Here is a 125,557-nt window from a genome sequence, read left to right as displayed (position 1 = left end):
AATTTATCAACAAAGTTTGATAAATAAATCAATATTTATGTTGTAAGTACTAACTCCGATCCGTAAATAAATTTATATGTATTTAAATATATTTTTTTTGTAGTGTTGTTACTAAGTAATAACTAAAATAAACTTGCAATAAAATATATAATAAATTGTCCACTTAAAGGGACTATTATCTATCACAACCATTGAAAAAATCTTTTCAATTGTCTCAACACAATGATAGCGTGATTCCTTCGTTTGTTGAGAATATTTCAAGAGTAATGCTAAAGCTCCTCAAAATACTATCTCATAATTATTTTGTATTTAATTTATAAATAGATTTTTTAAAAACTTATGATAGAATTGGGTAATTCACAATATAAAAAGTTTATTATCATATCAAGAAGTATATATATATATATATATATATATATATATATATATATATATATCTTTGTTTGTACAGTTGATAGTATGTGGACAACTAACAATGGACTCACTTGAATGCACTATCAGATTTTTCAAGTGCATAGACGAAATTGTATAACTACAAAAGGCCGGGCAACCATGTTTTTTTCTTATTTTTTCTTTATTTTTCAACCATTAGATATACTAATATACTATATATTCATGACTAGTATTCATCCACACCTTTCATAGGCAGTCTTCTTCTCATAGGAGTCAAACCCTGTACATACATACATGTGTATGTTCAAATCAAAACTATGTCCTCCTGTAATAAGTGATGGCTGATCTCAATCGTCCATCATGATTCATCAACAGTTGAGCGAGGGTTTTAGTAAAAAAAATGTGGAATCGATTTTATAATTATTAAAAATTTTTAAAAACGATGTTAATTTTATAATTATTAGAAACTTGAAAATTCATTAATGATAATATCCTAGCCTTTGATTTTCAATATGAAAGGTGTGGATGTGTCCACACTTTTTACAGGAGAGTGTTCTTACACACACACATATATATATATATATGAACAGATAAGACTCTAGGTAAAAAGTGACGATGGATATGATCTCATCTATTTGGATAGATTAACGGTTAATGATTGCTGGCAAATAAAGTGAAAAGAGACGGATTAATTTTATAAATATTTCAAACTTAAAAATTTAAAATAATTATAAAATTAAACTTTTTTTAATTAAAATCATCAATCATTGATGAATCTTAATATATAACTATGATCAATTTTTACTTGTTACGAGAAAATTATGTTCTTATTTGAAACTTATATATAGCAACTAACGAATCATTTTTCAATAGAATCCATCATTTTAAAGTACGAATTTACTAAACGATTTAAATGATTAGATTTAGGGCGGATGGGAGGTATATATCTAAAATATATCCATCAATATGCTAAAGAGATAGATACTCATTCACATATGCATGCACCTTAATTGTAAGAATATACTTATTAATTACTATCTTAGCTTTTACCTAAAGGGCAAGAAAGCGTAGTGATTTGTCCTATAATTTGATGTCACGATTTAAAATTACAGTATATAGTATATTATATATTTGTAAGATAATATAATATTTTAATTTGAATGTCATATTAAATCAAATTTCACAATTCAAGATTAATCTTGATCTATAGTATAATTTGACAAACAAAATCTCGCTTAGAATTAGTCTAAAGAAAGAAATTCATTGGATTGGATTAACATTACATAATTCAATTCGCATTTAAAGCATTAATGTTGCTTGCTTTCCACATTCCTCCCTCGAATCATTTTATCCCTTAGCTTCTAAATTCCTTATTTTAATTATATATAATATCTTCACACATTTAAAATCAATAATGATCATTACAAATATAGAATTATTGAATGAGAATTTATATATATATATATATATATATATATATATATATATATATATATATATATATATATGAAACTGGTGTTTTTTTTTTTTTTTTAAAGAAATTTAATAAAATAGGGAGACAAAAAGTAAAATAATGATCCGAGATCAAGTTACATCAGTATTATATGTCAAGAACAAATTTCTAATGCTAGTAGGCAAAACATCAAGAACCTGCCACCCGAACTATAATATGTTTTCATGATATGTTCTCGTAAACAAATCTAAGCATGTCATAATGTGTCAATTCATTAACGACTTGGGACTTAATAAAACTAAATCCATATCTATTATTTTTTGTATCCAATTTCTTATCATGTAAAAAACTACTAGGGAGTACTAGGTCTAGGTATGTCATATGGAACATCTCCATGCGTGACATACATTGTAATCTTTTTGTTTGATATTAATCAAAGGAATCATACAAATTCTCAAACCAATTAACTCTACAAGAAAATCCAAAATTTTCATCTAAAAAATGGGTTAAGTAAATTAATGAAATTCGTAGACATTTAAAAGGTAAATCAATAAAATCTTTAGGTATTTAATTAAAGTGTAGGTATTTAATACTTAGGTAAATCCATATGTATTTCAGTATTTTCTTGTAGTGTAATAGGCAATGACATTTTTTTTCTTCTCTATTTTTTTTTATTCCAAAGTCTAAAAGTTTGGAGAATGATAAGATAATGATTTTTTACTAACAGGTTTGGATCCGCTAGTAGAATAGCAAAATCAGACGAACAAACAAAAATAATTAAAATTAAATTTGATAATAAGATTTATTAAAAAAAAAAAATAGGGGTAAGAGCATAAACCAAAAACCTCTTATAAATATTCTTAAATTTTGAGTGATGGTTGCAAAAGGACAATAAATGTGTTGAACAATTTGGTAAGTTTAGGTCACGTAAGAAGGAGTGGAACTGCTGTCATGGATCGTTTCTTAGTGTTCGATTGCGACTTCCGACTTGTTTATTTAATTAGATTAGACAAGTTTGGGCTTGATAAGTACTGCGAACATCTTATATACATGGCCAAAAAACACATGCTTCTTACATTGTTTGATTATGGTTTTTTTTTTTCCTAAGACAAGTATATAATGTATATATTAATTAATGAATATATTTAATACAATTGATAGATATACCTACTATATACCTATAGTAACGGATGGTATAGGGCCAAGGTTCAATAAGTTTAGTGACAACGAAGGCTCAGAAGATATATTGACTAGTCTAGCCCACGAAATTAACTCGATCAAAATAGTTATTAAAAAATAATTATGGTAACCGTTACAACGGAGGGGATTATTATCTTATCCATAATAGTTATCATCTGACCAATCATTTTTTCCATCATTATCTTATGATCACGGTCACTATTACATATTATATTATAAAGTTTTCTATTGTAATTAAACTTTCACTCAATATAACAAGTATTAGGGAGTGAGGAAGAAGAAGTATAAGTGACTGATCTGATCATAAAAAATATGTGGTTATTAAGGCAAGAACAAACAATGTATATAACTAAGAACAAGTGTATGCTCTGTCGGGCCGGTGTGTGGGAGGTCCTTGGAGTTGAAGATTCAACCTTTTAGAAAGAAGAACAATTATTTAAAAAAAAAAAAAAAAAACTAAGAACAAAATTAAGGCAATTAAGTACTACGGAGTAATAAATAGGACGAATGAAAGTAAGTTGAGGTGGGTCCTAAACAAAGTTATATCATGTAGTAGAAATTTGAGAACCCCTCTCAATTGATGAAGATCCTATTTATATAACATTAATGGATCATATTAATGTTAACTAAACAAATAATAACACACCAATTAAATACACATGACTGCTAATTTATTATCAATCTTGAGGATTGAGTCAATGAGTCTTAGAAGTATGTATTGCTAATAATTGTTTATTTTGTTATGTATCAAATTCTTTGATTAAAAAAAAAAGAAAAAAAAAAAGCAAAGATTTGATCAAGCCTCGAAACATGTTGATTAAAACAAAATATTAGGGAGAATTTAAGAATGAAAAATATATTTTTCTAATTTAATACTTCACTTGCTCGGTGACTTCTTTCGAGACAATAATAAAATGATTTTTAATTTTAATTGTACTCGTTATCATTGAAGATCATTTCAATAAAATACTACTTTGTATTATGTTTTATATTGACACTAATATCAATTGATATGATATAAATTTTTAAAAAAGCAAATTTTACTTTTAGTCCTCATATATTGTTGCATTGTCACATTTAATCGTATTTTTAATTTTAATTTATTATATCATTGACTTTTATTTGTTTGCCACAGTTATTTCACCATTTAAAATTTTGTCATTTCACCATTTATTAAAAATGACTAACATGTAATTTTGTTATTCAACTCTTTTGGCCAAACATATAATTTTTCTTTCTCTCTTTGTAAACTCTTTTAATTGAATCATTTGAATGATGAAATTAAATGTTTGCTAAATTTATGAAGTAGTGAGTGTGTGCGTGATAGAAAATAAACCCCAAGCGTATATCTGTATATATGATTGGGGTGTACAATATGCTCTCTGATGAGCATTTCCCAACTGGACCCGACTAGTGAGGGCCCGACCCGACCAGAGTTGAGGACCGGGCATAGGCCCTTATCAAATAATAATGCAACCTAAGCTCGGTCCTGATCTCAATGCTCGAACTGGATCTACTCACCCGAACGTTGTTGTATTGAAGGGTAAGACCTCTCCGCCTATCAGGCTATCCCCTTGCCCGACCTCCTCATAAGTGGCTTTGTCAGGAATCTGTTGCGCCCACGTGACCCTATTGAAAGGGCCACAGATCGCACCAATACATGTGGGGCACGTGACGCGCATGTCAGATGCTCAACATGTGCCCCTCTCAATCCCTATAAATAACACATTTATTGCTTGAGGAAAGGACTATGAATACTTGCACCTAACTACTATTTACTCTGAACCCTCCGACCTTACTATTCAAGTTTCCCGAGTGCATCACCTAAACCAACCACAGGATTAATCCGTACAATTATATGATCCATATCCCATTACTATTACTTACTCGTATACCCTGGTGTATTTACCACATCAATATATATATACATAAAATCAATGTCATGCAAAAAAACAACAAGTTACGTAGTTGCCCGATTGGCACCAATAGGAAATAGAGTTTGTATGCTCCTGCTCTCACGTGCTGTTTGATGGTGTCTGTAGCCAGCCCCTACAGTAATAATAGTGCAATAACTCCAAATTTACCCCCAACTCCAGGCCCCACCCATTAAATATTTAAATCTACAAAAATGAAAATTTCTAGAACACAATTGAAATTCTTGCCCCAAACACGATACGTCGATTTATATATATACACATCTGGAGTTGTGTAGAGAGAGAAACAATATCAGTCATCCTTATCAATCCGCTTAGCTCTAGCTAGCTCGCTCGCTCATTAGTCATGGCGACTTCTCCAGCTTCTACTGTTCGGCTTCACGCCCCCACAAACATACATGACTTGCCGGACGTGATCCTCTCGAACGTTATCGCCGCCATCTCCCACGACCGCACCCGCAACTCCGCCGCGCTCGTCTGCCGGAAATGGCTGGTTCTCGAACGCGCCACCAGGACCTGCCTCACGCTCCGCGGCAACGTGAGGGACCTCATCATGCTTCCGACCTGCTTCAGATCCGTGACGCACCTCGATCTGTCGTTGCTCTCTCCTTGGGGCCACCCTCTCCTCTCCCACGCGAACTCCGACGCCGCCATCGCCACTGACCCGGCCCTAATCGCGCACCTCCTCCGCCATGCCTTTCCGTCCGTCACTTCGCTCAAGCTCTACGCTCGCAACCCCTCCACCCTCCAGCTCCTGGCTGCGCAGTGGCCGCAGCTGATGAAAATCACGCTGGTCCGGTGGCACCAACGGCCGCAGTTAGCCGCCGGCGAGGAACTCGGATCCTTCTTTAGCGAATGTTCGAACATCGTGTCATTAGACTTGTCTGCGTTTTACTGCTGGACCGATGATATTCCTCCTGCGCTTGAATCTCACCCCCAAGTTTCCTCAAAACTCACCGCCCTAAATCTCCTAAATCCTTCATTCTCCGAAGGCTTCAAGTCCGAAGAAATCACCGCAATTGCAAAATCCTGCCCCAATTTGAGAGAATTCCGCGCTGCTTGTATGTTCGATCCTAGGTACATTGGTTATGTCGGGGATGAAGCCCTGGTTACAATAGCCACCAAATGCCCCAATCTCTCCGTGCTTCATTTAGCCGATACTTCTGCTCTATCCAGTACGAGAGGTGATCCGGGGGACGAGGGTTTCACAGCGGAGGAAGCAAGGATTACGGTTGCCACTTTGATTGAGGTATTTTCTGGTCTTCCATTACTAGAAGAACTTGGTTTGGATGTTTGTAATAGTGTTAGAGATAGTGGTCCTGCATTTGAAATTCTCAATTCAAGATGTCCTAGATTAAAATTCCTAAAGTTAGGGCAATTCCATGGCGTTTCCACGCCTAGAGATTGGAAGTTAGATGGAGTTGCTCTTTGTCAAGGGCTGAGATCTTTATCAATTAGGAATCCGGGAGACTTGAATGATATGGGATTGATAGCTATTGGGAGAGGGTGTTCCAGGCTGGGGAAGTTTGAGATTCAAGGTTGTAGGAAGATTACAATGAAGGGAATGAGAACTCTAGCTAGTTTGCTTAGGAAGACTTTGGTTGATGTCAAGATCTCTTGCTGCAAAAACCTTGGTGCAGTCTCGTCGTTGAAAGCCTTGGAGCCAATAAAAGATACGATCCAAAGGCTTCACATTGATTGCGTGTGGGATAGCGTGGAGGATATGGGGAGTTCTAATGGAGTTGAGTTCAATTTTGATCTCAACACGGTAAATGGAGCTGGAGTATCGAACCAATCTGATACTAGTATGGATGATGGTGATGATGATTCAGTAATGTGCTGCAACAAGAAGAAAAGGCCAAAGTATTCTTATGATTTGAATACTCTGTACGATGAAGCCAATGGTGAAGGCAACGACTATGGCACTAGTTTTGGTGGTGGTCAGACCTGGAACAAGCTGCGTTATCTCTCGCTTTGGATTGGTGTGGGTGAGCTTCTCACTCCGCTTACTGGTGCTGGTCTCGAGAATTGTCCAAACTTGGAGGAGATACGGATTAAGGTGGAAGGCGATTGCAGGGTATTGTCTAAACTTCCAGATAGAGCATTCGGGTTGAGAACTCTTTTGCGCTATCCTAAGCTTTCGAAGATGCATTTCGATTGTGGAGACATTATAGGCTATGCACACACTGCGCCGTCAGGGCAGATGGATTTGAGCCTCTGGGAAAGGTTTTATCTGCTTGGAATTGGGAATTTGAGTCTAACCGAACTTGATTACTGGCCACCACAGGACAGGGATGTCAACCAAAGGAGTTTATCCCTACCAGCACCCGGTTTGCTACAACAATGCTTAACGCTTAGGAAGCTTTTCATTCATGGAACAGCGCATGAACACTTCATGAAGTTCTTTCTCACTATCCCAAACCTAAGAGATATGCAACTGAGAGAAGATTATTACCCAGCACCTGAGAATGATATGAGCACTGAGATGAGAGCTGATTCTTTAAGTCGCTTTGAAGCAGAACTAAACAGGCGCCAGATTTCAGATTGATGCAGGGGGTGAGAATCTGTAGTTCACACCAGTTTGGGGAACAAAATCCATTTAAAATTTTTGAAATGTTCTTGCTTACTGCGAATGTACAAATGAGAGCTGTCGTTGCATGACAAAGTAAATACTTTTTGATTCCACATTTTTGTAATTTTGCTTAGCTAATTGAACAAACAAGGATGCTTTCTGATTGCCCCAAAACGGTTTTGATGTTTTAATGGTCAAGCTGAAGGCAAACACTACACTTATAGAGCTGAAAATCACTCAAAAAGTTACAACTTGAGCCGACACATTGTAATACCTCTACCATGTGTATCTATACAAAAGAACAGATTTTGCATCAGCAGAGTGAGTATTCACAATCTACCAGGCGTGTCAAAATTTCCTCACAACTGGGCCGTTCCTGAGGCTCTGCCCAACAATCTGCAATCACATATTAAGAGATTGTTAAACCACTCTGAAGGGCGCTGAATTCTATGTTGGGAGGAACTTGGTGGGGCTTACCTGCAATTAGTCTGCCCAGGGGTCCATCTGGTATCTCCAACCTCGATCCCTCGTTAGCAACAGCATACACCACCTGAGATATGAAACACAAAATGCTCTGCTATTTACTGCCTCGAATTACTTGTATAGGAAGGAATGCAGCATGTATTTACAAATTGGAAGCTTTAATGTAAGTGGCAACCAACAACAGATGGTAGGCTTACCCTTTCAGGATGTACACCTTCCCATGGTCTACTTAGAGTACACAGCTCCCACATTACAACCCCGAGGCTAAAGATGTCACATTTCTCTGAGAAAGGTTCACTACGAATAAGTTCTGGAGCCATCCACTCTGGAGTTCCTGCAGATGTAGAGTCTTCCATTGGTGCATCTGTCACTATTCTTGAGAGCCCAAAATCACAAATTTTCACTGTCCAATGTTTATTCACAAGACAGTTTGCACTTTTTAGATCTCGGTGAACTATCTTCATCCGATGTATGCACATCAGCCCCCTTGGTTGCACAGAGAAAACAATAGTCAGTTATTAATCATCAATATATTCTCTTTAGTAAAGAATGTAGCCCAGTTTTATACTACAAAGCATTCATAAAGATGTGTGAGTTGCCACAATTGTGACTTTCATAATTGCTTTTGAGAAGGGGACTTCTATAATGGTCCTCAACATTATGAAGAAAAGCCAACCTGCATATGTCACGCAGCATCCTAAGTCTTTTCCGCCAGCTGAGCCTCTTCTTCTGACCGCTTAAATGGATCAAATAATATAGCGATCCCATCTCCATGTATTCAGTAACCATTGACAGATGTGGAGGCTTTGTGCATGCACCAAGAAATAATATCACTGCATGGCAAAGGGCATCAACAAAGCATTAAGATTTGAGTAGTGCTTGCAACAATGTTTGAATATCATTAGTCACAAGAAAAAAAGAGTACCAGAAGGAGAAGCATACCATTTGGGTGCCGTAGACGGCTAGAGAGCACAGAAGAGCCATTAGAAAAATCACAAGTTAGTTTAGTGTGTATCTGAAACAAATAAATCTTAGTTTAAAGAAAAATATGATACCTAAGGATGGAAATTTCATTGCAAAAATCCTCCATGTTTTCAGCAGTAAGATCTTGCTCCAAAAACACCTTGATTGCAACTTCAGTCCCATTCCAAATACCACGAAAAACTTCCCCAAAGAATCCTAGAGATGGAGAATTACAAAATTGAAGAACAAAACAGTGAGCAATGGATGTGACAAACAAGAACACTGGCCAGGAAAATGGAGCAATAGCACTGTGTTCTAAAACTGAAAGTACTAGTTTACTACATTATTTTCTTGTTTCTCCTTATCCTCAAGAATGGAGATAAATTCAAAGTTCTAGTGGAGCGTAAAAAAAGGCCCATATTCATTCCTTGTTATTCCTGAAGGGATGGAAACAATTGGTAATGGCTTCCATTCACATCCACCAATGAATGTGTATTTTCAATGCTCTAATATGCAGAATTTACAAGTATTCAAGACAAAAATAAATATATAAATACATAAAATTGATAAGGTAGCTTGTATTTTCAAGTTTAGGTTTCTCAGCAGTCAGCACAACAGTTTTAGCAGAGACTGTTATTTTATGCAGAACTTAATATTTGAGAACACGGAAGGCCATTTCAATTCACATTTTCTTCTCTACTTTTGTGCTGCACTTGGACCACATGTCAAGCATCTAGACCTATAAGATTTGCTGTCATGGTCTCATAGAAAGCACTTACTATATACGTTCTCAGAAAAACCTGTGTTGGGAAGAAAAGTACTTGTGTTGATTACTGAATACCTCTTCAGTAAGGAAAAGAGTATACCGAATTCTATTAATAATCTCTCATATCATGAATTATTATTATTATTACTTTGGTGAAGAGAAAGTGGGGTTTTAAAGTCAGGAACAGTAAGAAGAAGAGCAATGCTTACCAATCCCAACACGAATGCCAACAGTCAATTCTGAGAAGTCTATATTCCATTCTTCAAAAGGTAGCAGAGGCTTATTCTGGAACATTGGTGATTCAAGAACCCTGTTCCAAGTTGAGACCATCTCTTCACTTGCCCTGTGATCTAAAGCCAGACTTGATTGAGGAGTCTGACTCCTGAATTCATGAGGAGAGGAGGGTAATGACATTGCCTTCTGGGAACTCATGTGCTCCCTTGAATAAGCAAACAAGTTTGCCCGTTTACCAGACATGTCATCATGGTCATCAGAGTGGAAATCAGATGCCTACAAGGTACAATAGATTGTGAGCGACATGAAAATCTATTGTAGTAGGATGGTCATGTGTACAGTGCAAGATGAGAGAAGAACAAAAAAAAGGCCTACATCTTTCTGAAGATTGGAAGCATTATCTGTGTCATTTGAAGCGCAAGGAAATGGCCTATTTTCTCCTTGTTCACTCAAGAGACGACTCTGCTTCAGTGTTTCGTTCATTGCTCGAACAGCCCTAATGTGATTTATGGCATAGATATGAAGTAAATTGAGAATAAATGTGAATGTTAAAAGTTCACTGCGCTATGTTTTGAACAAAATCCATAGTATGAGAAAATTCAAGTCATAATTACAGAAACAGTTTCTACCAAATACATAACATGAAAGAGATACTAATGAAATTCTTTAGTGCTCCAGGCAACATAAAAGTTCTCATATAAACTTAAATTTATTTGGATCATCATCTCCCTCTCTTGTTTGTGATTTGTTATTTTTCCAGCAATCCTTGATTCTTTTATCATAGTCATGCACTCATGCTGCAAGTATCTACTTCTGTTGCCTTTATTCCCTTAATTTACTCTCTATCACATTTTCCCAATAAGCTAAAAGCTTTTGTAGTGACAGGAAACTTATGTCCAACTTTAAACCTTGACACATTTATTTGTAGTGTTCAGAAAGACTACAAAGAATTATGAAGTGACATGTGGAATACGATGGCATTGTAAAACTCATTAATGTTATTAATTATATCTAAGACAAGAATGACAATATAAATGATAGTTACAATATGTGAATAGCAATGACAACCTTACGATATCATCACCAATTTCAGGAGTTATACTAATGCTTCTTCTTCTCAATCTACGTATCTCTGACATGGGTGCACCTTCTGATCTGTAAATCAGAAACAAAAATGAAACTCAGCAAGCAAAAGTTATAATAACAGTTCTTGAAAAAGTTAATTAAAATAGTTTGGCAAATGGATGACAAAAAGAAGACGGTCCACTTTGAATTGTTCATTATTGGAACATGAGACAAAGCATGTATCTAAAATTTCAAGAAAATGTATGAACAAAGTGGTCTTTGACTGATGAGACAGGACTTCACTATAACCTTCCTGGAACCAATGTGCACTCAGAAATTTTATCTTCTTTGCTAGAGCCTGGAAAGGCCATTGAGATACAGTGGAGATGTTCTCATTGACAGAAAAGCATCAAGTCAATACTTTTCTGTTTTCTCCCACAGGTCACCACAAAAGTCCAACGCCAATATTTTTGGGGTCAGTTGACCACAGTTTTTGCTTCAATCTATGATAACCAATGTTACAACCAAACCTAGTATCACTGAATGTAACTAAAGTCATACGTAGTGCAGAGTGATGATAGTATTAGCATTGTATCAATGAATGTAACTCAAGTCCTCTGTAGTAAGGTGGTGCTACCCCTATAACAAAATTAGGGAGAAGAGAAGGAAGGGAAACTTGCTGACTTACAAATACGCACCTTGAAGGATCTACAATAAGGAAAAGTGAACTAACAAACTAAAAGCAGAGATACCTTGATGTAGCAACATCATCTGTATAACCTCTGAAGGTTTTATGATCACCACTAAGCATGGATCGGCCACGTGCTCGAAAGGAAGGATGTTCAGGACTATAAAAAAAGAAATTAAAATTAAAATTAAAAAATGTTACAGCTACAAACTACAAGAAATATATACATTTTGCATGAATTTTAGGCACTGAACAAATCTAACTTAAATTCACAAGTCGTGATGAACTGATAAAGGCATTGTCCTTTTGTAAACCAGAATTCAGATCAACTTGTTTTATCCTATCTGGGACTTAACAATGTCTTGAAGGGACAGAATACTCCACTCCTTTTAGCCACCCTTGGCACACAATGAATGAATCTCTTCTCTTAAATAAAAAAGGAATATTAAGATACAATTGTCAACATTCGTTGTGGTGCCCCAACATATGAATGTTTATCACTAACCCCCAATTAACATAAACTTATATTTTGATCTTGCCAAGTTTTCTGTCAGTTATGTTAAGTGAAGTTATAATCCGTAATCATACAAGTTTCATAGCCATAATCACAAAACAAAAGCAGGCAATACAACGGCTCCAAGTTGAAGAAGTCATTAGAAGACAGAGTAACAAACATCTTTTTAGTAAGACTTCTTGGAATAAAAACAAACCTAGAACTTGCAGTTCTTGGTTCAGTGATAACCTTGCTCCGACCCCTCCTCCAAAATGTTGTAGCAATATTCGGTTCACTATGCGATGAACTGGTAAAAAGAAATAGGTCTAATAAGAATTCACTCTGCCAAGTCTTATGGGGAAAAAATATTATAAACCTTCAAATTTCAACATGGTACCTCAAATTTCTGTCAATAGAAGTGGAAGACCGAAACATCATGTTCCTCAATGAAGGCCCAGCTGCATTTGAAGATGCTTCTAGTCTTCGCTGGTACTGGACAGCATCATCTTTCTCAATACTGTAAAAGGAAGACAACACAAATTGATATTGCATAAAAACAAGGCATAAAGCTACCTACCATTTGGAGAGGAAAAACATGGACTCCTAAAGAAATATAAAATGGCACCTCATAAACAAAATGAAAGAGAATGACAAATATTAGAAATAATAAGGGATGTTCTTTTCATCAACCTCTCAAGATCTCCTCTCTCTGAAACCCCATAGAGAGGGCTGTTAGGCTCCAGTGGTGAATCACAGGAATCATTTTCTGCAGAGTCACTCTCACCAGCAGCAGATATGTGGGTCATAAATATAGCCTTGGCAGATTGGGGGATCAATTGGCCAGGAAACCGCATTAGATCAACAAGTAGTTCCATCGAATTCAACACAACTAGTACTGACATATGCTTATATGAGTCTGTGCACTCAGAAGCTCCTCCTGTAGGCAAACCCTGTTTTTGGAAAGTGAAAAATAAAAGAGAAATGTAACAATAAGAGATGAAAAAGAAGAAATCTTAAAAGGAAGATAGCAGGCCAAGTGCAATTCTCTCATCTCAGATTTATAAATGGGTAGGACGAAAGACAGAGAAAACTTACCACAACTAGCCTACTTTCAAGGCCTACAGTATCTGCAAGAACCTTGAATAATATTGCTCGAGGACGGCATGAGCCATGCTTTATTTGTCCTAGCATCTGGATACCTCGGTTGTCGGAAACATGAGAGGTTTCCTCAAGTGCAACTTTTGCGGGGCTGAGTTCAGAATTGGGTCGTTTATAAACATCAGAAACCTAAATAGAAAGTCAGAGGTAAATGATAGATTTTGAATGTCCATAGTAGAAGCTTAAATATCAATCAAATAGTAGGAAAGTAATAATTAACACATTGATCAATTTGGTAGTCCTGCATCAAGGTCCATTTAAGTGCTGATCTAATCTATAGCCTGTTTCCATAGGCCTCACCAAGGCTCTTAAATCAATCTATGATGAACCTTTCAAAATAGAAGTATTGGAGATTGAGATCATACATATTACTTTGAAGGAGATGAGATGTCAATACCCAAAAAATGTGTAAATTCACCAAGATGAAAAACTAGTGTATCATATGAAAGAACTGTGTTGTTTAGTACGTCTGTAGGAGGAAGAGAAAAGGTCTTCTTCACTGTTCAATGTTTACTAACCCTTGCACTTCTATTTTTCCTCGTTTACTCAATAATAACATGTGAAAACTAGTGTATACCCCTTCACTTCTTACCTGTTCTCACTGCCCAAACACCATATAAAATTTTGCCAAGTGAACATCTGAAATGGCATTAGAAAATGGATTTTTTTTTCCCTAAGAAAGGTAGTGAGTTAATCAATATAATAAGTACTTACCAATCCAGCAATCTTCTTTATCATTGCTGCAGGATTGGAGTTTAAGCCTTTCACTAGTGCAACAATCAGTTGCTTTAGCATAGAAAGCTTCTTATCTTTCTCAGCATCAACAAGTACAATATCTGCTCTCAAACCCTCAAGCTCCAATGCATGAAGTTGATCAAATGTAGGAATATCTTCAAAAAGCTCTTTGAGCCTTCTCTCCTGCAGGCATTTTAAAATAATTACCAATCCATAAACCACAAGTCAGAAATGTATATGGTTAAGCATTTTCGTGGAAAACAAATTAAAAAATTAAAAAGCAATAAGGACATAATTAAAAATAAATAAAATAAATAAAGACAAAATAAAAAGTTTTGAGCTCACAGGAACAACTGAGTAGAAACCATTTGGAATTGGCTCAGAAAGTGTTCCAGTTCTCCAGAGGATCTGGGACGCTGTCTGAGACAATGGACTATTATCTACTTCATTCTCAGTTAATTCTTTATTCCTCAGTGTTTCTTCTTTGGGATCCAAGGAAACAGATCCAAACTTTTCAACAAAATTGGAAGGCCAACATTCGGAAGTATGATGTCTCTGTTCTGCACGCCCTGTTTCATCTCGTGTCTCTTCCATTTCCAGAGGTAATTGAGTTGCAATAACATTTCATTTCAACTTTCACCCCATAAAAGAGCTAGTAAATTGCAAAGTTAATCCAAGAAAAAACATGATTTGGAAACTTTTATTTCCACCAACCCCCACAAACTGAAGGCCATATGACCTGCAAAGTCAAGAAATTCATAGAAACTCCGATTAATATCTAATTCTTGATGTCAACCTTTAAAAATAATAAAAATAAAGAACAGAAGGTCAATTTAACAAATGGTTGTGAAAAACACACTTAAAGGTCATAGAGGATACAAACAGGTGGGGGATAAGGAATTATTCAGAATTCAGAAACTACACATGGAGTTGCTTCTCAGGCTAAAAACAAATAGTAGAAAATGTCCAACAATTTAACTTAAAATGTACACTCTAAGAGCCCAAGGATGTAATCTGTAGTAGTGGTCATAAAGTCCAGGCACTGCAGAACTATGTAACGTCCTTAGCCACTGCAACACATAATATAAAGAAAGTTCTCCAGAGAAAATAGATTAAAAAATATTCCATGGCTCAATTTTAAGAATTTTAAGAGCTGAACTGTTACTTGTTGCTAATTTTGGAAAGTAGATTAAGTTGACCTCATTTCAAGTGTTAAACCATCAATTATTAAATAAATGGGGTTTAGGACTTAGCTTGGTGGTAACTGGTAACAAAGTCTAAGTTAGAGGCTTGGGTTCAAAACCCACTGCAAACATCTGATGTATCCCTCAAAAAAAAAAAAAAAAAAGAGTATAATTAAATCTGCTGAAGTTTTCCCTAGGAAAAGTAAAATACCTTATAAAAAGCTTACTGGAGAATAGTGATTTATTTATTCAAAATGAACCCATATACATTAGACTATAAACAGGAGTGAAATGCCAAAATCAATTATTTAAAAAAAAAAAAATCAACATTAATAGACTTTTGAATACAAATATTTACAGCCCATTGTCCTTATTAAGATGATGAAAAATATATCAACATTGTGATCAAAGAAAGAAGCAAACACACAGAGATGGGGAGGAGAGCAGTCCAGTCTGCGCAACAGTTTTTAGATTGAATTTCCATTATCCTCTGATGTTGAGTTACCTAGTTCTTATTCCTTGACTAGTCAAGAGAAGGCCAAGTGATTCCCAAGATGTTAACCATTTTTAGTGTCTTCCTTGCAGAATAAGCTTCTGCTTCGACTAAAAGATAAACAAACTATGAGAACCCATCTCAAGGTGCACACAACCGTTCTCATTTATGTTTGTGAGAAGAGCTTATCACAGACACATTAATATTTGCGAGTAAATAAAATACACCATTCACCCAATGTGGTATAACTAACTACTCATTTCCTAAGCAAAAGGGAAAAAAATCGAAGTTAACTACATACAAATAAATCCAACAATTCCTCAAGTCCTGCGCCCTACAGCTTCCCAATCCAAAATTTCCAAATGTTAAACCGTCAGGATCAACATTCCGGATCTTCGAATTCCCCTAACAGCTCAAAAACCAACAATTCAATCGCTACATCACGGTTCCGATGCGTACTGGAATGTGAATGTACAACCACTTCAACTGCTGAATTCAGTAGAATTCGGCATCAATCGAGCTCCATCCATTCCGAAATCCAAACACTCACTACATACTACCACGGACAACACAATCCAATTCCATTTACATTTGAGCTTTCCAACTCCAAAATCAATAACCGGCAAACTTAAAATTCACGGAACTGAATATACGCAGAAGCATGACTATAAACGTACAAATATATTCACACATATGATATGTATGTAACTAGATAAGCGTGATCGAAAGACAATACCAGCTGCAGATCTTTGGAAATGAATCTGAAAGCAGTTCACTGGTAGCATTTGAATCTCACGGTTCCGGGAGATTGAACTTCATGTCTCAATCCACAACTGCAGCTGACTGGCCACTGAAAAGGATTCGAAATAGACTCTCTAGTCTCTAGAGATTGCAGAAAGAGAAAGAGATGTAAACGAGGCAAGAAGAGAAAATACAGGCGGGGATTCGATTCGAGTATACTTATTTTCGGGTCTCCTTGCTGCTATTAATTAAGGTATACTTATATTTCTCTTCTTTTCTTTTTCTTTTTTTTTTTTAATAATAAAGTATTTTTAGATAAATATATAAAATTACTTATCATATATTCATATATACTTTGTATACTGGCATGAAGTGACTCTCCAAAAGGGGTTATGAATTCAAACCTTATAAGGGGCATACTCAAAAGAAAATAAATTTTACAGACTTTAGTACTTATCATGTAAGAAATGGTCCGATTTTAATAAAAATTTTAATTAAAATAATATTTTACAAATAATTTGACCTATTATACGATTTTTTATGTGAGTATTGTAACACAAGATATTTATGAAAATTTCATACAAATTGTGTGATAAATATAAAATATATCTCATATTTGCCAAGCGTAATGTAAGTTTTTATCACGAGAAAAATAGTTAAAATTAATATGTAATATTATTTAGTTGTGTATATGATAAAATAACAATAGTAATAATACAAATAATTTCTTTGGTCTATTTTTCTCACAAAGTGCACTAATTAAATGTTTGAACATAAAGAAGTACATTTGTTTAAGTGCAGAGTACATCTTGCTGGAGCAATATAATTTAGTTGGTCGACGATAGTTAGAGTTAGAAAAAACGTATAGAGATCAAAGAATAATGAATACAATGGTGAAATAGTTTCGTCAATTAAAAAATATTATTATTTATATAAATTAAGAATTCTTCAAGCTTGATTTTGTAATAAATATTATTACATAAAAAATATTATTATTGCTCGAGACTCTAGTGGTCAAATGACATTGACTTTCAAAGATTTATCTTATGTGGGAGAGTGTTAATTGAATGAAACTTAATTAAAATTCGACTAAATTCAAGTGCGGATGCACAGTGAGGACAACTATGTATAGGACTCTTATGTATATGCATAGTAAACATCTATAAATACTAAATATACGTAAATTTAAATAAATAATGAGCTAGCTAAGATGGTGAGGTATATGACTTTCGTCTTAAATGCTAAGAGTTTAAATCCCCCATAGCATGTATTTTTAAAATTTTGTTTTTTTGGCATTTTAAATATTAAAGATTTATAATATATTTTTCATTTGAATCATTTTATCTAATTAATTATGTTTCATATTTTGTTTTGAATATTTTTTATCTCGCTTTTATGTGTTGTGATTTTTCATCTCTAATCATTAATATTTATGATTCGATCTCTAACTGTTTCATTTTTTTTTTCAAAACATCTCATTAATTATTACCTTTCACCCAAATGGGAGAGAATTTCTGGATCTATTCATGACTAAATTAATCTCAAACATGCAATATACGAACTTAATAACATCACTTTATGTCAACAAAATTTATTTATTTTGGTGAAATGTCAACAAAATTTATAAAATACATGTAACATTACTCCGTATATACCGCGTATTAAAGTGGGAATTGACGAGACTTGTGAAGAATTGGGGGTAGGGGTAGGGGTGGGGGGGTGTGAGTCACGTGCGGAAGGGTCTGGGGGAGTTTGCCTGCCTGCTACCTCCGACAGCCAGCTGGCAAAGGAGGGTGGCTCACCAACATCCACACCTTCCTCCGCGTGAACTCTTTTTAAAGTCGTTGCCTAAAGTTTAAATTTGAACCCACTTTCTTTCTTTGCTGTCTCTCTTCTTTTCTTTTCTTTTCTTTTCTTTTATTTTTTCTTCTAATTTTTATTTTTATTTTAATTACAAAGTGTAAATAGACTGGGCCAATTATCTGAATGGACCCAAGATTTATGGGCCGACTTCAGGCTGGCATGTAGTAAGCGCAATCGTTATGCTATGGAACCGTGTCTACCTTACAAGGTGCACACGGTTATATATTCATAATTATAAAATAATATATTCATACTTTTTGAACTTCATATTCATAATTAGTGAACTCTATATTCACAATTACAAAACTCTATGTTCATAATTATAAAGCTATATATTTATAATTTTTGAACATTATATTCACAATTATTGAATCTCTATATTCATAATTACAGGACTATATGTTTATAATTATATTCATAACTCTATGTTCATAATTACAGAACTATATGTTTATAATTTTTAAACTATATATTCATAATTATAGATAATTTTAAAACCGTGTCTATCTTACAAGGTCACAGGGCTCCAACATAATTTGCCGTAGTAAGCGTACAAGTTATATTACTTATATCTGTCTATCTTGGGCCTTCTGGTTGGAGATTGGCATTTTAGGTAAATTATATTATAAATAATAATCTACATACACCATAGGATGAATTACTAATAAATGTTTATTTATAGTATGTTAAAGGTTTATTTTTAATGTTTTATAAATTTATTTTTAGATAATATATTCAAAATGAACAAATAGTGCGCACACACAAAAAATAAAAATGAATGTATTTTTTTTTAGAAACGGTAAAAATGAATATTTAATATACACGAAAATTACTATATATGTAAGTAATTCACAAGCAAAATTCTATTTGCACCACCCTATTTGTCATTTACACTATCTATTTAATAGGTGTAGTAGTTTTATAGGTGCTACATATACAAAAGTGCTATTTGCACCACCTCATTAAATGTAGTCAAACATTAATATTTATTATTTATTTAATAATAATCAAACTACTAATTAAATAAAAAAAAAAAAACAGGAGATGAGAAGGCAGCCCAGTGGGTCGCCTTCTCACCGGAGAAGGCGTTCTCGACTTTTTTTTTTTTTGTTTTTTATTTTTCTTTTTTAATGTTTTAATTAACTAATGTTTTAATGAAATTTGATCAAGGTGGTGCAAATAACAATTTGATAATTTATTTGGCTCTTTACACTATTTATATAATTATTGAAATTTTTTACCTTTTTACAATTTAAAAATACTTTATACCTACTTTTAACTAAAGGGTGGTGCAAATAGCTCCCTAACCAATGGTTGACATCAATGATTGTGAGTTTAAAGTCTTGAGCACATTACCGGACTATGTGGTCTAATGGTACCCGAGTTGAACTTTCATTTGGAAGATTATGAGTTCGAGCCTCAGTCACTAGGTTGAGAAAGTATGGCTAGCGTGGCACTGTGGCAAAGCCGCGCCCAAAGAGATCAAGATCATAAAACCCAAGTTCTTTAATCAATTAGACTCTCATAGCAATTGTTATACCATCCACCAACTCACCAAGCCACCAAGGTGCAGCTAGCATTCTATACTATTATATGTACATACATTTAATAAGTAATGTATATATTACAATTAACTTATTATATACCTGCAATTAATATTTTTTTTTTGAATGCTACTAGCTCTATTAAAATGTAGTATCTATTCATATATTTTCTCAACCTACTGAAACACAAAGAGCTAATAACGCCTCCACTGAGGCTCGAACTCACAACCTTCCAAATGGAAGTTCAACCCGGGTACCATTGCAATTAATATATTATTATATATTTACAATTAATAAATTATGTACATATCACAATTAACATATTAATTATGTACCTGCAATTAATATATTATATACATTCAATTAATAAATCATATACCTTTAGTGTATTTGCATATACATAATCTGTTAACTAAATGTTCATAATTTGAATATCTTTTCTTTTTTACCATGGTCAGCGTTTGCATTGTGAACCATAATTTGCCCTCTCGTAGTCAATAGTATTATCAAAGTGGCAAATTATACCATTGACCACCTTGCATTGTGAACCCTGTTCTAAAAATAACCTTTAAATTTTGTATCTTCAGTTAACACATTTTGCACTTGCAGTTAATCGTGTATGTACTTGTAAACAAAGTGAATGAACATCGCATGGTAATTCCATACACATAAACTATTAACAATAGGTACGAAATATGTTAACTAAAGATACATGACATGTTATGTGTCATTAGCATATTATGTACTGCGCTGCACGCTTAACTACAGAGTTCTTCACTTCTTTGGCCATTTAGTTGTCATATTCTACTTAAAATCAATTGGTGATAAAGTATACATTAACTGTGTAACCACATCCCTTCATGGTAAGCTACAACGCCACTTCTCGAATCGAGCACTGCCGCAACCTTTGAACACCAATTAAGCCCAGTACGCAACATGCATGACTCAGTCCTTAGCACCCGCTCCCACTATTCTCTATCCTGAGACTGAAATTGGCCCGACCTATGCCCACATCCTATCCGGGACTGGACTCGGCTTTCGCGGAGCAATCGATTCGAACCTGTGACCTTGGCTCTGATACCAATTGATGGATCTTAGCATTGCATTATGCTTACTTCCCAGAGGGTCACACATCTTGTGACTGTTGTAAGTCAAGGCATGCTTAATGATACGAGTATATCCACAGTAGAAGAAGGTGAAAATCAAGAATTGGGAGAAAGAAAAGAAGCAACCCATGCTACTAGGCCAAGGAGAAAACGAAGGAAACCGGCATGGATGGCTGATTACATTTGTTAGACTAAGTTTATTCGTAATAGGATACATTAGTTTAGTCCTAATACATTATTATATCATATTAATTAGGAATCATAGTCCTAAACATAATAGGAGTAACTTAGTATATAATCACCCTGCATGCTAGGCGGAAAGACATGCGAATTATTATTATCTTTTTCTTCTCTGCTATCATCTTCCTTCTGTGAAATCTCTCTCTCTCTCTCTCTCTCTCCCTGATTTTCCCCTCGCCTAATTCCAACTCTGGAGTCTGCATCCACTCAAAGCGGTGCCGGCTTGATACGGGTTCGTATCAATTGGTGCTTTCATTGCATCGAACTCATCTTTCTTGTTCTTTTACACACTCAAAACTGTAATCTTACTCCATTATGTCAGACAACCAATCTACATCAACAACTCGTCCTTGGGAGCAGGCAATTGCTGAATTGCAAGAAAATTTTGATAGACAAACTGTTACAAATCACCAACTCATTCAACAACTCATTACCTCCGTGTCACGGTTGGAAACGATGGTAACAACAAATAAAAATGCAGCAGTGCAACCTCAAAAACATGGAATTTTAGGGCCTCCGCCTGATAATCATCTACAATCATCTTTGCAACCGGAGAATGGCCAACGGACCCAACGATTTCATATGAAACTTGAGTTACCTCGCTTTGATGGCTCAGACCCTCATGGTTGGATATTTAGAACTCAAGAATATTTTGATTTTTATGATACACCCGACACACAGCGATTGCGAATATCTGGATTCACAATGGAAGGGAATGCTTCTGGGTGGTATCAATGGATGAAAAGGAATGGAATGTTAACTACATGGAAGGAATTTTTATAGAATATCACAAAGCGGTTCGGCGAGTCTCGTTTTGAGGATTCCCAAGGAAAATTATCAAAATTGACACAGCAAACCACAGTAGATCCAATCTTAGAAGAAGAAACCATAGTGCATGGGCAAGATGACATAATCGCAGGAGATATTTCCAGTCTAAACTCATTGGCAAGCCCGGGTAACCCTAGATCGCTTAAACTTTTGGGAGAAGTTAATGGCCGAAAGTTACAGATTTTAATAGATAGTGGCATCACCCATAACTTTGTGCAACCCAAAATTGCTGAGCAATTACAGTTACATACTTTGAAGGTCACACTAAGTGGCACAACACTGAAGAGAAGCACATCATACCATCCACAGACTGACGGGCAGACAGAAGTAATGAATCGAGGCTTAGAGCAATACGTAAGGGCTTTTACTCACATCAAACCAACCAATTGGACGTCATACTTGGGGTGGGCAGAATTTTGCGCCAATACAAGCTACCACAGCAGCATTAAAATGACTCCATTTCAAACACTATATACAAGACCACCACCCACCTTAGCACCGTATACAAAAGACACAACAACAGTGCAAGCACTAGATGAATTATTGTTGGATCGTGACAGATTGATGAGGCCACTGAAACACAATCTTCGGGAAGCTCAGCATCGCAGGGCCCAAAAAGCCAATGCCAAAAGAAGCGAAGTGGAATTTTCAGTAGGAGATAAGGTCTGGCTTCGTCTACAACCATATAGACAGATATCAGTAGCACGTAGAAGCTCTAACAAACTAGCACGACGCTATTATGGTCCATTCAATATCTTGGAAAAAATAGGGAAAGTTGCATACCGCCTCGAGCTACCACCACAAGCAAGAATTCATTCAGTATTCCATGTCTCACAACTCAAGAAACACATAGGAACTGAAGAAAATATAGAGGTCCAATTACCGGAAGAAATTGTGGGCCAATCACCAATTTCAACTCCACTAGCACTATGTGGGGAACGGAATGTTCTAAAAAATGGAAAAATACAACGCCAAGTCTTGGTGCAATGGTCAGATAGTAATCCAGAAAACGCCACTTGGAAAGTTGCCAATGAAATGGAACGATGGTACCCGAATCTCCACCTTGAGGACAAGGTGGTCGTCGAAGGGAAGGGGAGTGATACGAGTATATCCACAGTAGAAGAAGGTGAAAATCAAGAATTGGGAGAAAGAAAAGAAGCAACCCATGCTACTAGGCCAAGGAGAAAATGAAGGAAACCGGCATGGATGGCTGATTACATTTGTTAGACTAAGTTTATTCGTAATAGGATACATTAGTTTAGTCCTAATACATTATTATATCATATTAATTAGGAATCATAGTCCTAAACATAATAGGAGTAACTTAGTATATAATCACCCTGCATGCTAGGCGGAAAGACATGCGAATTATTATTATCTTTTTCTTCTCTGCTATCATCTTCCTTCTGTGAAATCTCTCTCTCTCTCTCTCCCTGATTTTCCCCTCGCCTAATTCCAACTCTGGAGTCTGCATCCACTCAAAGCGGTGTCGGCTTGATACGGGTTCGTATCACTTAACCATAAAGTTCTTTGACTATCTGGTTGTCATCTCCTACTTAAAACAATTGGTGATAAATAGGTGGACATTAACCATTTAACCATATCCCTTCACAGTAACCCACAACGCCATATCTCGAATCGAGCAGAGGCTAAACTCGGCTAACCCGGCCGACGCTCAACATGATGTGCATTCAATTTATTTACAGATACAAAAATAGTTAATTATACAAAATGTGTTAATTGTAGATACATAATATTTGGACCAAAGTTAACAATGCAATATAAACCTAGTCTATGTATAACAATTGTATCAAAGGGGGTTGGTAGAAGAATGCATACTTTGGAAGAAGAAAACATGCATACTAAAGCTTGCCATTTTAGTGGCCTATAAAATACTATGGTTTTTTTTTTTATAAATAATTTTAAATTTAATAAAATACTCATCCAAAACCAACCGTCGGAGTGTGTGTTCAATTAGACAATTGACTTGATAATTATAAAATTTTAAATTTAATTTTCAATGAAAGCTGCTTATTATATTTTTTTATTTGAACCGATCTGTTATTGCCAATTTAGATTAATTTACTTTTTTATGAATTTCACTTAGAACATTTTTATAAATAGCAATGGTGGTTTTTCTGATAAATCAAAGTAAAATAGTCACAAGTCGTCCCACGTCGCAAAGGGGAGAGGGAAAAAGACAACTTTTAAGGAAAAAGGTCATCCTAATCCCCTCAATAATTACAGATAATGATGCAGTGATAGTGAGGTGTGGAAACCATAGTTTAATAGCCTTTTATGTACCAATTATTCAGGGTATGACTCGAAGAGGACCTACTTACGTTGGTAAGAAAAATTCTCTTTCCCAAGATTTGAACCAGCAATTCATCCATGTGTATGACTACGACTTTTGTGGCCCCTCCCCTTTTAATTTAATGTAATCACATGATCCAAAACACTTTTTCCAAAATATCACATAACTGGTCTAAGTAAAGTATTAGATTCCTTCTTTTTTTTTTTTTAATTGTGTTAAAAAATACATCATTTTTAGTTGATCTGATTTGGTTAGAAAGTTTGCATCAAGCCACCATCTACATGCAAAACTCAACCAATAAATAATTATTTTGGTAGAATATTTTGGGTGAGGATGGAGATTTGAATGAACCAATTGACTTAATGTTTTAAATTATTAAGTAATTTTTTTAAGGGTACGATTGATAATTTTGTGATGTAGAGAGGTGGTAAGATTGATTTTTTTTTTTTAAATAATAATTTATGTATAAACAAATTTTACTTAGTATTAAGCATCCATGGTTGAAAAATTGCTAGACGCTTGGGGACGCCTAGGCATCCGTGTAATATATTTTTTTAAAAATTATTTAATTTTTTTAGTCTTTTAAGACTTAATAATTACGGAGTATAAATTATTTAATATTTTAATAGTTAATACTAAAATATTAAATATTAATATAAAAAATCTAGAGTTTGAACAATTTAGGATTATTTTGCTCGAAATGATATCGTTTTGAGTGAAATAATCCATTAGAAAAATAGAAAAATAGTTAATCGACCGACAAGGCGACCTAGTCGACCGCCTAGACCACCAATTATGATGATATGCTAGGCGGTCAACTAGTGTCTATGCGGGATTTTTGCAACACTGTAAGCATTGAGTGTGGCTTTAGACAATTTTGTAGTACGAAATGTTCTAGTTTTTTTTTTTTTTTTTTTTTAGATTTTATTTTATTTTACATACAACATCTAATATTATCACTACTGCGGAATTAATCCAAATTTGACTTTTATCACTTACAAATTGCTATAAACTATTGGGTTATAAAAGATTAAAAAAAGTTGATCAAAATTTTACTAATTAGTAACATGCAATTATTAGTCAACTATTTTAAAAAGTCAGTATTTTGTAAAACATTTAATAAAATTTTATAAAAATCAAGCCATATCTTCATATGACTATGGAATGTGTTTATTTCTTGTGATATAATATACCACTTGTGTTTTCTTTTATATGTTTTTATTATTTAATATGACGTTGGTACTATAAAGTTATGTTACATCAATCAAGAAAAAAAAATAAAAAGGGAATAATGACCCATTTAAATTATAGATGAATGATGGAGAAGCCGGTAGAGGTAGTAATTATAAAAGAGGAAATAAAGTAAATTAAACATAAACAATTGCTAAAAGAATGGAGTTTTCCATAATCCATATACACAAGCTGCCTAAATGAAGCTCTTGTTAACTCTATATATCAAGAAAATCCAAATGAATAAGCGCGTTTACTGATACATATATTTATTCTTTTGCAATATTCTCCTCTCTCCCCTTGCTCATTCCCTGTCTTTAAAGGCTTTATTTTTCTTGTTCTTCAAGTGTTTTACAGCTAATGTGTTATGTGTGCATATGTGAAGTGAGGGATATATGCAAATCCTTCATCAGTGGCTCAAAGTTGTCCATACATCAAAGGTAATTTCTATCTTCTTCCTCCATGATTTTCTTGGATTCAGTTTTCTTTTGGAGGATTTATTTGAGCTGCTTGGTGCTTTTCAAGTTGAATGATTTCTACCTTCCAGTGAGCCCTTTGCCCTTTTAGATATATATATTGTTTTGTTTTTCCATTTTAGAGGATGGGATCGGAGGGGGTGTTGAAGGGGGGTTTTGGGTTACTGTGAATTCTCAGATTGAGTTGAGCAAAAATGGGTTGAAAAGGGTGTTTATGAAGTTGGTGTTGAGGATTTTCTTGGTTCAAATTTTGCTTGCAAAGCTTAAAGCTCAACTTCTCCAGTTCAGAGAGAGAGAGAGAGAGAGATGTCCTTTTCTGAAACTAACTGCTAATGTCAAGAAATGGAATTTGGCAATGAAGATTGCTAGAAAGGGGTTTCCATCTTTTTGACTTTTCTGTGAACTTTGAGTCCATATTGGTTGACTGGATGAAGAATTGGATCTTCCCCATTTGAATCCATTAGCAAACAATTCCAGTCTATGAGTAATTATGTGTTTAAATAGTACTATGTATCTTTTGTGCTGTTGAGAATAAACTATTTGAGTTTTTACATGCTTTATTCAACTCATGATTCTTTGTCCCATAGAAAGGTGAAAGCTTTGCTATAAAATTTTCATGGATTCTGAACCATTTTTGAAAGAACATTGTAGCAGTTTAACAGCTTCATTCCCATGTTTGCAACTTGCAAGGTGATCTGTAATTTGAGCTGTCATAATTCGATCGATGATGTGTACAGGAATAACGTTAAACGCTCTAATGGAAGACAAGCAACTGAACCTAAATCAACCCCTTCTGTCAGTAAGGCGAATCTCATCAACGACGACCACAGGTAGTAAAGATGATAAAAGGACAACTGATATCTCGAGCTATACTGTTCCTCGGCCTCCTCTTTACAAATCGGAACTGAAGTCTGGCCCCGTGAGTAATCCCGGAGTTGTGCCATTCCTTTGGGAACGGAGCCCTGGAAGACCGAAGGATGAAGCGAGTCCACAAACTGATAATAGGTTTCCTATTGTTCCAAGACTTCCCCCTGGTAGAACTTTGAAAGCTGACCCGAAGAACGTTACTAAAGCTCCTCAAAGTCCAACTATTGCGAAGAGTGAAATGGAAAACGTTCCTCGTGAGTCACAGCATTTCCAGCCTTCGAGCAGGAAGGTAAACAAGCCGGGGAGTTTTGGCAGCTCGAGTGATACTGTGGAGGATGAAGAGAAATTTGAGTCAGCGGATGAAGATGAAACGTATGTAGATGCCCTCGATACGCTCTCAAGAACTGAATCGTTTTTCCTGAATTGTAGTGTTAGTGGCTTGAGTGGATTGGATGAACCAGAGAGGAGCCCATTGGGAGCCTTTCCAACAGATCCACAAACTCGGGGTTTCATGATTGATCGATTTCTGCCAGCAGCCAAGGCCATGGCTTCAGACATGACTTCTGAAGTACCTCAATATGCCCCCAGGAAGCAACCAGTTGTTCACGAGCAACCACAACAGCCAAAGAAGGGAATAAAAGCAGATAGGAGACCTCAACTTCGTTATGGACCTAGTTTTGCCAAGCACTATTACCAATCTCATGATTATGCAAAAGAAGGAAGTGATGATGATAACGACGAGAATGAACATGTATATTTACCTCCTAAAGCCTGTGGTTTACTGCCTCGTTTTTGTCTGAAAAGTCCATTTTTCCTTATGAATCCAGTACCCGGAATGAGGACTCAAGTACCCATGTCTCCCATCAGTAAAACCCAGACTCGATCCTCATCTGCTGGTTCCTGTAGTGGAACTGAGAATGAGGTATCAACTTTCTTTTCTTTGATCCACCCCTACCTTTCCCCCCTTCAAGAACTTATTTTAAGATAATCTTTTTAAGTTTTTATCCATTCATGCTGATTATGATTGTGTTCTAATTTTACAGCGATCAATATCAGATGGAAGTGAGCAACAGTCCGTGTTTGGACTCCTAACAGCTGAGCCTTACGAAAGTACAAATGACTTGGAGGATGAATTCAAAATGAAAACCACCCGTACGGTTAATGATCACAAACTTGACGGATCATCCACGTATAAGGAATTATCAGGAAATGGCATCTCAGCCTACCATGATGAACCGCCTCAAAGGTATGACATGAAAGCTAGCCTTTCAACTCGGGGAAAATCAGATAATACTGGTCAGAGTAATGCAACACAAGAAGATTCAGGCAATCCTGTTGTAGAGAAAACTCTTTATGTAGATACTATGCACAAGGTAGAATCTTTGATTCAGGTACCATGTTCTCCAGAGACAAAGGGACCACCTCAGTTGATTAAAGAGGACTGTGAGATTCTCACAGAGAAAATAGGACAGAAACCGTTAGATTTTCCTTTCTCAGAAGATGGCAACCTAAACTCTGTGGAAAAAGGAACTAAAATAAAGCCTGTGGTTCAAGAAACTCTTCATCTCATTCCACTCTTTTCAGCTGATAAATTGAATTCTGAAGTTAGAAGGAAACCGAGGAAGGCTTATGGAAAAGCCGATCTCTTTTACAAAGGCTCAAATGTAAAGCTTGACAGTGAAGTTGATGAAAGTTCCATAAAGAAAGAATCAAGAACTGAAAGATTGGAAAATACACAGAGAGTGCTCTCGAAGTTTCCTGTACCCCCACCTTTGCCCATGTCTCCCTCAGAATCCTGGCTTTGCCGCACTTTGCCTTCACTGCCCACAAAGAATTCTTCATTACGACCCTATCTTGGAAATGGAAATCCTAGAAACCAGGCATTTAAGGTGCCATCTGATGATCCCAAATGGGAGACAATGGTTAAAACAACAAAGGGGCACCACAATCATTTGCGATACTCTCAGGTATACTCTTTTGCTTCTTCAATGCAGTTTCTTTCCCCGAAAATAAACCCTGTTTCGGCTAGGAGCCAAGAGAGCTCATTCTACCATTCCATTCTATTCTTAATGCTAATTAATTTCTCATTCTAACAGGAGACAATGGCATTGACCCCTATTCCAGAAACTCAGTAGCACATCTTCATCAGATATCCTCTGGATCTTCCCTGTACCTTATCTGATCGCTTGAAAAGATTCCAAGGTGTTCAAATTCAGAAAAAAATACAGTTTTTGCGATATATAATAAACACTATACTCTTCATACCATTACAGTGGGGTGATAATTGTATCTTCTTGCACCCGTTTCTTGACCTGTAATTATATAGACAATAAATTTTTTCCCCTTCAAGTGCCATCATGTCTGTTAATTTACTATCTATTTTCAAATGATTGATGGATTTGTAAAGAGAACAATGTCTTGTATACATTACAATAAAAGGGTATTTCTGGTCTCCATGTAAAACATGCTCTCTTCTTGTGCATGGCATGCAACTGCATAATAATAAAATAGATACCTTTACTGTCCACAGATTCCTTGGCAAAAAGTGGAAAGGCATCAAGACATGTTTGAAGAAATCTGGTGAAAGAATTAGATTTTGGATTCATTGTTAGTGTTTAGCAGGCAGTGTATTATTTCCTGTTATTCATGACATTTACTTCTCCTATTTATTAGCATACATTCTTCTTCTCCCAAATTGTTGAATCCCCAACCCTAAGAACCTCCCACACCCCGACTCGACAGAGCATTTGGGAGAATGTAAATTACGGTGACTCAATGGCTCAGCAGACAGGGCCAAATGCCTGTGCGCACAAGGGATCTGCCCACTTGAGTATAATCCCTACGCTGCCGATGCGCACAAGGGATCTGTCCACTTTGGGCATAATCCTCACACTGCCGGTGCTGAGCATTTACTTCTCCTATTTATTAGCATACATTCTTCTTCTCCCAAAATGTTGAACCCCCACACCCCGACTCGACAGAGTACTTGGGAGAATGTAAATTACGGTGACTCACTGGCTCAGCAGACAGGGCCAAATGCCGGTGCGCACAAGGGATCTGCCCACTTGAGTATAATCCCTACGCTGCCGGTGCGCACAAGGGATTTGTCCACTTTGGACATAATCCTCACACTGCCGGTGCTGGGCATTTACTTCTCCTATTTAATAGCATACATTCTATCAACTGTTTTTTCTTGGGTTGGTCACAGCAAGTTGTCAGGTTCAGAAATTAAATAAGCTTCATTGTTGTTGTGTACTGTAGGGCATATGTCCCTCCAGTTTTGTGGTATCAACATCCTTATTTGAAGTTAAAGTACCAACTACCAAATTGCAATTCTGAATCTCAGTGACATATAAATGCATGTAGATTGTAGGTGAGGGAGTAATTACTGAACACCTTACAGCTAGCGGCTAGAAGTTGATAGAATGACAGGTTTAGCTGAGCGTCTTGTTCAATGTTGTCAACGTATTCTTGTGATTCAACAATAGACTACACTTAAAAGCCTTCCAACCGCTACATCACCCTCTCTTTCATCCCTATCATAAATTTATTTGCGTGTCAAAACACCTCACTTCTCACTTGAAATCTAACCGCTTTAATCTTATCATTCTCATTAAACTCTCATTTGACGCTCCAACTGCTCTAGTTATATCATTCTATTCTCATTGAACTCTTATACAATTGAAATAGCTCTAATTACATTATTCTCACCAAACCCCTGCCTTTCTAGATTAAACTTCAGCAACTAGAATAGCTTTAATTACATCATTTTCATCAAACCCTACCTTTTCAGATATTTCTTTTTTACTATTGAAATAGCCCTAGTTACATCATTCTCACCAAACCCTTACCTTTCTAGATAAAATTTCTGCTATTGAAATAATTGTATTTACATTATTATCATCAAATCCTTACTTTTCTAAATAAATTTATAAACTACAAACACAATTTATCTACATTACCTTTTTAAAGCTACTAAAGAGATGAACTGTCCCGATCGCTTTATCAAATGCATGTTGATGTTTGATAAATTAGTTATTAGTTGATTACATGCAAAATGACTTTATTAAAAAACTAATATCAAAGCAGCTTTTTGAATTTTAGCATTTTAGAACAATAAATTGTTATAAAAAACTAATTAATCAAACACTTATATTGACTATTTAACAAAGTCAAACAACTAATAGTGATCAAATAAGTCAAAATTGACTGATAAAATAACTGTAAACAGGACTGACATGTGATTCGCTAGAAATGTATAAATTATATATTGCTAATGCTTCAAATATTTAACTCAATTCAAGTTTCAAGCAATTCCCAATGCTATAATTGTAAGCAAGGGTAATAGTTCTACTAGATAATAACTCAGCTCAGCCATTTTCTTTATCACATTTCAGAAGTAAACTAGGGGGGAGGTGAAAAATGACAAGTAGTCTAAGTCTTAAGTCTTAACTAGTTTAAGACGAGGTCGGTAAATTAATGTAATGATATATTAATATATATACATATCAAATGCCCCACTCTGTGTCCCTGACCAACACAAGTCACTACCAGACACTAGATGATAAATAATATATCACTATTTCGCCTAAATAACATCCAAATGAAGCTTTCAATACTTGAATGCGACTGGAGGATAAGAACAAAAAATGATCCTTAGGTTTTTAGTGTGCGGCCCTTGTATTGCCCTCTACGAACTTCAAAATCATTTGGAGGTTGAGACTCTTCCAACCAAATCACTTCCGAGACAGTCAATCCATCCACCTCTACATCACCTTAACAATGACAAAATTTATTCACGCCTAATGTTTTAATATGATCATAATAATAACAAAATGGCAATACTGAGTTAGCTACTAATGGCCATTACCTGGAAGATCCATACTTGGAGACCTCTGGAAATAAGTACAATCACGCCCATCGTCAGCAGCGTATGGTGGACACAGGATGTCAAAGATAGCACAAGGAGTAAGAGCTCTAAAACAGTGAATATTGCCTCCCTTGGTTGGATAGAGAACTGTTGTCCCGCATGGAGCAGTCATCTCACAATCTTTAACAATCTTTGCTGGTCTTGCACCTGGAAAACCATCAACAGCATGTAATTAGGAAACTACTCTGAGTGAGACCTAACTAGACATTTGAACAGATCCTTCACAATAACAAAAATGGTCAATCAACAAAATTCCTGTTAAGAAATGACTGCAATTGACGCAAACCAGGCTTGTTGGCAGGTCATGTTGATTTGGAAAAAGTTAATCAAGGAAATTTAAGCTTACTACCATATTCAACAATTGCCAAACCTTCATAACTTCTCAGACCATTTTAGAACACTCTTGGTCGAACTAAAACCCAAGTACAGTGTAGACAATGTTTTGTATAGATCTTTGAGGATAAACTTTTAGAACTATAATACCATTGATCACAAAGTAAATGCGTAATCAGAATGAATAAAATAATTAAATAATTTCCCAAAAATCCACCAAAATATTAAACGAGAGAGAGAGAGAGAGAGAGAGAGAGAGAGAGAGAGAGAGAGTAAAATGTCATAATAATGAACATAAAAAATCTAAATGAATTTTGAAAAACCAAGGAGGCACAAACAATGGACAACAGAACCAACACAAAGAAAAGCAAATAATGAGCAATATGAGCTGGAAAAAAAAAAGCATAAACTGCTGGATAGCATAAATCAGTGAGCAAATAAATATACCCAAAATAAAATTAATAGGCCATGTCATATCATATGAAAAAACTGTGTATCCACAAAAGATGGGAAAAAAAAAAAAAACAAAAAAAACACATGATTTAATATGAACTGAGTAGGATAGTTCTATTCAATTTTGGATGCAAAATATTTACTTCAAACTACACACCTTGAGATGGATCAGAAGGCCCAGGTATGTCTACCCAATCATACGCTTTCACGTATAAAGAACCATAAAGAAGCTTACTCAAAACTGTCATCCCTGGATGATTATGAAGGGGAATGATGGAAGAAGGTGGCATGCAGAATATTCCCATCTGTAAAAAATATTAAATAGACTTGAAGGTTAAAATCACTGAATTTATAAGACTTACGAACTTTTAAAAGTAAAATGTTGCAGCTCATGTCGACCTTGGCTTTATCCCAACCACCAACTAAATATCTGGTTAAACAAAGGCTTAAAACTTACAGAGAAACTATCACACTCATGTATGTGAAGATATTTGATGGGTGGTAGTGACTGGAGACCTCCATTGCGCTCAACTCCATTACCATTCCAATTTCGTACCAATTGTGCCTCCTGGTCAAGACCTACATCAGATGGCTTGATTTTGTCTGAAACATAAAGAATAGCACCAGAATTATTACTGTTGCTGAAGCTCTTGAACCTACCACTCTAACCACACGGTATCATGCCTAAATAACTAATTACCATATAAGGCGAAACATCTAAAACCATGGATACAGCATATAGATCAGCACTGTTAGATTTGGCTGTTATAGATTGCTAATTGGCACTTTGTCTCAAACTATAATTCCAAACTACCACATGTAAATATGTAACCATGCAACAAGGGCATTTCCACAGTCTCCTAGTAAGTGTTAATAATCCCTTAAAGGTACCCAGGTGATTTTAAGCAGAAGTGAGCTATACCTAATTGAAAATTGGTATCAGACCAATCCATATTGAACTAGACTAGAACCAAAATGATATATCTCACTCCAACAAATAGTACTTGGAAGGTTTCATTTTCAAAAGAAAAGTACTTATGAAGTTATGATGTATGAAATTATGAATCACTTGTATTTTGCAGCTTGTCAGATGAGAATAATAAGAAAAAATATAATATAAGAAACTGATGCATTGGTAAAAGATATTGCTCAAGTGTGATAACGAGTTGCATTGAAATATTTAGCAACATGAAAAACTAAGTGAACTGAAAGTCTGTAAGATGTCAGTACACATCTGATACAAGTGAACAACAAATTACCAAGCTTTATTATGCATTTTGTAAAATTTAAGTATCAATTGCCATTTTAGATAGTTCAGGAAAATTGGTGCATACCAATAGAGAGAATGGTGTTAGGTCAACGGTTCAAAATCCATGCACTAAAAATGTGATATCACCTTAATGATGCTATAAATAATACCCATTTGATTCATTTAACCAACAAAGGTATATCCATGTGAAATTCATCCTAAAACACTCCTTGTATACTATGTCTTTGCATGTAAACTAGTGGCATAAATAGCAAACGAAAAGAAAGACATTATCAAACAAATGCACATGGTTCATTAAACTATTAAAGTGTTCAACAGGTGTCATTGTGTCAACATATGCCTAAAATAGGATGTAAATTAGCAGCTGAAAGTCTGAAACGATAACTAGAATGCACATATAGGCAGACATTAGTCGGCAGACTAGCCGCCCAAGTCGGCAAACTCGGCTGAGTTTTTTTGTTTTTTTTTTGGTGTGCAACGTGTACACTGCTGTGTTTTTCTTATTATTATTACTAGCCCGCTGCCTTCTACAACATTACACATATATGCATAAGCATGTAAGATGCATACACCAAACATAGATGGATTCATATGGACCTTGTTAAGCAAACCTTTAAGGCATTATGTCCTCTTACCTAACAGAGAACGGACTTTCTCAAGACCCTCTTCTGAAACAGGTCCATTTGCTGAGAGTGATGCCTTGCAAGCATTATAAAGCTTTTGAACAGCTGGCATGGTTAGCAAATCCGGAACAATTACACCAACAGGCTATGCAGACTTGTCTTATTGGTTCCAAAAGCAAGAAGCTAACACAAAAGTTCCTGCCCAGAAGGGTCTTCTTACAGAATACCCTTCAAGAACACAATTGGGAACAGACTGCACTTTGTATTGTGAACGAAATTGCCGACTATACATCCAAGGAACCACATGGCATCAACTGATCCGCTGTTGCATTCTATAGTCAATGCCACACACTGAACAAAAACACATCATACCAAAATTAGTATTCCAAATGACAGGAACCAATCAGTTCAAAAGCTCAATTACAACTATCTGATATCCAGCTCCAAACACTAATTCTATGGAAACTATTACACTATAAACTACTATTCCGGCAACCAATCCCAGTAACCATAGAAATGTTCAACAACAAATGATTCTGAAGGACAAAACTGTATGGAAAATCTTAACACAAAGCAAATCGGAAATCTTGAACGGAATTAAACAGAAACAAAAAGATTGCTCATAATTTGCGATAACAGAAATGGAAAAAAACGATTACAGTACATGAAAGCGTGAACGCAAATTAACAGTGGCAATTGAAAGTAACAGAGCAATCACAAAGCCATACACAGAATTATACAGAGGTCTATAGACGACTGCGAGTTTGGTGAGAAAAAGGGAGCAGAGAGCAGTTACCCTGCGCCACAGCACCAGATATCGCAGAGAGAAAGAGATTTATAGGGAGGTGGTGGAAGAGATCGCACGTAGAAAGAGAAAGACGAAGATTGATGGCCTTTGCGTATATGCAAATACGGAATATTAGTGATTAGTCCGTATTATTTTTAGGCCTGTTTGGAGCTATTCGGGGCTCCGAACTGATACATTTTATCTAGACATGTTTGTTCGGTGTCCTTGCCACCCGGATCTCATAAACCCATAATTATTTATTGTCTTTGTTAACGTTGCATGTTTGTTTTGTACCAAGTGATAAAATTCAAAATCAAATTTATTATGTATTAAATCGTTTTTTTGTGAAATCATCTTAATGTCAAACACTGAAACGTGCAATTAAATTTTAATATATTTTTATAGGTGCATATAAAATCATTACTTCTGTCGTCTCATTTTGACTAAAGTTATTTTTAATTTAATTTTTTATAATATTAAGTTTAATATTATTAATATATAAAATTTATATATTTAGTAACTACATTAAAAGTACTATTAAACATAACAAATCAAATTTAAAATTATAAAAGAGAATAAATATTAAATAAATTTTTGATTTGACCAATAAATAGTAAACATGAGAGACAAAATACGTCATATGTAGTACATTTTAACTAACAAGTATTATATGTTTCACTATGATGATTTTATACAAAACTTACTCATTATATACATTAATTAGTTAGATCTTTTTTTTTTTTTTTTTTTTTGTGATTAATCGAATATTCAATATAAGAAAAATAGATTAACTACAATAGATAAAGAAAATATATAACATATATTACATTGTAATAGAGTCAATAATATTTTAAAAAAATTGACATTGTTTTTAAAAATATTGTCCAATACTGTTAATAATCATTTATGGATATTCTTAGGGAGTTTGGTTTGAATTAAGGAATTAGTGGGGTGGGAGGGGGAGGGGGGGAATTGTAATTTAGGCTCCGTTTGGAAAATAATAAAATGTTTTCTGGAATATGAGTCATTTTTCATAAAATATTTTTCTTTTCGGTGTTTGCCTGTACAACATAAAATTTTATTTTTTGTGTTTGGTTCATTTTCCAAAAAATGAGCAAGAAAATTAACGAAATTGTATACTTCAACATTTTAATTCAATGATATTGCAAAAAAAATATGTAGAAACCAATTAGCCGAATTGGCTTTCCATAAGTTTTCGGCGATGAAATCATTTTAGATGTCAGATCTGGAAAAAACAACCATAAACAAATATTTAACTATCCGAAAAAATTCTATCTGGCACAGTCAGACAAATAATTTTGAAAAAATACTTCATGAACTCCTTTTTACTTTAATTTTTTTTTTCTTTAAAAACCTACACTTATATAACTTGACATCGATTCAAAATTAATAATTTAACCTAGCAATTTTACATCTTAAAAATGTAAATAAATAATAAAAGCACACAATAAATTACTAATTAATTAATTAATTAATCAACTAATAATACTAAAACATATACCTCAAATTTAGAGAGTAATAATGAAGATACTTAATGCCCCCCCATTATTGAAAATTTGACTGAATTTTTTTTTGAATTTGACTGAATTTGATTATTTGATTTATTTATTTTTATTTAATTCATTTAATATATACATACTTAATTTAAAAAGAAAATTGAAGTGGGCCAAAAGCTCAATATAATAATAATACACACACACACACACACACACACACACACATATATATATATATATATATATATATATATACACGCCCCTACTAGCATTCCTCTCAATACTCCTTTTTCATTCCAGCTAAAGTTACTTTGATAGTTATAGCCTCAGCTGTATGCAGATCATCCAGGTGACGAAGGGGCCATCGTCTTGCAGCAATAAAGCTTCCGATAGCATAAAGAATGGCTGCATCTATAGCCTCCCCAATCTCTGGAAAAACTTATGCATCTACTTGACATATCACACCATCTGGTTGACTATTCAATGGTTGTTGTTGTGAGTGTGGTAGGTGATCGTTATTAAAGCCGACATAATGGGTAATATTATTCCAGTTATACAGAAGGTGCAAAATAATGGTTTGAATTTCGTTTGAGTTCAGTTTCTTATCATTCCAAACCAACTCATTTTGAGCTTTCAAGATCAACCTCAAAATAACCACAACTTGAACGAAGAAAAGACCCGGAACTGTTTACTGGTATTAGATTATGAAACACACCCGACTAGACGGGAAAGTGATGTTGCATTCCAAAAAGAGATGACCGGTCGTCTCAGAATTAGCCATACAAAAAGGCCAGGAGACATCAATTGGCATACTTCCAAATAAAATTTAGGTATTTTGACGGGATATTTAGCCGTCATAAGTGAGACGAAACAATGAATAAAAGAGATCGAATTCAAATCTTTGACTTGAGTTAGATGTCTATAATCATTTTGACCAAATAAATGCATCTAATATCACCATTCCTTATCCACCGAAATTTGAAATCCATAATCACAAGAATTTCAAGAATAATCAAATTGTAGTTATATCTTAAAATAGTGTTGTAAATTTAATATGATCCTAATTATGTAACATAATCACGTGATAAATATGTGCTTCACTTGACGCCTTAATTATCTTTAATGTTATGTTAGTCATTCCATTTATATTGAGTCAAGGTATTTGAATTCGAATTATATTGTCGTATTTTTTTATTAAAAATATTAAACGTAATGAACCAACTAGGCAATAACTATACTTGTTATGCTATAATAACAAATTAATTTAGTAGGATTGTTTTAATATCATAAATGAAAAAAAAAAGAAGTTATGATTATCTATGGACTATGAATTCACTAATGTAACTTGAGAAATTTTTGGTATAATAAAATGTGTTCTGTTAAAATTTATACGCACCATTAGACCATGTAAGAACTGAAAAGAGATGAATTAACGAGGGGCAAATAATAAAAAAACCAAAGAAAAGAGGTACTCCAAAATACGCCGGCAACTCGGCTGAATCGCAAAACCCTCACCCTGTACCTCCTAAAACCCAAGCAGACCCTCGGCTGCCACAGCGGAACTCCGAGCTGCAATGGCGTCAATCGAGCTTCTTCTCTCTAAAGCGCGTCGCCACTATCCTACCAAAATCCCACCTTCTCTATCTCCTTTTCTCCGCAATCATTTTCACAGGTTCCTCTCTTCTTCACCTGAATCGGCGCCCGACAATCCTGTTCCAAAGCCAAACGCCAGAACGCCGATCCAAGTCCAACCCGTTTCATACAAACCCAGAGACCCTCCTCAATCCCCGCCAAAGGATTCTTCTCAGTCTGAAGCTTCCTATAATGCCAGACGCCCGGCTGAACCCAATGCCCAGGACCAGATTAACCCGGAAGCGCGGACGTGGTCACGAGAAGATCTTCGGTACCTGAAGGATATGCCTACAATGTCTACGGTTTCGTACCCGACCCGCGTGGCTCCTTTGCCTGAAGACCGGATGATGGCAGAAGGGGAGGGTCAGGAGGAGAGAAAGGAGAGGGGCGATGCGGAGTTGGAGAGAGAGGCGAGAAGAATCCAGAATGAGCAGCGTTTTGCGGCGATGAGTAGGATCAGGGGTGAGGTAGAAATGGTACCTTTTCCGACCTTGATTAAGGTGGAGGAGAATGATAAGGCCAAAGTGAAGAGCGTTTATGATCTCAAAGAAGCCATTCGTCTTGCAAAGGTCAGCCTTTTTGGTGGTTTCACTATCAAACTTTTGTATGTTTTAAGGTCCAAAGCAAATTTAGACGTATTTTTTTTTCTAATTGCTTAGTGAAGTGGAGTAGTAAGATCTGTCATAGGATTTTAGAAGTAATATGAGCAGAGAACGGATTGTAGGATGTTCTCTGACTTCAAAATTTGTTGTTGTATTTGTTTTCTTGACTCACTTTGTCTTGGTGACTATAGAAGGTAATGGTTGGTTTCTCTGAGCTCAATGAAGATCATGGTGCTTACTTTCTAGCTTCAGAATGGTTAAGGAAGAACTGAATAGAATATTTTATGCACAGATCAAGTAGGTTTGAGGCATTGTTAATGAGCCATGTCACATAGTCACAAGTCACAGGGCTATTAACTAAAGATGCTTATTCTTGAGGTTTTGAGGCCTGCTTTAGCAAATTATTGGTACTGTGTAAATCAAAGTTGTTGCTTATAGCAATATAGCTCATTTTGGCCTGAAGGCAATGCCATTGAACAAATTAATTTGTTTTAACGAAATATCTTTTAGCATCCTCAAAAGCTAGGTCTTTATTTTCTGCATAAGATAAGATGCTGCATTTTTGTTAACATGTCTTGCTAAATACTAACTGAAGCTTGTAGTGAAATGAATACCAAGTTAGAAGACCTACCTTTACACTGGTACTAGTTTGTTAAGTGATATCAGAGTATACTTGAAGGTTACAAATTCCATGTTTCTATTGTTATTATGGAGTAATGTGTAATGCAGTTTGAATATAGAAGTCGTGTGGTTTTTTAACTTTGTTCTGTACTGTCATTCCAGACTTAGGGCCACTTTATATAATTTACACTGAGCTTTATTCATATAGATTCGTGGAGTTTTTAAAATATAAATTCTTGTTTAGTTAACTGTTCACTTCTAAAACCGAGTAATGACTTAACTATTGTATGCTTCTGTCTTTCCTGTAATTGTACAGTCTAATGCAAGGACGACATTTGATGAAACTTTGGAAGCACATGTTAAGTTGACTCCAGAAATGCGTCGAAGTGACCTGGTGTGTGCTTTCTTCCACTTTCCCTCAAACCAATGCAATATTACTTATGTTTAATGTTTAATGCCTCCATAATGAGTTTGCCAACAATATGCAAACTTGTGACAATCTATGCTATATCCTATTTATTTTGCAAACACCAGATACTATGTTCTAGTAATACATTGTTTAATAGTATTACTGTAATATTGTAAACATGAAGGCCGTTTGGTACAATGATAGTTATCTCATATGCTAATAAATATGGAGTAATACATATTCATATTCCTCACCGAGGTTGTAATGTTGACAGAAACTATAATGCTATATGTTTTTCATTTTGCTGTAAATTCAAGTTTTCTTAAGATTTCACTGATCCCTTAGTATTATATTTAAGTTACTTGTGTTATTATGAGATATAAGGCCGCCATATCAAAGAAATTATGTGATTCCTCAGTGGGGTTTTCATTTTTTTTCCTCACTGCAGAAACTTGATGGTTCAGTGCGACTTCCTCATGGTTGGGGAAAGGTACAATGTTCTAACTCTCCAAATTCACATATTCTGTTCTGCTGCCTCAGATTTCTTCCCATATATCTCTAGCTGCTAAGAAGTGTCTGTCCTTAGAAATTTCGAGTGGCTGTCTTTGCTGAAGGAGCAGATGCAGATGAAGCTCGAGCGGCAGGAGCTGATATTGTTGGTGGTTTGGAGCTTATACAGAATATTAAAAATGGTAATTCTTTATTTTTCTTTCATTCTGCAATGGTGTAACCATTTCTACATGTCAAGGATTTGGATAAAATTCTGACTTTTGTATGTTTGTGTACTCACTTGACACATAAACTGAGAATACTGCTCTGGGAAAATATCCAGAGTATCCATGATCCCTCTTCACACTAATGACTACCATTTAGAGGCAGATATCTAAATAAGAATCAATACTGTCAAAGCGGGCCGGTCTGCCCCACCATGGGCCTAATTTCTGGCGGGCTTTTGTGGGCCGGCTCGCGGGCTAGTTCATGGAACCTTAGCCCGCCCTGTGCGGGTTGGCGGGCCCACGTTTTTTTTTTTTTTTTTTGGAATTCAAAGTTCAAAAAAATAAGTAAAGTCTACAAATAATATTAATTTTTTCGTGTTTAAAAATTAAAAAATTACATTTTTAAAAATGATATATATATATATATATATATATATATATATATATATATATATATATATATATATGGTACACAGTGCCTTGCTGTGTAACATATGGTTTTTTTAAATGGGCTTGGCCCGCATTTTCGCGGGCCTATTTTTATGACCCTAACCGCCCACCGCGGGGCAGGTGCTGGCCAGCCCGGGGGCTTCGGCCCACTTTGACAGTACTATATTAAGAATATGTGATTGAGGTGCCATTTCATAAAACCATAGTTCTATATGAGTTTATTTATACAACATTTGTTCTCTTTTCTTGTTGATTGCATTAGGGGCTATAGTTGAATAACCATTTGTTTCTTGCACTAATTCTTCATGTTCGTATTAATTCATGCAGGGAGTGTAAAGATTGATTTTGACAAGTGTTTGGCAACTCATGCAATGATGCCAAATTTGAAACAGGTTTGACAAATTTAAGCCTCAGTTTGATTGTACATCACAAGATTTATTCTTTATGCTGTGCTGTTAAAGATCAGCATGAGTAGGAAAGAAGAGGAACAAGAAACTACTGAGTTACTGATCTTGTGTCAAATTTGAGCTATTATTTTTCCATTCTGCAGATTGCAAAGTATTTGAGACAGTTGATGCCAGACACTAAAGTAAGTTGTCTTCCTCACGCTTTACCTATGAATTGAGTTATTTTTTATGGCTTGCTCATTTCCTTATGAACTGTGCAGAAAGGTACTGTTATAAAAGATGTTTCAAATGCAGTGAAGGAAGCAAGGGATCAAGGTATTATGTTCAAAAAAGACAAAACAGCTATCGTGCATGTGGGCCTTGGGAAGGTACACTGACTTCTCTTTTCAGTGATGATACACACAAGCTTCCTCATGTATGGGGTCCTGCATCATCTTATTTGGGAACTTTCATTAAACAATTGTTTTGCAGTTGAGTTTTGCAGAAGAGGCTCTTTGTGAAAATGTCGGTGCATTTGTGAATGCCCTTTTGCTTGCAAAACCTGCTGGCTTGAAAAAGAGTAAGTGATTTGGGTTGTGTTTTTTTCTTTTCTTGATATCCTTAATTTTGGTTGTTCTTAGGCATGAGGCAAGATTAACATACTTTTCTCACTTGGTGTTGTGAGTGGGAGCTGACTCAGGCTACTCAATTTCAACCAGGTCATTCTCAGCTTGAGTTGATGTCTCAAGTCAAGCTTGAATAGCCCCACTCACCTAACTTTGACTATTCCCTTGATTTGAGCAGATTGGTCGGATTTATGTCTGCTTTGACACTAACAACAGTTTTAGTTTGTTCTTAAGAAATGACTATTGGGGTTTTCTGTGCTCTCTTTCAAGATGGCATGATTTGATTCATTTCCTCTGGATCTTGATACAATGTGCTGTTTCCTATAATGCAGGTTCAAAATATGCTGGTTATGTGAATGCCTTCCATATATGCAGCACTGTAAGCTCATTATTTCAATTAGTTTGGTGCAATGAAAAAGTTGCATATATATGCTTAATTTAAATATTTACGTTGGAAAATATATAAATTTAAACAATAAATTAACTCTGGCAAAAAGGCTGTGAGAAAGACAAACTCTGGGCAGAAGAAAGGCAAGAATTTTATAAAACAAGGATATGAAACTCACTTCACTTCTGTGGTGCATTTTTCTTATTTTATTTACATGCATTTTACATTTTTGCGTGGATTTGGTACAAGCTCTCAATATGTGAATCATTCATGACACACTCAAAATTTATGTTTTTTATTAAAAACATTTTGCAGATGGGACAATCATTCCAGGTTTCAATACAATCATTATCCATAGCGGCAGACCGATACACTAGAATGCATCTGCAATGATCCCATCAGCTGTGCGCCAATTTTCACTGGCTCTTCCATTGTACTTAAAATGTTTCATGTTTTCACTCCCTTTAATGGTTAGGGACTTAGACTTCTTTTGATCTAGAATAGCTGCATTATCTCTCTGTTTATCTTTTTCTTTTTTTGAAAAAAATAATTTTTTTTTTATCCATATGACTAAATCCTCTGAAGGTCCTAATTAGGTGCAGTAGTAGAGTCACTAGAGTGGCAGAAAAGAAAGGACAAGATGTTGTTTTTCTACTTCATTGAGCTCTTAACCTGAGCGTGATTGTACTGTATGTCTGTATTCACACAATGTCACAAAGTTTTTTTTTTTTTTTTTTTTTTTTTCTTTTGAAACCCTGTCACAAAAGTTAATAATTAAGGAGTGTTTGGTTCAAATTATACAATATAACTAAGGGAATATGACATTCCAAAATTTACATTCTCATGTTTGGTTCATGTTATCTTACATTCTCAAGGAATGCAACACACCCTTTATATAAGATTTTGAAGGAAATGTGATTCTCTCACAATTTTTATATTATCTAAAATTATCATGGATCATGGATGTTTACAAATTCTACCATTTTAATTCTAATTATTACTGTATAAAATATATATTTTATATTAACTTATTATATGTATCATGCTTGCGTTCTCCCATGACATGGGGACTCGGATCCTTGAGAATGCGCCTTTGTGTATCGAGGACTTGCTTTGGGAGGGACAAGGTTGGTGCCAGAGTCCAACGAGGGTAGTTGAACCGGAGGGCAAACATCAACGATCAACAGTAGTCTAGCCCGGGTTAACCCCTTTCTTTGTTAAGTGTATTTATATACGAAATAAGCTCTATAGCATACATGTTTATATTACATACATCAATTGTAGCTAAACATATGAATCTAACTTTCCTAGCAATCTAACCCAAACGATTCCTAAAGGTAAACATATTTATTTCTTTACTATTTTTTAACAAGCATAATCTGCGCCTTATTCACTCGTATTAGCAATCTCTGAGCTTTGCTTGTATTTGGGACTATAAATATGGCGTCACATGGTGAGATATATACTAAACTTTTTGTACTGAATTTTGGGTGTGTTTGGTTCGCACATAGGAATAAGAATTGGAAAGAAAATCAAATAATAGGTTTTGGTTAAAGTATTTTGCATATTTGGTAGTAGGGTAGAATTGAAATGATTATCACTATTGATGTTTGGTTGTGTATGACCTTATAGTAGGAATAAATGTTTAAAAAATACAAAAACAAAAAATCAAGACAATTAATCTTAATATAATGACATCCAAAGCAACAATAGAAACAAAAAAATCAAAACAAAAATTTGAAGTACTTATTCAAACTTTAAAATTAGATTACTAATAAGATCTAAAATAACCATTAATATTGAAGTACTATGACAAAATCTAATACAAAAGACACATAAAAATAACAATCCTATTAGGGGATGTTTGGTTGGGAGGAAGGAATTAGGAAGGAAATGAATTGCAATTCGGTGGAAAAAGGATAATGTAGAAATAATGTAAGAATTCAAATTACATTATTGGGTATGGAGTAATAGAATTATTGGAAATGAGAAGGAAAAAATGATATAAAGATTAAAATGTCCTTGTATAATAATAATAATAATAATAACAATCAACAAAAGATATTTTTGTCATTTCTTCTATATTTTCCTTCCCCACATGTATTGAATTACAATTCATGAAGTACTCCATAAATTACAATTCAACAAAAAAAAAAAAAAAAATTACAATTCCCTCCAACCAAATACTGTAATTTAGGCCTTCATTGAATTACAATTCAAACCAATAACCAAAGCCCCCTTGATGTTTTTATCGAGAGTAAAAATGATCACGACTGGAGGGGAAAATTAGAGCATTCTTTAAGGACAAATTTGTCATGTGAATTTCAAGTTGCAAGCAGGGAGAAAACTTGTCCGCTAGCCTTACAAAAGGGCCCGAAAACCAGCCAACGGTTTTTAAAATATTCGTTAAAGAAACCCCCAAAAAAAGACTATAATAATTATTTTAAAAAAAAAATGAATAAAACGTACATTAATTAAGAGGCGAAAGGAAAATTACAAATCATCATAATAATTAGAAGAAAGTCAAAAAAGCTAAAAGCGTTAAAGAAAGTGGATTATGAAGGTGTTGGACGCGAAGCTCTAGTGGTTGTACCTCCCCTATTGCTGAGCAGCAAAAAGTCGACCAACCATTAGCGATTTCCGAAATCCAAACCACACTAGTAGATAACATAATTGTAGAGAGAGAAAAAGAAAACTAGAGAGAGAGAGGGAGGGAGGGAGGGAGGAGGAAGAAGGAACTATAGAGAGAGAGAGAGAGAGCAGCATCACATGGCCTCGTTGCCGCTGGGGCCTCAGCACAATAATCCATCGAACAATCAACATTTACAGCAACAACACCATGACCAAGGCGGAGCAGCAGCCGTGAGGCACGTCGCGGCCGCCACTGCTCAACGGCCGGAGATGGAGACCGACAAGGTATTGCACTATTCCGTATTTTACCTACTTTTTAGCGAAAGCGGAAATTGCCTAGCGATGTTCTTCGATTTTCTCCCCCTCGTGTCTGTAATGAGCTAGGATTTTGCTGATTGTGGTTCGATCTAGCTCGGAATCTGCGGCTTTGTTCGATCTCCGAGTGTTGTTGCTTTTACGGAGATCGGAGGAGTTTGACGGAAGTTGAGCTGGAGAATATTCCGGCGATGTGATCTTATAGATAGCTCAAGTTTCGAGGTGTTCTTAAGCCGTAGACGTGTGTCCTTCAACTGGATTTCACAAGTGCTCTACAGATAGCTGGCAGGGGTTGGGAAGCCCCCCGGAGGGTGGGGGGGGGGGTTGTATGTCTTGACTTTTATGTATTATTATGTTCATAACTAACTTTTTCGGGCCTGTAATTACTCTGTATGACAATTTCTATGCGCTGTTGGGCATTTGATGCTAACTATTTTAGTGCTTGTTTTTCAAGAAACTTGTTTGATTTCCTATACTGTCTTCTTCAGTCCTGGTTCTATAGAATTCTAAGTCTTCAAATTTTGAGCATGTTACATGTATATGCTTAGCACAATTTGATATGCTCAATATGTAGGCCATGTGAGATCCCTAAAGTTGTGACTTGTGATTGATGTTATTCTGTGTCTTTCAGTTTTGTTGGACTGTGGTTATCTAAAATGATGAGGTCAGTCAAAGTTGTTGTAAGCTTTCAGCTGCTTTCTTCAACTTTAGTTAATTTGAGCCTCAATCTATTATGGAGTTTGCTTCCTATGATTGGTGACAGTTGATGCCCTTTATATAGTCTATTTTTTCAATTGCAAGTTTTGTGCCATGTGATGCCTTTTTAAGGGCCATTTTTTGACCTACATAATGCATTTAAAAAATTGCTCTCTCTCTCTCTCTCTGAGTCTTTATGCCTTTTGAATTCCCCAAGTTACCAAATTCTTGACATCTGCCAATGGTAACTAGTTCTGATCATTGATGCCTGTTACACAATCTGGTGATAATTTTTTTCTATCTAAAATTGATCTCTGGCTTTGTATGCATCATAGGAAATGTCAGCTGCTGTAGTTGAAGGGAATGAAGCTGTCACTGGTCACATTATTTCAACCACAATTGGAGGCAAGAATGGAGAACCCAAAAGGGTTGGTTACTAATCTACTTCAATCTAATTTCTTTGATATTGAGTTTGTTATCTACTTGGAGGTTCACTTTTTTCTTTATAATGCTTTCTACAGACAATTACTTACATGGCAGAACGTGTTGTTGGAACGGGATCATTCGGAATAGTTTTCCAGGTATGAGTCACGATTTTTTGGTGAACTCATATCCATCTCTTTGTTGCAATTAATCTCCTGACGTGTACATCCAGGCAAAATGCTTAGAAACTGGGGAAACTGTGGCCATAAAGAAGGTTTTGCAGGACAGACGGTATAAAAATCGTGAGCTACAGCTGATGCGCTTGATGGATCACCCAAATGTCATTTCTTTAAAACACTGCTTCTTTTCTACAACTGCTCGAGATGAGCTTTTCCTTAATCTAGTCATGGAGTATGTTCCTGAAAGTTTATATAAGGTCTTAAAGCATTACAGTAATTCAAATCAGAGGATGCCACTTATTTATGTCAAACTCTATATGTATCAGGTGTGAAACCATCTTATTGTCATTCTTCTAATACAGTAATACCTCTCTCAGTAATTCTGATGAAACTGATAATATTGGCCAGATATTTAGGGGTCTGGCTTATATCCACAATGTTCCAGGGGTTTGCCATAGAGATGTAAAACCTCAAAATCTTTTGGTAAGTCAACTTAACTCTACCTTTCTTCTGCTGAGTATATGGCATGGATCGACTAATTCTTCTTTTACTATACAAAGGTTGATCCACTGACCCACCAAGTCAAGCTCTGTGACTTTGGAAGTGCAAAAGTTCTTGTAAGTTTTCTGCTTCTGTTGATCAGGACTTTTCATTGTTTGTTAAGCTATGTAAAGAAAAAGTTCTGAATCATGATACATCTGGTTGGGGTTTCTTGAGATTTTCTCTCAACATCCACCTTGAACAACAATCTGATCTTTAGCACTTCTTGTCAACCACATAATTTCTCCTGTTCACACTATTTTACATAGTATCTCCTCTACACAGATCAGGGGTGAAGCAAATATTGCGTATATCTGCTCCCGTTACTACCGGGCTCCAGAACTTATATTTGGTGCAACAGAATATACTTCATCAATTGATATTTGGTCAGGTGGCTGCGTCCTTGCTGAGCTTCTTCTGGGGCAGGTCTGCTATATCAAATTTTTATGTAGAGAACATGAGTCTAGTATCTAGATACTAAGTTGTGATTTTTTGTGCAGCCACTTTTCCCTGGAGAAAATGCAGTAGACCAACTTGTAGAGATTATTAAGGTGCAACTTTGATATTTATTTTAATTTTTATTGGGATCAGGAGACCAGTTACAATTAGATTTACCTATACTAATAAAATGTTTTCTGATAGGTACTCGGGACTCCAACACGAGAAGAAATTCGATGTATGAACCCAAATTATACTGATTTTAGATTCCCACAAATCAAAGCTCATCCTTGGCATAAGGTATTATGCATAATTTTATTTTACTTCATTAATAAGTATAAGTACATCTCCAAATTGCTAAAAGAATTCCTTGCTTTCAGGTTTTCCACAAAAGAATGCCCCCTGAAGCAATTGATCTAGCTTCCCGGCTACTCCAATACTCACCAAGTCTCCGCTGTACTGCTGTGAGTTTTACTTTATCTTGTTGCAAGCCACAATAATGGTTATTACATACGGAGTAGCTTGCATGATAATGTAATAAGAAAATATTATTGCTAGTTGAAATTGAAGATTGGGCTGGGATTTCCTTCAAGTTATCTTCTGTAGTACTCTTAAAACATTTGTATGTAAATTGTTTACCATCTTTCACAACTAACTTCGTATAAAATGTTCCACATTAGATTAACAATCAAGATAATCTCTTTAGAACATTCTTTATATTGCCACTTTGAGCTGAAATGCTATTCTCTTCTCCAGCTAGAAGCATGTGCACATCCCTTCTTTGATGAGCTCCGGGAGCCCAATGCCCGCCTCCCAAATGGTCGCCCTTTCCCACCACTCTTCAACTTCAAGCAGGAAGTATGGTTTCTTACTCATGTTTCATATATCTTCTCTTTAATCTATAGTAGGAAAAATGGGTACCCATTGTCCCATTCTGGGAATAATACATATGAAAAAATGAAAAACATATATGAAGTATTGTGTCAATTGGATTTTTTTTTTTTTTTATTATTATTATAATTTCTCATTCGACTTGTACATCATAGTTATTTTGGTTCTTTTCTGTTTGTGTCAAGTGATCTTGTCATCTTTACCTTCACTGATGTTTTCTCAAATTATATTCTGTTGCCTTTTCCTATCACATATTCACATCATACCAAGAGAAATGATGATAAATCCATTAACCACTCCCTTTAACTGCAGTTAGCTGGAGCTTCACCTGAGTTGATCAACCGGTTGATACCAGAGCATGTCCGACGGCAGATGGGTTTGAACTTTCCCCATCCTGGTGGACCCTAATCACATTAGTGAAGAATATGAAGTACCTGTTCCAGAGGATGGATGTGAAATTATAGCAAGCAATGTTTGTTAATGTAACGGAACGGAATGGAGGTGTTTTGGCCCAACCCACGGTTATATACACCCGTAAAAGTTGTATGCTTGTACTGGCTCTTCAGCCTTCAGTGTTCAGCTCCACTGGGAAAATTTGTGGTGCTGTGTACTATATGTGGTTTTAGCCAAGGAAACCTATTACCTCGCCTGTACATTGTTTTGGTCAAGGGACTTTAGAGATTTAGGAGTACCAAAAGACAGCTGCTATTCGTGTCTAGTTAGGCAGATTTGCTTCAGAGACAATTAGCGCACCAAGAGGCTTATTGTAGCTTGGTTTGTGTTTTATTTAAATGCCATTGTTCCTAGTAATCCTGCTCTTCTTTATGCTTCTCTTCTACGAACTTGATTACAGTAATCTTTCTAAACATTTATTTATCTTGTAAGAAATATACAAGGGAAGTGACAAGTGTGTTCCCAATTAAAGGGGAAAAAAAAAGAGAGTAGAAAATGAATGAAAATTGTGACACATTATTCTTATGGATCAGATAGAGTAGGTAAGGATAAAATAAAAAGTAAAAAGTAAAGTGGAAAGTTACTTGGACTAAGGGTGTGTTTGGTTTGCAGGGAAATTGAAATGAGAATCAAATACTTGGTAATGATAATGGGTTTTGGTAAAATTATTTGTATCTTTAATTGTATGGTGGAATTGAAATAATTACCAATATTGATGTTTGGTAATGTATGACCCTGTAATGTGAATAGATATTTTATTTGTTATGTATGACCCTATAATGTGAATAGAGATTTTAAAAATATAAAAAAAATTATCAATTAATTGAAATGATACTTGTTTTTAGTTAAAAAATAAAATTTTTAATTGAAAGAGTAATCAAATTTCTTGTGTTTTAAAAAATAATCAACTAAATACTAATTACTACGGAGTATTATTTTGAATCCCATTCCCATGAATCAAACACACCTTAAAATTTTTCACAAAAATCTTAAATGTATTTTTTACTCAATTACACGATCCATATAATAAGGAAAGGCAAAGACTAAAGAACATATCGGGGTTGGTGAAGACGTGGGCGATTGCTAATTGTCATAATCATACCAACCAAGCAGGTGTGAGCTGTATTGTATTATTGTTGGGTCATGAGTCAAGTGTCAAAGTTTGACTCTGAATCTGAAGCTGTGCAGCTTTTGACTTTTACGAAGGACTGTGTTTCCAGTTTCCACAGCGTACTACGCTGCGAATTGCTCCTATTATCGTTTACCAAAAGATGTGGCCATTGAAAACCATTTGGTAAATTAGTTCCTACCTAATGCGATGTGAGTTTCGGTTTGCGTCAGATGTTAGTTAGCACATATTTTATTAATTAACGATGACAATATAAGTTAGATCTATATGAATTGGTACAAGTATGACTTACCTGGGCTGCCCAAGAACAACCCATGGGAAAATTATTATGTTGATCACATTTTAATGTTAAAAAAATTCTTTACTCCACACTCGTGTTAGAATAATAAATATTTTAAAATAAGATAATGTATTTTATAAATTAGAATACTATATTTTATGTATTATAATAATTTACTTTATATGTATTATAATAATGAAAATTTTAAATTATATTTTATGAGTTAAATAATGTATTTTATAAATTAAAATAATAAAATTTATGTGTTTTTCGATCGTGGTCTACACAACTATGTAGAACACTATCCTTGCAATAGTGATGACAACCCGTGCTATAGTACTTGGCAAATTATACCATGAATCAATGTCCATATTGAATTGTAGATCCTGATCCAAAATGACATTTAAATTATATATTTATAGTTAACATAATATGTATCGTAATTTATTGACATAATTTATTAATTATATATATATATATATATATATATATATATATATATATAAAATTAAGTTCCAGTGCATTTAAGTGTTTTTCGTGCGGTTGTGCAGTTTTTACGTGCGCCAGTTTTGTATTTTAAGTGCGTGAGTTTTGTGCTTAATGTGTGTGGGTATGTGCTTTATGTGAGTTGTTGTTGAAACTTAAGTGAGTGAATTTTGTGCTTAAGTGTGCGAGTTTTGTGCTTAACGTGCATGTGTTTGTGCTTAATGTTAGTAATTGTTAAAACTTAAAAGGTGTTTGAGTTCTGTGCTTAACGTGCATAGATTTGTGTTCTAAAGGTGTTTTGTTTGTGTGCTTAATATGCGTGTGTTATGTACTTAAAGTGCGTCAGTTAATGCTTAATGTGCGTCCAACCGCACGAGAAGCCCCTCCCGCACCTGATAATTTCCTTTGAATTTTTCCTTTTAGTGTCTTTTTTTCCCTTGCCTTCTAGTGATACTCTTTATGCCTTCAAGTATTCAATTTTATGCTTACAAGTATATGTGTGTCTTACCATTGTGTAAAAAAAATACTTAGCATTCCAGAGAACCATTTTGTTTCCTTCTAGTGCATGTTTTTATTCTTCAAGTGCATATTTTGTAACCTTCAAGTACATATTATTTTGTCTTCAAGTGCACAATTCTAGTTTGTATTTTTTCAATAACATATATGGGTAATTGCTTTAATAACAATTAAATTGAATAACTTTCATTTTTGGTATCATAAATTGCACATCTATTTACCTTTGAGTGCAGAATTTTTGCCTTCAAGTGCATAATTTTGAGCTTTCAAGTGCACAATTTTTACTAATTCGAAATGAAATTTTTTTTAAAGAGCATCAAATCAAAATAAATTCAATGGCTGAGATTTGTGCACATTTTTTACCTACCTGGGGAGTCATTCGCACATGGGCAAATTATGCCATGGAATCGTGTTCACCGAGAATGGTGAACACAAGGCAAAACGACGTCGTTTTTAGGCAAAAAACAAAAAATCGCGGATGTGGAGTTAACGGCACGCGTTTGATCAAATTATGAATTTTCTGTTATGAGATTATGAATTTTTAAAATTCATAATCTCATAACAGAAAATTCATAATCGCATAACAGAAAATTCATAATCTCACAACTGAAAATTCATAATCTCATAACAGAAAATTCATAATCTTATAACAGAAAATTCATAATCTCATGGTTCCAAAGTGAATGTGTAGGCATGGTTCCAAAGTGAATGTGCAGGCATGGATTCATAATTTATGAATGTCCGTGATTTCGGACGGGAATATGTAGGCATGGTTCCAAAGTGAATGTGCAGGCATGAATTCATAATTTATGAATGTCCGAAATTATGAATGTAATGAAAATTCATAATCTCATAACAGAAAATTCATAATCGCATAATAGAAAATTCATAATCTCATAAATGAAAATTCATAATCTCATAACAGAAAATTCATAATCTTATAACAGAAAATTCCTAATCTCATGGTTCGAAAGTGAATGTGTAGGCATGGTTCCAAAGTGAATGTGCAGGCATGGATTCATAATTTATGAATGTCCGTGATTTCGGACGGGAATGTGTAGGCATGATTCCAAAGTGAATATGGAGGCATGAATTCATAATTTATGAATGTCCGAAATCTTTGTTCACCTCAAATTAAAGTGAAAAAGCAAAATGTGAAAATAAAGAAGAAAAGTCACGCAATTAATTAAAAAAAAAAAAAAAAAAAAAAAAAGATAACGGTGTACTAACACCGTTGGAACCGTGTTCACCATGAACACAGTTCCATGGCATAACGTCCGTCGCACATGATCCTAGGCCTATATATATATATATATATATATATATATATATATATATATATATATATATATAAACAATTGATAGTACTTGGATTGGATTGGTACAGCCACCAAAATCTATTATGAGTTGAGCTGGGCTCATATTACTTTTTTCATGCCAAACGGCCATGGGCTGCGACAACATACTTTGGACATATCTATCAGTATAACGTCAATGGCAAGTAAAGAACTTATTCCACATTTAGGAGGGGGAATGTCATATCTTTCTCCCCATTTACTATCATGAATGGAACAACTATCTATGTTTAAGCATAGTACATAATTCTACATTTCAAAATTCTCACACACAGTGAGATCTTTTACCAATGGAAAAGAGTTTTATTCAACAATGATTGAGCTCACAACAAATCTTTTGTTCCTTTCTAGCCGCCCCTCCCTACACTGTCACATGCTTGAGAGTTGATTATTTGGTAACCTCATGGATAGCATTAGCCAAGTAGCCAACATTTCCTGTAGTAACTCCAGCCATACTGAATACAACCAACCAAACTATTGTCATGGGAAGATCTTAGAAACACAACCATAACAGTTCATTTCTGTCTTGTCTTATCTTTCTTATATCATAATAAACACCACAAAATTCAACATACCTAATACGACCATTACGCGTCATGTAGATATGGAACTCTTTTGTCAAGCGATCTACTTGCTCGGGTGTCATTCCGCTATAGCAGAACATGCCAATCTGTAGATAATACGCATGATTTTAATTTTTAAGCTGCTACAAAAGTTTTTCACCAAGCAGGTAGCAGATGCAAATATCAAGTAATAAAAAGCAAATGCTAAAAAAGTAAAACACCTGATTGGTTATATGCTCCCATGATAAAGAAGAGCCCAGCTTTTCAAGGCTTTCCCTTAGTGCAGTCCTCATCCCTATAATGCGATCTGCCATGCCCTGTAAAAAGATAAAATCATATTGAAAAATAGTAAACTCTAGTGTACATAGCAGGTGCTAATGATAATAGTACACAAATTTGTTGCGATAAAATGGCCTCTAGGACTTCATACTGTCACAATATTTTTCATGGGATCTTACCTTTACTTCCCCAAGCCACAATTTCTTCAATTCTGGATCACCTAGGATGGTAGAAACTACGAGGGCACCATGGACTGGTGGATTGCTGTACATTGGCCTTGCAAGCTGCTGCAACTGACTTTTAACAGCTACAGCTTGTTTGTCATCATCACAGACCACACTGCAACAGGAAAAGGAAACCAAACACACACACACACACACACATGAGAGACCTTTTTGCAAGCTCACTAATGCACTGCAATAAAAATTTTAAGAGAAAATTCTTCTGAGGTTTGTATTATTTCCAACCCATCTTTCAAGGTAATCAGCCCATTGAACAAAAACCCAGATTAAAAATCAATGCAAAGTGAAGACAACCACAGAGAATTATTTCCACGCAGAAGTATTTTCCCCACATTTCTGTTATTACTTTAGTTAAATATCTCTTGGGATAGGAACAAAAAGTGAATTTTTTGAAAAGCATGCAATTGGTTATTTTGTTTTGCAGACTATAAATTTCAAAGAAGTCTAGTTCAAAATGCCAAAAAAAAAAAAAAAAAAAAAAAAAAAAAAAAAAAAAAATCATCACCTCAGACACCCAACTCTCTGGCCATACAGTCCCATATTTTTGGCATATGACTGGGCACATCCAACTTGATGACCATCCTCAATGAATATCTGGATAGCTTTGGCATCCTTCTCTGTGTTTCCACTGGCAAATCCTTGATATGCCATATCAAAGAAGGCAAAATGTCCCTTGACCTGAAAAAAAAAAAAAAAAAGAATGTTGTTTGTATCCAAGAGGAAAAACATTAGTTACTGTGGGCTTATGAGACAAATAGTACTTAACAAACAATTACCTTGAGCTGGTGAGAGATCTCCTTCCATTGTTCCTCTGTCGGGTCTACTCCAGTAGGATTATGGGCACAAGCATGAAGTAAAAAGAATGACCCGTTTGGTGCATTCTATGACACCAAGGAAATCCATAAAATTATATTCAGTACAGGCATAGGAAAAACAAGTCTGTCCATGTAAAAAGGGAGAGAGATCACACAAAACCACTAAACCAGCTCAATGGAATCCAATGTACCAAGTTTACCTTTATATCATCCATCATGCCAGTGAAGTCCAATCCTTTTGACTCTGGATGGTAATAACGGTATGTCTTTTGAGTGACATTGGCATCTCTCCAAATGTTATGATGACTGCAAAAGATCAAATTAGGAGAATTCAAACTTGACAGGAAACAAAATTTAAGTAATTTACAGACTTGTATTTCCATAAAATTAGATTCCACTATTTTCAAGAAATAAGAAATAATTATGAACACAAAGAATTACAAGCTACAGAAGAAGGCTAATACAGTACTCCATATTAGTGTAAACTCACTTTGACCAAGTAGGAACAGGAATAAAAATTTGTGAATCAGGACAAAAGCGCTTTTGGAAGTCTGCAAAAATTCGGCATGCACCCGTCCCAGATAGAGATTGGATGGCTCCAATCCGCTTGTCTTTTATCAAGTCAGAATTTTCCCCATAGGCCAACTTCAGAGATTCCTCAATCATGTTAACGCTTCCTCCCATTGGAAGATATTCCCTAACAAAGCAGTAACAGTTGAAGAATTCAGTCATTCAGATATGGTTGTTGCAGATCTGTTTTGCTTAGTTACACAAAGGAAAGTGTGATCATAGATTGGGATCAAGGGGAGTATAAACTTGGTAGTGGAAATACATTTTTATGCAGACAGAAAATCAAGGCCTGCACATTGACTGCTTCAGAGTCAGGGATCAAAGACTATATCCAAATTGCACATGCAGTGTTCATTTACTAACACATTAAAAACGAAGGGTCTATAATGTAGTTTGCCTTAGGAGGGCATTGAGGTAACTAGTGTCTTTGTATTTTGAAGTGTTCTCTTTCTTCTTTTTTGACAGAAAATTCATTTTAGAACTCAAATTCTTGGTGAAATTGGCAAGAGTACCAAACTGGAGCCAAATATTAAAGAACTTTATGCCCACTAGCCATAAGTGTGAAGATCTAAGAATTCCAAATTTCATTGGGGAATGTGACCATGGAAAGAAAAGAATCAAAATGGATAGCAGAATTTCAGTAGGATAAGAAGATTGGAAAAATCACAGGGACCACCTATAGTGCTGCACAATTAATATAAAGTAGAATCCATAAATGACACAGAACACTCAACCACAAAAGGCAACAACTACAAAGGGCAGCATTAATTTCGATGTAAACAGTAAGGATGGTAACATTAACAGTAAAAATGCATTTTGGTAGTTCATATTAGCGTATGCTCCGTAGTTGCATATACCATTTCAATTGTCTCTCAATTTCCTCCGGCTTCTAATACCAAACAGCACTATTTGTTTTAAGGGTTAAACAAAGCAAGCTGCCTCTCAATTTCTACTGCTTTTTAGCACCAAACAGTATTTTTAAGGTCTGAAAAACATGCAGATTATGAAGGATTTGAACTCACATGTTAAAACCACCCGCAATTCTCCGCTCTGCTTCCCGGACACACTCGAGCACCACCGGCTTTCCATTATCGTCACGGTAAGCTCCCTTCAAGTTCATATAAAGAAAGTTAAGCTACTGAACACATCCAAAAACAAATTCTGAAATTCAGTTAAATCTAGCATTTTTCATCGCAAAAATAATTGATCAGTGGGGAGAACACGCAGAAAAAAACATTTATCTTATGCAGTAAATTTTCCGCAATACCAAAATGTGATTGAGCGTAGTTTCTATGTGTTATAAAGAAAAAGTTTAAAAATAAGAAGCACGAAAGTCGCGCATTTGAAAGGGACACTTACAACTCCGACATTGACTTTGTCGGGGCTAGGATCTGCGAGGAAAGCTTCAGTGACGCCAAGGATCGGATCTTTCGGAGCGGGCTCGACACTTCGCCACCATGACGACATGGATCGCGCTCCGACAACCGTGCTGGACTTGAGGATCCTACCGGAAATTGCAGCTCGGAAAAGCGCCATGACTAGACACAGAGAGATATGCGGGTATAGAGATGATCGGAGCGAGAAAGAAACGGCGGAGACGTCTGAATATCAACTGTTCTATATATATATATATATAGAGAGAGAGAGAGAGAGAGAGAGAGAGAGAGAGAATGAGAATGCGGAGAGATGAAGCCAACTGCCAGCCGTCAAAATGTGAATGAGGAGAGCCTTCCTCGAGAAGCGTAACAATGTTGTAAACTGCCATAAAGGAAACGTTGGGCGTTGGCTATATCCATTTACTGATTTGGACACCAGTTTCTGATTTCTCTTCGTTAAAATGTTGTTTTGACCGAAACGGATAGGGACAAAATGGTCAGCGCAGAGTTGAGTTTGGAATTTTATACAATACGGATCACGTACTCACGTAGTACATTTCTCATTTTTTTTCCCATTTAAGGGTCGTTGTCCAAGTCAAATTTTTTTCTTGGAATAAGGTCCAAATTGGCTCCTGAACGAAACGTGAAAGTGCAATTTGGTCCTGAACGTAAAAGAAGTGTAATTATCTCCCTCAACATTTCAAATATGTGCAATTTGACCTGATAGCAGGTTAATATTCCATCTAACCGGTTATATGATAATACCGGTTATATGATAATGTGTATGCTGACTTGGCATTTTTTTTAATTTCCTTTTATTCCATTCACCGTGTATTAAGACAAAGCTTCAATAGAAATTCCCAAACCACGCATCAAAATTCCCAAACCTGCATCAGAAATTCTCAAACCACGCCCGTGAAAGCTAGTACTATGTAAAATTGAATATTTTTTCATGAAATTTATCCTGCTTGTAAATTTGAGAGAAGATATCGATGGTGGAATATTACAACTGCTAGAGTTAGTTGTTTTGTAAAGAAGAAGACAAAAGATGGAAATAAAAAAAAAATGCCAAGTCATCTTTCCAAAAAAAAATGTCAAGTCATCATCCAGTCACACATGTAACCTGCTAGATGGGATGTTAACCTGCTAGATGGTCAAATTGCACATATTTGAGGTGTTGAGGAGGGTAATTGCACTTTTTTTTACGTTCAGGGACCTAATTGCACTTTCACGTTTCGTTCAGGGATCAATTTGGACCTTATTCATTTTTTCTTTTTATAACCCTAACTTTAGATCTAACCGAATTATTATATCGTAAACACTATAAATTCAATTCAAAATCCATAAAAAGATAAATCGAATTAATCTACCTTTCAATTTTTATATACACAAAAAACTCAATTTAAATTCAAACCCCAATATTTATGACAGGAATAAAATCTCCCTCACTGGATGCAAGTCTTAAGTGAAATTTTTCAATTAATTGACTCCTTTTTTGGGATAGCATACAATGTATTACAATTACAATCTGATGAATATATTTATTTCACAATAACACGACAATGAATTTGTTTATAATAATCCACAAGCTTTGAATATGTACCCTTGTGAATTGTGATAGCTTGAAGCTTGCTGAATTTCTGCCCATATTAAATCATCATCTGATGATCTTTCTGCAAGGATTCCACTCTGATTAAGGTCACCAGACTGCACTGCAGCAGTAGTAGCTGATGAGGAAAGCATATTAACAGATGCAGGTAACTCATTCTGATGATGTGGGAAACAAGGATTCAAGATGGTGACCCAAAAAGGCATTGATCTTGAACATGACACAGAGGCTCCATTGATTCAATTAATAGTTCTGTTAACTGCTGTTAATACCGGGAATTTGAACCTTGAGGCCATGAATTCCACTATGACTTTGAGATATTTGAAAAGTTGCACATCTCTAGTTCTAAACCCACCATACACAGAATATGAGCACCGAACCTGAGTATAAATGGTGCTCCTCCAGTGTCAGGCATATGGACCATTTGAATCCTGTGCCTGCTTTGCAGTTTCTAGCTAATCCCAGAAGCTGCATTCCCAAGCTTGTGCATACAAGTATACAAAAGATCAGGGGTACATCACAGCATTTTCATTCACCTCATCACTGCATGAATACCAGTTGATAATGAAGAGGCCTGCTGACGAAGACTGTCAAAGGCTGTGTTAAATTCTCATGGCACATAACTTGTATGCAATCATGAGTAAAAGATTTAAAGATTAACAGCAAATAATATAAAGGAAACAAATAAAAAGCAAATCACCAATGATCATATTTTGCTTCTGAAAACAAATGAAGTGAAAATTGAAGGCATTCTGAGAGTTGTTCAGGGAAAGTTGGATTAAAGCAATGATCTTTATCAGTTTCAGAAGTCATGGTAAACTAGACAACAGGATACTCAGAGATCTAGCCCTTTGAGCAACACACACACACACTCAAGCACATAATTACAGTAGACTGTTTTATGGTGAGAAAGAATAGGATTTGGGTGGGTATTGGATTTGTCAAGGTGACAACCCAACTTCAAAGCTCAATTACAAATTTACAATGACAAATTTCTCAAATCAGGAGGGCTAAATTGTTTAGATAATTTTTTTCTTTTCATTTTCTTTTTTTCCTTGTCTGAGGCAGGGAGGAGGGGGGGGGGGGGGTGTTATTTGCATTTTGCAATATTCAAAACCCACAAGAGAGCAAATTGCAATATATCCTTTCAATTCTACAAGTTGTAAAGTGGCTAAGAAAACCACTAACATGTAAGTATGCAATGGGATTTCTATTAGGAGTCTCAAACTATGACTGACCAACCTGTATAAGAAAGCCAGAATTGCCATTTTCCATGCAATCAATCTTGAGTAGACTTTGGCAAAATGATCAGCAAGGTATAGCTCTTACAATTTGCAAAGAAACCCTACAATTACATGGAGAACTGATAGTCAACACAACTGAGCCTTTACTCTTACAATTAGCATAAAGAACTCGTTGGACATCACGGGGATCCTTTATTTAGGAATCCAAGACCAGTTTCATTGCATCATAACAAATGGTTTTAGGAGAGCCAATTAACTATATTTCTAAGACACTTCATTTAATCATCAAAAATACCATTAATACAGATTATTCAATTTCATATTTTTAATTCTAAATACAGTATTTTGTGAAAGCAACCAATGTACTATACTTCTTGGTTAAGGACAGGTATTCCTAGAACAACCGAAGACAAAGGAAACTATTGCTTTGGGACTGAGAGAGTACTTAAGGACCAAATGATGACTGACTGATTGTTGAACGCACCAACCTAACCTGTTTACCATAAGAAAACATACCTTACAAAGATCAAGAAATCTTCACAGTCCACATAATCCTAGTCTTCTTGATGCTAGATCAACATTTTCATCATTCTTGCCTTCTGAATATGTAAAACGTCAGTGTCACTAAAAGACTCAAAGTGATTATTATCTTGAGAAAGTAGTAAAGTGGTAAACAAGTCATCTCATCCATGACAGTGTTCAATTGTTACCCTTTAACCAGAGGATAGAATAAAAAGTTGTATCATTATCTGCATTCTAGTACTTCTTGCTCTAATAGAAACAGAAAGTAAAGTAATAATAGATCACCTGTAGCACACTATCTTCTTTTGATAGGTCATCGTTAGTTCAATATCTTGGACAACTTTAGTTCAGAATGGAGCTTCCTTGCTTCCTGAATAAACCCAGAATGCTGAAGACCATCAATAACCGCTTGTCTATCTGATTTTAGAATCTTCATGCCACCGATAATACATGAAAGCAATAGCTCGGACGCTACACGAAACCTCCCAGCCTTGCAAAGACCATGCACCAATGATGAATAGGTAAAACAATCTTTCTCATCCATTGATTTAAACACACTCAATGCATAATCAACCTCACCAACTTTGCACAAGCCGTCAATACAGCAGTTGAAAGCAACCAAATTTGAATCAAAACCCATCAGTTTTGTGCAGTTCAAATGACGAAGTGCCTCTTTCATATTTCCAGCCTTGCACAACCCATCTATTATAATGGTATGCGTGTATTTGTCACAGTCAAATCCTTTTCTTTCTGCCTCAACCACCAACATATAGGCATTATCCAGCTTGCCTTCCTTACAATACAAATTAATAAGGGTGTTGTAAGCCACTAAATCAAGCTCAATGCCATTCATGATCATATTCCCTACACAATCATATGCATCCTTCATCCTGCCTGCCTTAATTAAAAAGCTAATGACTGTACAGTAAGCAAATGAATCAAATATATATCCTTTCCTTCTCATCTCTTCCAAGATCTGAAGCCCTTCTTCAAACCGTCTTGACCTAAAGCAACATTTCATTATTGTAGTATAAGTGATGGCATTTGGATTATAGCCTATATCTACTAGTTCGTTGAGAAGCCTTCTTGCAGGTGCCCATCGTCCTGAATTGCAAAGTCCATGAATAAGGATATTGTATGTTACTAACTGTGGAATGAATCCAGAATGCTTTAATTCCCTAAATAGCATAAGAGCCTTCTCTGTATACCCATTCATGCAAAGACCACTCAATAGAATATTAAATGTAACTGGACAAGGGGGGATATCTCCCCAAAAAATGTCCTGAAAAAACCTGTATGCTTCATCTGGTTTTCCCAATCTAAACAAACAATGCATCAATGTATTGTAACTCCAGGTATCAGGAAGAATACCAACCTCAAGCATTTCTTCCAACAGATCAAGGCATCTAGATAACATGCCATGCCTGGTAGCACTGGCTATCAGAGAGTTATAGGTAATAACATCTGGCTTAATCCCAACTTCGTTCATTCTATGAAGAATGGAATAACCTGCATCAATGCCTACAAAACAACAGTATGCTGTAATCAGCGTATTGTAAGTCACCACATCTGCTGGCACTCCTACTCTTATACCATCAATTATCACTGTCTCCGCTTTCTCCAGTTGTTTGGCTTTACAAAGACATGCTACAGTTATGTTCAATAGCTTAGTCGATAACCTACTTTTAATTCTGAACATCTATTCCAAATGTTAGTCGCCCAATCTGTAACCAAAATCAATTGGAAAACTAATCAAAATCCAAAATGTCGTTCTTCAATCAAAGCCCTAACTAAGCAATGGAGAGGTAGTGGGGGCGCCTGACCGCAACATCGGGCAGGTCCTCGTTGCTAGCTGCAAAGCGCTGGCGGCTAGTGGGAGTCGAGGCGATGACTGCGACCGTCGTAGATAACATACGAACATATCCGCCGGTGACGGCTGGCCGGCTGGCGAATTGAGGAGGTTGATATGGGAAAGAAGTCGCCGGCTCTTCTCCGGTGCTAGTGAAAGCCGACGGCGACTACGACGTTGGCTTTAGATGGTTGCAGTGACCGGAAATGATGAGGTAGGCGAACAAGATTGGCAATCGGAAGCAAGAAGTGAGACAGTGAGATTTACCTCCGGCAAAATATTTATTCCCAATTTTCTAACTGCGGAAAAAAAAAATTAAAAAGAAGAGAAAATAGTTGTTTTTTTTTTAGAAAATTTCACTTTTAGGGTTCGTTTGAAAAGTAGAAAAATGACTTTTGAAAAATGTTTTTTGGAAAATAAGTTATTTTTTAAAAAAACATTTTCATTTCCAGTGTTTGGTTGCATTCTATAAAACTATTTTTGTGTGTTTGGTTCATTTTCTGGAAAATGAGTAAAATTGTATAATTAAACATTTTAATTATTTTATTTAGAATATTACAAATGTATAATAATATAATAATAATTTTAAATATAATAAAAATAACTAATAATATATCAAAAATATTATGGTGGTGGTGGTGGTGTAGTGGTGTTGGTGTTATTTGTTATATAATAATAATAATAATAATAATAATAACTGGTGGTGGTATGACGGTGGTGGCAATGGTGGTGGTGGTGGCGGCGGTGGTTGCGGTGGTATGGTCGTGGTGGTGGTGGTGTGATGGTGGTGGTTGCGGTGGTATGGTGGTGGTGGCGGCGGCAACGGTGGTTGCGGTGGTATGGTGGTGGTGGTGGCGGGGGCGGTGGTGGCGTGGTGGCAGTGGTATGGTGGTGGTGGTGGCGGTGACGATGGATGCGGTGGTATGGTGGTGGTGGTATGGTGTTGGTGGTAGTAGTGGTTGCGGTGGTATGGTGTTGGTGGTGGTGTGATGGTGGTGGTGGTGGTTGCGGTGGTATGGTGGCGGCGGCGGCGGTGGTATGGTGGTGGCGGCAGTGGCGGTGGTGGTGATGGCGGCGACGGTGGTTGCGGTGGTATGGTGGTGGCGGCGGCGGTGGTGGTGTGGTGGCGACAACGATGGTTACGATGGTATGGTGTTGGTGGTGGTAGTGGTTGCGGTGGTATGGTGTTGGTGGTGGTGTGGTGGCGACGACGATGGTATGGTGGTGGTGGTGGTGGTGGTATGGTGTTAGTGGTGGTAGTGGTTGCGGTGGTATGGTGTTGGTGGCGGTGGTTGCGGTGGTATAGTGGTGGTGGTGGCGGCAGTAGTGGTGGTGATGGTGGTGGTGTGATGTTGGTGTAAAAGTTGGAAAATGACTTCCTCCAAAAAAAAAAATGGGAAGTCATTTTCCTCCAAAACAAGCCTATTTTTCAAAGTCAACAGAAAATTATTTCTGTTGACTTGATTTTCAAAGCACATCCAAACAATGAAAACTTGGAAAATGATTTCCAGAACTCATTTTCCATGTTTCCAAACACACCCTTAATAATGAATCACATTTAGGGGATGTTTGGTTCAAAGGAAAACATTTTCTTAAAGTGGAGGAACATGTTATTTTCTAGTGTTTGGTTCATGGAATTCATTTTCCATTGGAAAGTGAATTCCTCAAATTTGAGGAAAACAAAATCCTTGGTTGGACCAAGGATTTTGTTTTCCATGGAAGATGAAAAGAAAAAGTGTTATGAATTGCCTATTTTACCCTTGTTTTCTTTTTAAATTATATTACTCTTATTAATTTGTATGGGCATATAGGTAATTTTTATACTCTTTATTAATTACAATTCTAAATCTAACCAAACAATAGAATTAGTATTCTCAGTAATTCTTTTTCAACTAACCAAACAATGAAATTCATCTTCCTAGTAATTGTTTTTTCATGAAATTTCAATTCCATTTCCATTAAAATATTTTTCGCGAACCAAACGAGCTATCACTCTCTGGCACAGGAGGAATTGTCATGGCTTGTGAGAATTGAACCCGAGTTATCCTATGAGCCAATTATTAGGTGGAATTCTTGCGAGAATTGAACTCGAGTTATCCCAAAATTAGAATTGAACCCGAGTTATATCAAAATTTTTTCCACAAAGAAAATTTATTTGCCACTTAAACTACCACCCTAGTTTTTTTCCCTTAGTTTCTTTAACAAAATAAAAGAAACAAAATGGCAAATTAATTATGTGGGTTTTGCACATTATGAACATTGAATAGTGAATAAACAAACAAGTGCATCTCGAAGCTAAAAGAGCATTGCATTTGCTTCTTTCAGAATGAACACTTTTGGAATAAGCAAATGCAGTGCAAACTCTGTTTACAATAATGCAAGTTGGTCACTACAACATAGTTCAAACTCTATTTACATTTCAACTAAATTATATCTTAATTTAAAGATAAAAATATTATATTGAGGTGATTATAATGCAACACAATGGCCAATACTGCTCGTAGATACTAAAAAGGGAAAATATAATGCAAAAGCACACTACAATACAAACTACATTCACCATATTGACCATATATATACGCAGTTTACATATACATACATCAAGACAACAAAACTAGGTTAAAATTCACTTAATGGATTGAGACCTTTGCGAACTATATTTCATGTTCACAGTGAGTATGTCATAGAAACTATTTGTGATTATCTTGTTATGTAGCGATTGAAGTTTCGTTGGGATTGTTTTTAGGTTAATGCAAAGAAACATAAGAAATGGGGAGGATGAAGGAAATAAAAGAGGAAAAAACTGCATAGAATGACCAAAATACATTTTAAATTACAACACATTGTTTTTCTCGTTGAAATTCTAGCAATAGTTGGTTGTGAAATTAGACGGCAAGATAAAAAAAGTGCGTTACAAATTACATATTCATGCACCTAATTAGGAAATATTAATAGGCAATGACTAAATGTGATTCATGTATAATAGTCAAGTTACCAAACGTGAAATTTTATTTATTTATTTATTATTATATTATTATTATTATTATTATTATTATTATTATTATTGTTTTTGTTGTTGTTGTTGTTGTTGTTGTTATCTATCAACTACGTAGTATAATATTTCTTCCAAATTAAGTTATTGAATATCAACATTCTTAATTTTGGTGCATAATTATTAAATTTCTTTCGTATTTTAGTTTATCGTTCAATATGTTAGCTAATTGAAGCGAAAAGTCCGTATTAAAAATAAAAATAGAGCAAATCAAGTAGAAAAGTTAGTAGCAAAAGTAAAAAAAAAAAGTATCAAAAAATTATTGTTGTTGTTGGTGTTGTGTGTGTGTGTGTTTTTTTTTTTTTTTTTTTTTTAAGTTGACAAAAAAATTGAGCGAGAGATTAATTGTGAAAAAAATTAAATAGTCATGCACCAAAATTAAAAATTTAATAGTCAAATACCTTATTTACCAGGACTATGTGGTCTAATGGTATCCGGGTTGGACTTTCATTTGGAAGGTTGTGAGTTCAAGCCTCAGTGGAGGCGTTATTGACTTTTTGTGTTTCAATAGGTTGAGAAAGTATATGAACAGATACTACAATGTAATATAGCTAGTAACATTCAAAAAAAAAAAATACTCTGTAATTTTTTTTTTTTTTTGATAAAGAAATATTACAATTTAGTTACCAAAAGTAAAAAAAAAAAAATAAAATAAAAAATAAATAAAAAAAAAACTCAGAGAAAAATATAAAAATGAAGCTAAACTGCTAAAGGGCAAAGTGGACTAACTAAGCCCAATCTTCATTCTACAAATAAAAGCAAAACCCTAGCCCCATTTCTGTGGTTACATATTAGGATTTCTTCCTCCGCTCAACACTGCATCTTTCCCCGGAGCCGGTCTGCAGCCGCAACCTCAGCAGTGAAGCGATATGGTCGTCATTCTATCTCCTGATGTTTTCTTTTTCTTCGTAATCAATGCAGGAGTATGCATATTAGTTCGTTTCATTGCACTATCACTAATGCATCTCAGTATCTTCATTGTATGAATGATGAAAGCAGGCGTCAGAGAAGAAACTGAACAACCCAATGAGGGAAATCAAGGTTCAGAAGCTCGTCCTCAACATCTCCGTCGGTGAGAGCGGAGATCGTTTGACCAGAGCGGCTAAGGTACGAAAAAGCTGCTCTTTTCCTCAATGCATTTTCATGAAATATTGGTTGCGCACTAAGGTTGCCTACATGAACATTTATGTTCGTGGGCGATTCTAAAATTTAGCTAATTTGCTGCTTCGGATATTTTAGGTGTTGGAGCAACTTAGTGGCCAAACCCCTGTTTTCTCAAAGGGTAAGGGTTTCTTTTCGGTGTTTTTTTTTTTTAGTTTTTCTTCCTGTCTGAGTCTGAATTGTTTGATTCATTCTAATTTGGCGCGAATGTAAACATTCATGTTTATTCAAGATTTATTTTTTTTAAATATTGTGTGCTTTTCCAAATTCCCAGAGGCAGAAGGTATCATTTATGTGCTATGTTGTCATTGATGAATGGTGTGTAGTTAGTGGTGTAGATTTTATGATTTGAGCTATTTTGTATTGGACATTACAGTTTAAGAATAATGGTTTTTGTTTGTCTTGCTAATAACATATTAACATGGCACTCAGGCTAAAAGACAAGAAGTGTTTTCATGGCAAACTAATCTTAAAACAGCTCTTGCCCCCTCTGCATATTTCCTTTTCCCTCATTTTGCTAGTTTTCTACTATTTCTTCAAATGAAATAATTTTATAGTCAAATTCCAGCTAACTCTGGATATATGCTTCTGAGTTCCATTAGATAGTGAACCTAATCTAGTATAGTCAAGAGCTTTGTATAATTCATTCTGATCTTTGGTTGTTTTAGCTTTAATTATATAGTGGTTCAACTAGCTTAGAATCATGTACTTGATCATTTATGTGATTAGATGTGTTTGCTGATATATTATTCCTTCTCCTATTTTCCGCTACTTAACTTATTTGATGCAATTATTCAATCAACAGCAAGGTATACCGTGAGGTCCTTCGGTATCAGGCGTAATGAGAAGATTGCATGCTATGTCACAGTAAGGGGTGACAAGGCAATGCAGCTCCTCGAGAGTGGGTTGAAGGTGAAGGAATATGAATTGCTGCGAAGGAACTTCAGTGACACTGGTTGCTTTGGGTTTGGTATTCAGGAGCACATTGATCTTGGGATTAAGTAAGCATCATGTCTTCGGTGATTTTTCCTGTCTATTTTATACTTTAAATTAGGTATGGTCATTGCTTGTTATATTCTGATGCTTCGCATCCACAGTTTGGATTAGAATTAAATTACATCCCTTGCAGATTGTCAACTTTTTAATGCCCTTGCCACACATCTGAATTTTAATTCTCTGTACACGCCTTGGCTCGTTTGTAACTCTATTTATCTATACATCTTACAGGTATGACCCCTCTACTGGTATTTATGGTATGGATTTCTACGTTGTCCTGGAGCGCCCGGGTTACCGTGTTGCTCGTCGCCGGAGATGCAAAGCCAGAGTTGGTATCCAACACAGGGTCACCAAGGATGATGCCATGAAGTGGTTCCAGGTCAAATATGAAGGGGTTATCCTCAACAAGGCCTCAAACATCTCATAAGTCCAATCTTAGTTTGAGAGAATTTTCAATCAGTTTGTATCTCCTAGCAATTTTGTGTATTTGCCTTATTATAGACCTACATCTTACTCAGAGTTACTGAGTTTTGGGTACCAGGATTTGTTGGTAAGTTTATCAAGGTTATCATGACATCTTTGCTGTCTAATTTGATTGTGTGATTTATACTTGGGATCTAAATGGTTCTGTAGTTCTTCTGTCTAATGTTATATTGCTTTCTATTAAATCCAAATACAAGTATAAACTGAATAGTACTGCATTACATGTCATGTTTTTTATCTTGTATGTGCCAATTTTCATTAAATAATAGTGTTTTTTTTAGTATTACTAACTCTGTTACAACTTACCATGTAATATCTGTTTATAATTACTTTCTCAACCTATTGAAGCACATAGAGTTAATACCGTCTTTATTGGGGGGGGGGGATCAAACTCATGATCTCCTATTTAGAAGAGAGTCACTCCGTGCTACTAGATTACAAGATTATTGAAATATTGTGTTTATTTTAATTTTCCATTTTTATAATTAGTAACGCACACCCTTCTAGTTCTAATGGTAGTTATTGAAATTTGATTAACATTTTGTAAGTTAAATTAATTGGGTATTGTTGGATTTTGTACCTTTGAGATTTGAGAATGTATTCATGGAGAATTTAGGAATAAGTTTCGCGAAGTGAGTAGGAGATAAAGCGTTAGTGTGTGTAACTTGTAACGTGTAAGCAAAAGCAAAACCAAAGTTCCACACGTTCAAACTTCCGTAAAACCCACACTGTCGTGTGTACAATCCTACGCATCTTTCATTGTCAGTCCCTTCCAGATTCTTGCAAAAAACAAATGGTGCTCAGCTTGCCATCTCAGCATTTCCCCTAATTTTCCTCTCCCTAATTTTTTCCCTCCTCATAAACTTAAAACATTATTCTTTCACTCAGAAAATATCACATTTCTTTTCATTTTTCTTAATCCCATTCTCCCTTTTTTCTTGATCAGTCTTTGATTCTTTTGGGGGAGGTGCTGTAGAAGATGGCTCAATTACTCTCCCCAGTTTGCACTGACATCCTCAAATTTCAGAATCCTGTACATAATTTATTTCCAAGAAAAAGATCGCCCATATTGGGTACTAATTGTAACAGTGTGAGCTCCCATGGTGGAAGTGGAAGGAGGAAAGGGTTTGGCAGAATCAGAGTTGCTTACCAGGAATCTGCAGCATCTGAAGAGGTTGCTGATGATTATTATGCTGTTTTAGGCCTGGTAATTAACATTATACCAATTTTCAATTTTTACCTTTTTTTTTTTTTTAAAATAATTCTTTTAGTATATATATATATATATATATATATATATATATATATATATACACACACACATGCATACATATTTTCCATCTAGAAATGTTTGTGTCTTGCAATCCATTGACTTAATACCTCATTGCATGTAGTTGAGCAGTTCTGTTTGCTCAGATCAATGGAGTACTTAATCTTATTTGTTCCCATTATTGCAGTTGATGTTTTTTAGTTTATCCGGTTTGGTAAAATGGCTGTAGCTGTTAGTTGATTGTGTTAATTAGAGGGTATAAATAGTTGATAACATTAGCTTATTGTAGAAAAGTGTTTGGTAAATTAGCTGTTAGCTGATTGTGTTAATTAGAGGGTATAAATAGTTGATAACATTAGCTTATTGTAAAAAAGTGTTTGGTAAATTAGCTGTTAGCTGATTGTGTTAATTAGATGGTATAAATAGTTGATAACATTAGCTTATTGTAGAAAAATGTTTGGTAAATTAGCTGTTAGCTGATAGCTGTTTGGTATAATTTCTTTTCTCAAAAAGCTAATTGAAAATGTTGTTTGGAGTAGCTTTTTGAATTTTAGCCTTTTGGAGTTGCAAAAAGCTAATTAATCAAATATTTATATTAATATTTTAACTAAATCAAACAATTAATAGTGGTCAAATAAGCTAAAATTGGCCTTACCAAACAGGGTCACTGCAATTTTTTGCTCGAGTATTTTTGGGTTACGAGGGAAACCGTAGCCACTACCCGAGTGTGTGTCAGGGTAAACGCCACTTGTGATCCTAGCCGACAAAGAACTAAGAAGGTAAATCAGTCTAGCTAGTATAGTGACAGTGTGTACCGAGTAAACTCCGCTTGTGATCCTAGCAAGAAAAGTGCCATAAGGAGGTAAACCAGTCCAGGTTATTCATAGTTGACTGGCTCAAACGAAGAAGGCAAATAGGTCGCTCTTGCTAGGAGTCGAACTTGTAATCTTGTGGTTACTAAGTTAACATAGCAATTTTTGTTATTGTTAGGCAAGAAGTTTTGAGTTTGACATTGATCTCAGAATCTAACAGGAAGATGATCCAATTGTGCTTTTTGTTGTGAAGTGGGAATTGGGAAAACCCAGTTAGTGACTGATAAACTGGTTGCAAAAGAAAGTTTAAAACTTGAAACATTAGGAGCTATACTAACAGACCATGAAAGCAAATTGACTAAGCTTGGATATGTTACATTCTTGGCAGTTTCAGAAAAAAAAAAGTTTTTTTTTTGATCACTTGTGATGTTTCTTTGCCATGTTGTCAGCTTCCAGATGCTTCACCTGAGCAAATTAAGAAAGCCTACTATAATTGCATGAAAGCTTGCCATCCAGACTTGAGTGGAGATGATGAAGAGACCACAAACTTTTGCATGTTTATCAATGAGATTTATGAGGTGATGGCCCCAAATATCCCTGCACGTATACTACTCGGTTTTCTTGTTGTTTCTCATTTCACAACTGATTATTATACCAATTCAGATTCTCAGTGATCCTGTACAGCGGTTAGTATATGACGAGATTCATGGGTATGCTGCAACAGCAATTAATCCTTTCTTCGATGATTCCTCCCCAAAAGATCATGTTTTCGTTGATGAATTTAGCTGCATAGGTACAAGAGCTTAGCCTCATAGTTATGCTGATATTTCTACTTATTATATTATAATAATGGGAAAATGGTCAAATTGGCTCTTGAACTTTACACAATAATTAGGTCCCTGTCTAATTAAATTGGCTCTCGAATCATCCTTATGTAAATTCTCCCGCAGGTTGCAAAAATTGTGCCAATGTTTGCCCAAAGGTGTTTGATATCGAGGAAGATTTCGGAAGAGCTAGAGTTTATAGTCAGTCTGGGAGCGGTGAACTAATCCAACAAGCTATAGAAAGTTGGTAAGTTCTTATGTAGTTTCTTTGCTTTCACATATAGGGGGTTCTATATCAGCGGGCCATAGATAGTTGATACGGGATGAACACGAACACCAAGTTCAGTTGTGATATAACTATTTCTTTTCATTTCAGCCCGGTCGATTGTATCCACTGGACTTCTGCTGCACAACTATCGCTGCTTGAAGATGAAATGCGAAGAGTAGAAAGAGTAAACGTATGCTATATTCTCTGATAGAGATGATTCGAACCCATGATCTTTGGTCTGGCTCTGATACCAAATTGAAGCATGTGCTCCATCTCAACTAAAAGCCTAAGCTTATAGTTGGATTGCACATTAATCGCTACTCAACACAAACAACTTTGTCTGAACTGCGCACTAACATATCATTTACACCATTTTCCCAATTGTCAACAGGTAGCCTTAATGCTCTCGGGAATGGGCGCTGCATCAATTGATGTTTTCCGAATGGTACTTTCCGTCTGGTTAACTATATATATATTTTTTGGTACATAAAATACGAAATCTGTGAAAATAATAGAAAGCGTTTTGTACGTTGCAGGCTAGCACTCGGTGGGAAAAGAGACAAGCCAAAGTCTTGGTACAATTTCATTGCATATTTCATAACCATCTCTCTGTACAAGCCAATATGATTTGCAGTTCATGATAAAGTGGAAATTTCTTATACGAGAAGAGACTTGTGATTTTGTTCTGGAAAATGACATTAACACGAAAAGTCCTAGTGCAGGGACAAGCTAAGGTTAGGATGACGAAGCAGAAAGGCTCCGATAAATCAGATTCATATTGGGACTACCTCTGGGCCAAGCCTAGGGACTACCAAACTACAGGTAACAAGCATAAGTCAGCAAAAATATTTTCGAATCTATAGCTATAAGAAAAACCGTAATCTGATCCAAATCGGGACCCACACCTTGTTTCAGAGGAGGAAGCTAAAGAACGGGCAGGCCGAGCTGCAGCAGCTGCTCGAAGATGGAGGGAGTACTCTCGAAAAGGTGTCGACAAGCGCCCCACGTTTAAGCTTCCGGAGGCGGCCTCCAAGGATAACTAAAGTACAGTCTGACCACCCTCATCACCTTCCTGTTATAAGTACATAATAATTCATGTGTTTACGAGTAGTTCATCGATGAATTCCTTAATGCCATGAATTAGCACTCTTGAAAACGTTAGTATATGTAAATGCATAGAAAATTTAGCCCATGGTTCTTGAATTCATAAACAAGAAATCAATAAGAAATATATACTAGTTGCTGTTCTTCTGTCAACTTCAGTAGCTGTTGGTATTTAGATCACAATCAGATATTGAATTAAAAATCTATGTCAGAATAGGAATTTGTATTATATATGTATATATTCCTGTTTATGAAAAAGCTGAAGGGGAGGAAGAAGAATATCCTGGGATATTCATTCAAGATGGTGGCTGGAGGAGATAGAAGGCCGGAATTTCAGTCATTTTCACGTAAACAACTCAACTTTATCACGTTTCAGTCGGTCAAAACGTATCTGTTTGGTTTTGTTTATACATGGGGCTGGTTCTCTGTACTTCACCCCCTGTTTTGATTGCAACACTAGGGAAATTATGTTCTCTACTGGTTGGCTAATCTAAAGAGGAATTGATAACTTTGTTTAAGTACTACCAGAAGGTGACCAGTTCAAACCAAGCAGGTTCATAGACAGCTCTCACGAAAAGTCGAACTTAAAACATTATAATTATCAAATCGACTGTTCAATTAACTCGGTTGGTTTATATCCCAAAAGGTATGGAGTTAGCCTGAAAGTCAAACTTAAAACGTTATAGTTATCAAACCAACTGTCCAACTAATTTTGTTGGGATTGTTCACATTTTATATCTCAGAAGGTATGGAGTTAGCCTGATTTCAAGGAAGTGGCGAAGCCCGCCTTGTGACCCTAGCTAGTAAAATGCCACAAAATAGTAAAATAGCTTAGATTGCTCATAAGTGACCAACTCAAATCAAGAAGGTTCATAGACAGTTTTCACAAAAAGTCGAACTTAAAATGTTATAATTATCAAATTAACTGTTCAATTAACTCGGTTGGGATTGCTCACATTTCATATCCTAGAAGGTACGGAGACTGGAGTTAGTCTGAAAGTCAAATTTAAAATGTTATAGTTATCAAACCAATTGTCTAACTAATTTGATTGAGATTGCTAACATTTCATGTCCCAAAACTCCAAAGGTATGGAGTTAACCTGATTTTAAGGAAGTGGGGTTCTCCGAAATCCTTTTAATAATTATTATTATCGTTAATATCGTCGTCATCAGCTCCAATAAAGGACTGTCAGAGTGTATGAATCATCTTCCAATAGTGTATTTTGAGAATATTTTAAAGGCCACCATATATGCATGGTTTGTCTTACGTAGTTACGTTACGTTCTTGGACGAGGTTGGTATGATTTGGCAGTCGCATGAATCCTGGTTGCTAGACGCCAGGCCGCCAGGGTGCTTATTGATTTGGTGGTTGTAAAATGCAATGGTCGACTAGTTTATGTAGGATTATTGGCTGCTCATAATATTATTGTTAACATCGTCATCCTCAACTGCAATAAAGGACCAGTCATAGTGCAAGAATCAGCTTCCATTAGGTTATCTAGTTTTGGTTTATTTACTGTCTATAGATACACCTATTCCCTTTAATAAGTATATAGAAAGAAATAGGTTTACAATGTCATAAATTAAACTAGTTAATAGATTCAACATTTTAGTGTGGTTTGACTCATGTGTATTATGATCAGACCTTATTCATGGATCAACCTTTGGTTTAAGATTTCATTCATCTGGTTGTTTGACAGAATATTCGATATTCCCAATTTTTTTGGGTGTACTTAGAAGTTTTACTTTTACTGTCGAACACAATGACTAATCTCTTCGCTGAATTGTAGCATTTCTAATGGGTAGAGAGTTGGCTGGAAATTTAATGTTGTTCCATACCCAAAACCAAGAACCCAATTGAACCCTTAACCCATCCCGGCTAGATGTTCAATGGGTTTGGGTCTTTATGTGTTCCGTTGCATTGTGACCCATTGAATATGACATTAGTGTTGGTTTGACTCGTGTGCATTAGGGCTGCAGTTATGCACCTATGGAAGGCGGCCAGGCGGGCAAAGCCGGTTTGGGGCAGGATGGGGTAAGGGTGTTGGGTTGGAAGGTGTTCATATACGAAAGATCATTGTCTCTGAATTGACGGATGGTGCATTTGAACTCTTCACGTGCAGGAAGAGCCAAATTAATATTTGTGGGATTCTCTGAATGATCACAATCAACAAATGTTTTATTCATGTTTCAGCAGACATCACAGGATAAGTGGCATCGGAGAATAAGGTTCTTCCCATCTCCCAATATGTACACTTGCACCACCTCCCACCTAACCACAATTTGCTAAAAACAATAAAAACCAAAACCAGGAAACATAAACAAGCTAAGAATTGAAAGAAGAAAACATTATCGGACGGCTGATGCAACAGTTTGAGCCCAGAATTTGAGGTTGTCCTTCATGTTGGTTTCGTTGCTGAGAGGTGGAAATCTCCATTTCAGAAGCTTCTTCATCATCTTTCTCTGATCCATAATGCTCCACGCTTCAGAAAGATAAGGCCTTTGAACTGAACTCTCATTGGTCATCACTTCATCTCTGCTTCCCCATCTCTGCAACCCAGGAATTATGGATGCCAAACTCGAGCTCTTATCTTCTTCTGTAAACACAAACCCCAAATCCATAAATCCTTTTAGCTCCTCAATTTCAAGCTCTGATAAGCTCCTATGACCGCCAAGCTTTTTCCTCGCCACCCTCCTTTTCTTAATTTCACACACCTTCTTCGTGATAAGCAGCGCCGTGGCAGCCGCCGCCGCCGTTGCCGCCGCCTGCAAATCTTCAAGCTCCGGTTTGATGATCCCAGACTTTAAAGAATCGGAGGGTGGGCTAAAACTCGTCCCAAAGCTTAACAAATTATCGCTCTGTGATCGAACCTTAAGAGATAGAACACCCATCATCGTCTTTGATTCTTTTTTATATTCATCATCAAGAACTGGCTTGGTTTCGTGAACTGATGGGCATTGTTTTCTGGTTAGAATCTCCCCTTGAAACCAGCAAGAATCAAAGAGCTTCAGAATCTCTTCAGCCGCCACCATTGATTTAATTACCTTAAGCTTCAAGGAAGTGAAGGCTGATATAAATATATTTGTGCATATATAGTGGTCCATTATGGCTGCTCAATGATGAGCATAATAAAGGAATCTTGATAGCGAGTGATTCGAATCAAATAAGTGGTTGATAATAAAATACAAGTTTAATGACACGTTGGAGAACATAATTCTGTCTTCCAATCAATGCTTGCATTAGTTGGCAAATCAAAATCATTATTACATGGAAATGACCTAACATTTTGCACATACCGCTTACTTATTGTTTGGATGATTCATTGCTTAGTAGGATGATCAATTATGTCAAAATTTTGTATAAACATTACTCAGACCCAAAAAAGAACATTATTTGTTTTTTGGGCAAAGAGGGAAACCATATTCGTTATCAAGGGTGTGCATTAAGTAAATCTCACCTTGTGACTTTAGTTGGTAAAAGATCACAATGAGATAAATCAACATAATAAGTTGCCCATAGTTGACCAGCTCAAATCAAGAAAGTCAATAGGCCACTCAAATTTGTAATCTGGTTGTTAGCAAGTCAATAGCCTGACCAACTTGATTGAAGTTTATCTAAAACATTACTTTTGTACCTATATGGAGTAAAACTTTTATGAGAACCATGATTAAATTTAGAGTTACACTTGTGTGAGACTGGCTCATGAATCTTTATCCGTGAGACCGGTCAGGTCAATATGAAAATGTAATACTTATACTAAAAAATGTAATCATAATTAATAATACATTAAAGTGTTTGTTACTTATAAGAGAAAATGTAATACTTTTGAGGACAAGTATAATACTTTTACATTTTGATGTAAAAGTATTACATTTTTCATCAAAACTATTACATTTTCGCTTATAAGTAATGTTGGTAAGTGTTTATTACTTGAAAAAATTTAATACTTTTGAAGAAAAATATAATATTTTTAAATTAAAATGTAAAGTATTATATTTAATATCTTTATTAGTACTATATTTTTTAGTATAAGTATTATATTTGATCTTGACTCAACTCGTCTCACGGATAAGGATTCGTGAGGCAGTCTCAAAAAAATTTTTGTCTTAAATTTAAAAATAAAATAATCTTTTGTTCATTGATTTTTGTATTTTGATCCTTGAATTATAAGGAAATGACACTTTTCGTTCTCTTAATTATACACGTCATCACTTACACCATAATTGTGGAACAAAAAATGTTACTCCGTATTTTCTAGGATTCATGAATGAAAAATGTGTCATTTTCTCTTGAGATTAAGTCTTTGATCCAATTCTATTACATTTATTTTGGGACTATCATATTAATTTTCACTTTTAGTTGTTGATGTTAGGTTACCTTTTTATAAAGAAGAAACTAACAAGAAAACAACTTCCTAAATATATGTTGACCCAGCAACACCTGTGGAATCTGCTAGCAGAAGATATTGATCGAATCCCATTGGGAGAATGTTAGGATTTCATTGAGGACTAATACTATTCAGTTTATGAAAGTTTAGGGACTAAAAATATTGTCTATCTGGTGTGAATTTGGCTAAATTTTGCAAGTACAGAGTGAATAGGAAATGCAGAGTGGGAGAATTTGTAGCTAGCAAGAATCTGTGACTGAAAGAAAAGAAAGATGATGGCATTCATAAACCTTAATGCTAAATCATCATTATCTAGCATTAGATGCAACAGTATGAGCCCAGAATCTAAGATGGTTTTTCATGTCCATTTCATTACCAAAATCTGGAATTCTCCAATTCACTAATGGATTCTGATTCTTCCTGTTTTCTCCCATAACATCCCATGCTTCTGAAAGATATGGCCTTGAAACTGCAATCCCCTTCTTCTCTCCTTCTTCTTCTACGCCTTCTCTTCCCAGCCTCTGCAGCCCAGGGATAATTGAAACCAGGGTTGAATCCCTATCCTCATCCGAGAACACAAACCCAAGATCCATAAACCCTTTTAGCTCCTTAAACTCGAGCTCGGATAAGCTCTTACTGTTCCCACTACCATCCTTCCTTCTCCTCCTCCTCCGGCAACTTTCTCTGTTCTTGAAACTCACGCCGGTGAAGCTGCCGCCGGCGTCTTTCATCTCCCCCTGTTCGGAAATTCCGATGTACTCCTTGCCGGAAAGAATGGGCTGGAGCTTGGACGACTCGAGAAGAACAGACTTGGGAGAGGGCACCTCTGAATCCAAGCTGTCCTTGGAGCTCAAACATTGGTCGCTGAAAGATCTGGAGATGAAAGTTGGGGTTCTAGAAAGCTTTTTAGGATTCTCGACATCTTCTTGGGGTGTCGGGTTTGAATTTGATGATATTAAGGTTGGGTTTTTCGAGGTGAGAATTTGGTGTTCGAACCACAAAGAATCAAAGAGGTGTAGCAGCGTCGGATAATGTTGTTGTTCCGCTGCCATTCTTGCGCCGAGGAAGGAAAACAGTTCCTGGGAGACTAATAAAATTTGGAAAAAGTAAAGGTTGTTTAATGGGGACATAAAGATAAGCACAATTGATTCAAATTATACAAGAGGATAATCATTATCGTTATATTTTATTCTATTTTATTATTATTATTATTGACATTCTGGCCTGCATTACATTATTGCCCCTTACTATATTCCATAATGCCTAAAGTGTTTCGTCAATATCTTTGTTTGGTGCACTGTTCTTTCATGCTTAACGCTTTAAATTATTTAAATTCAATGGGCTGGGTCTAATCTCAATATAAATTCTTTTAAGGATTTTTTTTTTTTTTTAATTTTGAATTTTGGACCTTATTTAAAGAGAACAAAACTCTTCCCACTCAAATCACATGTTATTATTTTATTAATAAACTGCTTTACAGATTACCATTTCAGATTTAGCTAGTGTAAAATTATATGATTTTTCTAACATGTTGAGTTGATCCCACATTGCCCATTGGTCCCTTTTATAAAGTACAACCATACATATGTCAAATTGTACTATGTGCTGGGTAGGGTGTCGGACCGAGAATTGAAGCAAGCATGCGTTTTATCTCAACTAAAAATCTAAATTGATAGTTGAATTGACATGACCAATTACTTTTGATGGATGGACTCCAAGCAACCACCCATGACCTTTGGCATGACTCTGTCACTCTGATATCAAATTAAAGTATATGCTCTATCTCAACTAAAAGTCTAAGCTGATAGTTGAATTGCACATTTATATTTATATATATTATATGCTCAACAAACTGAATTTGGAATGAATTTGAAAATTTTCATATGCCTACTAGATGTGCAGATACAATCTAAACTTATCAATTAATAGCTAATTTGGTGGATTGGATGAGGATCCAATGGCAAATTTTAAGATGTTTTGAAATAGTGTTTATTAAGCTTGTGATTGTGATGTTGGAAAGAATAACAAATCTGACTTGAGGTAAAAAGTTAGAACTCATAAACGACAATGGAGAAAAATAAACTTAAAATCCGAGGCTTATAGTCTACACTATATATATTATTCTGTAATATTATCAAAATTTAGAAAAGTGACTTCACACAACTTTAATTAATTTTATGAATCAAACGAAATGTATTTCGTATGGAACACAAAATAGAGTTTCCACATAAGATATTTTGATTCTCATATCCTTAACCAACCCACTCTGTAGCGGTGGCTATTCCTTCCCTGCATTTGGATGCTTAAAGCTAACAATTCATTTTATATGGAGTTAATACCACAAATGGTCCTCTCATTATTAGGTTAGTACTTTTTATTTATTTATCTACTTTCGATCAAATCACATACCTAGACTTTTATTTTTTTTAGCATAAATAGTTCTTCGTTAATATTTTTGTTAAACGGTTGTTAAATATAGGGGCATCATTGTCAAATTAATTAATATGATTATGATTATATCTTTTAGAGAGTTAATTTGGCGATAATACTCCTAGGTTTAGCACTCATTTAATCGAAATCTTAAAAGATGACTATTTGTAGTAAAAAATGAAAGTCAAGTACGTATTTTGATCGAATTGAAAGTTAAAAATTAAAAAGCGTACTAATCCATTTGTCAGAGGACTATTTGTAATTTCGATTAAATGAGTGCTAAACCTATGAGCAAAAGTTTTATAAAAGTTTAGCCCCTACTTGGGCAACGACTTGTCGACTTTTATTTTATTTTATAAAAGTTTATATGGAAAGACAATTTGAAAGACGTATGATTCACATGATTCACAGGGAATTACAGGTGTCAACCAGCAATTGTGGGGTGGAAGAAAAACAAGAAATTGGAATGCACGTGACACCAACAAATCTGTCTTCTTTCTTTTGTTTTTTGTTTTGGTGTCACGTGCATTCCAATTTGTTCTTGGTGTTAGTTACGGAGTATTTGGGAAGAATCAAAATGCAAGCCATTTTCATCTCATCTCACTACAACATAATAAAGTGCCTTTCCTTGGTGTTCTCCCTTGTTACTATCGAACATATAATCATTAATGTGCAATCTAACTATTAGCTTAAATTTTTAGTTGAGATAAAACACATGCTTCAATTTGGTATCAGAGTCATACCAAAGGAACACATGCTTCAATTGTTACAAGTTAAACAATTGTTTATGTTTTTGGAGATGAGAAAAATTTGTAATCATTATTCAAAAATGTACATTTGATACTTCACCAAAAAAAGAAAAAAAAAAACCTTATATATATATATATATATATATATATATATATATATATATATATATATATATATATACACACACACAATAATATCCTTAAAAGATTTTCTTTCAAATGAGTCCAAAATTCTATTAAATTAATCTCTTTTCATGCCGATATCACTGAAATATGAAAAAAATAATATCAAATTGATGAATCTTTTATAATCTAATTGATGGGTATTAGCCACCTAAATTGTTGAGCTAATCGTTTGACGTTAAAGTTAAACCCATAAAGAACTAAAGGAGTCATAGATTCACTTTTACTTGAAATATCATTTTCAATATTTAGTATGGTCAACCAAGCTCGTTAACGTGAGTAATTGTGCACTTTCATCCCTTAAGAAAGTTAGGCGTTCAAAACACCCTTTCGTATAAAAAATCAATACGACCAGCACTTAATTAAGCTGATTATAGTTAGAGCCTACATGTAATCTAACAAAAAAAAATATATGGTCAAACTACATTTTATCTTGTATGTTGTTGTTTTCAATTTAAAAATAGAAAATAAAAAATGAAGTAAATTGAGTCTCAATGTCACAGCAGCTCACTCTCCAGTCTGCAGGCAAACTGGGCAATAACAGGGACATTTCACAAGCAGAAAAATGCTTAACAAGTAACAAGCAACAGTTAAAACACTTAAACTTAAACGTGGAAGAAAATAGAATTGCAATATTAATGAAATCTATAACCTGTCTGGCTGTCTTGAAAGCTATTGGCAAAAGGAACAAATGGCCTATATATTGAAGAGTTTCGGCGAGAGTGCTTCTTAGCACGACTCTCATGGCTACCTTAATGTTCACGCCTTCCCACAAACAAAAGAAACCCAAAACCCAAACGTAAAATCATCGATTTAATGATAATGTACAGGAAGATGGTGCAGCAGGTTCATTTAGCTCGAACAGCATCCACCTCGTTTCCCAGAAGACCCTTCATCTTTGACATTGATATTCTCTCCTTTAGGAGGAACAGATGAAGCGGCACCATCATCGCCAGCATCAATGGCCTTCTTACTCATGACATGGTAGATCTGAGTGAGGACTTCGGTGAATGCGTTTTCCACATTCGTGGCTTCCAGTGCAGAGGTTTCCATGAAGTAGAGAGCTTCCGACTCCGCCAATTCCTTACCTTCCTCGGTTTGAACTGCCACTAGATGCCTAAGATCCGATTTGTTGCCAATGAGCATCACTACGATGTTGGGATCCGTGTGGTCTCTCAGCTCTTTCAACCACCTCGACACGTTCTCAAATGTAACATGCCTAGAAACATCGTACACAAGTAAAGCGCCCACTGCTCCTCTGTAGTAAGCACTAGTAATGGCACGGTACCTGCAACATAGGAAGCAGAAAAACCAGTGGATTTAAGCAAATAGTTTAGCTCAAAACTTGAATTTAACTAACGAATAGGACATAAATAACTTCGGATACTTTTGGGTGTATAATTTCATAATTTGGTCAGAATAAGGGAAAGCTAAAGCTTCTATGATCACTAAAGCTTCATATCCTATGCCAACTACCATGTAGTGTGATGACATCCCGGTTACCATTTTAAATGAGTGGTCATAGGTTCAAACCCGGCTTAGATTCTTTGGGATGAAAATGTTTGAGAAAGTATAGAACATATACTACCTTATAAAGAATCATGAGTATTTCAAAAAAAAAAAAAAAAAAAAGCTTCATATCCTATAGTGGGGTAGCAAAACTAAGAACATGGTAATTAGTATCAAATCCAATAGCATAGAAGAAAAGTAGCCAACCAAACGCCATCTAGGACTGTCTATATATTTTATTCTAGCTGGATTTAGGGCTCTCTAAGGGGATTTTAAAAGCACGCACAAAGTACTGGGTTGCTACACCAACTCACCAAGGTGATTCTATATATCAAGCCAATTCCCTAATTATTCTCTTTTGGTTGAGAGGAGAAGGGATGCATAGAAAGACAAAAGAATGAGGAAAATAATGTAATAAAATGAATCAAGAAAATTTTCCTCCCACTGTTAAAAAAAAGTGTGAATCCATCTCATAACAACGTTACATATTACTAAATGAAGCAAATAAAGATTACGCCTTTTGTGTGCCCTAATTGATTATGACATTCTGAAATTTGTAACTCATATTCTACACCCTTTATTTTCCACACTGAGAAATCCATATCAGAGCATACCGCAACTTACAGATTATTGACATGTAACTAAGTAAACCTGAGTAATGTCAGTATCAAATCATTCAAAGAAGCCGATGATACGCCAAAAGATTTCTGACACAGCTAAGCAATAGCTTGGTTTTTGAAGACCTCGTAGGTGAAAAGATTGCAATAGATAGTAATTTAAAAACCCCCAACTACGAATAGATGGTTGGATCTAAATCACAATGCTCATGTATCTTATAAATTCAGAGAAAGGTAAATGCAAAAAGAAAAAATCTTTACCTCTTCTAGAGACTTAAGAGTGTGTTTACTAACCGGAGAAACTCTCCATTTTTCTGTAGAAAGGAAATTGGAGAATTGAAGTAACCACAACCTTATTCTTTTGGGTGACGAGAGAAACCCACAACCACTACCCGAGTGTGTGCACTAGGTAAACCCCGTTTTGTGACCTTAGCCAACAAAGGGCAATAAGGAGGTGAACCAACCTAAATTGTCCATAGCTGACCTACTCAAACCAAGAAGGAATAGGCCGCTCCAGCTAAGAGTCGAAATTGTAACCTTGAAGTTACCAAGTCAACATCCTGACCAACTTGGTTGGGATTGCCCCCACCACAACCTTATTTTCAGGCACTGGACTTATGGCCTTAAAGTCAGTGAGTATCTATATCTATATATCTATATGAAGTCCAATGTGGAGAAGAGTACAAGTAAAACCATCAGCCCAACCAATCTACTCACAGCCTACTGTGTGTTTATATGCATAGATTGGTAATACATATTGTAGAAGGTCAATAACAAAGAAAAAACAAAAGTTCACACACTCTGAAAATAAAATTGTACTCCGTATAACAGTTGCAGTCGGTTTGTATGGCATCATAGCATAAAATTTCAAACATAAATTTAAATCCCCACCACCTTGTTCGAACAGCCTTCCCTTTTCCGGGCTGAGAAAATTAATTCTAAAACAGATCCTTAGTTTCAATAAATTGAGGAAGGCAAGAATACACAGACAAGGCGGACCTGGGAATGGAAGTCAATCCAATGGTGTTCTGGAACTCCTTAACTTTGGTTTTAAAAGAAAAGCAAAACAAAACAAATGGTTCTACAACCATTGACCTTTCAAACATAATTCCTCAATAACTTGACAAACTAGTACAGTTTTCCTTGCACAACACTAAATATTTAAAATAGCCGATTAGAGAATAATAAAAGTATAAAACCCCTCTGACCTGCAAGACAGTGATATATATATATATCCAATTATCCACACTTCACATACCTCTCAAACCCAGAAAGCAAATGAAAAAATTCAGGCATTTAGCAGCCCAGCCCAGATAAGAACGGTGAAAAATGACACCAAGAGATCAAAACAACCTGACACCACAATGCCACAACACATCCAGCAATCATTGACTATCTTTTACCCAATCCACAATCATTTCCCCCCACAAATAAAGATTGAAACTTTACATAACACAATCAGAATCCAAGTATTGCAAGCAAAGCAAATCATATGAAAGAACGGAGGCGTGTGTGTAAATAGGGTTGGGATAGAGAAATGGTAATGACCTTTCCTGACCGGCGGTGTCCCAAATCTGAGCTTTGATGACTTTTCCGTCGACGGTGAGGCTCTTGGTGGCGAACTCGACCCCAATAGTGGACTTGGACTCGAGATTAAATTCGTTCCTGGTGAACCTGGACAGCAGATTGGATTTGCCCACTCCCGAATCTCCGATCAGAACCAGCTTGAACAAGTAATCATACTCATCTTGTGCTCTGTAGCCAGCCATCTCGCTTCTCACTTCTCAGCTTCAATTGGATTTAAGCAATCGGAGAAATCGGAAGTGATCGAGAGAGACACTAAATTTCAGACAGGCTAGTTGCTGTCTGGCTGTCTTGGGTTGGCTATATTCTAGGAGGAGAAAGCTTTCAACTCAAATAAGGAACATCTATATATGAATTTACAGACATATCCCTTATAAGGTTTTCTGTATTTTTTTAAAATTTTTTTTTTAATAAATAAATTCTCCCCTCCCAGCCTCCCTCTAGTCAAATTTGTCCAGCTATTTATTTAAATGTAATTACACCCTTAAATTAAAAATAAAAGATAAAGAAATAATACTCCGTAAAAGATAGGTAAAAATATGTAATAAAGTCTTAATTTATAATTTTTATACCACACTAACACCACACACTCACAAACTATTGTCTTACACATACTACTAATTTACCACCAAATTGTCAACAATCTTTCGCCCACCACATTTCCTGACCTAGACATTCGCTACTAAATGTCACCAAAAACTAAATTTTCACCATAAAATCTCTTCCCAATCATAAGACCTAATTGAATGAGGCATATTTTTAGAAGACAATTTAAAAAATAAGCTAGCTAGGAGAGGGTTAATGCCCTCTCTTAGCTCATCATGTTGACTCGAGATATTACTAATTTAAGAAGAGAAAATACATTAAAAAAAATTCGATGAAAAAAGAATAAGTAAGTAGTTAAATTTTTTTCTCTAATCTATTCACCCATTCTTTGAAGTTTTTCACCCTTAGTGTTTTTGAAAACCAGACTTCTGAAAATACAAAAAAATATTTTTAAAAATAAGTAAAATACAAAAAAAAAAAAAAAAAAGAGTTAGTTTAACCAATTAATAGTAAGCATGACAAATAAAATGAGACAGCTTTGAATACTGATCCTTTTGCAGAGATTGCGGGTGGTTTACTATTATATTCACTAATACTTGGCACATCAGTTCTGCTCATTTCAGTATCAGGCTATATATTGTTGGATATACAGGACAACAATTCTGGTTTATTACAAGACAAAAGATGCTTACCTATATCCACTATCTCTGATAAAGAAACAAGGCTTCTCACACTTGCTAGAGGCCCTATATGGCTATATACCCTCTTTGTATTGATGATATTCAGAGAAAGAGATCACACTCTGATTTTGCAGTTTGCAGGCCAGGTGATGATGAGAATGGAGGTCTTCTGCAACTTGTTCCTTTTTTCGATCTTTTCCAATAATCTTCTTGGTTTGTGCATGGAGAGTGGTGAATTGGGCATGGCTTAGACCCAAGACTTTGGAGAAATGGCTCAGGGGACAGGCTCTCAAGGGTAATGCCTATACACTTTTCTATGGGGACACCAAAGAGCTTGCCAAGATGATAAATGAAACCAAATCCAAACCCATGAAAGTTCTTGCCAGCAAGCAGCATTTTTATGTTCTACTGCATTTATTTATGAGCTAGCACTGTTTGTAAGATTGAATGGCAGGCACTGTTTGTATCAAATAAAATATATCAAATAATAAATGAGTACCCTTATTTAACTGCTTAAATTTTTAATTGTGGTTCTCCAATTATATAAAATCTCATACCTTATGGTACCGATTTTAAGTTTAACTGCTCCTTTTGCGCCAAAACATGTCTTAAACAATATGACTTAATTTAAATGACTCAAGTCGAACCCCATCGTGTTTCTATCTTTCTTTCTTGTTTTCTAGCAGCAGCTTTGAATAGTGATTCTTTTGCAGAGATTGTGGGTTTACTTTACTATTCACTATTGGCAATTTGGCACTATAACATTGTGATGTTTGATTTCTTAGCTAAATCGATGGCATTGCATTCGGATTTAGAATTCTTGATGGGGCATATCAGTTCTGCTAATTTCAGTATCAGGCTAGTTTTTCGAGTTTTTACTTAAATAATTTTTGGATATATAGTACAACAATGCCGGTTTATTACAACACAAAAGATGCTTGCCTATATCCACTCTCTCTGATAAAGACACAAGGGTTAGTTCTGACACTTCCTAGAGCCCCCTCCCCCTTATACATTATACCCTCTTTGTATTGATGATATTCAGAGAGATCACAGTCTGATTGTGCAGGTGATGATGGGAATGGAGGTCTTCTGCAACTTGTTCCTTTTTTCTTTTTCAATAATGTTCTTGGTTTGTGCATGGAGAGTGGTGAATTGGGCATGGATTAGACCCAAAACTTTGGAGAAATGGCTTAGGGGACAGGATCTCAAGGGTAATCCCTATAGACTTTTCTATGGGGACACAAAAGAGATTGCCAAGATGATGAATGAAACCAAGTCCAAACCCATGAATGTTCTTTCAGATGAAGTAGTTCCTAGAGTAATACCTTACTTCTTCGAATCCATCCAGAAACACGGTATGCTGTTCATTTGAGCAATACCTTACTAGTTAATCCATTGGATTCAATTTTTTAGTCCTGGTTTGACTCATGTGCATTATAGTCCAGTAATATGTCTTTCCCTTTTTGGTTTGTAACATCTAAGTCAATCGTGAAACGGTGTTCTGCAGGTAAAAATTCCTTCGTATGGCTGGGGACAATTCCCATGGTGATCATCACAGACCCTGATCATGTGAAAGAGGTTCTGTCTAAGCACAACACTTTTCAGCAGAATCTTGCGGATCCAGTAGTGTATAAATTGTCACAAGGGCTACTTAAATACGAGGGAGATAAATGGAGTAAACACAGAAAAATAGCCAATCCCGCCTTCCAATTGGAGAAGTTAAAGGTTTGATTCTTCCCCATCCCCATTCCTGCAAACACTGATTATTTGTTAGAAGCATATATTATTAAGGCAATGACACTAATTAGTACGAGACCCATGTTCCTAACGTCTTGATCTCAATCAGCACATGGTACCGGCTATGTACAAGATCTGTAGTGAAATGGTGGGAAGATGGGAGGAAATTGTGTCGAGGAACGAATCTGGGGAGCTGGATGTGTGGCCTGAACTTAAAACCATTGCAGTTAATGTGATTTCTCTTACAGCATTCGGCATCAGTTATGAAACCGGAAGAAGGTTGTTTGAACTTCAACATGAACTAGCTGAACATGCTAGTGAGCTTAGGCATTCAGTTTATATCCCTGGAGGGAGGTGGTTTTATCTCATCTTTACCATAATCTTGTTCAAAGAATCTAAACAAATCTATTGCCTTTACAACTATTTATCTTTCATGGAATGATACTGCAGATTTTTGCCAACAAAGAAGAACAGGAGAATGAATGGAATTGATAAGGAAATCAATACAGTACTCAAAAGGATCATCGAGAAAAGGATCGGGGCAATGAAAGAGGGGGAGGAGGCAAGTAACAATTTATTGGATATGTTACTGGAATCCAACTTCAAAGAAATGAAGCACCATGGAAACCAGGAATTCGGGATGAGCATTGAAGATATCATTTCAGAGTGCAAGCTGTTTTACCTGGCTGGCCAGGAGACTACTTCAGATTTACTTGTGTGGACAATGATTCTGCTAAGTAGAAACCAAGAATGGCAAGAACTAGCCCGAGAGGAGGTCATGCATGTCTTTGGGGACGACAAACCTGATTTCGATGGACTAAATCGCCTGAAAATTGTGAGTACTGTTGAGCATATAATATATATAAACATAAATGTGCAATTCACCTATCAGCTTATGCTTTTAGTTGAAATGAGCACATGCTTCAGTTTGGTATCAGAGCCATGCCAAATGTCATGTGTTCCGTTTTGCTTGATCATATCCCAACAGGTGACAATGATTCTGAACGAGTCTTTGAGGCTATACCCGCCAGTGCCAACACTAATCCGAATAGTGAAGGAAGATGCTAAACTAGGAAACCTGTCTCTGCCAGCAGGGGTGCGGCTCCTAGTACCAATAATCTTTCTGCACCACGACCCCGAAATGTGGGGTGAAGATGCAAATGAGTTCAACCCGGAGAGATTCAGGGAAGGGGTATCCAAGGCAACAAATGGTAAAGCCTGTTATCTACCCTTCAGCGGGGGGCCTAGAATCTGCATTGGCCTAAACTTCGCAATGGTTGAAGCAAAAACAGCACTGTCTTGTATCCTGCGACGCTTCTCCTTCAAGCTCTCTCCATCCTATGCTCATGCTCCTTACACGGGTCTCACTACAAACCCTCTGTATGGTGCCCCTCTTATTCTGCAGAAGCTTTAGTTTCAGAATTGCCAGAAAGCAGCATCTTTAAGTTCTATTGCATTTTTATGAGCTAGCTAGCTCTATGTGTTACTTTTTGGCAGTGTTTGTATCAAATAAAATATACTCTGTATCAAATAATAAATGAGTACCCTCAGCTCATTTTACTGCTTAAATTTTTTATTGTGATTCTCCAATCATATAAAATCTAATACCTTTCTATAATTTTTCAACTTTTAAATGCAAAAATACAAATTATTACCAAATGCAAAGGCAAGCAAAGGCAATCGCATGGGACAGTCTATTCTGAGATCGTCAACTTCCCGCGCATTCACCACAGTAAGCTCCAGAGATTACGCAGTCACGACTTTGTGTTCCGAAGGCTTTGTCAACACCTCTCAGATATGGTTAAACCCATCCCTCTTCTCTCATTTTCTCCAAGAATGCATCCGAGTCCAGTCTCTACCCCTGGCCAAACAGATCCACTCGTTGATCCTCACATCTGGGTGCTTCAGACACCAGTTTGTATCCAACCACCTCCTCAATACGTACGCGAAATTGGGTCGTTTAGATGTTGCCCATTTCTTGTTTGATACAATGCCCAGGAAAAATGTAATGTCTTTTAACATTTTGGTTGGCGGGTACATTCAGAATGGTGATTTGGATGTTGCCGCCAAGTTGTTTGATCAAATGGGCGAGAGAAATTTGGCGACTTGGAATGCGTTAATCACTGGGTTTACCGAGTTCGAGTTCAATGATAAGGCGTGGAGCTTGTTTTCTGAAATGCATGTGCTTGGTTTCTCGCCTGATGCGTTTACTCTTGGGAGTGTTCTGAGAGCCTGCGCTGGATTAAGAGATTTGATTAGGGGCAAGCAAGTTCATGGGTATGCGGTGAGGTCAGGGTTGGATGGCGATCTGGTTGTTTCGAATGCACTGGCTCACATGTACATGAAATCTGGTGTTCTTGAAGAAGGGGAGAGAGTGATTAGGGGGATGCCATTTCAGAATGTGGTTGCTTGCAATACTCTCATCTCAGGGAAGGCACAAAACCAGTGTTCAGAAGGTGCTCTGGATCAGTATAATATGATGAAGATGGCTGGGTTGAGACCTGATAAGATTACATTTGTAAGTGTGATCAGTTCATGTTCTGAGCTGGCTGTTCTTGGACAGGGCCAGCAGATTCATGGTGACGCTATAAAAACCGGTGCCATTTCTGAGGTTTCAGTTGTCAGTTCATTGGTCAGTATGTATTCAAGATGTGGATGCTTGGAGGATGCCATAAAGGCCTTTGAAGAGAGGAAGGAAGCCGATACTGTTTTGTGGAGTGCCATTATTGCTGCTTATGGGTTTCACGGGAGGGGAGCCGAGGCTGTAGAAATCTTTGATAGGATGGAGCTGATAGGATTGGAGGCAAACGACATCACGTTCTTGAGTCTGCTCTATGCTTGTAGCCATTGTGGAATGAAAGATAAAGGGCTTGAAATTTTCGACTCGATGGTGGGAAAATACAAATTAAAGCCTCGACTGGAACATTACACCTGTGTGGTTGACCTTCTGGGAAGATCAGGCCGTTTGGAGGAGGCTGAAGCTTTCATAAGATCAATGCCTGTCGAGGCAGATGCTATTATATGGAAGACTCTGCTATCGGCCTGTAAAACTCACAAGAATGCAGATATGGCAAGAAGGATGGCTGAAGAAGTTCTGCAGATTGATCCCCGAGATTCAGCTTCTTATGTGCTTCTTTCGCACACTCAAGCCTCTGCCAGAAGATGGCAGCAGGTTTCCGAAGTGAGGAAAGCAATGAAAGAGCGAGGCGTTAAGAAAGAGCCAGGAATAAGCTGGGTGGAACTGAAGAATCAAGTTCATGAATTTATTATGGGCAGCAACTCTCATCCCCAGTGTGAGGAGATTGACAGGTATCTAAAGGAATTAACTGCAGAATTAAGGCTAAGTGGGTATGTGCCAGACACAGGGTCAGTTTTGCATGATATGGATGTGGAGGAAAAAGAGTACAACTTGTTGCATCACAGTGAGAAGTTGGCAATTGCTTTTGCTCTTATGAACACCCCAGAAGGTGCCCAGATTAGGGTTATGAAGAACTTGAGAGTCTGCAATGATTGCCATGTGGCTATAAAGTATATATCCAAGATCAAAGGGCGAGAAATTGTTGTACGTGATTCAAGTAGGTTTCATCACTTCAAAAATGGACATTGTTCTTGTGGGGATTACTGGTGACTTGTGAGGAACAATATAACAGTGCCCCGGGGATACATGTGAGCAGTTACAACAATATAACATATTCATGAACGTTAACGAACACATTTGATATGGTGGGAGGTTCTGATCTTCTTATCTTTACAATCTTTTCCAAAAAGTTCCCTCTAGCTATAATTAATGCAGCTTATATAGACAAAAAAGGGGACACGTTTCGAATTCTCGATATGTTCACCACGTGTCACGAGTACGTTAAGTGAGAATGGTAGTGATTCTACGACAAGTCACACGTACATAATGTGACGTATCTCCATGTAATCGGGCTAGGCTTGAAGGTTAATGATCCATTAAAATTATTACGCTCAATTGGTTCGACTCGGGAACAGTTTGCCAACCTGCAATCAAGCCCTATGAGGTGAGGTCAAGAACTCGTGGGCTCACTCGTAAATGTAATCAGAAATTGATGATGAGGATGATTTGGACAATTCTCGAGCAGAAGTACAATATATCAAGGTTATATTTCCTATCAATATTCGCAAACGTATTCACAAACGTTAATGAATACGTTCAGGAACGTGTTCGACTGTTCGCAAACATTAACGACGCTAATGAATACTTAACAAATGAACACAAACAATATTTTCAAAAATCTTAACAAACGAACACGAACACTCCAAAAATCTTAATAAACGAACACAAACAACCTATGTTTATTCATGTTCGATTCGTTAACAACCTGGTCCACACTCCACAATACAATGATTGCTAATTGTCTACTCTCTTTCAAAACTAAAACAAACATGAATATATCAAACTGCATGCTGTATGAATGGCCAAGTATCTCCAACCTCTAGCACACAAATATCATTGCAAACTTATCTCCAGGGGATAAAACTTGTACGACAAAAATGTCAAAGGGGATAAAACTTGAGTTTTGGGACTCTTATCACCAATGGTGTTCAATACACATATGATTTACACATTAAAGAGGACTTCCCCCTAATGAAATTGCATCAATCCATTCAAGTATAAGCTACATATTTTGATTTACAAAGTGCATCGACTTCACTGAATACACAACCGCAATCTAATTTTACCCCAAAGAAATCGACTTCAGATTTGAAAGTTCGATGAGCTTGAGCCAAGCAGTCTCATGCAATAAGATGTTAGAAATATGTCATAAAATGTGAACCAACCTCTCGTTCCAGCACGATAAAGATTTTAGTCAGTCGCTAGCCTAGCAGCATAAACCACTTCAAAAGAATATGGTGTTTTCATCGTTCAGCAGCAGCGGTGCTTCTCTTCAACTTTATTACCTTTCCTCTATGGCTTCATATCCACGCAGATCGTCTGTTTCTTTTTCACGATTGACTTAAACTCTGCAACCAACGAATTTACTTCTTTTTCCTTCACACAGATGAATAATTCCAGACAAGGGATAAAGGAATAAACATGAAAAAAATATAAAAAGCAAATAAAGAATGAATGGTAAAGTCACTACATCTCCAATCCCATAGGCCTGAAATCTATCGTCCTACAGGACATATGTCATCTTCCAACATGGATTTTATGCAACTAACCAGGACCCCGAGTTCAGCAAAAGAATCGACACCTCTCAACATCTTTCAGGACTCGTCATCAGAAGTGACCGGGGTGCAGGTTGATTCAGCGAGAGATTCAAGCATGACTATAACCTCAGATGGATCATCCAAATAATACTTCGCTTTGCTTGGCTTTTGTCCAACAGTGCACGGAAAAACCTTTGCGTTGAAAGAGACGATACTTCTAGAGAGCGCATCACCAATTACTTCAAACATATCCTCATCGGATCTGTCATCACCGATGCAAAGCACAAAATCCGCCAGTTTCCCTTTCTCTGCCATAGAGGTGAATATTTTTTCTGCAACCAAACCTTTGGTGACTCCCTGTAAAGAAAAAGCATAAAAAAAAACCTTGAGAATTCATACAGATGGCTGATGAAACTAAAGGGTATCGTAATAAAAAAGAACAAGAATAGTGCAGATTAAGCATGTAAATAATGAAGCGCAACATAATCAGAAAAATAGAAGCAAACAAGAGATCAGAAATTGTTCACAGCAGTACCAGGATATGTAATGTCTAAATAGAAAGAAGGGGGCAAGGCAACCCCACCCAAGTTGGCCAGGCTATTGACTTAGTAACCACAAGGTTACAAGTGTTGAGCATATAACCATTAATGTACAATCCAACTATTAGCTTAGGCTTTTAGTTGCGATGGAGCACATGCTTCAATTTGGTATCAGAGTCATGCCAACGGTGCTTCAATTTGGTATCAGAGCCATGCCAAAGGTCCCATTAAAAAAAGAGACTATGGTCCACGTGTTACTTGGAGCCTAAAAGTAATCAGCCCGCACACGTAAGGGGGCGTGTTGAGCATATAACCATTAATGTGCAATCCTATTGGTCTTCTTAGTTTGAGACGGTCAGCTATAGGTAACCTAGGCTGATTTACTTCCTTGTGGTCCTTTGCGGGCTAAGGTCACAAGGCAAGGTTACCCAGTGCACACCCTCGGATAGTGGTTGTGGGTTTCCCTCGTCACTCAAAAACAAAATAGAAAGAACATTTTGAAATGCCAACACATAATAGAATGCAGCATACTCTACAACCAAAACAGTCCAAATTGATGATACATACCTGAGGCTTGACTTCTACAATGTGCTGCCCACTTTTCACCGCAACAGGTTCATTTGCCAAAACACTCTCGAGATGATCAAGCATCTCCTTTGCCTGAGAAAAACCAAAACCAGGATCTGCATCGCGATACTGCCAAACTATAGCACTTTCCTTCTTTTCAATGGAAGAACCGTCTGTAGCATCAGTATACGACTGCATCACAGGTTCAGCAAGCTGCATCCATCCAAAATCAGAGCCCTGACCAGACAGTTCCCAATCATGGTCTTGTGACCGCCTATGTTTTACAAGTTCAAAAATTAGCAAACTTCAAAAGCAAAAGAGGTTAAGAAAGCAATGCCACTTGACTCCATAAAATAAACCAAATAAAAGCCTAAGTGCACCCACAAAATCATTATCTGTTTGTGCTTTTGTCATATAAATGCATCATCGCAACTTTATCCAATCAGATATATATCACTAAGAAACGTAATTTAGTAAGGGAAAGAGTAGGAAATCATACCTCAAGAAGTAACCATGTTCTGCAGCAAGCCCCAATTTCCTACAAGGAGAGAACCACTTGCTTAAACTGTCCCTTCCTCTTCCACTAACTATAAAGACTGTATTATTTGGATCACTACAGATTTTGTTTAAAATTGCGAGGACTCTTTCACTAGGAGACTTGATGATAGAATTTTGGGGCATAACAGTTCCATCATAATCCAGTAATATCGCTCTGCTCTTAGCCTTAATATAGGCTGACTCAATATCATCTATTGAGAGCTTTCTGAAGTTGGGATCAAGGGCCACAACTCTGAAACCAAAGCCCAAACCAATGCCATAGCATCTTTTCCTAAAGTGATCAGCACAAGTTCTCTCCATATCTTGCAAAAAGCTCCGTGACCAATAAGCTACATGATGAGTGCTAACATAACGATAATGTTTCTCATGTCGCATTTGTTTCTCTTGCTCAGACATTGATAAAGCCTCGTTCATTGCCTCAGCAGTAGCTTCAACATTCCATGGGTTGATACGGATGGCCCCACTTAGCGAAGGAGAACACCCAATAAATTCAGATATCACGAGCATGCTCTTCATGGCTCCAGCCAAATCAGAATCTGCTTCTGCACCCGGAATTCCTTGTCTACACACAACATATTCATATGGAGTCAGGTTCATCCCGTCCCTCACAGCTGTAACAACAACACATTCTGCGACACTATAGTAAGCCATTTTTTCACTGCTTGATATGGAGTTATCGATGAAAACTACTGGCTCATATCCAGGATTGCCGAATTCCTTATTGATTCTCTTGCAGCTTTCTTGCATCTCAACGTGTATTTCCTCCAAATCAATCCCTTTCCCCCTTGCAGGATTTGCAATTTGGACGAGCACAGCCCTTCCTTGCCACTTTGGATGATGTTTGAGCATGTGTTCCATAGCCAGAAGTTTTAAGTTGATGCCTTTGAAAATATCCATGTCATCAACTCCAAGCAACACGATTTTTCCTTCAAATTGCTGTCTTAGTCCCTTGAACTTCTTCTCTTTATCAGCAAGTCTCATCACCGACTCAATATGTCCCATATGTATACCAACAGGCATAATCTTTATCCCTACCGTCCTCCCATAGTACTCCAGCCCAATATAACCCCTTTTTGACTGGTACTCTAAGCCTAACATCCGACTGCAGCAAGAGAGGAAATGTCGTGCATAATCAAAAGTGTGGAAACCAACAAGGTCAGAGCAAAGCAGAGCCTTGAGAATTTCTTCTCTGACAGGAAGTGTCCTGTAAATCTCGGAAGAAGGAAATGGGCTATGAAGGAAGAAACCCATTCTGAGTCGGTTGAATCGCCTCCTCAAGAATGTGGGCAACACCATCAAATGATAATCATGAATCCAAACAAAATCATCCTCGGGATTAAGAACTTCAATCACTTTTTGTGAAAAAATCTTATTCGCAGACACATATGCTTCCCACATAGACCGATCAAAGCGGCCTCCATGATCAGGTGAAAACGGCAACATGTAGTGAAAAAGCGGCCACAAATGTTTCTTGCAGAATCCTTCATAATACTTCTCCATTAAACTCGGGGGAAGGAAAGTAGGAACACACTGGAATTTTTCCAAAAGATAGCTGGAAACGTCATCCTGTTCAATTGGGTCAACATCAACACACAAAGATCCAACATATTGCACTTCCATTTCTTCCGGTAAACCATCCTTAAGTCGGAATAGTATCGAGTCCTCATTCCAACTAAAGCTCCACCCTTCATTATCTGGTCTTCGTTTTGCTTTCAAGGGCAACTGATTAGCGACAATAATCATCCTATCACAGACTAGTGAAGACTGATTATCAGAAGCAACACTATTAGTCTGTTCATCTTCAAACTCGCATATACTACCTGGCACCGTCATTACCCTCGGCATCGGCAGCCTTCTTCGCTCCCTCTCCCTCCCCATTTCTGGAAAATTTCCAGCTGCCAAATCTAAAAGGTTTGTATACGATCTTGACATCATCTTTACGAAGATACTAGGAGTGTCTCCTCAACTTCACCAAGTAAGCAGACAACGTCAGCACCCAAAATTCACTATTGTCTCCGCAATATTCTCAATTTCCTGAACAGCACAAATCCACACCATCAAAGATCAAACCCCTAGATCGAGCTAAAAATAATACTCAGGAAAAAGAAAACAATAAAATCGAACAGAAACACAATTCTCATAACCAGACAAGCATCTGATCCGATGCACATCTAGAGCAAAAACATCGAAATAAAAACACTAAATTTCTAAAAACCCTAACTTTCACATAACACAATAGAAAGACAAACAATTCCAAACTGGGAAATACCTATATGGGTGAATTGGGATTAGCATAAAAGCAAAAATAAAAATAAAAAATCCAATCTTCTCACCGAAAGACTCAAGCTTTAGAGTTAAATTGGATGGATTTCACACGCCGGAAGGAGACTTGAGAATCAAAACAATTGGAAATTGAGAAATACTTGTTGTGGTCCAGTCGATATAGCATAGATTCCAAATCTTCTTGAGTGATAGTCTCGATCTCTGGTGCTAAATTGAATGGATTTCTAGGGTTGGAAAAGAAACCAGGAAATCTAGAGTACTTCCTCTTTTTATCAACATTTATTTGTGGGTACTGGGTACACATAAAGCTCCCCCCAAAAAAATATGTACGCTGGAAAGTCCTGGTCCCCTGTCCCCAGGAAAATGAATATTCAGAGAATAAATTTTCTACAATAAAATAACACAATTATAATCCGTACATGCCCACTGTTTTTTCCCCCAAAAAAAAAAAACTTATTTTCACGTAAAACGTGGTATCCTGTAAGGAACAACTCGTAGGTGCATGAATCCTGTCTGTACGCATTACAATTTCACAAATGATAAACTTTTCCTACTACGTTAAAGTTGTGTTCAGACGCTGTTTCAAAATTATATTTAAAAAATACAAAAATTTTGGATAATATTTCATTTCGTTAGCCGAAAGCCCTAAAGAAAGAAGGAAATGACAAAATGCAAAGTCACGAAATGGGGCGGAAAAAATTTTAAAAAAGAGAAATAAAGGAAGGAAGGAGAGGCTTATAGTGGAAGCCTTTTTTTGGCGGCCGACTTTGATCGACCGAGCATCAGCCGCTGGATTTGGAGACCACGTGCCACGTGCGTGGTCTAATGAAAACGACGACTCGGGTTTTAGCGGTTCAACTCCTCGGTCTCGATGGGCACAGCCTCGCAGAGCATCCAATCGGTAGACGCGAGTCGCTGACTTGACTTGCCCCCCCGGTTTGCCAATTGTCTTGCGTGCCCACTTATGTCTCAACAAACCGGATAGTTATGCTGTGCATCCGTAGCATACGGATGCCAAAACAACGTCGTTTTATTAAAAAAGTGCGCGTCTCCCCTTTAAAAAAAATTCAAGTTCAATTCTCAGCAACAACATTATATTGTTCATTTATTCTGAAATTTTAGTTCATAGATTATGGAATTATAGTTCATTGATTATGGAATTATAGTTCATCGATTATGCAATTGTAGTTCATCGATTCTGAAATTTTAGTTTATAGATTATGGAATTTTAGTTCATTCATTCTGGAATTTTTAGTTCATAGATTAGATTATGAAATTTTAGTTCATATGTTGTTGCTGGGAATCGAACTTGATTTTTTTTTTTAAGGGGAGACGCGTGTTTTATTAAAACGACGTCGTTTTTGCATCCGTATGCACCATGCATGGTGCATACGGATGCACAGCATAATTTGCCCAACAAACCGAACCTACATGTTCTCCTTGTATAACTCTATACCATTAACTACTAAATTTTGTAGCCCATAGAGACACTCCCCAAAAGTGTATATATTGAATAAATCTTATTTATGTATTTTATTATTGTCACACTAAGAAAATTTGTCTCTATGGGGGTTTAAATGAAAATATAATTTTTCTACAAAAAGTGATACGGTTTAAGCTATTTATCATGGTTCATTAATTGTTATAGTTTTAGTAAAACATTGCGGATTAATTTTATAATTATTATAAATTTATAAGTTTGTAATATTTATAAAACTAACCTCTTATTTTTTTCTTATTTGTAACGACTATCAACCGTTATTTATCGTGCTATCCAAATGGATTAATAAGATTAATCATCAATTTTTACTAGAGTCTATTTTAACATTGAATCTTATCTAAATAAAATAACTAGTATATTTTTATGTGCGATGCGCAAAAAATAGGTGCCCACTACTAATACATTTTATTAAAATTTTAAATTTATTTAAATTTTAGATATTTAAATTATTCTAAATAATAATAATAATTATAATAATAATAATAATAATAATAATAATGATGATAATAATGATGTAAATCATTTTTATAAATTTGATATTTATATTTTATGTAATAATTAACATATAACTCAAATATATAATGTTTATATATTATTATTAATGAAGAAGATAAGAAAATATATGGTGAATGCATGTGCATGGTAATAATAGTGGAAAAGATAACGGAAGTTATAACGGTAGGGGTATGTTTGTCCAAAATATTTTAATGTACAACCTTTATAGCATAATGTACAAAAAAACTTAACGGAAAAAACGGACATAAATTAGGGGTATAACTTTCATTCACACTTATTATGTTTTTAGATTTTAGATACTTGTATCCGTATAAAATGATACATGTATCTATTAACAGTCTATAAAATAATAGTGATGACATATGTTTATATATTTTAGATTCTTCATAAATGCTAAGTTTAAATGTTTAATTATGTATAATGATGATGATGATGATGATGATGATGATGATGATGATGATGATGATGATGATGATGATGATGATGATGATGATGATGATGATGATGATGATGATGATGATGATGATGATGATGATGATGATGATGATGATGATGATGATGATGATGATGATGATGATGATGATGATGATGATGATGATGATGATGATGATGATGATGATGATGATGATGATGATGATGATGATGATGATGATGATGATGATGATGATGATGATGATGATGATGATGATGATGATGATGATGATGATGATGATGATGATGATGGTGGTGGTGGTGGTCAAATAGACCTTCAAACTTTTGCTAAAGAGTCCATTAATTCCTCCAACTTTTTAAAGATACAATTACACCCATTAACAATACATTTTGATGCAATGATGTCAAATACAAGTAATGACTTGCTATTATATTATTTGCATTTGCCAAAAGCTACATCATTTTTTGTTTAAACGCAAATGTTCAATGCATTTTTAAAAATTTTATGATAGATAATAATATTTTTTATAAGCAAAAATTAAAATTTTATCTTCTAATATTTATAAGATTTATATGTTTCTTTATTATATTTATTTTGATCATTTAGTTTTACTAACTTTTGGTTATTCATTGAACATTTTTCAAGCGCACATGATTCGTATTTACAACTAGTAGTTTTATTAAGCAGCGAACTTATGGTTGAATCTCATCAACAACATTTTAAATTATTGTTAAATCCAACAAACTATATGACATGCTAGAAAGATGATATGACATATAATATGATATTTCAAAAATAACGATCATAGTATGTATGGTATGATAATAACAATTCAATCATTAAACAATAACATTATATGCAGCACGAAAATCGACAGAGAAATAATAATTTGACATGGCAATGTCAACTCAATCATTAAACGACAACATTTTAAATTATTGATATATATATATATATATATATATATATATATATATATTTATATATATTTATATCATAATTAGAAGTATTACACTAACAAATCAACATAGTACATCAAATCACTAATAAATAATTAAATAGTAAATACCAATTACCAGTTTATCACAAATCTAATTTAAAACTCTAATATATTTTCAAATTTAAACAGTTAAACATTCAAATTGTTTAGATTTTTCATTAACATTTTCATTAAAAAAAAAAATACAAATTTTAGATTAGACTCATCTAAAGATAAATTGACAATCTAAGTATTGTCAAATGTCTTTTTATGTCCACAAATATCTACATTATATTTTTTTCCTGATCCATAATGTTTTTTTCATTTTTATTTATATTTGGCACAAGTGTCAAATAGATCAATCTACTACTGCGAAGTGCTCAATTCGCACCATGAACTAAATTAAGTGTCAAATCGGTCCATTTACCAGCTAAATTTGTTCAATTGACATTTTTTACAGGTTGCTAGCAGGTTGCCTATCTAATTATTAAAAATAAATAAATAAATAAAATTAAAAATTAAAAATATTAAAAAAAACAAAAATAATATCAGCCCCCGGCTGTCCTCGCCAGACAGCCGGTGGCTGATTTTTTTTTTAAAAAAATTAATTTTTTATTCTATTTATTTATTTATTTATTTTTAATAATTAGATAGGCAACCTGCTAGCAACCAGTAAAAAATGTCAATCGAACAAATTTAGCTGGTAGATGGACCTATTTGATACTTAATTTAGTTCGTGTTGAAAATTGAGTACTTCGCAGTAGTAGATGAGTCTATTTAACACTTGTGCCTTTATATTTTGGGCCAAATTTTAGAAAAATGTTTTTTTTTTTTTTAATATTAAGGGTTTTTTTTTTTTTTTTTTTTTTTTTTTTCATTTAAGTCAAAACACACACAAACAGGTTTATCAATTTTTATTTAAATAAGAAAATACCCTTTAAAAAAAAAAACCCAAATTTTGTTCCAATTAAAACTGTTGATTAATTGAGAAATAACACTGAAACATTTTTGAAATGAGAAAATGTTACCCTCATAACAAACTATATGAGGTGTAGTGTAAACAATTAAGCATTCTAATTGCTTATATTTTTGGTTTCAAAAAAAAAAAAATTGCTTATATATTTTTTTATTAACATCTAGATCTTCATAAAAAAAAAAAATTAAAAAAATACATACTTTAGATCAGACCCATCTAAGGATAAAGCTAAATTGACAAATTAAGTGATGTCAATGTCTTTTTATGTTCACAAATTTAATTATATTTACAAATATCTACATTATATTGTTTTCGTCCTAAGAAATGCATCTTTTTAATTTTTATTTTAAATTTGTGCCGAAATTATACAAATGGTTGAACAATATTTTATAAAAAAAAAAAACCGTCAATTTTTAGTTTTTTTTTTTAGTTTTTTTTTTTTTTTTGGGTCAAACACAAAAACATATTGGCAATTGCTCTCCTCTTGAAGCCGAAGCCTGGGCTTACTCAAGGGCATTCAACTAGCCGTAAAATGGGTTTTAAGAAAGTAATTTTTGAAAATGACTCTAGTATAATTTTCAAGTTTGTCAATGGTGACTTATACCCTTCTATCACAGCATATAACATCCTGGAGGCATGTAAGAAAGAGTTGCGCAGATTTGAGTTCTGGCAGGTGGTTGAGATAGCTCGTAAGCAAAATATAGTGGTCGCAGATGCAATTGCCAAACAAGCCAAGCATTTCCCCAAAGGTTTGCATGTATTAGAAAATTTCCCTGATTTTGTACTAGGCCTAATTGAGGATGACTTAGATGGCTTCCCAGCTTGACGCTATGTGTATAATATAAATCATTAAGTTTGTTAAATAACGTGGGTATCCCCTTCTTTTCGATAAAATAAAAAATCAATTAGCATATTAACACATGAAATGAAATAAAAAGTACACCCAGTACAAATCATTTGACAAAATCACCATTATCGATTTGAGTTTAACAAATATCTACAATTTTAAATGATTTTCAATTGGATGAAACTAGGATTCTCATACTATGTGCAACTAAGAATGAGTCCTGATGTGTCAAGCAGGTGACCTGGGTGGGTTGAGGTTCAATCTTTTGGAAGAAGAATGAGTCCTGATGAGATGAAGAATAAAAGCAATACATAAAAGATAAGCGGAAAAGAATAATAATTATATATTACTACGCAATGTAATTCTATTACGATAAGTTTTCTAAAATATAGACCGTTGTGACATAGATTTTTAATCAGATACATTTCACTCTTTCCAGTTTAATATTCTTCCTTACCAAGCTAACCACACCTCTCATCCATATCCCTTTATCCTAGACGAAAATATAGGGGTGTTTAGTAAATAGCTTTTAAATGATTAAGTTAGTGAGTTTGGCTAGTTGATTGCATTAGTTGATTGTAGACAGAACAATATTTGGTAAATTGATCGTTAGCGGATAGCTGATTACATGCAAAATGACTTTCTCAAAATGTTGATAAAAAAAAAATACTTTGAGCAGTTTTTTGAATTTTAGCATTTTGGAATAATAAACTGTTACAAAAAATTAATTAATCAACACTTATATTGACTGTTTTTTAAGTCAAACAACTAATAATGATCAAATAAATCAAAATTAACTGGTAAGCTAATTATGTTACTAAACACGACCATAATCTCCTTTATTGCCACTACTCCACTAGTCCATGCTTTACGACCTAGGTCAACATTTGTTTGATAGGTTATATTGAAATTTTTTTTTTACTGAATATTCTTAATATATCATTTTCAACCAGGATTACATGCAAGTGGGCAAGTGGCAACCCCCCTTCCCCCCCCCCCCCCCCCCAAAAAAAAAAAAAAAAGAAGAAATTTTTGCCAGTTGTTTTAGCTGGATTGGATTGGGGCAAGATTGTCGAAAGTGAAGAACTTTGCTATGACATATATGTTTTGTACGTGTGAGATGATGGTGGTCCATTTCTTAGCTTCTTCCCATCATTTTTTTGTCCTTCTCAACAAAACATTGCCAACCTACTACTACTAATAATTCAATTTGGTTCAATGCTTCCCTTTTTTGGATTTTTTTGGGATTGTCATCACAAGCTACTCTTGTGGTTAGGGTTTAAAGAAGTGAAGGCATGCTTGCTTTTCAATTTATCTTTGATGAAATATCTAGATTCTTTTTGAATACTACCATCAAATTTAATTTAATTTCGAACCATTTAAATATTGAGTAAAATTAAGTAAAACTTAAATTGTATAAAAATTATAATTAAATGTATTTCAAAAAATATCATGAAACGTAAAAATTAGATTCTTATTTATTTTTAACTACTTATTCAATTACTTGTTAGATCGATTTGATTGTATGAAGTTAGGCCTCAATGCATAACAATTTGTTATTAATATTTAGACAATTGAGTTTATATAAATATTATAATCTCTGAAAATAAATAAAAATAAAAATTAAATTTTACTAAAATATCATTAGCCTAAAACTTTGTGCCAATATAATTGAAAAGAAATACATTGGACATTATTGGTGAACACACATGATATATAAGCCCAATTACAAGGAAACCACCTACAAGTGAGGCCAATTGTACTAGGGCATATGGTCCATTGATGGGCAATTCATATCATGGACCATGGTCCACGTCCACATAACAATATGCATCTTGAATTGAAACGATGATGTACAAAATGTATACTCGTAAGATACATGATTTCATAATATAAGACAACACAAGACACATACACATGTTATATATTTATTTATTTTTCAAATATGATTATAATTTGTTTCAATAGACACAAAATTTCACAACACTAGACACAAAAATTTATAACATAAAAGCAATTATTAATTTGTTTCAAGTACATAATTCATACTCTTAAGGTACAAAATTTCATAGCACAAGACACAAAAACTCACAATATAAGACACATACATATTCACAGTATAAGAATTTCCATTGATGTAGAAGTATATTGAATATTCATTTTTGAATAGTATACTTAAAAATGAATATTCACTACACTAAAAATTAATCGTAATAAAATGAATATTCAGTAACATTCAATATATTAAAAATAAACCTTATGTTAGTGATCTACCTTGTCTGGTTGCCAAGGATGTGGTCTCTTCACCAACCAAACAGAACAACTTGCACAATGTTAATATGGTATAGTGCCAAATTGCCAAGGATTAGTGAATAGTAAACCCATAATCTCTGCAAAAGGATCACTATTGAATGCTGCTGCTAAAAGAAGAAAGAAAGAAAGAAACATGATGTTTGACTCGAGTTTTTAAAATTAAGTTACATTGTTTAAGACATTATATGGTGCAAAAGTCACAATGTTTGCTTATTCTTTAGCTAACAAATCACATGGCAATATAGCTTGAAAGTGGCAAGCATGAGTATATGCACAGTTAAGATCCTTCAAACTAAGGATTTCTGTGTATAGGATTAATGTTATGGTTTTACAGTCTCTGCAGAATGAGGGGAGCGCCGTGCTGAGGGTGAATGGTTATTATTGCGAATGGAGCATGAGTATAGGATGGAGACAGTTTAAAGGAGAAGCGCTGCAAGATCATAGCCAGAGCCATTTTTGCTTCTAACATAGCGAAGTTTTGTCCAATGCATACTCGAGGCCCCCATGCAAAAGGGAAGAAGCATACTTTCCCCTCTGTTGCCTTTGAAACGCCTTCGCTGAATCTCTCTGGGTTGAACTCTTTTGCGTTTTCGCCCCAAATCTCCTTGTCATGGTGTAATAGAATTGTTGGTAGAAACAGCAACACTCCAGCTGGTAGACGTAGCTCTCCCAATTTAGTGTCCTTATGGACCCTTCTACCTGTTGTTGCTAACGGTGGATATAGCCTCAAAGATTCGAGCAAAATCGATGTCACCTGTACATATTAGAACATGTCAAGAAATGTGACAATATAATGTCACAGAAGTTACAATTTTTATGGTCCAAGTTTACAAAGAACTTACAATTTTTAGCTTATTCAATCCATCGAGGTCGGGTTTATTCTTCCCAAAGAGCTGCAAAACCTCCTCTCTCGCTCTCACCTGCCAATCTTGATTCATGCTCAGCAAAATCATAGTCCAGACAAGTACTACAGAGGTTGTCTCTTGCCCGGCAAAATAGAAAAGCTTGCACTCATCAATCACTTCTGATATTGTCATCCCGAAATCCTTATTTCCATGTTCTTCAATTTCTCTAGAATTGGACTCCAACAATATCCCCAATAGATCCTCCTTACTGGCCTCCCCGGCCTCCATTGCCTTCAATCTTTTATCGATTATGCTCCTTATCGACGTTTGAACTATGTTCTCTATTTCATACATTCTTTTGTTCCTTTTAGTTGGCAAAAACCTAGGAATTGAAAATCATATTTACTTTAGTTAATAAAAGTAAAACCAAACATACATTTAGGCAAAGACTGCTAAACTGGGGAATAAGGACTTGATCTTACCTTGACCCCGGGATATAAATTGTGCGCGACACTTCCATTACATGCTCAGCTTGTTCTTTTTGAAGTTCAAATATCTTTTGCCCTTCTTCATAGCTACTACCAAACGCTGTACGAGAAATCACTTCACTAGTCATTTTCTCGAGGAAAGGCCACACATCAACCTCTCCTGATCCTCCCTCTAGGATAACATTGTCCCATTTAGCCAGCATCTCAGTGCAGCTCATGTAGAATGCTGGTAGCATATGCTACATGAAAAAGAGCAGAATTATATTCCTAGCTTCATCAGAATACATATATATATATATATATATATATATATATATATATATATATATATATATATATATATGTTCAAAGAAAAATCTCAAAATCACACAAGGGCATTAGCTAGGAACACCTTTAATTTCTCAGTATGGAAGGCAGGATTGATGAGTTTTCTATGTTTGGCCCATTTGTCTTCCTCAAGGGTTACTAGTCCTTCAGCCAACAACTTGGCCTGTGGATTGGGGTGAAGGATCTTCTGAAAAACATCATATTTTGCATAGATTTCCTTTACAAGTTCATTATCTGTGACTATTACCATAGGATTTGGCCCAAGCCACACAAAGCAATTCTCACCTGCAAGTTAATTGCCATTTCTACCATATTACTTTTAACAGGCTCCAAGCTACACATGGACAATCTCTAACTCTGATGCCAAATTGAAACATGTGATCCATCTCGAACTAAAAATTTAAGCTGATAGTTGGTCCTTCCTATATATGTACTGAACCAAAGAGTAGATCAGAGGGTTTGTGTAACATACCATATTTGATGATGGAGTCAAGAATGAAAGGCATGATTCTTGGGATTGTATCATCTGAGAGATTGATGGGTCTGGATTTGGCTTCAGTGATGCTGCTGATTAGGTCTGGAAGGTTTCCATAAGGGGGCCTGTAAGGGCACCCCTTAAGACCTTGTCCTCTAAGGCACTTCTCCAAACTCCTTGGCTTAAACCAAGCCCAGTTCAACAGTCTCCATGCATAATATGAACACACTAAGACTACTGCAAACCATACTCCAACTGTTGTACTGGACATAGTCTCAGGTTCTGTCTTCTTGAAATCCTAGAATTAATGGAGTCCTGTTTAGCTTTGTGCCTTCTTTAATGTCTGTCTGTGTGTGTACAGCTATATATAAATATTCCCTTTTTGTCCTCCACAGCTTGTGCCACATAGTATTTTCCCCCAGATGTGTTTGTACTCAACTACTCATTCATTGACTTTTTATTTTTTTAAAGAATAAATAAATAAATCCCAAAATAAAATACAAAATGTACTTATCGCATATGATGTATGTACGAGACTATCGATGCCCAATAGCTTCGCCAATTAACTGTAGCTCTTGTTAGGAGAAAGCTACGTGCGGAAATAAAGGCGTCAACTCTCCTATTTTATTAGCCATTTAATAGTTAAATTAACTTATTTTTTTCCCTAATAATTTCATTAATATTTTTGTGATTTTAAACTTAATTAATAAAAAGATTATTATAAATTCTAAATATCTAAATTTTATCTACAAATACTAAATTAAATAATACTCCGTAATAATATATTAAATTGCAGAAAAAAATTGAATCAACCCTCATTAATTAGACAAATGGAATGGAGGAGTGAGTATTTGGCTAATGCTACATGAACAAAAGAAAGTTTACCAGGTATTTTTTTATTTGAGAGACTACTAATTCTGTTACAATGTAATATTTGTTCATAACTACACTACAAAGAGTCAATTCCGTCTCTACTAGGCGATCGAACTCATGACAGACCTTCCCTATCTGAGAGAACCACTTCGTGCCACTAAATAACAAGATCATGGACAAATACTTAATTAATTATCTAATAAAATCAATCATTTATTTATCCCCGTGTCGGCAACACTTGTTTATTATTTCCATAAAGATCCAGTGTGTTTGTGTTGAGGGGTAGAATGGGAAGAAACACGCTATAAGTTGTGGAAAAGCAGGGGAGCACCATACTGGGGATGAATAGTGAAGACAGTGATGGGAGAGTGCGTAAATGATGGAGAGAGGTCGAAGGTGAAGCGTTGCAGTATCATAGCTAGCGCCATTTTACATTCAAGCATTGCAAAGTTTAGGCCGATGCATATTCGAGGTCCGCCGCCAAATGGGAGGAAAGTTAGCTGTCCATTACTTACTTTCGCCACTCCTTCACTGAATCTCTCTGGCTTGAACTCCTTTGCATCATTGCCCCATAATTCTTCATTATGGTGCAATAAGATAATTGGTATTGAGATTAGAACGCCCGAGGGTAGTAATACATTTCCGAGTTTAGTTTCTTCATTTGTCCTCCTGGTTAACACTGGTACTGGTGGGTACAATCTCATGGCTTCGTTCAAAATCATCGTCACCTACAAAAATATTTATAAATTGAAATATTAGTACCGGTGACACTTGTGTACAGTATAATAAGTTTGTAAATAGTTGCTGAATTACTTACGATTTTCATACGATTTAATCCTTCGAGATTTGGTTTATCTTTTCCAAATAGCTGCAAAACCTCTTCTCTGGCAAGCGTTTGCCATTCTTGATGCCTACTCAACAAGACCATAGTCCAGACAAGCAACACAGCACTGGTCTCTTGCCCAGCAAAATAGAATACCTTGCACTCTTCAACCACCTCTTTGGTGGTCATTCCAAAATCATTGTTTCCATGTTGTTCGATTTCTTTAAAATTGGAGTCCAGTAAAATACCCAATAGATCATCCTTAGTAGCTTCTCCAGCTTCCATTGCCTTCACTCTCTTCTCAATTATATCCCCGATTGATGCTTGAACTTGCCGGTCAATTTCCATCATTCTTCTATTCTTCTTAGTAGGGATAAACCTGCATTAGAAAAAAAAAACAGTTTAATTATAAACCATTTATCACTACGTCAATAGCTAGTAGGAATATGCAACTTTTAATCCCCTAACCACTTGGTGTTGTGCACCCTTCAAGCCTAATCAATTTTATTTCCTTTGCTGCTAGACTGGCCCTTGCCGGGACCTCTCCCCAACAATTTACTATCCGCCTGGTGTTGGATATGACTTTAGGGCCTTTGCCCAATACTTTTTTAGTTTGAAGATGTGAAACACAAATGTTACCTCCATCCCGGGATATAAAGTGAGCGTGATGTCTCGATTACATGCCCTGCTAGTTCGATTTGGAGCTCAAATATCTTCCTTCCTTCTTGGTAGTTACTACCAAACGCGGTGCGCGAAATGGCATCACAGGTCAATTGCTGAAGGTGAGGCCACACATCTATCTCTGAACATTCTTCCTCGGCCACAATCTTCTCCCATTTGCCCAACATCTCAGCACAACTCGTGTAGAAAGCCGGCAGCATATGCTATATATAATATATATAAATTTGACATTCAAAGTTGCAACAACGAAACGGCAACAAAAGAAGCAAACTGAAATTAAGAGATATGTTATAGAAGCTAGCATGGCAGTAAATTAAATGGTGGAAAAAGGGAACCTTTAACTTTTCAACATGGAAGGCAGGATTAATGATTTTTCTATGTTTATTCCATTTATCTTCTTCAATGACATCTAGTCCTTCAGCCAACAATTTGGTCAGTCCATTCAAACCCGGCTTCTGATAGACAGTATGCTTAGTAAAGACCTCCTTTATAAGCTCAGGGTCCGTGATGAACACCATTGGTTTTGGCCCAAGCCATATAAAGCAATTCTTACCTGCATTTTTGTTTCTTTTTTGCTTATATCAACAATTATATATTATAGTACTGGATCTGAAGAAATTAAAGATGGTGAAACAAGCTAAGCGTACCATATTGTTGAATGGAATGTATGAAGTAAGGAACAATTCTTGAGGCTATGTCATCTGAAAGATTATTCAATGGCGGCTTGGACTTGGCTTCTCTCAGTGCCTTGTTCAGCTCTCTTAGATCTCCCAGCAAGAAACGATAAGAATTCCCCTTGAAGCCCTGTTGTCTAAGGCATTTCTCTAGTTTTCTGGGTTTCAACCATGCCCAGTTCAAAGCTCTCCAGGAAAGTACAAAGATAACTACTGCAAAGGGAAAAGCTAAGAGGACATGAGCATTCTCCATCTCAGTGGACAAAAATGGATACTATTCTAGCTGCTTCCAACTTTATGCATGTGCAATATAAGTCGAAGGGCTCAAATAATATCTCTACAAGATTGTGTGGCACAAGGCCGTCCCTTGGAAACTAGTCCACCCAAGCACAAAGAGTCAATACCACCTAGCTAGCTCGAACTTACAATCTCCCATGTGAGAACAAGGTGGTGCCATTAAACCACAAGGTCATTGGTGCTACACTTGCAACTTATTTGTACAAATAGAGAAAAGTTAAAAGGAAAAAAAAATTAAGAATCATTTTAGTTCATGATCTACCTGTACTCTGATATATGATATTATTATTGGTCAACTCGTATTTCCGCGTGGACTTATTAATATATTAAGAATATTTGGATCCATACACTACTGGAAATTATGAAATTTCTGACTACCTGAAAGTGATCTTAAATCAAGTTGAAATCAAAAAGTGATCGGAAATAGCAACAAAGATTTTTTCGGATACCAAAAGTGGTCGGAACAAGGCTTTCGACTTGATTTAAGATCACTTTCAGGTAGTCAGAAATTCCATAATTTCCAGTAGTGATATACAATTATTTAAATTACAACTTGAAATACTCTGTTTTATATAATGCAATTGAAAATGTGGTTTGGATCATTTGTGTGTTTTGATGTTATCGGTGCTTGAATTTGAGCAAATAATTGCTCAAATTAATAGCTAATGTGTAGATGTATGCATGCGGTGTTGTAACTTTGGAGATTTTATTTATCATTGTTTAATATTTTTTTTTTATAAATTAGGCAAATGTACTCGTTCTCTAGCAACTTAGTTATAGGAAAGAATTGCTATCTTAATTCATTTAGTTCATGATCTACATGTACTCTGATATATGATATTATTATTGGTCTATTTATTTATATGAATTTGAGGCCTCTATGGTTCGTGAAATATATTTGGAAAATAAATTCTTTCTATTGTTTGGTTGCGTTTAAAATTATAAAGAGTATAATGAATATAAATAAATATGTCAAAATGGGCCCAATTAACCTGTTGGGTTGGGCCCATTTAACATGCATTTTAGATGGGCAGGGTTGGAGAATTTCCAACCCGGCCCATATAACCAGTGTGGGATACGGGTTGGCTACGGGCCAACCCGTATAACCCATATCCCCACCGGCACCCTCCAACCTCTCAAATTTGTTGTGTAATTGCCTTAACTAAGTATTATACTAATAATATTTAAAAGTGTTGGTGCTAACAAAAATTGAACCTATTGGTCTATTTATTTATATGAATTTGAGGTCTCTATGGTTCGTGAAAAATATTTGAAAAATAAATTATTTGAAAAATAAATTCTTTCTATTGTTTGGTTGTGTTTAAAATTATAAAGAGTGTAACGAATATAAATAGATATGTCAAAACGGGCCCAACCTGTTGGGTTGGCCCGTTTAACACTCATTTTAGATGGGCAAGGTTGGAGAATTTCCAACCCGGCCCATATAACCAGTGTGGGATACGGGTTGGCTACGGGCCAACCCGTATAACCCATATCCCCACCGGCACCCTCCAACCTCTCAAATTTGTTGTGTAATTGCCTTAACTAAGTATTATACTAATAATATTTAAAAGTGTTGGTGCTAACAAAAATTGAACCTATTGGTCTATTTATTTATATGAATTTGAGGTCTCTATGGTTCGTGAAAAATATTTGAAAAATAAATTATTTGAAAAATAAATTTTTTCTATTGTTTGGTTGTGTTTAAAATTATAAAGAGTGTAACGAATATAAATATATATGTCAAAACGGGCCCAACCTGTTGGATTGGCCCGTTTAACACTCATTTTAGATGGGCAAGGTTGGAGAATTTCCAACCCGGCCCATATAACCAGTGTGGGATACGGGTTGGCTACGGGCCAACCCGTATAACCCATATCCCCACCCGCACCCTCCAACCTCTCAAATTTGTTGTGTAATTGCCTTAACTAAGTATTATACTAATAATATTTAAAAGTGTTGATGCTAACAAAAATTGAACCCTTGACTTTTCACTTAAACCTTAAGGTATCATCACTACAAAGACCAATTATTATACTAATAACACATATTGAATGTTTTTATATATATTTTTTTTGATTGAATTGAATGTTTTTATATAATTATATATTTATTTACATAATTCACAAACGTTATATATACAATTATTTATATTACATTTATTACAAGTATTAATTAATACAATTAATTGTATCTTTATATAAATATTAATATAAAGTTTATTTATTATATAAATTATATAAAATAAATTATATTATATATTTTATAAACTTTATAACTTAATAATATTATAATTAAAAAATAAAAAATATTACATGAAACTATATTAGTATCAAATATAAATTAAATAAATTATAATCATATGTTAAAAATTAAAATCTAATTATATATGTGTGTGTGTGTGTGTGTGTGTGTGTGTGTGTGTGACTATTCATGGTATTTGTTCAAAAGGTTTAATGTGGTTGGAAAAAAAATAGGTTGACGGACTTGTCCGTTAGCCCGTCCTATACGAGTTGAGTTAGGAAAATTCCAACCCGTGCAAAAACGGCCCAGCCTGGCCCCTTTCTTGTTGAACCCGAAACGGGCCAGCCTGTATGGACCGAGCTGGCCCGTTTTGGCAGCTCTAATATAAAGACGAATATGTTCTTACACAATATTATAATAATAATAATAATAATAATAATAATAATAATAATAGTGATTTTAAATTTAAAATATTATAATTTATAAATTGCAATATCATAACTTAAAATATTATAATTATATATTTATAATAATAATATAATAAAAATTATTATACATATTTGGCCTAGGGGTAATTAAGAAAGTTCAATGAGACAAAATTGACTTGTCAAGGGGTAAACTTAGTCAAGTTGGTTATAAGGATACAAATTTGTAATCACAATGTCACTCATTCGAAACCAACCTTAACTTATTGGTTTGAGCTAGTCAGTTATAAGCAACTTAAGTTGATTTACCTCCTTGTATCTTTTGTCGGCTAGGGATTCGCCAAGTTTAAAATTAACCTACCAAGTGATAATAAATTATTTTAATTTCAATACCCATGAAAAATACAAAATACCTTCCGGTGAACATTTTTTATTTGCCTCAAATTTTAAGAAATTTTTTTATCCAACCAAACACTCTATTGATGGTGATGGACGTACTTGTTTATGATTTCTATAAAGCATTAAAGCCCGTGTGTGTGTGTTTTTTTTTTTGTTGGGGTGGGGGGTGTAAATATATGTAAAGATTAAATATGCCAAAAAAAAAAAAAAAAAAAAAAAAAAAAAACAAACAAACAAACAAATACACTAGACATAACCCATCCATAGTGGAAAATCCGAAATACAAACCACGGAAACATGATGAACAAATTAAATACAACATGGGTAGTGCAATTGTGCAAATTGATTGCACCCAACAGTGAACAGAAACTAAAACTGGGATAAGGGCAATTTCAATCTGTCTTGCATTGATCAAGTTTTTTTGAATAATAGTGAATGGTTGGTCAAGTTAAAAAAATAAAACCCGTAATGGATCCGGTTGAATTCAAGTTTTATGTACAAAATTCACCTAGATGAACACGTTGGGATGGGAGTACTTTGCTTACTAATGCAATGTGAGCCCAAAAGTCCTTGACATAATCATCAACATATTTCCCTGATTGAAAAAGTTACTTTAATTTTTCTAACTGCTTAATGTTTTGGGGTGGGTCAAAACTTAAACAACATACCTCCTTAAATGTTGCCCGGGAAGCAAAAGGGGACACTGTTGTTTCTCGCAAATTATGCTGTGCAATCGTGTGCACCATGTATGGTGCACATGGTTGTAAAAATGACGTCATTTTGACTAAAAATGCGTGTCCCACTTAAAAAAAAAATCAGGTTCGATTCCCGGCAATAACATTTTTTTTTGCATAATTTGAATTATATATACACAAATTCATAACTATACATCCACAAATTCATAACTATATATCCACAGTGAATGAATAACACAAAATCCAGATTGAATGAACTAAATATCCACAATGAATGAACTGAATATCCATAAATTCATAACTATATATCCACAAAATCATAACTATATATCCATAATAATGTTGTTGAGGGGAATCAAAACTGATTTTTTTTTTTTTAAATGGGACGCGCGTTTTTAGTCAAAATGATGTCGTTTTGCAACCGTGTGCACCATGCACACGGTTGCACAACATAACTATTGGTTGTTTCTAAGTGGTACCAAAGTTGGGCTTCATGTGGTGTGCAGTGAGAGGAACTCGATCAGGGACAAGGGTGTCTGCGTGCCAAAACAACGAAGCAGCCAGGCCATAGGGTCTTCCTAAAACAAAGGATGTCGGAGATCAGCCAAGGAGATGATCGGAAAAAGCAGAGAGGGATTGAGATGAGAGAGTGATGAGAACTGTTTCCATTAATTCTTTTAGCCGAATACAAGAAGAGCAAATATACAAGGAAAAGGGCGGCAAAAGCCGTTGGAACTGCCAAGGTGATCCAAAGACCAGAAGGCCCTCAACTAACTCTCATTATCCCCTTCTACATCATGCTCTAATACCCCCCCGTAAGCTGGAGTGTGCACATTTTGAACGCCCAGCTTAGATACATAGGTCTGGAACATCTGAGAGCCAAGAGGCTTAGTGAAACCATCGGCCACTTGATTGGCGGAGGATACGGGCAGAAGCTTAATGAGGCCTTGGTTAAGTTTTTCCCGAACGATATGGCAGTCGATGTCAATATGTTTGGTGCGTTCGTGGAAGACGTGATTCTCCGCTATGGCTATAGCGGATTTGCTGTCGCAGAATAAGGTGGCTGGTTTGTTCAACTGTATTTGCAAGTCTTGTAAGAGATAGACAAGCCATTGTACCTCACAGACAGTGGCTGCCAAGGCTCTGTATTCGGCTTCGGAGGAACTCCTAGACACTGTCATCTGCTTCTTGGATTTCCATGACACAAGGGCGTCACCTAGAAATACACAATATCCGGTGATGGATCGTCGAGTGTCACCGCATGCTGCCCAGTCGGAGTCTGAGAAGACTCTGAGCTGAAGTTGAGAGTCTGATGTATATATTAAGCCTTGGCCAGGTGACAGTTTAATGTAACGTAGTATACGATGAGCGTCTATTAAGTGTTTGTCCGTAGGACAATCAACGAATTGACTGAGCTGTTGAACGGAGTACGCTATGTCTGGGCGTGTGGCAGTAAGGTATAGCATTCTCCCTACTAATCTTCTGAATATGGTCGGATCTGCCAGGGGTGTGCCATCATTACGAGCTAATTTTAAGCCTTGAACCATGGGGGTTGGTACTGGCTTACTTTCCAGGAAACCAGCCTCTTCTAATATGTCCAGGGCGAACTTCCGTTGACACAGATTCATGCCTCCTTTTACTTTGCTAGCTTCAATTCCAAGGAAGTAGCCTAGGGGGCCAAGATCTTTAATTTTAAACTCATTGTTTAAGAATTGCTTAACAGATTTGATGGCAGATATGCTTGGACTGGCAGCTATTATATCGTCCACATAGACCAACAAAGCAATGAAATTTGTATCCGTACCTCTGGTAAACAAAGATGGTTCAGATTTGGACTGATGGAATCCATTCTGAATTAGAGCAGCAGTGAGCTTGGAGTTCCATTGGCGACTGGCCTGTTTTAATCCGTATAGAGATCGTCGAAGTTTACATACTTGATTCGGCTTGTTGCTGTGAAAACCAGGAGGTAAAGATATGTATACTTCTTCGTTCAAATCACCGTGAAGAAAAGCATTATTGATGTCCATTTGATGAATTTCCCATGCCTTAGATACTGCAACAGCTAAGAAGAGCCGAATGGTAGTCAGTCTCGCCACCGGAGACAATGTGTCAAGGTAATCGACGCCAAGCTGCTGTGTATAGCCCTTAGCCACGAGTCGTGCCTTATGTCTTTCAATCGTGCCATCGGCTTTTAACTTCACCTTGAAAATCCACTTGCAACCAATGGGAATTTTTCCCGGTGGTAAATTAGTTAACTCCCACGTTTGGTTATCCTGTAATGCTGCAATTTCAGCATCCATGGCCTTCTTCCAACATTCATTTTGTATGGCCTGTTGATAGGTTCTCGGCTCCTTAATTGTGGATACTGCCATGGAGAAGGCTTTATGTGAGGGACTGAGGTTGGCATAGGAGATAACCTTCGACAAAGAATGGGGAGATGTCTTGTAGCTCATGATGGCATCACAGTAGTAGTCCTGAAGTTTAGAGGGGGCATTGTGAGATCTGCTAGATCTCCTTGGCTGCGCATTTTGGATGGTTACGGCAGTGTCCTCACTGCATTCTTCATCAGAAGTGGCATGAAAAGAGACTTCATTGCTTGGCATAGAGTGCTCAGGGAAATTCTGTATGGAAGCAGAATCTGCATGTGCTTCATGAGGATTTGGTTCATCTTGCACCATAGGCAATCCAACACTGCTGTGGGTGTCATTCATCGAATCAACATGACTATGGAGGGTGCCTAGATCAGCAGCTTCTTCACGGCTAGTGACAGGAATGTTGGGCAGAGATGGAGTATCCGTTTGAGAGGGATGTTTGTCAACATGGGCTACTTTGTCAGCAAAGGGAAAATAATCTTCGTAGAAGATCACATCCCTAGATATAAAGGTGGAATTATCTTGTAGATCATAAAGCAGGTATCCCTTGATGTGGGCTGGAATACCAATGAGCACACATTGTCTACTACGAGGTGCCAACTTGTGTCTGCCCTGTGATAGAGTGGCAGCATAACTCAAGCATCCGAAGACTTTCACATTGTCCAAGCTAGGCTCCTTTTCGTGCAACCTTTCATATGGACTAAGCCAAGCAGTGATAGGGGATGGCAACCTGTTTATGATGAAAGCAGCATGTAAAACACATAAACCCCAAAATTTAAGGGGTAAGTTAGCCTGGAATATGAGAGCACGAGCTACGTTTAGAATATGTTGATGTTTGCGCTCAACTACTGCGTTTTGTTGGGGTGTGTTGACACACGATGTTTGGTGAACCATCCCATTTTCATCAAAGAAATCATTCATGTTGAATTCCCTTCCATTGTCACTTCTTATAATTTTGACAACAGCTCCATGTTGAGTTTGGACTTGTTTATGAAAGATTTTGATCACAGCCCTTGTCTCGGATTTGTTCTTCATGAGGTGAACCCAGGTGTATCTAGAGAAATCGTCAACAATCGTTAGAAAATATCTTTCTCCTCCTAGAGATTCAATCATGAAGGGACCCCAAATGTCAACATGGATTAGATCAAAGCATTTATTTGACACAGTGTTGCTCGAAGAAAAAATGGCACGTTTCTGTTTAGCATAGTGGCAGACATTACAAGGCAATTGCTTAGGATAAGAAACAGATACATTCTTTATGTGGTGGATCTTATTAATGGGAAAGTGTCCCAAACGCTTGTGCCAAAGTTCTGCACTATCAACTTTCATCACAGAATTGCTATAGGAGTTGCTCTTGGGTGGTTGACATAGCAGGTACAAACCATCTTCTTCCCTAGCAAAACCACTGGTCATCCCAGCTTTCTGGAGAAGGCACTGGCCAGAATTAAACAACAAAATATGAGATGAGTCTTGTAGCAATCTACTGACTGAGACAATGTTGAATCTAAAGTCCGGAATATGCAACACATTCTTTAGCCACAGATCTTCTGCCAGTTTGATATCTCCTTTGTGTTGAACAACCACTCTCTCTCCATTAGGTAGATTCACAGTAGCCTCCTTAACTTCACAACAATTGTTAAAAAATTCTCGAGAGCACACTATATGATCAGTTGCTCCCGAGTCCAAAATCCAAGTAGAATCACAGAGATTAAGAGAATTTATATGAGAAGTGAAGTAGGACTTGCCTTCTGCTTGAGCTCCATGTTCTGTGCGATTGGGAATAAGAGAGACAGCAGCAGCAGTAGTAGGAGTCTGGTGTTGATCAACTTGGATCTGTAATAGAGATATAAGTTTCTAAAGCTGTTCAGAAGTGGTAGCATTGTCCGAGCTAGCAGAGGCTGCCATTGCCGGTTGTTTTCCTTTGGATTTGAACCCCGGAATCCATCCCGGTGGATAGCCGTGCTTCTTATAGCACTTCTCCACGGTGTGACCAGTCATCCCACAATAGGTGCATTTAGCATTTCGATTTCCACTGCCTGAGTTCATGTTTCTCTTTCCGTTATAGTAGTTCACTGCCGCTACACTGTTTTCATCATTGGAACTGAGTTCATTGTGAACAGCATTGGCAAGGTTGAACTGTAGGCTTGAGCTAGTGATGCTTAATTGTCTCTCGAACTTTTCTGCCATAACAAACACCTTGTACATTTCTGGCAAAGGGTCAAGCACAAGGATGTTAGATTTGAGCGGATTATAGTCATCACCTAAGCCTTGCAGGAATCGGATGATCTCATCTATTTCTCGATCTTTTCTGACGAGATCGATTAGGTTGCAGGAGCATAGGGAGTTGCATTTGCAGACCGGAAGGGGACGTAGCTCATACATCTCTTCCCAAAACGTTCTGCATTTGGTATAATATTCATTCACCGATAGACTTCCCTGCCTCAGATTGTAAATCTCATTCTGCAAAGTCGATATACGGTGCGCATCTCGCTGAGAGAATCGCTTTCTGAAATCGTTCCAAACATCTTTCGCTGCTTCCATGTACATCACGCTTTGTGCAATGGATGGATGCACAGTTTTGAGTATCCAGGACTTCACCATCAGATTGCATCTTCTCCACGCTTGATAGTTGTTTTGAGTTCTATCCGGTGCCGGCACGCTTCCATCGATGAGAAACCATTTGTTTTTCACCTCTAATGCAACTTGCATCGAGATGCTCCATGAAGCGTAGTTCGAATTGCCATTGAGAGGAGGACTGACAAGGATGGTGTTCGGATTCTCGTTGGAGTTGAGATACAAAGGATTCTCAACATCCTCAGTCTGATTCCGCTGCGGAGCTATGATCGGTGGAGCGTTGATCGGTGGTTGATTCATTCGTGGTTGCGGCGGCTGGCTGGCTTCTCCCACGCCGGTAACTGCTCCGGCGTAGGATCTCTTTCCTTGCTCTGATACCATGTCGGAGATCAGCCAAGGAGATGATCGGAAAAAGCAGAGAGGGATTGAGATGAGAGAGTGATGAGAACTGTTTCCATTAATTCTGTTAGCCGAATACAAGAAGAGCAAATATACAAGGAAAAGGGCGGCAAAAGCCGTTGGAACTGCCAAGGTGATCCAAAGACCAGAAGGCCCTCAACTAACTCTCATTATCCCCTTCTACATCATGCTCTAATAAAGGAAATTCGATCTTGGGGTATTTGTGAAAATGTCGAGAGTGATGCCCCCACGTTTGCTGTAGTGGAAACACCCTCAGTGTGAACAACCCCAGATTCTTCCTCTTGAATGGACTGTTTCCCTTGATTGATCAATATTTGCTTCACCAATCTCTCTAAGTTGGCAAGGGAAGCTGCGGATAAAGAAACAACCGTTGCAGACAAGTTTGTCGTGTTGCAATTCCAATGCTTTGACAGATTTTTGAAAGGCTTAAATGACGGGTTCGTTATTCAAATCAGTACCCATAATACCAACAACGGGAACCGGATGATATGTGTAGGAAGTTTGGCTTCGTGTCACATGTCTATGGCTCACGAAAAAGGACAATCTACCTATGGTGAAGGAAGAGAGGGACGGACCCGAGGAACAAAACTTCATTTTGATTTTATTCAAATTCTAGCTTAATATAGTTTGTGTAATACTTCCCCATATAAAGGGATTACAACTTCTGTGCTATAAAGAAACACATATTATTGCTACTAATACTATATTAAAAAAAAAACATGCTTAAATAGAAAATAAAATAATTAAATTGATTCCAAATCAATTTGAGTAGATTGGGTAGCATTTGAGCCTATGAGTAGATTGGGCAACATTTGAGTCTAGGATCTGCGTATCTTTGACACAAGCATGATCAATACTAGGTTATATTAAGCTGTTATAACTTGTGGAAAAGCAGGGGAGCACCATATTGGGGATGAATAGTGATGACAGTGGTGGGAGAGTGCGTATATGATGGAGAGAGCTCGAAGGTGAAGCGTTGCAGTATCATAGCCAGCGCCATTTTACTTTCAAGCATTGTAAAGTTTAGGCCGATGCATATTCGAGGTCCACCGCCAAATGGGAGGAAGGCTAGCTGTCCATTAGTCACTTTTGAAACTCCTTCGCTGAATCTCTCTGGCTTAAACTCTTTTGCATCATTGCCCCATAATTCTTCATTATGGTGCAATAAGATAATTGGTATTGAGATTAGAACCCCCGGGGGTAATAATAGATTCCCAAGTTTAGTTTCTTCATTTGTCCTCCTGGTTATGGTTGGCCCTGGTGGATACAATCTCAAAGACTCGTTTAAAATCATCGTCACCTATATTTCCAACAAAAATGTTTAAATTAGAGACTATTGATGTCTGTGAAGTGTTAATTTGTACTGGTGACACTATAGATACTACTCCGACTAGTATAAATACTTAAATAGTTGTACCCAATACGAAAAGACACCGAATTCAACACCTTATTAGCTTCAATTTTGCAAGTAATTAACTAAACAATAGTTGCTGGATTACTTACGATTTTCAAACGATTTAATCCTTCAAGCTTGGGTTTATCTCGGCCAAATAGCTGCAAAACCTCTTCTCTGGCTCGCGTTTGCCATTCTTGATGCCTACTCAACAAGACCATAGTCCAGACAAGTAACACAGCGCTGGTCTCTTGCCCAGCAAAATAGAACAACTTGCACTCATCAATCACCTCCCTTCTGGTCATTCCAAAATCCTTGTTTTCATGTTTTTCGATTTCTTTAAAATTGGAGTCCAGTAAAATGCCCAATAGATCATCCTTAGCAGCTTCTCCAGCTTCCATTGCCTTCACTCTCCTGTCAACTATATCACCTATTGATGCTTCAACTTGCCTGTCAATTTCCATCATTCTTCTGTTCTTCTTAGTAGGGATAAACCTGCAATAGAAAAAAAAAACAGTTTAATCTTACCACTCTGGCCACCAGGTGCCCTTCAGGCTGTTGAGCATATAGCCATTAATGTGCAATCCAACTATCAGCTTAAGCTTTTAGTTGAGATTTCAGGCATCCCCAACGCTTATGTTACCTCCATCCCGGGATATAAATTGAGCGCGATGTCTCGATTACATGCCCTGCTTGTTCCTTTTGGAGCTCGAATATCTTCCTTCCTTCTTCGTAGTTACTCCCGAAAGCTGTCTGGGAAATGGCATCACAGGTCAATTGCTGTAGGTGAGGCCACACATCTATCTCTGAACATCCTTCCTCAGGCATAATCTTCTCCCATTTGCCCAACATCTCAGCACAACTCGTGTAGAAAGCCGGCAGCATATGCTATATATTATATATAAGTGTCAAATAGCATCTACTACTGCAAAGTACTCAATTCTCATCACGAACTAAATTAAGTGTCAAATAGGCCCATCTACCGGCTAAATTTGTTCGATTAATTTTTGTTGGAGGTTGCTAACAGGTTGCCTATTCAATTATTAAAAAATAAAAAATAAATAAAAAAAGAATTTTAACCACGGGCTGTCCAGCGCAATTAGCCGGGCTGAAATTCCTTATTTATTTATTTTTTATTTTTTTAATAATTGAATAGACAACCTGTTAGCAACAAAAAAAGTCAATCGAACAAATTTAGCTGATAGATGTGCTTATTTAACACTTAATTTAGTTCGTGGTGAAAATTGAGCCTATTTGACACTTCTGCCTAATATATATAAATTTGACATTCAAAGTTGCAACAATCACATAATTAAGAAGCCTGAAATAGATTTATGTTAGAAAAAATGAACCTTTAACTTTTCAACATGGAAGGCGGGATTAATGATTTTTCTGTGTTTATTCCATTTATCTTCTTCAGAGGCAGCTAGTCCTTCAGCCAACAGTTTGGTGAGTGGACTGAAACGCGGCTTCTGATAGACAGTATACTTATTTAAGACCTCCTTTATAAGCTCAGGGTCCTTGATGAACACCATTGGGTTTGGCCCAAGCCATATAAAGCAATTCTCACCTGCAATTTTGTTTCTTTTTTGCTTATATCAACAATTATATATTATACTGGATCTGAAGAAAGATGGTGAAACTTAACAACCGTACCATATTCTTGAATGGAATCAATGAAGTAAGGAACAATTCTTGAGGCTATGTCATCTGAAAGATTATTCAATGGCGGCTTGGACTTGGCTTCTCCCAGTGCCTTGTTCAGCTCTCTTAGATCTCCAAGCAAGAAACGATAAGAATTCCCCTTGAAGCCCTGTTGTCTAAGGCATTTCTCTAGCTTTCTGGGCTTCAACCATGCCCAGTTCAAAGCTCTCCAGGAAAGTACAAAGATAGCTACTGCAAATGGAAAAGCTAATAGGCCATGAACACTCTCCATCTAAGTATTTGGGAGAAGAAAAATGGATACTATTCTAGCTCCTTCAGTCCTTCCAACTTTATGTTCAATATGTCGGTCCATAAAGAAGGGCTCAAATAATATCTCTACAAGATTGTGTGGCAGAAGGCCGTTCGTCAGCTTTAAACATCACAGTCATTTCTGGTACACTGAATAGAAGCATGTGTATAGTTGAATTGCACAGGTTATATGCTCAACATGCCCCATCACATATGCGGTGAGTTCCAAGCAAGAGACTCTGATACCAAATTGAAACATATGTTCCATCTCACCTAAAAGTCTAAGCTGATAGTTGAATTGCACATTAATGATTATATGCTCAACACACTGTGACTGACTTTAAATTTTAAAATACAAATTTATTAGTTAAGTTGGTAATTTTATAACTACAAAGTTATAAATTTAACTACTCTAAAGAAAGTTGTATAATCCTTCAAGACTGAATATATGTGATATTCCTAATTAACTACAGTTTGCGAAGTAGAAGCGGAGCGCCATACTGAGGTTGCAGAGTTATAACAGTGGTGGGGGCATGTGCGTACGATGGGGAGAGCTCAAAAGAGTAATGTTGCAAAATCATGGCCATGACCAGTTTTGCTTCAAGCATTGCGAAGTTTAGCCCAACACATATTCGAGGTCCTCCGCCAAAGGGGAGGAACGTTAGCTGTCCTTTAGTTGCCTTTGACACTCCTTCACTGAATCTTTCTGGCTTGAACTCCTTTGCGTCATCGCCCCATATCTTCTCGTCATGATGATTTAAGATGAGTGGCATTGAGATAATAACTCCGGGGGGAAGTGTTAGGTCCCCTAGCTTAGTTTCTTGTTTAGTCCTTCGAGCAAGTGACACTGCAGGTGGATATAGCCTCAAAGATTCGTTTAGAATCATCGTCACCTGTTTGAGACCATGTATATATTTAGCGTGGAGATTCAAAAAACTAATACTAAGTTATATATTATATGCTAGCTCAAGACATATTAAAGTGTTTAATGTACTTACAATTTTTAGACGATTTAATCCATCAATATCTGGTTTATCTTTGCCATAGAGTTGTAAAACCTCTTCTCTAGCTCTTGTTTGCCATTCTTGATGCCTACTCAACAAGATCATAGTCCAAACAAGCAACACAGAGGTGGTCTCTTGACCAGCAAAATAAAACAACTTGCACTCTTCAATCACTTCTCCCGTGGTCATTCCAAAATCATTATTTCCATGTTTTTCAATTTCTTTAAAATTGGATTCCAATAATATGCCCAATAGATCATCCTTACTACCTTCCCCTGCTTTCATTGCCTTCACTCTCTTGTCAATTATACACCTAATTGATGCTTGAACCTGCTTCTCAATTTCCTTCATTCTTTTGTTCCTCTTAGTTGGCAAGAACCTGCATCAATAATTCACTAACTCAAAAAACCACAACTTCAATTATCAAACTAAAAACATAAAAACACCTCTGACCTATCCAAAAACATTCAATACTTTGTTTGGCTAGCAGCCAAAGTCAATTTAACTTTACCTCCATCCCGGGATATATATTGAGCGAGAAACTTCTATTACATGCTCGGCCTGTTCCTTTTGGAGTTCAAATATTTTCCTTCCTTCTTCATAGTTGCTCCCAAATGCGGTTCGCGAAATTGCATCACTGCTCAACTGTTGAAGGTGAGGCCACACATCTACCTCGGCTAAACCAGCTTGGTTGCCCATCTTCTTTTCCCATTCGCCCAACATTTCAATACAGCTCAAGTAGAAAGCCGGTATCATATGCTATATTTGAAGAAAATGGTAAAACCAAACTTATAAACAATTCTTCGTTTTAGAACAAATTAAAAGCAAAATGAAATGACACAGGGAAAAAACGAAACCTTTAACTTCTCCATATGAAAGGCTGGATTGATGATTCTTCTGTGTTTGGACCACTTATCTTCTTCATAAGATACAACTCCTTGGGCTAACAATTTGGTGAGGGGATTGGAAGGAGGCTTTTGAAACACAGTATGCTTAGTTAAGACTTCCTTTATGAGTTCAGAATCCTTGATGAATACCACTGGGTTTGGCCCAAGCCATACAAACGAATTCTCACCTACATATGTTAATTTAATTTCCAGTTAGATAATTAATATAATAGTGAATCTTAGAATCAGCCAACACGAAAGCTAAGCTAAGCTTGTGAAACTTACCATTTTTGTGGATGGCATCAATGAAGAAAGGAAATACTCTTGGGGATATGTCATCTGAGAGATTCATTGGCTTGGACTTCGCTTCTTTGGTGGTCTTGGTTAGCTGTTTGAGGTCCCCAAAGATGAACTTATATTTGTTCCCCTTAAGGCCCTGTTGTCTCAGGCACTTCTGCAACTTTCTTGGCCTAAACCATGCCCAGTTAAGCACTCTCCATAGGTACACCAAGAAAACAACAGCAAAAGAAACAGCTGCCAGACCAAACACCATCTCCATCTGGACTGTATGTGTTCCGCAAAAATGTTTGTAGAAATTCTCCTTCTTACTTTCTGTATAATTGAAGAGGACAGGGCCTGAGATATATTTATATACACACACAACCTGTAGAAGCTTGAGCCACATTTATCAAAAAGCTACGGACCAATTTTATTCATTTATTTTTTAATGAATTATATATATATATATATATATATATACTGGTTCAAATGGATATGACTTCTGCCGTTGTGGATTTCACTATTACGTATGCATAAATGCACCACAGTGTTTGAAAATACACCAAAATAAAACGACAAATGCACCACAAAATGCACATCACACCAAAAAATGATTTACCTAATGGTGTATAATCGCACGGAAAGCACTATCCCGTCTGTCTGCACGGAAACCTAACCATATATATATATATATATATATATATATATGTTATATGGGTAGCTTAATTTTTGAAGTTTTTAAAACCCTTTTATTATAGTTTTTTTTAAGCAACCAAATGGAAATTCAGTGTTGAATACGGCAAATTATATCGTGCATCAGGGTATACAATGTATTGTGCACTTTGATCAAAACGACGTCGTTTTGTATCTGTTTTTATTTTTTTTAGAGATTTCGTTTCTCGTTTCTGTCGTTAACTTTTTTTTAAAAAAAAATTCAAATTTCGAATGTACAGAATTGTATGATAGAATACACATAAACGCATACCATAATACACATAATCTAACATAATACATAATACACATAAGCTTTTAACATAAAAACAACGTCGTTTTGGACATGGCGCAAAATACACTCAGGGTGAGTAATACTCTTTTATTATAGTTTTTTTTTTTTTTGAAAACCCTTTTATTATAGTTTGATTCACATTAATTGATTATCTTTTTATTTTTATTTTTTGTTTTGCTTAACAGCTAAGCTTAGCAAATACCGGATGAGCGATGATATATTGAAATACAATACTGGTCAAAATCTTTACAACCAAGCTAGAATGAAAGAAAATGCCAAAAGCAACAAAAGAAATGCAAAAAACAGAAAATTTTTGGATTTATCCAAAAGGTATCACTATTAACCATCTCATAAGAGAATCAATGAATGAATAGTCCACCTCTCAAAGTGAGGGACTTCTTGTGCGCAATAAGTAAAGGTCTAGCCTCTGTGGTTCATGTTTAGTTGAGTTACCATGATTTACATCTTCCTAAATGATGTATCGGTCGGAGTGTAAGGGGATCCTTAAGGTTGGGGTTCAGCCTTTTAAATGAATGAATGATCCAAAATGTGTCGCTCTTAACAAATCAAACCGTTGAAATTATCATACTTTGCACATAATAATCAATGTTTTCTATGCCATTATTCCTGTCTCCTTTTAATTAAAGAACAATATTTAAGAAAACATTGTTGTATATTTTATTTTTACTATGTGATTTTTGTTTGCTTTCGTTGTTCTCTTGAGTAAATATATCTTATCATAACATGTGGCAGTAGTGTGTCTGTGGCCTGACATCAATTAACCTTCTAGAATTATAAATGCATGGGACAGATGTCAAAGACAAAAATAATACTCGTAGATGTTACGTTGAGTGATGGACATTATATTATAATGGCTGATTTTTAATAGTTCAACAAAAAATATCAATAAAGAAACATAAACAACACATACGAACGCTTTGAATATAATTAATAAATAATATACTGTAAATATATCTTCGTTCTTTGCACAAAATAATAACAAAAAAATTTGTAATCACTATTTGATGATGTGCACTTGTAATATTCAATAATTTGCTATGACGATAATATGATATGTATTATGAAATAGATTATTATTATTTTTCAATCATTATACCTTGCACCACGGTGCACATAGCATTAGGCGTTCCGCACTTCCCAAAACGACGTCGT

The 125,557-nt window shown here is 35.9% G+C and overlaps 20 protein-coding genes across 34 annotated transcripts; 8 read left to right on the top strand and 12 right to left on the bottom strand.

Annotated features, from left to right (window-relative positions):
* The first annotated feature begins 5,235 nt into the window (after positions 1-5,235).
* On the top strand, positions 5,236-7,726 carry LOC109187929 (F-box/LRR-repeat MAX2 homolog A). Its single transcript, XM_019338342.1, has one exon. The coding sequence runs from the start codon at positions 5,327-5,329 to the stop codon at positions 7,526-7,528; it is 2,202 nt and encodes a 733-aa protein (XP_019193887.1). The 5' UTR covers positions 5,236-5,326; the 3' UTR covers positions 7,529-7,726.
* Positions 7,691-16,787, bottom strand: LOC109187928 (serine/threonine-protein kinase EDR1-like). Of its 2 annotated transcripts, none has more exons than XM_019338339.1 (17): positions 16,551-16,787; positions 14,483-14,876; positions 14,117-14,320; positions 13,340-13,531; positions 12,935-13,194; positions 12,642-12,761; positions 12,462-12,551; positions 11,816-11,911; positions 11,067-11,153; positions 10,374-10,494; positions 9,974-10,274; positions 9,091-9,214; positions 8,978-8,997; positions 8,712-8,868; positions 8,233-8,521; positions 8,030-8,102; positions 7,691-7,948 (listed from the first exon to the last, which is right to left on the bottom strand). In XM_019338339.1, exons 2-17 carry the CDS (start codon positions 14,729-14,731, stop codon positions 7,866-7,868), a joined length of 2,466 nt encoding a protein of 821 aa, XP_019193884.1. In that variant the 5' UTR covers positions 14,732-14,876; positions 16,551-16,787; the 3' UTR covers positions 7,691-7,865. The 2 variants fall into 2 exon arrangements, with proteins under 2 accessions (XP_019193884.1, XP_019193886.1); XM_019338341.1 differs by lacking the exon at positions 16,551-16,787 and adding an exon at positions 16,116-16,457.
* A 9,050-nt stretch (positions 16,788-25,837) lies between these two features.
* LOC109187930 lies at positions 25,838-29,486 on the top strand. 2 transcript variants are annotated; one of them, XM_019338344.1, is made up of 5 exons: positions 25,838-26,120; positions 26,894-27,945; positions 28,067-28,414; positions 28,451-28,990; positions 29,120-29,486. In XM_019338344.1, exons 2-5 carry the CDS (start codon positions 26,914-26,916, stop codon positions 29,156-29,158), a joined length of 1,959 nt encoding a protein of 652 aa, XP_019193889.1. In that variant the 5' UTR covers positions 25,838-26,120; positions 26,894-26,913; the 3' UTR covers positions 29,159-29,486. The 2 variants fall into 2 exon arrangements, with proteins under 2 accessions (XP_019193889.1, XP_019193888.1); XM_019338343.1 differs by having other exon boundaries at positions 25,839-26,120; positions 28,067-28,990.
* A 1,814-nt stretch (positions 29,487-31,300) lies between these two features.
* Positions 31,301-35,554, bottom strand: LOC109188460 (plant cysteine oxidase 5-like). Of its 5 annotated transcripts, none has more exons than XM_019339157.1 (6): positions 35,429-35,554; positions 34,645-34,983; positions 33,197-33,342; positions 32,975-33,044; positions 31,894-32,100; positions 31,301-31,798 (listed from the first exon to the last, which is right to left on the bottom strand). In XM_019339157.1, the coding sequence occupies exons 2-6, from the start codon at positions 34,742-34,744 to the stop codon at positions 31,680-31,682; spliced, it is 642 nt and encodes a 213-aa protein (XP_019194702.1). In that variant the 5' UTR covers positions 34,745-34,983; positions 35,429-35,554; the 3' UTR covers positions 31,301-31,679. The 5 variants fall into 5 exon arrangements, with proteins under 5 accessions (XP_019194702.1, XP_019194698.1, XP_019194697.1 ...); XM_019339153.1 differs by having other exon boundaries at positions 32,897-33,044; positions 35,361-35,553; XM_019339152.1 differs by having other exon boundaries at positions 32,897-33,044; positions 35,429-35,553.
* A 2,815-nt stretch (positions 35,555-38,369) lies between these two features.
* On the top strand, positions 38,370-43,466 carry LOC109188451 (50S ribosomal protein L1). Its single transcript, XM_019339140.1, has 10 exons — positions 38,370-39,137; positions 40,108-40,185; positions 40,649-40,690; positions 40,787-40,892; positions 41,694-41,758; positions 41,917-41,955; positions 42,034-42,141; positions 42,245-42,332; positions 42,711-42,757; positions 43,082-43,466. Exons 1-10 carry the CDS (start codon positions 38,511-38,513, stop codon positions 43,157-43,159), a joined length of 1,278 nt encoding a protein of 425 aa, XP_019194685.1. The 5' UTR covers positions 38,370-38,510; the 3' UTR covers positions 43,160-43,466.
* A 1,894-nt stretch (positions 43,467-45,360) lies between these two features.
* Positions 45,361-49,702, top strand: LOC109188312 (shaggy-related protein kinase eta-like). Its single transcript, XM_019338937.1, has 12 exons — positions 45,361-45,682; positions 46,744-46,836; positions 46,930-46,989; positions 47,064-47,336; positions 47,419-47,493; positions 47,571-47,627; positions 47,836-47,976; positions 48,051-48,101; positions 48,193-48,288; positions 48,369-48,452; positions 48,745-48,846; positions 49,192-49,702. The coding sequence occupies exons 1-12, from the start codon at positions 45,536-45,538 to the stop codon at positions 49,285-49,287; spliced, it is 1,275 nt and encodes a 424-aa protein (XP_019194482.1). The 5' UTR covers positions 45,361-45,535; the 3' UTR covers positions 49,288-49,702.
* Positions 49,703-53,196: 3,494 nt separating this feature from the next.
* LOC109188052 (aspartate aminotransferase, mitochondrial) lies at positions 53,197-57,295 on the bottom strand. Its single transcript, XM_019338547.1, has 10 exons — positions 56,927-57,295; positions 56,590-56,675; positions 55,488-55,694; positions 55,198-55,303; positions 54,959-55,063; positions 54,688-54,860; positions 54,120-54,279; positions 53,883-53,978; positions 53,674-53,768; positions 53,197-53,553 (listed from the first exon to the last, which is right to left on the bottom strand). Exons 1-10 carry the CDS (start codon positions 57,101-57,103, stop codon positions 53,487-53,489), a joined length of 1,272 nt encoding a protein of 423 aa, XP_019194092.1. The 5' UTR covers positions 57,104-57,295; the 3' UTR covers positions 53,197-53,486.
* A 1,109-nt stretch (positions 57,296-58,404) lies between these two features.
* On the bottom strand, positions 58,405-62,444 carry LOC109188051 (putative pentatricopeptide repeat-containing protein At4g17915). 6 transcript variants are annotated; one of them, XM_019338541.1, is made up of 5 exons: positions 62,142-62,444; positions 60,604-62,042; positions 60,313-60,395; positions 59,795-59,897; positions 58,405-59,139 (listed from the first exon to the last, which is right to left on the bottom strand). In XM_019338541.1, the coding sequence occupies exon 2, from the start codon at positions 62,015-62,017 to the stop codon at positions 60,638-60,640; it is 1,380 nt and encodes a 459-aa protein (XP_019194086.1). In that variant the 5' UTR covers positions 62,018-62,042; positions 62,142-62,444; the 3' UTR covers positions 58,405-59,139; positions 59,795-59,897; positions 60,313-60,395; positions 60,604-60,637. The 6 variants fall into 6 exon arrangements, with proteins under 6 accessions (XP_019194086.1, XP_019194087.1, XP_019194089.1 ...); XM_019338542.1 differs by having other exon boundaries at positions 60,290-60,395; positions 60,604-62,444; XM_019338544.1 differs by having other exon boundaries at positions 58,405-59,126; positions 60,604-62,444.
* Positions 62,445-65,984: 3,540 nt separating this feature from the next.
* LOC109188054 (60S ribosomal protein L11-1) lies at positions 65,985-68,045 on the top strand. Its single transcript, XM_019338549.1, has 5 exons — positions 65,985-66,091; positions 66,219-66,326; positions 66,459-66,501; positions 67,186-67,381; positions 67,608-68,045. The coding sequence occupies exons 1-5, from the start codon at positions 66,089-66,091 to the stop codon at positions 67,801-67,803; spliced, it is 546 nt and encodes a 181-aa protein (XP_019194094.1). The 5' UTR covers positions 65,985-66,088; the 3' UTR covers positions 67,804-68,045.
* A 566-nt stretch (positions 68,046-68,611) lies between these two features.
* LOC109188053 lies at positions 68,612-72,290 on the top strand. The gene is made up of 9 exons (XM_019338548.1): positions 68,612-69,066; positions 70,391-70,519; positions 70,605-70,734; positions 70,892-71,012; positions 71,142-71,223; positions 71,425-71,478; positions 71,570-71,608; positions 71,756-71,855; positions 71,949-72,290. Exons 1-9 carry the CDS (start codon positions 68,839-68,841, stop codon positions 72,074-72,076), a joined length of 1,011 nt encoding a protein of 336 aa, XP_019194093.1. The 5' UTR covers positions 68,612-68,838; the 3' UTR covers positions 72,077-72,290.
* A 2,005-nt stretch (positions 72,291-74,295) lies between these two features.
* On the bottom strand, positions 74,296-75,502 carry LOC109187316. Of its 2 annotated transcripts, none has more exons than XM_019337501.1 (2): positions 74,916-75,502; positions 74,296-74,864 (listed from the first exon to the last, which is right to left on the bottom strand). In XM_019337501.1, the coding sequence occupies exons 1-2, from the start codon at positions 75,240-75,242 to the stop codon at positions 74,487-74,489; spliced, it is 705 nt and encodes a 234-aa protein (XP_019193046.1). In that variant the 5' UTR covers positions 75,243-75,502; the 3' UTR covers positions 74,296-74,486. The 2 variants fall into 2 exon arrangements, with proteins under 2 accessions (XP_019193046.1, XP_019193045.1); XM_019337500.1 differs by having other exon boundaries at positions 74,296-74,866; positions 74,903-75,500.
* A 1,331-nt stretch (positions 75,503-76,833) lies between these two features.
* LOC109187400 lies at positions 76,834-77,577 on the bottom strand. The gene has a single exon (XM_019337585.1). The coding sequence runs from the start codon at positions 77,575-77,577 to the stop codon at positions 76,834-76,836; it is 744 nt and encodes a 247-aa protein (XP_019193130.1).
* Positions 77,578-80,477: 2,900 nt separating this feature from the next.
* On the bottom strand, positions 80,478-83,933 carry LOC109187700 (ras-related protein YPT3-like). Its single transcript, XM_019337969.1, has 2 exons — positions 83,562-83,933; positions 80,478-81,175 (listed from the first exon to the last, which is right to left on the bottom strand). The coding sequence occupies exons 1-2, from the start codon at positions 83,780-83,782 to the stop codon at positions 80,740-80,742; spliced, it is 657 nt and encodes a 218-aa protein (XP_019193514.1). The 5' UTR covers positions 83,783-83,933; the 3' UTR covers positions 80,478-80,739.
* Positions 83,934-85,717: 1,784 nt separating this feature from the next.
* LOC109187692 (cytochrome P450 CYP72A219-like) lies at positions 85,718-88,132 on the top strand. Its single transcript, XM_019337960.1, has 6 exons — positions 85,718-85,797; positions 85,893-86,181; positions 86,334-86,551; positions 86,673-86,917; positions 87,014-87,398; positions 87,552-88,132. Exons 2-6 carry the CDS (start codon positions 85,896-85,898, stop codon positions 87,975-87,977), a joined length of 1,560 nt encoding a protein of 519 aa, XP_019193505.1. The 5' UTR covers positions 85,718-85,797; positions 85,893-85,895; the 3' UTR covers positions 87,978-88,132.
* A 52-nt stretch (positions 88,133-88,184) lies between these two features.
* LOC109187691 (pentatricopeptide repeat-containing protein At2g41080) lies at positions 88,185-91,157 on the top strand. Its single transcript, XM_019337959.1, has 2 exons — positions 88,185-90,210; positions 90,997-91,157. Exon 1 carries the CDS (start codon positions 88,197-88,199, stop codon positions 90,189-90,191), a length of 1,995 nt encoding a protein of 664 aa, XP_019193504.1. The 5' UTR covers positions 88,185-88,196; the 3' UTR covers positions 90,192-90,210; positions 90,997-91,157.
* LOC109187690 (probable alpha,alpha-trehalose-phosphate synthase [UDP-forming] 7) lies at positions 91,089-96,022 on the bottom strand. The gene is made up of 4 exons (XM_019337958.1): positions 95,736-96,022; positions 93,344-95,436; positions 92,845-93,118; positions 91,089-92,095 (listed from the first exon to the last, which is right to left on the bottom strand). Exons 2-4 carry the CDS (start codon positions 95,335-95,337, stop codon positions 91,796-91,798), a joined length of 2,568 nt encoding a protein of 855 aa, XP_019193503.1. The 5' UTR covers positions 95,338-95,436; positions 95,736-96,022; the 3' UTR covers positions 91,089-91,795.
* Positions 96,023-101,564: 5,542 nt separating this feature from the next.
* LOC109187696 (cytochrome P450 CYP72A219-like) lies at positions 101,565-105,733 on the bottom strand. Of its 2 annotated transcripts, XR_002055301.1 has the most exons (6): positions 105,383-105,733; positions 104,975-105,195; positions 104,578-104,822; positions 104,093-104,477; positions 103,452-104,004; positions 101,565-101,576 (listed from the first exon to the last, which is right to left on the bottom strand). XR_002055301.1 is itself a non-coding variant. In XM_019337963.1 (5 exons), exons 1-5 carry the CDS (start codon positions 105,654-105,656, stop codon positions 103,579-103,581), a joined length of 1,551 nt encoding a protein of 516 aa, XP_019193508.1. In that variant the 5' UTR covers positions 105,657-105,733; the 3' UTR covers positions 103,369-103,578. The 2 variants fall into 2 exon arrangements, 1 of the variants encoding a protein (XP_019193508.1); XM_019337963.1 differs by lacking the exon at positions 101,565-101,576 and having other exon boundaries at positions 103,369-104,004.
* A 518-nt stretch (positions 105,734-106,251) lies between these two features.
* LOC109187695 (cytochrome P450 CYP72A219-like) lies at positions 106,252-108,828 on the bottom strand. The gene is made up of 5 exons (XM_019337962.1): positions 108,410-108,828; positions 108,098-108,315; positions 107,721-107,965; positions 107,076-107,460; positions 106,252-106,986 (listed from the first exon to the last, which is right to left on the bottom strand). Exons 1-5 carry the CDS (start codon positions 108,687-108,689, stop codon positions 106,561-106,563), a joined length of 1,554 nt encoding a protein of 517 aa, XP_019193507.1. The 5' UTR covers positions 108,690-108,828; the 3' UTR covers positions 106,252-106,560.
* Positions 108,829-111,117: 2,289 nt separating this feature from the next.
* LOC109187697 (cytochrome P450 CYP72A219-like) lies at positions 111,118-123,742 on the bottom strand. 2 transcript variants are annotated; one of them, XM_019337966.1, is made up of 6 exons: positions 123,385-123,742; positions 123,070-123,287; positions 122,724-122,971; positions 122,207-122,591; positions 121,659-122,101; positions 111,118-111,134 (listed from the first exon to the last, which is right to left on the bottom strand). In XM_019337966.1, exons 1-5 carry the CDS (start codon positions 123,656-123,658, stop codon positions 121,676-121,678), a joined length of 1,551 nt encoding a protein of 516 aa, XP_019193511.1. In that variant the 5' UTR covers positions 123,659-123,742; the 3' UTR covers positions 111,118-111,134; positions 121,659-121,675. The 2 variants fall into 2 exon arrangements, with proteins under 2 accessions (XP_019193511.1, XP_019193510.1); XM_019337965.1 differs by lacking the exon at positions 111,118-111,134 and having other exon boundaries at positions 121,554-122,101.
* LOC109187693 (cytochrome P450 CYP72A219-like) lies at positions 118,598-121,314 on the bottom strand. The gene is made up of 5 exons (XM_019337961.1): positions 120,912-121,314; positions 120,608-120,825; positions 119,899-120,143; positions 119,366-119,750; positions 118,598-119,162 (listed from the first exon to the last, which is right to left on the bottom strand). Exons 1-5 carry the CDS (start codon positions 121,189-121,191, stop codon positions 118,737-118,739), a joined length of 1,554 nt encoding a protein of 517 aa, XP_019193506.1. The 5' UTR covers positions 121,192-121,314; the 3' UTR covers positions 118,598-118,736.
* Positions 123,743-125,557: the final 1,815 nt, after the last annotated feature.

This window comes from Ipomoea nil, unplaced genomic scaffold (assembly GCF_001879475.1).
Source record: "Ipomoea nil cultivar Tokyo-kokei standard unplaced genomic scaffold, Asagao_1.1 scaffold1421, whole genome shotgun sequence".
Classification (NCBI taxonomy): domain Eukaryota; kingdom Viridiplantae; phylum Streptophyta; class Magnoliopsida; order Solanales; family Convolvulaceae; genus Ipomoea; species Ipomoea nil.
The sequence above is the reverse complement of the archived record's forward strand: the minus strand, read 5'-3'. Positions and strand labels throughout refer to the sequence as shown.

Bases quoted from the DNA above. Each gene is read 5' to 3' on its own strand.
- LOC109187316 (XM_019337500.1), bottom strand. From the start codon at position 75,242: ATGGACCACTATATATGCACAAATATATTTATATCAGCCTTCACTTCC. The intron at 74,867-74,902 runs CGGCGGCAACGG...CCACGGCGCTGC, and splicing joins GGAGCTTGAAGATTTGCAGG to TTATCACGAAGAAGGTGTGT.
- LOC109188451 (XM_019339140.1), top strand. From the start codon at position 38,511: ATGGCGTCAATCGAGCTTCTTCTCTCTAAAGCGCGTCGCCACTATCCT. The intron at 41,759-41,916 runs GTTTGACAAATT...TCCATTCTGCAG, and splicing joins TGATGCCAAATTTGAAACAG to ATTGCAAAGTATTTGAGACA. The intron at 41,956-42,033 runs GTAAGTTGTCTT...TGAACTGTGCAG, and splicing joins AGTTGATGCCAGACACTAAA to AAAGGTACTGTTATAAAAGA.
- LOC109187928 (XM_019338339.1), bottom strand. From the start codon at position 14,731: ATGGAAGAGACACGAGATGAAACAGGGCGTGCAGAACAGAGACATCAT. The intron at 13,532-14,116 runs GTAAGTACTTAT...CTTTCTATTTAG, and splicing joins TAAAGAAGATTGCTGGATTG to GTTTCTGATGTTTATAAACG. The intron at 8,869-8,977 runs GTATGCTTCTCC...TTTGCCATGCAG, and splicing joins CCGTCTACGGCACCCAAATG to TGATATTATTTCTTGGTGCA.
- LOC109188312 (XM_019338937.1), top strand. From the start codon at position 45,536: ATGGCCTCGTTGCCGCTGGGGCCTCAGCACAATAATCCATCGAACAAT. The intron at 47,337-47,418 runs GTGTGAAACCAT...AATATTGGCCAG, and splicing joins TCAAACTCTATATGTATCAG to ATATTTAGGGGTCTGGCTTA. The intron at 48,453-48,744 runs GTGAGTTTTACT...TCTCTTCTCCAG, and splicing joins CAAGTCTCCGCTGTACTGCT to CTAGAAGCATGTGCACATCC.
- LOC109188054 (XM_019338549.1), top strand. The intron at 66,327-66,458 runs GTACGAAAAAGC...CGGATATTTTAG, and splicing joins GTTTGACCAGAGCGGCTAAG to GTGTTGGAGCAACTTAGTGG. The intron at 66,502-67,185 runs GTAAGGGTTTCT...TTCAATCAACAG, and splicing joins AACCCCTGTTTTCTCAAAGG to CAAGGTATACCGTGAGGTCC.
- LOC109187929 (XM_019338342.1), top strand. From the start codon at position 5,327: ATGGCGACTTCTCCAGCTTCTACTGTTCGGCTTCACGCCCCCACAAAC.
- LOC109187693 (XM_019337961.1), bottom strand. From the start codon at position 121,191: ATGGAGAGTGTTCATGGCCTATTAGCTTTTCCATTTGCAGTAGCTATC. The intron at 119,751-119,898 runs GTAACATAAGCG...TTTCTATTGCAG, and splicing joins ATTTATATCCCGGGATGGAG to GTTTATCCCTACTAAGAAGA. The intron at 119,163-119,365 runs GTAAGTAATCCA...TTGGAAATATAG, and splicing joins GATTAAATCGTTTGAAAATC to GTGACGATGATTTTAAACGA.
- LOC109187695 (XM_019337962.1), bottom strand. From the start codon at position 108,689: ATGGAGAATGCTCATGTCCTCTTAGCTTTTCCCTTTGCAGTAGTTATC. The intron at 108,316-108,409 runs GTACGCTTAGCT...ACAAAAATGCAG, and splicing joins ACATTCCATTCAACAATATG to GTAAGAATTGCTTTATATGG. The intron at 107,461-107,720 runs GTAACATTTGTG...TTTCTAATGCAG, and splicing joins CTTTATATCCCGGGATGGAG to GTTTATCCCTACTAAGAAGA.
- LOC109187692 (XM_019337960.1), top strand. From the start codon at position 85,896: ATGATGGGAATGGAGGTCTTCTGCAACTTGTTCCTTTTTTCTTTTTCA. The intron at 86,182-86,333 runs GTATGCTGTTCA...GGTGTTCTGCAG, and splicing joins CGAATCCATCCAGAAACACG to GTAAAAATTCCTTCGTATGG. The intron at 86,918-87,013 runs GTGGTTTTATCT...ATGATACTGCAG, and splicing joins GTTTATATCCCTGGAGGGAG to ATTTTTGCCAACAAAGAAGA.
- LOC109188052 (XM_019338547.1), bottom strand. From the start codon at position 57,103: ATGGCGCTTTTCCGAGCTGCAATTTCCGGTAGGATCCTCAAGTCCAGC. The intron at 55,064-55,197 runs GTAAACTTGGTA...TTGGTGTCATAG, and splicing joins GCATGATGGATGATATAAAG to AATGCACCAAACGGGTCATT. The intron at 53,979-54,119 runs GTAAGATCCCAT...ATCTTTTTACAG, and splicing joins TGTGGCTTGGGGAAGTAAAG to GGCATGGCAGATCGCATTAT.
- LOC109188053 (XM_019338548.1), top strand. From the start codon at position 68,839: ATGGCTCAATTACTCTCCCCAGTTTGCACTGACATCCTCAAATTTCAG. The intron at 70,520-70,604 runs GTGATGGCCCCA...ATACCAATTCAG, and splicing joins TTATCAATGAGATTTATGAG to ATTCTCAGTGATCCTGTACA. The intron at 71,479-71,569 runs GTACTTTCCGTC...TGTACGTTGCAG, and splicing joins CAATTGATGTTTTCCGAATG to GCTAGCACTCGGTGGGAAAA.
- LOC109188460 (XM_019339153.1), bottom strand. From the start codon at position 34,744: ATGCCAGCTGTTCAAAAGCTTTATAATGCTTGCAAGGCATCACTCTCA. The intron at 32,101-32,896 runs GTGTGTAGTTTG...ATGGTTTTCCAG, and splicing joins GCCTTCTGATCCATCTCAAG to GTGCAAGACCAGCAAAGATT. The intron at 31,799-31,893 runs GTAATGGCCATT...GTCATTGTTAAG, and splicing joins TCCAAGTATGGATCTTCCAG to GTGATGTAGAGGTGGATGGA.
- LOC109187700 (XM_019337969.1), bottom strand. From the start codon at position 83,782: ATGGCTGGCTACAGAGCACAAGATGAGTATGATTACTTGTTCAAGCTG. The intron at 81,176-83,561 runs GTCATTACCATT...CCTATGTTGCAG, and splicing joins GACACCGCCGGTCAGGAAAG to GTACCGTGCCATTACTAGTG.
- LOC109187697 (XM_019337966.1), bottom strand. From the start codon at position 123,658: ATGGAGATGGTGTTTGGTCTGGCAGCTGTTTCTTTTGCTGTTGTTTTC. The intron at 122,592-122,723 runs GTAAAGTTAAAT...TTATTGATGCAG, and splicing joins ATATATATCCCGGGATGGAG to GTTCTTGCCAACTAAGAGGA. The intron at 122,102-122,206 runs GTAAGTACATTA...GGTCTCAAACAG, and splicing joins GATTAAATCGTCTAAAAATT to GTGACGATGATTCTAAACGA.
- LOC109187930 (XM_019338343.1), top strand. From the start codon at position 26,914: ATGGAAGACAAGCAACTGAACCTAAATCAACCCCTTCTGTCAGTAAGG. The intron at 27,946-28,066 runs GTATCAACTTTC...CTAATTTTACAG, and splicing joins GTAGTGGAACTGAGAATGAG to CGATCAATATCAGATGGAAG. The intron at 28,991-29,119 runs GTATACTCTTTT...TCATTCTAACAG, and splicing joins ATCATTTGCGATACTCTCAG to GAGACAATGGCATTGACCCC.
- LOC109188051 (XM_019338542.1), bottom strand. From the start codon at position 62,017: ATGTTCAGAATTAAAAGTAGGTTATCGACTAAGCTATTGAACATAACT.
- LOC109187400 (XM_019337585.1), bottom strand. From the start codon at position 77,577: ATGGCAGCGGAACAACAACATTATCCGACGCTGCTACACCTCTTTGAT.
- LOC109187690 (XM_019337958.1), bottom strand. From the start codon at position 95,337: ATGATGTCAAGATCGTATACAAACCTTTTAGATTTGGCAGCTGGAAAT. The intron at 93,119-93,343 runs GTATGATTTCCT...TGTAAAACATAG, and splicing joins GAACATGGTTACTTCTTGAG to GCGGTCACAAGACCATGATT. The intron at 92,096-92,844 runs GTATGTATCATC...TTTTCTTTACAG, and splicing joins TTGTAGAAGTCAAGCCTCAG to GGAGTCACCAAAGGTTTGGT.
- LOC109187691 (XM_019337959.1), top strand. From the start codon at position 88,197: ATGCAAAAATACAAATTATTACCAAATGCAAAGGCAAGCAAAGGCAAT.
- LOC109187696 (XM_019337963.1), bottom strand. From the start codon at position 105,656: ATGTCCAGTACAACAGTTGGAGTATGGTTTGCAGTAGTCTTAGTGTGT. The intron at 104,478-104,577 runs GTAAGATCAAGT...TTCAATTCCTAG, and splicing joins ATTTATATCCCGGGGTCAAG to GTTTTTGCCAACTAAAAGGA. The intron at 104,005-104,092 runs GTAAGTTCTTTG...TAATATGTACAG, and splicing joins GATTGAATAAGCTAAAAATT to GTGACATCGATTTTGCTCGA.